Source organism: Elephas maximus, chromosome 3 (genome assembly GCF_024166365.1).
Source record: "Elephas maximus indicus isolate mEleMax1 chromosome 3, mEleMax1 primary haplotype, whole genome shotgun sequence".
NCBI classification, from domain to species: Eukaryota; Metazoa; Chordata; class Mammalia; order Proboscidea; family Elephantidae; genus Elephas; species Elephas maximus.
The window spans coordinates 67,481,217-67,616,720 of NC_064821.1; the positions used below are offsets into that span (position 1 = coordinate 67,481,217).

The 135,504-nt window shown below is 46.7% G+C and overlaps 1 protein-coding gene across 1 annotated transcript; it reads right to left on the reverse strand.

Annotated features, from left to right (window-relative positions):
- Positions 1 to 34,746: 34,746 nt before the first annotated feature.
- SLC9A1 (solute carrier family 9 member A1) lies at positions 34,747 to 96,158 on the reverse strand. Its single transcript, XM_049878411.1, has 12 exons — positions 94,966 to 96,158; positions 47,979 to 48,439; positions 44,632 to 44,882; positions 43,174 to 43,391; positions 41,932 to 42,134; positions 40,220 to 40,309; positions 39,638 to 39,708; positions 39,345 to 39,518; positions 38,980 to 39,094; positions 38,685 to 38,786; positions 37,256 to 37,328; positions 34,747 to 36,651 (listed from the first exon to the last, which is right to left on the reverse strand). The coding sequence occupies exons 1-12, from the start codon at positions 95,318 to 95,320 to the stop codon at positions 36,314 to 36,316; spliced, it is 2,451 nt and encodes an 816-aa protein (XP_049734368.1). The 5' UTR covers positions 95,321 to 96,158; the 3' UTR covers positions 34,747 to 36,313.
- Between the last annotated feature and the right edge of the window lie 39,346 nt (positions 96,159 to 135,504).

Consider the following 135,504-nt stretch of genomic DNA (forward strand, 5'->3'; position numbering starts at 1 on the left):
TCACCGACCCCCCAGGACCCAATCTGATGGCCCCTCAAATTCTGCCGTCCTTCCTCCCTTCATAGCCCCTCTGGCCTCAGTGCTCCTGGGACCTTCCAATTCTCACTCCCGACTCCAAGCAATTTGGCTGTCTCCAGCCTCTCCTCCCAAATTTACTTTCAGGCCACCTTAACCATGCCAAACCTAACAAGGGGCCTCAGAACAAAAGGGCCTTTCTTTTAATGAAGCAGGATCTACTCCCTTAGAAGGAAGCTGTGGTTAAAAGAACAACTGGACGTGCAAATCTCAGAATATGCTGACTGGCCAAGAGGGCCCTCTGTCGGTGGGGATCTGCTAAGTCTCCTCAGAGTCCTTGGGAACTTCACAGAGAAGGACAGGGTCACTTTCTCAGAACCCAAGAAGGTGAAATCAAACTGCATTAGAAAAATACTGTCCTCCTTGTGTTTTCTAAAGCCCTGTCCTAGAACTGGTGTCTCTGGGCGCTGCTAGGGGCCACCCTGACCAGTTGCCAGGCTCTCTGCCTCTAAGGTTCTGAGCCTTCTTTCAGGACCCTGTTGTGAGCGACTTTGAGAGCTAAAAGAGAAGTGGGGGCGATCCCCTACCCTACTTTTGCAGAAGTCCCAGCAGCCCCCTCCAATATTTCTAGAATCAGGACCAGGATAGCTCAGAACAACATCCCATCTCACCCCAGCCCATGAGGAGGCCCCATCCTGCCCTGACTCCAGGCACACCCGTACAACCTCCCAGCCCAAACCCTGGACGCTCCTAGGGACCTTGACTGTCTCCTATCCACCCTCAGGGTTTGCTCAAATAAGCGGTCCCATCCTCGGGCTGGGGTCTCAGTCTCAGCGTCCTCACTCACAGGGACCCCATGTGGATTTCCATGACCGTCCTGCACTGGCCCCTGTGGCCAAAAGCCAAACCAAACCTGTTTGTGTTGAGTCAGTTCTGATTCATGGCCACCCTAACGTGTTACAGAGTAGAACTACCCCCTAGAGTTTTCTTGGCTAAAATCTTTACAAAAGCAGATCACCAGGCCTTTCTTCCACAGCACCACTGGGTGAGTTTGAACTGCCAACCTTTAGGTTGGTAGCGGAGAGCAAACCATTTGTGTCAGCCAGGGACCTTTCTCTGGTTGCCAAAAGCAGGACTAGAGCTGAGTTTCAGGAGAAGGAGTGCATGGAAGAAGCTGAATTGTCTGATTGCCTTGGGGTAGCAAGGAGGGAGGGGTGTGTAAGAGAGAGGAAAGGAGGCAGAGAGAGGAGCCACTGGGCCCTAGCTGGGGTGAACCCCCGCAGCCACCTGGCGTCAGGGTGGCCTCAGGGCTTTTAAGAACAGGAATGTCTCCTGTACTACTTTTGGGTGTGCTGTATCTTTACTAAAAGTTCTGCTCACACACGACCCTGTACTCAGTTGCTCTGGGAGTGGGGAGAAATGTTTCCAACCCTCCTCCTTCATTGGGATCGATTCCAGGGCAGAAATAAAGAGAACAGCTGCAAGAAATCAGCAGAAACAGGAAAGCGGCCATGAGAACATAAACTCTGAGACCCGGCAGAAACCTTGAGAGGTCTTTGTGTAACCACAGTCCCAGATGGGGTCTGCACACACCTCACCTCATGTCTAGGGGCAGAGATGGCGGTTGAAGACTGGGCTATCTTTGGGGCAGATTCCAACCCATGGCGACCCCATGTGACAGCATAGAGCTGCCTCACAGGGTTTTCTTGGCTGTAATCTTCACGGAAGGAAATTGCCTGGCTTTCTCTTGTGGAGCCGCTGGGTGGGTTTGAACCGCCAACTTTTCACCACCAGGGCTCCTGGTGATCTGCTTCTGAAAAATCAGCCACTGAAAGCCCTAGAGATCGCAGTTCTACTCTGACACACATGAGGTGGCTGTGAGTTGAAATCAGCTTGACAGCAACTGGTTGGTAGCCCACAGTCAGGCTGCTGGGGTTTGTGTCCTAACATAGACAGCAAGGGTGCCGTAAAAAATAATAATAGTAATAACACTAAAAACCAAACCCACTGCCGTTGAGTTGATTCCGACTACTAGGGACCCTATAGGACTGAGTAGAATTGCCCCATAGGGTTCCCAAGGCTGTAATCTTTATGGAAGCAGGTTGCTACATCTTTCTCCCACAGAGTGGCTGGTGGGTTGGAACCTCCGCCCTTTCAGGTAGCAGCCAAGCACTTAACCACTGCACCACCAGGGCACCTTCATGATAGCAATAGCGTCTAACATTTATGAAAGACTTCCCATATGCCAGGCGCTGTTCCAAGCAACTCACCATATTTCATTCTCATAACAGCCCTATGAGGTAGGTTCTGTCATTCCCATTTTATAGATGAGGAAACTAAGGCACAGAGAGGTTTAAATAACTTGTCCACAGTTCCACAACTAATCTATGGAGGTGAAGATTCACACCCAGGCCATCTGGTATGAGCATCAAAGGCCTCTTTGCAGATCTTGGCGTTTTACTAAGTGCTGTTAACAGGTTTAAAGCAGGGAGTGGAAGCTCTGACTTACCTTTTAAAAAGTCACTGAAATACATTGCTCAAAAAATTCTGCGAGTGGTTGGGGACAAACCAGAGGCACTTGCAGGGCCTGTTCTTCACCCTCTTTCCCTTGTCTCTGAGACATCACCCGGTTAACAAACCCAGAGTCTTGGTGACTGGGACCAGGGTGACTCAATGACAGACGCTGATGGGGGTAGGAGAACCAGGTACTCTCTAGGAAAAAAAACAAATAGCACCAAATCACTGTAATATTAGCTAAATTGAAGAGGAGAAAAGATGATCTTTGGAGAGTGGGATTGTGGGTGACTTTATTATTTGTTTTTAATCTGTATTTTTGTCTTTTCTACAGTTAGCTAGCCATCTATCCCTTGTTATTTAAAAAACAGTTAATGAAAAGAAAGAAGAGGGGCCAGAACTCAGTTCCCTTGCTGGTGTTAGCTTTAGCTGGGATAGTCATAACGATGGCTAACCTTCAGAGAGGGTTGGTGGTGTGCATGGCCGTTCCAAGTGCTTTATGTGACATGTATTAAGTCACTGAATCCCCACTAGCCTGGCCAGTGTCACACAGCTGAGGAGCAGCAGGCTAGAGCCCAGCCTCTCAACTACATACTAGGCTGCCTTTCTGGAAATTGTTTCCAATTCCCCTGTGAATGAAAGGCTTGTCCTCCTTCCCTGCCTCCCTCCACAGTGTGAATGGTGACCTCCACTCTATGTTGTGCAAGATTGCTGGGGTGGGGGTCAGAAAGGATGGGGGATACAGAGGAGGCTGGAACAGGAGTATCTGGCAGTTGTTGGAACCCTTAGAAGCCCAAACAAAAACTCATTCTTCTTGCAGGTGGCTGTCTACAGAACCATCAGCCCAGACAGGCTCTGTGCTCCTCAGAACCCCAGGCTCCTAGGTCTTTCATGGTGAGGTGGGTAGAGTTGTTGTTGTGGTTAGGTGCCATTGAGTTGGTTCCGACTCATAGCGGTCATAGGTACAACAGAACAAAACACTGCCTGGTCCTATGCCATCCTCACAACCACTGCTACGTTTGAGCCCATTGTTGCGGCCACTGTGTCCATCCATCTCATCAAGGGTCTTCCTCTTTTTTGCTACCTTACGAAGCATGATGTCCTTCTCCAGGGACTGGTCCCTCCTGATAACATGTCCAAAGTACGTGAGACAAAGTCTCCCCACCCTCACTTCCAAGGAGCATTCTGGCTGTATTTATTCCAAGACAGACTTGTTCGTTCTTCTGGCAGTCCAAGGTAAACTCAATATTCTCTGCCAACACCATAATTCAAAGGCATCAATTCTTTTTCGGTCTTCCCTCTTCATTGTCCAGCTTTAGAATGCACATGAAGCAATTGAAAATACTATGACTTGGTTCAGGAGTACTTTAGTTCTCAAAGTGACATCTTTGCTTTTCAACACTTTAAAGCAGTCTTTTGTAGCAGATTTGCCCAATGCAGTGTTGTTGTAGTTAGGTGCTGTCCAGTCAGTTTCAACTCATAGCAACCCTATATACAACAGAACAAATTACTGCCCAGTCCTGCACCACCCACACAATCGTTGTTATGCTTGAGCCCATTGTTGCAGCCACTGTGTGTGTCAATCCATCTTGTTGAGAGTCTTCTTCTTTTTCACTGGCCCTCTGCTTTGCCAACCATGATGTCCTTCTCCAGACACTGATCCCACCTGATAACATGTCCAAAGTATGTGACACATAGTCTCACCATCCTTGCTTCTAAGGAGCATTCTGGTTGTACTGATTCGTTCAGTGGTATATTCAATATTCTTCACCAACACCACAGTTCAAAGGTGTCAATTCTTTTGTCTTCCTTATTCATCGTCCAGCTTTCACATGCATATGAGGAGATTGGAAACACCATGGCTTGGGTCGGGCTCACCTTAGTCTTAAAGGTGGCATCTTTGCTTTTCAACACTTTTAAAAGAGGTCTTTTGCAGCAGATTTGCCCAATGCAATGCCTCTCTTGATTTCTTGACTGCTGCTTCCATGGGCATTAATTGTGGATCCAAGTAAAATGAAATCCTTGAGAACTTTTGCAACAATCTTTTCACCATTTGTCATGATGTTGCTTATTGGTCCAGTTGTGAAGATTTTTGTTTTCTTGATGTTGAGATGCAATCCATACAGAAGGCTGTGGTCTTTGATCTTTATCAGTAAGTGCTTCAAGTCCTCTTTGCTTTCGGCAAGCAAAGTTGTGTCATCTGCATGTCAAAGGTTGTTAATGAGTCTTCCACCAATCTTGATGTCATGTTCTTCTTCATATAGTCCAGCTTCTTGGATTATTTGCTCAGATGCAGATTGAATAAGTATGGTAAAAGGATACAACCCTGACATACACCTTTCCTGATTTTAAACCATGCAGTATCCCCTTGTTCTGTTCCAACGACTGCCTCTTTGTCTATGCACAGGTTCTGCTTGAGCACCATTAAGTGTTCTCGAATTCCCATTCTTTGCAATGTTATCCACAATGCGTTGTGATCTACACTGTTGAATGCCTTTGCATAGTCAATAAAACACAGGTAAATTGCTTTCGGCCAAGATTCATCTGATATCAGCAATGATATCCTTCGTTTTTTCACGTCCTCTTCTGAATCTGGCTTGAATTTCTGGCAGTTCCCTGTCGAGGTACTGCTGCAATCACTTTTGAATGATTTTAAGCATAATTTTACTTGCATGTGGTATTAATGATATTGTTCGATAATTGCCTTATTCTGTTGGATCATCTTTCTTTGGAATGGGCACAAATGTGAATCTCTTCTAGTCAGTTCGTCAGGTAACTATCTTCCAAATTTCTTGTCACAGATGAGTGAGCATCTCCAGCGCTACATCCGTTTGTTGACATGTCTCAATAGGTATTCTGTCAATTGCCGGAGGCTTATTTTTCGCCAATGCCTTTAGTGCAGCTTGAACTTCTTCCTTCAATATCATTGGTTCTCGATCATATGCTACCTCCTGAAATGGTTAAACATTGACCAGTTCTTTTTGGTATATCTTCTTTGGATGCTTTCTTCATCGTTCAACATTTTGCCCATAGAATCCTTCAAAATTGCAACTTGAAAAAAAAAAAATTATTTTATTTTATTTTTTTCAGTTCTTTCAGCTTAAGAAATGCCCAGCGTGTCCTTCCCTTTTGGTTTTCTAACTCCAGGTCTTTGTACATTTTCTTATAATACTTTACTTTGTCTTCTTAAGCTGCCCTTTGAAATCTTCTGTTCAACTCTTTTAATTCATCATTTCTTCCTTTTGCTTTAGCTCATCTATGTTGAAGAGCAAGTTTCAGAGTCTCTTCTGACATCCATTTTGGTCTTTTCTTTCTTTCCTGTCTTTTTAATGACCTTTTGATTTCCGCATGTATGATGTCCTTGATGTCATTCCACAACTTGTCTGGTCTTCAGTCATTAGTGTTCAAAGCATCAAAACTACTGTTGAGATGGTCTCCAAATTCAGGTGTGATATACTCAAGGCTGTATTTTGACTCTGGTGGACTTGTTTTAATTTTCTTCAGCTTCGACTTGAACTTGCATATGGCAGTTGCTGATCTGTTCTGCAGGTGGCCCCTGGCCTTGTTCTGACTGATGATGTTGAGCTTTTCTGTTGTCTCTTTCTGCAGATGTAGTTGATTTGATTCCTATGTTTTCCATCTGGTGAGGTCCACTTGTATAGTCACCAATTATGTTGTTGGAAAAAGGTATTTGCAATGAAGAAGTCGTTGGTCTAGGCTTCGAAGGCCAGAGTAGCAGGGGCAGGGGTTTGGGGACCATGGTTTCAGGGGACATCTAGGGTCAATTGGCATAATAAAATCTATTAAGAAAACATTCTGAATCCCACTTTGGAGAGTGGCGTCTGGGGTCTTAAATGCTAGCAAGTGGCCATCTAAGATGTACCAATTGGTTTCAACCCACCTGGGACAAAGGAGGATGAAGAACACCAAAGACACAAGGTAATTATGAGCCCAAGAGACAGAAAGGACCACATAAGCCAGAGACTACATCAGCCTGAGACCAGAAGAACTAGATGGTGCCCGGCTACAACCGATGACTGCCCTGACAGGGAACACAACAGAGAGCTCCTGAGGGAGCAGGAGAGCAGTGGAATGCAAACCTCAAATTCTTGTGGAATACCCTCCTGAAAAAAGACTGGGTTATAGAAGACATCAAGGAGGGAATAAGGAAATTCTTAGAAAGCAACGAGAATGAAAATACTTCCTATCAAAACCTCTGGGACACAGCAAAAGCAGTGCTCAGAGGCCAATTTATATCGATAAATGCACACATACAAAAAGAAGAAAGAGCCAAAAGCAGAGAACTGTCCCGACAACTTGAACAAATAGAAAGTGAGCAACAAAAGAACCCATCAGGCACCAGAAGAATACAAATAATAAAAATTAGAGCTGAACTAAATGAATTAGAGAACAGAAAAACAATTGAAAGAATTAACAAAGCCAAAAGCTGGTTCTTTGAAAAAATTAACAAAATTGATAAACCCTTGGCTAGACTGACTAAAGAAAAACAGGAAAGGAAACAAATAACCCGAATAAGAAACGAGAAGGACCACATCACAACAGAGCCAAATGAAATTAAAAGAATCATTTCAGATTACTACGAAAAATTGTACTCTAACAAATTTGAAAACCTAGAAGAAATGGATAAATTCTTGGAAAAATACTACCTACCTAAACTAACGCATTCAGAAGTAGAACAACTAAATAGACCCATAACAAAAAAAGAGATTGAAACGGTAAGCAAAAAACTTCCAACAAAAAAAAGTCCTGGCCCAGACGGCTTCACTGCAGAGTTCTACCAAACCTTCAGAGAAGACTTAACACCACTACTACTGAAGGTATTTCGAAGCATAGAAAAAGACGGAATACTACCCAACTCATTCTATGAAGCTACCATCTCCCTGATACCAAAACCAGGTAAAGACATTACAAAAAAAGAAAATTATAGACCTATATCCTTCATGAACATAGATGCAAAAATCCTCAACAAAATTCTAGCCAATAGAATCCAACAACACATCAAAAAAATAATTCACCCTGATCAGGTGGGATTAAAACCAGGTATGCAAGGCTGGTTTAATATCAGAAAAACCATTAATGTAATCCATCACATAAATAAAACAAAAGATAAAAACCACATGATCTTATCAATAGATGCAGAAAAGGCATTTGACAAAGTTCAACACCCATTTATGATAAAAACTCCTACCAAAATAGGAATTGAAGGAAAATTCCTCAACATAATAAAGGGCATCTATGCAAAGCCAACAGCCAATATCACTCTAAATGGAGAGAACCTGAAAGCATTTCCCTTGAGAACGGGAACCAGACAAGGATGCCCTTTATCACCGCTCTTATTCAACATCGTACTTGAAGTCCTAGCCAGGGGAATTAGGCTAGACAAAGAAATAAAGCGTATCCAGATTGGCAAGGAGGAAGTAAAGCTATCACTATTTGCAGATGACATGATCGTATGCATGGAAAACCCTAAGGAATCCTCCAGAAAACTACTGAAACTAATAGAAGAGTTTGGAAGAGTCTCTGGTTATAAAAGAAACATACAAAAATCACTTGGATTCCTCTACATCAACAAAAAGAACACCGAAGAGGAAATAACCAAATCAATACCATTCACAGTAACCCCCAAGAAGATAAAATACTTAGGAATAAATCTTACCAAGGATGTAAAAGACCTATACAAAGAAAACTATAAAACTCTGCTACAAGAAATTCAAAAGGACATACTTAAGTGGAAAAACATACCCTGCTCATGGATAGGAAGACTTAACATAGTAAAAATGTCTATTCTACCAAAAGCCATCTATACATATAACGCACTTCCAATCCAAATACCAATGTCATATTTTAAGGGGATAGAGAAACAAATCACTAATTTCATATGGAAGGGAAAGAACCCCTGGATAAGTAAAGCATTACTGAAAAAGAAGAACAAAGTGGGAGGCCTCACTCTACCTGATTTCAGAACCCATTATACAGCTACAGAAGTCAAAACAGCCTGGTACTGGTACAACAACAGGCACATAGACCAATGGAACAGAATTGAGAACCCAGATATAAATCCATCCATGTATGAGCAGCTGATATTTGACAAAGGACCAGTGTCAGTCAACTGGGGAAATGATAGCCTTTTTAACAAATGGTGCTGGCATAACTGGATATCCATTTGCAAAAGAATGAAACAGGACCCATACCTCACACCATGCACAAAAACTAACTCGAAGTGGATCAAAGACCTAAACATAAAGACTAAAACGATAAAGATCATGGAAGGAAAAATAGGGACAACCCTAGGAGCCCTAATACAGGGCATAAACAGAATACAAAGCATTACCAAAAATGATGAAGAGAAACCCGATAACTGGGAGCTCCTAAAAATCAAACACCTATGCTCATCTAAAGACTTCACCAAAATAGTAAAAAGACCACCTACAGACTGGGAAAGAATATTCAGCTATGACATCTCAGACCAGCGCCTGATCTCTAAAATCTACATGATTCCGTCAAAACTCAACCACAAAAAGACAAACAACCCAATCAAGAAGTGGGCAAAGGATATGAACACACATTTCACTAAAGAAGATATTCAGGCAGCCAACAGACACATGAGAAAATGCTCCCGATCATTAGCCATTAGAGAAATGCAAATTAAAACTACGATGAGATTCCATCTCACACCAACTAGACTGGCATTAATCCAAAAAACACAAGATAATAAATGTTGGAGAGGCTGCGGAGAGATTGGAACTCTCATACACTGCTGGTGGGATTGTAAAATGGTACAACCACTTTAGAAATCCATCTGGCGTTATCTTAAACAGTTAGAAATAGAACTACCATACAACCCAGAAATCCCACTCCTCGGAATATACCCTAGAGATACAAGAGCCTTCACACAAACAGATATATGCACACCCATGTTTATTGCAGCTCTGTTTACAATAGCAAAAAGCTGGAAGCAACCAAGGTGTCCGTCAACGGATGAATGGGTAAATAAATTGTGGTATATTCACACAATGGAATACTACGCATCGATAAAGAACAGTGACGAATCTCTGAAACATTTCATAACATGGAGGAATCTGGAAGGCATTATGCTGAGTGAAATGAGTCAGAGGCAAAAGGACAAATATTGTATAAGACCTCTATTATAAGATCTTGAGAAATAGAAAAAACGGAGAAGAACACATACTTTTGTGGTTACAAAGGGGGGAGGGAGGGAGGGAGGGAGAGGGTTTTTTATTGATCAATCAGTAGATAAGAACTGCTTTGGGTGAAGGGAAAGACAACACTCAATACAAGGAAGGTCAGTCTAATTGGACTGGACTAAAAGCAAAGAGGTTTCCGGGATAAAATGAAAGCTTCAGAGGTCAGCGGAGCAGGAGCTGGGGTCTGGGGAACATGGTTTGAGGGGACTTCTAAGTCAATGGGCAAAACAATTCTATTATGAAAACATTCTGCATCCCACTTTGAAATGTGGCGTCTGGGGTCCTAAATGCCAACAAGCGGCCATCTAAGATACATCAGTTGGTCTCAACCCACCTGGAGCAAAGGCAAAGGAAGAACACCAAGGTCACACGACAACTAAGAGCCCAAGAGACAGAAAGGGCCACATGAACTAGAGACCTACATTATCCTGAGACCAGAAGAACTAGTTGGTGCCCGGCCACAATCGATGTCTGCCCTGTCAGGGAGCACAACAGACAACTCCTGAGGGAGCAGGAGACCAATGGGATACAGACCCCAAATTCTCATAAAAAGACCATACTTAATGGTATGACTGCGACTAGAGGAATCCCGGAGACAATGCTCCCCAGACCTTCTGATGGCACAGGACAGGAACCATCCCCGAAGACAACTCATCAGGCATGAAAAGGACTGGTCAGCGGGGGGGAGAGAGATGCTGATGAAGAGTGAGATAATTAAATCAGGTGGACACTGGAGAGTGTGTTGGCAACTCTTGACTGGAGGGGGGATGGGAAGATAGAGAAAGAGGGAAGACGGCAAAATTGGCACGAAACGAGAGACTGAAAGGGTTGACTCAATAGGGGGAGAGCAAGTGGGAGAAGGGAGTAAGATGTATGTAAACTTACATGTGACAGACTGATTGGAATGGTAAATGTTCACTTGAAGCTTAATAAAAATTAATTAAAAAAAAATTCTTGTGGAAAGACCAGACTTAATGGTCTGACTGAGACTAGAAGGACCCCGGAGGTCACAGCCCCCAGACCTTCTGTTATCCCAGAACAGGAACCATTCCCAAAGCCAACTCTTCAGACAGGGATTGGACTTGACTATGGGGTAGAAAATGATACTGGTGAGGAGTGAACTTCTTGGCTCAAGTGGACACATGAGACTATGTGGGCAGCTCCTATCTGGAGGGGAGATGAGAAGGCAGAGGGGGTCAGAAGCTGGCTGAATGGACACAGAAAATAGAGGGTGGAGAGGAGTGTGCTGTCTTGTTAGGGGGAGTGCAACTAGGAGTATATAGCAAAGCGTATGTAAATTTTTGTATGAGAGACTGACTTGATTTGTAAACGTTCACTTAAAGCACAATAAAAATTTTTTTAAAAAGTTGGTTTTGCAAAATACTATCATGCGATCTCTGGCCATATTTTTCAACTACTTCTTCTTTTGCATTCCAATCACCAGTAATTATCATTGCATCTTGATTGCATGTTTAGTCAATTTCAGACTGCAGAAGTTGGTAAAAATCTGCAATTTCCTCATCTTTGGTCTTAGCGGTTGGTGTGTAAATTTGAATAATAGTCGTATTAACTGGTCTTCCTTGTAGCCTATGGGTATCATCCTATCGTTGACAGCGTTGTACTTCAGGATAGGTCTTGAAATGTTCTTTTTGATGATGAATGTGAAGCCATTCCTCTTCAATTTGTCATTCCTGATATAGAAACCATATGATTGTCTGATTCAAAATGGCCAATACCAGTCTGTTTCAGCTCACTAATGCCTACAATATTGATCTTGATGTATTCTAATTCATTTTTGATGACTTCCAATTTTCCTAGATTCATGTTTGATACATTCCAGGTTCCGATTATTAATGGATATTTGCAGCTTTTTCTTCTCATTTTGAGTCCTGGCACATCAGCAAATGAAAAGTCCCAAAAGCTTTACTCTGTCCATGTCATTAAGGTTGACTCTACTTTGAGGAGATAGCTCTTATAAAAAAAGAAACAAACCCATTGGCACCTAGTCGTTTCCAACTCATAGTGACCCTATAGAACAGAGTAGAACTGCCCCATAGAGCTTCCAAGGAGAGCCTGGAGGATTCGAACTGCCAACCTTTTAGTTAGCAGCTGTAGCACTTAACCACTACGCCACCAGTAGCTCTTACCCAGTTGTATTTTGAGTGCCTTCAACTTGAGGGGCTTATCTTCCAGCACTATATCAGACAATGTTCTGCTGTTATTCATAAGGTTTTCACTGGTCAGTTTTTTCAGAAGTAAACCACCAGGTCCTTCTTCCTAGTCTGCCTTAGTCTGGAAGCTCTATGGAAACCTGTCCACCATAGGTGACCCTGCTGGTATTTGAAATACCTGTGGCATAGCTTCCAGTATTACAGCAACGCGCAAGCCACCACAGTATGACAAACTGACAGATGCGCACTGGTCAAGCCTTGAGAGCTAATGTAAATTTCTCTGCTGGATTTTGGACTTATTGGGTGCCTCTTATCCCTTCTTTTCCTCCGATTTCTCCCATTTGTAATGGAAATGTCTGCCTTGTGCCTGTTCCACCAATGTACTTCAGAAACAGATAACTTGTAGTTTAGATTTCACAGGTTCACAGGGGAAGAGGAATTTTATCCTGAATGCAATAGGCCTAAAGTCTTACCCATATTTGATTTAGATGGTTCCGAAGTGAGATTTTGGACTTGGAGTTGATTTAAGACTTTTGGGATGATGTGATGAGGTGAATGTTTTTGATGTATGGTAAGGACATGAATTTTTGGGGGCCAAAGTGTGGAACCTTATGGGTTGAATTGTGTCCCCCAAAAATAAGTGTTGTAAATCCTAACCTCTATGCCTGTGGTTATAATTCCATTTGGGAATGCGTTGTCTTTGTTATGATAATAAGCCAGGATTAGCGCAGAGTGTATTTTGAGTCAATCTCTTTTGAGATATGAAAGTGAGTAAACAAGCAAGCTAGGAAGCAGAGATTGGGAGAGATGCCAAGTCACATGACAATCAGTCAGGAGCAGAAGCTCCTAAGAGACAAGGGCTTTCTTCCAGAGCCAACAGAGAGAAAAAGCCTTCCCCTAGAGTTGGCGCCCTGAATTCAAACTTCTAGCTTCCTAAACTGTGAGAAAATAAATTCCTGTTTGTTAAAACCATCGCTTTGTGGTATTTCTGTTATAGCAGCCCTAAATAACTAAGACGGGGGCAATGTCCCAGACCCAGGGCGCAGATCGATGGAGGTGAAGAGTCACATCTGAAGACTTGCTCAGAGTCACTCAGATAGTGAGCACACAAGGCTAATCTTCCACTCTCTGTGGTTTAGGGGTAGGTGTATGTTATGAATTGAATTGTGTCTCCCCAAAATGTGTGTCACAATCCTAACCTCTATACCTGTGGCTATAATCCCATTTGGGAACAGCCTTTTCTTTGTTATGTTAATAAGGCAGTATTACTGTAGGGTGTATTTTAAATCCATCTCTTCTGAGATATAAAACAAGCAGATTAGCTAGGAAGGAGGAAGCAGAGATGGGAGAAATAGATGCCATGCCACGTGAAGATCACCAAGGAGCCAAGGAACAAAAGCTGAGAAGAGACAAGGACCTTCCCCCAGAGCCAACAGAGACAGAAAACCTTCCCCTAGAGCCAGCACCCTGAATTCAGACTTCTAGCCCCCTCAAGTGTGAGAAAACAAATTTCTGTTCGTTAAAGGTACCCACTTGCGGTATTTCTGTTATAGCAGCACTAGATAACTAAGACAGTGTGTGACCTTGTTCTGGCAAACAAGAAATATCAGGACCTACCTCACAGGGTTACTAGAAGAATTAAAGTCATGATTACACATAAAGTGCTTGTAACAGCAACTGGCATTCAGTAAGCATAAATCAATGTTAGGTGCACTGCCCCCTCCCTCTTTGTATTTCAGCTACTTTGGGCACCCTTTCTGTGCCTCAAATCACCATTTACGAACAATTAAATAAATATATATGTTTTCCGCATCCCTTGCAGCAGATCTAGCCATATGACTAAGTTCTAAAAAAAAAAAAAAAATTTGTTCTAGCCAATGGAATATAAGTAGAAGTGGTTTGTGCAATTTCCAGGAATTGTTCTTCAAAGGGAGAGGTTTTGTCTTTCCTCTTCCCTTTCCTTTTTCCTGTTTGATGAAATGTAGGCATGATGGCTGGAGCTAGAGCAGCCATTTTGAACCATGAGGCAAAAACTGAACGTGGAAGATTTTGGAGCAACAAGATAGAAAGAGCCTAAATTCCTAATAATTGTGGTTCCACTATACCAGCCCTGGACTGCCTTCCCGGACTTAAACATGAGGGAGAAATTTCTATCATATTTGCTTTGTTGTTGGTAGCTGCTATTGAGTTGGCCCCCACTCATGGAGATCCCATGCCCAATGGAACGAAGTGCTGCCTGGTCCTGTGCCATCCCCATGGTTGGTTGTAGATTGGACTGTTGTGATCCATAGAGTTTTCATTGGCTGATTTTCAGAAGTGGATCACTATGCTTTTCTTCCTAGACCATCTTAGTCTGGAAGCTCTGCTGAAACCTGCTCAGCATCAAAGCAACACACAGGCCTCCACTGACAGACGGGTGGTAGCTATGCATGAGATGCGTTGAATGGGAATCAAACCGTGGGTCTCCTGGGTGGAAGGTGACAATTCTACCACTGAACCACCAATTCCTTTCTGTCTTATTTAGGCCCATTTTGTTTTGGGCATCCGTCAGAGCTAGAAGGAATTTAGACTAATACAGGAGAAGAACTTGCTTGACCTGGGGGCATCCCACCAGTGTTTCTCAAAGTGTAGATGGCCGACTATCTGAACAAGAATGAGTATCCCAGGGTTCCACCTCAGCCCAGCTGAATTATATTCTGGAGTTGGGGTTCTGGGGGGTTCTGGCACAAACTCAAATTTGAGAACACTGTATTTCATTCTATTTCCTCTTGCAAGTCTTAAAAAAATCACTCTGATCCCTGGGGTAAAATAAATGCAGGTGGAACCCAGGGGCCTAACATAGCAGGGAACTTTGGGAGGCAGGGCTCAAGACTCTGGGACCTCAGGTAACTTGCACCATCCCCTGAGGAGGCAGCTCTGCCCCCGGTGGTTCTGAATGGTGGGAGAATCTGCAGTCTCCATAGCCCAGCCCTCAGACCTGGCAGGTGCTCCAAATCTTGCTGGAATCATGTGAGGTCCCAAGAGTCTATGGCATGTGAGATGCCCTTATGGAGTCTGGGACAAGCCTCAGCAAGAAAATCTCAGCTCGGGAGCCAGGATTTTGGTTCAAAGCTGTACCCCCTTCTGCAAGCCACTATTCTCCATTTGAGAAACAGTTCTTGCCTTTGGTAGATGGATGAGCTCCAGGATATCCTGGAAGCTTGACATGGAGAACCCGGGGGCCATGTGGTGAGAGCTGAGTGCTGTCTGACCTTGCCACAAAGTCAGCTGTACCCAATAGCATCTGTCATCCTGGGGAGAAGGCACACACTGAGAAGGACTGAGCTCAGGCATGTTCTGAAGCCCCGGTGAGCTGCCTGAGCAGGTGGCACATTACCCAGAGTCCCTTCTCAGGCTGCCCAGCTGCCCTCCCTCCACCCACACCTAAAAGGCAGGTCTCTAGGGCCAGCTGACCAAGGATTAAAAACTCGAGTGTGTGTCATGCAAAGAACTCTGTTGGACACTAGCAGCAATGCTTGGTAAAGACTGGAACTCACGGCAGAAGCTCCAGCAGGCACCCAGGGCCCTTGGCCTCTCAGTATCCCTTGGGGAGACAAGATGGGGCAAGGCCAGGCTAGAGGACCATGGGCCTTTTCATAGGCAAGAATGAAAATGACCTTGAGGGCAATGGAATGGGGAGAAGGAATATTTTATGCTCAGATTCTAAGCAGTCTGAACTTAAGTATCAGCTGTTTAGGAGTGTGCTGGCCTAGAGGCCTTTGACCAGCTGCCTTACCCACCCTACCATTATCCCCTGGGAAGCTGAGTTCAGGCACAGCTTCTCCTTCAGGGAGAAAAGCCACTGGTCCCAGCTTGCTAGTTGCCAGGCAACCCAGGATGAGTCTCCGAGGTCATTTCTGAGACAATTCCGAGCTCTCTCCACAGCCTGTTAACAGATGGTTCTGCAAGCAGCCAGCCCCAGCCAGAAATCAATTGCTGTGGCATTGCTGCCTGTCTCCAGGAGTGACAGTGAAGGGAAATCTTTCCAGGCCTGCAACAGTACACTTTGTTATCCACTTTGCATGGAAGGAGAGGCAGCCCAAGGTCAGGCTCTACGTCAGCTCACGGGCAGTGGCTGATGGTCTTGCAGTTGGGCAGGGCCTTGGAAGGAAGGAGAATAGAAGATTGGTGACGAGGAGGTAGGTCAATGCTTATGTGGTTGGAAATCTCCTAATGGGCCCAGATTGCAAGAGAATGTCTGTCCCAAGTGATGGTTCACCAAAAGGCACTCCCTGAAAGGAAACCAAAACCAAAACCAAACCCAGTGCAGACAAGTCGATTCCGACTCATAGCGACCCTATAGGACAGAGTAGAACTGCCCCATAGAGTTTCCAAGGAGCACCTGATGGATTCGAACTGCTGACCCTTTGATTAGCAGCTGTAGCACTTAACCACTACGCCACCAGGGTTTCGCCCTGAAAAGAAGCCCTTAATAATCAGGCGATGCCATCGTCCGTTCCTCTGTGTTTTAGGACCTGGGCAAAATTTGAGAAGATGCACCAACTTCAGTGAAGCCTTACCTTTGATACTTCTGATTGCACTGAGACTTAAATTTTAAGAAGCCTTGGTGGTGTAATGGTTAAGCACTTGACTGTTAACAAAAAAGTTGGTGGTTCAAACGTGCCCAGCTGCTCTGCAGGAGAAAGACCTGATGATCTGCTCCTGTAAAGATTACAGCCTAGAAAACTCTGTGGGGCAGTTCTACTCGGTCACGTGGGGTGTCTATGAGTTGAAATTGACTCGATGGCACCTAACAACAACAATTGCAATGAGACTTAAATTTTAGGCCAAGAAATTAGACCATTCACAGGAATTTTCCTGTCCCACTATTCTGATCTCAGGTAACGTTAACCAACATTTGGCTATTATTCCCTGGGGACAGAAAAAATTAGGTCGTGACTCTTAACTCATTTGAAGCAGTTTCAGGGGTGACATCCAGCATGACTTCCTTACCTATTTGAGGCACGAAGTGTCTCAATTTTCTAAGAGAAATGTTAAACAGCAAGTTAGCGTTTATTTTTCCCTCTCCAAGGACAAATTCCCTTAAGAATTTTGCAAACATCACAGGTTCTCTTTCCCCTTGTTGCAATATGTATGATTTATCTTCTGGCTTAACTTAATAGTCACAGTTTGTTCATTCCATGTGCTTCCCTCGAGGAGGACAAATCTGTTACACGGTGATATCCATGGGTTCTGAGAGTCTCCCATAAGCCACAACTGGTCAAGAACTTAATTAATGGGCCCATGAAAACAGTGGCCATGGAGACAGGGATGGAGGGTCTGCCTGGGCTCTACAGCATGGGCTTCCTTTCACCATCACCTCTGAGTGGCCAAACCTTAGCACCTGGTGACATCTTGATTACATCAAACCCATTCCTTCATGGAGGGGCAGCAATGTGTCCATCTTGCAATAGGTCCTTATTGTAGATTTGGATTTGTTCTTCCATCTTCCTTTGGCCAGCACCTTACTGAATACTGCTGTTATGGTGTCCCACTCAGCATCGCCTCCCACCAAGGAGCTCATGTTTCTGTGAAGATATATGACAGTGGGCCAGTGCCCATGGGATTTGCGGGTCTTTCCTTGTACCTACCACCTAGCATTGTTGTTGCTGATGTTAGCTGCCATGGAGTCGGCTCCTGATTCATGGTAACCCCATACACAATGAGATTGGAGCGTTGTGATCTATAGAGTTTTTAGCGGCTGATTTTCAGAAGCAGATCATCAGTTCCTTCTTCCTAATCTGTCTTAGTCTGGAAGCTTTGCTGAAACTGTTCAGCATCATAGCAACATGCAAGCTTCCACTGACAGACGAATGGTAGCTGTGCTTGAGGTATATTGGCCAGAAATCACACCTAGGTTTCCACATGGAAGGCAAGAATTCTACCACTGAAACACTACTGCCCTTTCACCCAGGCTAGGTGGGCTTCATGCATGGTGGAATGCCCAGTTGAAGGCTTAGTTATGGTCTCCTGGTTGTGGTATATGTCCTGGACCCGTGACCAAATTATGATGCTGTTTTTCCTGGAGTCAGAATGGGTGGGTCTGGGAAATGGAGGATGGAGGTAGGAGTGGTACATATTTAGTCTTAGTACCCGGGAGAGGACTGGTTGCATCAAGAGATAAAAAAAATGATTCCTCTGAAGTTGGAGCCAAGGCTGTCACCAGCCATTGAGAAAGCAGGTAACAATGTGGATTATCGTGTTGGCTGTGGCGTTGACCATGACTATCAGAAGGACACGGAGACTGCTATAAAGCAGAGGCTGGGAGGGGTTCAGGAGAGAGTCCAGAGGATTATTTGGGACACCTTGTTACTCCATGTCCAGTGTTGAAAGTAAATGGAGGACTCCCACCCTACACGGCAGAGCCAGCCAAAAGCTCAGAGTCTTCAAGAATGAAGGGTTGAGTTATGAATGAATCTTGGGTTGGGTTATGAATGAATCTTGCCACATGCAGTGCTGGCTAAAGGCAAAAATAACATTTGGAGGTAATACCAGAGAGGAATACTGCCCCCTTAGTGGCCTGTGGAGGGTGCCAGGGATAGACTTGGACAGACCCTAAGGACAGTCAGAGGGAACCTGGCCAGATCAGTCCAGCCTCTTCTAGAGTAACCCGTGACCCCAAGTCCTTCCAGCTTCTCCTCCTCCTTCTCCTGCCTTAGTGCCCTGTTGTTCTCTTCCTGTAGGAAGGACAGCAGCCACTGGCCCTATAGAACAGTTTAATCTGGTTCCCTCCCACCAGAGAACCCTGCTCCCTTCTGGAGGAGACCCCATAGCAACTTTTGGAAATGGTATATAATAGTGTATTGGAGCTTAGATCAGGAGTTTGATCTCCTAGATTCTATTACAGCTCAGTCACTTACTAGGGGTGTGGGGAGTATGTGTGTGCATGCGTGTGCCCATGTGCAAGTTACTTAGTCTTTCTGTGACCTCAGTTTCCTCACCTATAAAGTGTGTGTGTGTGGGGGGAAACAGTATCTAACTCTTATGAGTTGTTGTCAAATGTAAGCAGAAGTAAAACCACTCGTCAATAAAATGAGACTACTGATACTTGCAGCAACACGGATGAATCTCAAAAAATTATGCTGAGTGAACGCTGCCTCGGGTTTGGGAGCAAGGATGACTGGGAATTGAGTAGGAAGAGGCACAAGGGAACATTCTAGGTGTTGAAATGTTCTGTATCCTGATGAGGTGCTGGGTGACATGAATGTGCGTATTTGCCAAAAGTCTTCTAATGGTACACTTAAGATTTGTGTCTTTCACTGTGTCTAAATTTTACCTAAAAAAAAAAAAGAACCATGAACAAATAAGTGTACTAATATCTGCAACTTTCATCAAAAATAAGATGCATTGATGGGTATATAGAGGAATAAAACAAACAAAAAAACCAAACTCATTGCCATTGAGTCAATTCTGACTCATAGTGACCCTATAGACAGAGTAGAACTGCCCTATAGGGTTTCCAATGAGTGGCTGGTAGATTTGAACTGCCAACCTTTTGGTTAGGAGCGGTAGTTCTTACCACTGTGCCACCAGGGCTTCTATAGAGAGATGTTGTTGTTAGGTGCTGTCAAATTGGTTCCAACTCATAGCCACCCTATAGGACAGAGCAGAGCTGCCCCATAGGTTTCTACCAGAGCAGATCTCGGGGTCTTCTCTCCAGATGAGCCACTGATGGGTCCAAACCGCCAAACTTTAGGTTAACTGCTGCACCACTGGTATGCTAGTCTACATAAGGAACAGAATGAATTTCTCAGGGGTGTGATTTATTTCCTCCTGCTCTCTGTGGCACCACAGCAGATTTCCTTGCAATCCCCGGCGGGTGGAGAATTGGTTTTTTTTTTGGCTTACCCTTATACTGACCTTGGGGTCTCTTACCAGGTTCTCCTTCTTGGTTAGGTCCTGGGCTTTTGAGATCATCAAAACTGAAGACTGTGTGTAGCTCTAGACCATGGCTTACTTCTCTTATTTCAGTTTTCCCTTGGATTTTGCCTGATTATTTATTATTAGCCTGTCAGCTTTTTCCGGAAAGATGTTGTTAGGAAAGTGCTTATCAGAAATTGCATGCTCAAAGACTCATGTTAATTGGCAAAGTAGTTAATCAGTAAAAACAACTTACATGTTGAACAAAAGGGAATTATTGAGTAAATTATGATATTACATATGACAATTCGCCTGTGTATTTGCTAAAATAAGCTTTATGGCAGAGACTGCTAGACATCCACCAAAATCTCTTCTCTCCTTTTTCATTAGTAGCAGAGTCATTTAGCTGCTCATCTAGAGACTGCATTTCCCAGCCGCCCTTGCAGCTGGGTAAGGCTATGGGACAAGTTATTGTCGATGGATATGAACGGTAGTAACACGTGTCACCTCCAGGTATGGGCCTTAAAACTTTGGGTGCACTCTCCTTCATGCCTGTTTCGCTCCCCTTAGGCTAGAACATGGCCTATGCTTTGATCGTGTAGAGGAGGACAACACGTTAGGGGATAGCAGAGAAAAAAGATGAAAGGGACTGGTCACTGAGTGACCAACACAGCGGCCCCAACACCTGGACCACCTATCACAGGATTAATACGTGAGAAAAAAATAAACTCCTATTAAGTCACTGTATTTGGGGTATCTTTGTTAGAGCATAAGGTCTCTGGAAGGCACAAATGGCTTGCGCTTGACTGGTAATCTAAAGGTTGGCAGTTCAAACCCACCCAGTGGTGCCACGGAAGAATGGCCTGGCAATCTGCTTCCGTAAAGATTATAGCCAAGAACACGGTGGAGCTCAGTTCTACTCTGTAACACATGGGGTCACCATGAGTTGGAATCAACTTGACAGCCATGGGTTTGGTTTAGTTTTGGGTTTTGTTAAAGCACCTGTCATGGATTGAATTGTGTTCCCCCAAAATATGTGCCAACTTGGCTAGGCCATGATTCCCAATATTGTGTGGTTGTCCTCCATTTTGTGTAATTGTCTTATGTGTTATAAATCCTAATCTCTGCCTGTGGTTAATGAGGCAAGATTAACGAGGCAAGATTAGGTTATGTTAAAGAGGATTAGGGTGGAATGCAATACCCTTACTTGGGTCACAGCTGTGATCTGATGTAAGAGGAGTTTCCCTGGGGTGTGGCCTGCATTACCTTTTTATTTTACGAGAGATAAAAGGACAGAGAAGTGAGCAGAGAGAGCAGGACCTCCTACAACCAAAGAAGAGCCATGAGGGGAGCATGTCCTTTGGACCTGGAGTCCCTGTGCTGAAAACATCCTAGACCCAGGGGAAGATTGATGACAAGGACTTTCCCCAGGGCCAACACAGCAAGAAAGCCTTCCCCTGGAGCTGATGCCCTGAGTTCAGACTTCTTGCCTCCTAGACCGTGAGAGAATAAATTTCTGTTTGTTAAAGCCATCCACTAGATAACTAAGTCAGCCTCAGCGTTTTCCCTAATACATACAGACTTAATGATGCTCCCATCTCACGGAAATGTCCCATCCATTGACCCTTGTTCTTATCAACTTCTAATCTTCACATCTTTTTGGGTCTCTTCTAGATTCCATGGTTTGTCATTATAATCACAGCCTTGTGACTACCCTTAACTCCTCATCCCCTCTCTGAATTCATCTTGGCAAAACCCATCCTTCTTAGTGCCTGTACTCAAGTATCTGAAGATCACAGGCATCTCAAACTTAAATGTCCAAATGGAACTCTGGATTTTCTGCCCCTCTTTCCTGTTCTCCCTCTTCCTCAAATGAGTAAAAGACACCACCTCCCACCCAGTCACAGTTTTCCTCGATTCCTCCCTTTCTCTCACTCCTAATCTTCAGCCTTTCAGAGAGTCTGTCATTGTACCTCTAGAATACACAAGTCCACATCAGCCCCAGCCCCACCGTAGTCCAGGCTGCCATCACCTCCTACCTGCACCATACACTCATCTCCTTACTTCCCACTTCCACTCCAGAACTACCTTTAGTCAGTTCTCCATACAGCCCAAGTAATCCTGTAAGAGCACAAACAGTTAATAAAACTACCCTGCTTAAATCTGTGGATACTTTCCCAAAGCACTCCAAATGAAGTCCAACTTCCCCCTCTGGCCTATGCAGCCTGTGCCTCTGACCCTCCCCTACCTTGCCTGGGCCCCTTGCTTGCCAAACTCCAACCACAAAAGGACTCTCAGGTCCTCAAAAATGGCACAATCCTGCCCATCCCATTGACTGGAGTGTTCTCCCTACTGTTCTACATGGTTGGCTCCCTCTAATGCTCCAGCCACAGGTTAAATATTACTTCTCAGACAACACTTCACGTTCCACTCATTCTAGAGGTTTCCCTCCTATCATTGCCTATCTTCTCCTTCAGTGCACTTGTTAGCTGCTGCAGAGTTGGCCCCTGACTCATGGCGACCCCACATACAACAGGATCAGACCATTGTGATCCACAGGGTTTTCGGGGGCTGATTTTAGGGAGCAAATCACCAGGCCTTTCCTCCTAGTCGGTTTAGTTTAGAAGTTCCACTGAAACTTGTTCAGCATCACAGCAATGTACAAGCCTCCACTGACAGACAAGGGGTGGCTGTGCTTGAGGTACATTGGCCAGGAACTGGACCTGGGCCTGCCTCATGGTAAGTGAGAATTCTACCACTGACCCACCGCTGCCTCCTTTAGCACAAATGTGCCAACGTGTGCACTTGTTTATTGTTCATCTCCCCCACCAGACTGTGGCCAGTTTTGCCTGTGCATGAATGGTGAAGTTGTGGCGAATGGAAGCCTATTTTAGCTGTAGGATTTTTTTTTTATTGGGCTGTCATCTAACCAGCCAGGCCCCCAAGGGCGCTCACAAGCAGCTGCAGGACACTGGATGCTGCAGGGATCAATTATTTAGGATGTGAACTTCAGAGCAGTGGCTGAATTTTTTAAATGTGTTTTTTAATGGAAATAAAATTTACATATAGTAAAACGCACAAATCCTAAGTACAAAATTCAATGCATTTCAGTAACACGCCATCAAGATATAGAACACTTCCATCACCCCAGAAATCCCCTCCTGCCCCCTTCCAGTCAATCCCCTGCCCCGTCTGGCAACTACTGTTGACTGGTAGCTGAATTTTTTATACCCTGTTCAGGCAAGGACAGAGACTGTGGCTATGATGTTCCAGCCAATCCACATATCTTGACACCACTATTTTCACCAATTAGGCCCATTTTTAGTATTCAGTGCGCTAGCTGGCACAGCCTCTGGGGTCGATGGGAAATAAAATGGCCTGAAGCTCAGTGGTGGCCAGGACTGGAGCTGGGCCCTTCTGGCTAATGAGGGCTGATGGCTGCCACTCCCTCCCCTCTCAGTGTACATTCTCGATCCGGAGAACAGTCTTCACTGGAGCAGAGCTTAAACTAATACACAATGAAGACCACACTGTTTATGTTGGAATTCAGATGGCACAGCAAAGTGATGCAGGCTAGGCAAAAGGGACCTTGGGGGGCTTGCTGGCAGACCTGGAAAACCAGCTAGTGGATCCAGAGCAGGTGGTCTGCTGAAATGGTGAATCTGGCGACTGCAGCTTCTGGGCAGGCTGGGGCAGACCTGCAGGCCGTCAGATGGAACCCACATCAGCTCCCTTTCACTGCCCTGCATTAGCACACAGTCTTCTCCGAACACCTGCTCCCCTGGTTCCAGGGCCATCTCTGAGCTCCTCTCCCTCCTTCTACAACACAGAGTGGTACCACTGGGATGCAGTATGAGAAACAGCTGCAGAGATGCCTGGCCAAGGCTGCCCTCTGCTCTCTTTCCTCAGCCCTCAGACTTTTCATCTGGACTCAGGCACTCCTGCTCTTGGTTCAGTTCTCCTGGTCCTCTTTCCTGAACTCCTTCTCTGGGGCACCCCGAAGACTAAGAAGATGGGTTTCAACTGTCCACAAGTGCTCCCTTCTACACCCTACCCTTTCCCTGAGCACACAGAGCAGCACACAGTGGGACTACAAAAAAAGATTCTTTGACTGAAAATTGCTTTCCTGGCTCCCACACAATTCCCCTTTATTGGATGTGTGATATTCGCAGAAATCAGAAATTCCCTGTTGCAGATGACATGACGTGGCTGAGTGTGAGTGTCTGCCTCACTAGCCCAGGTTCTTCTAGGACCAGGCTGTGTGTCCCTCCCCCAATGCCGAACACACACACACACACACACAGAGCAGGTGCTCCAGGCCTATTTGCTGAATTGCATGGAGGCAGCTAAGCCTTGGTTTCCTTGTCTGTAAATAATGGGGCATTGTCAGATATTCTCCATTTGCCAGTACAGGTCCACTCTTCACCTATTTCCATTCTACTCTGGGTCCCTGGAGGCTGACTTCCCAAGGCTACAGCTCTCACTAGGCTTCAAGACCTCCCCTTGCTCCTCAGGCAAGGCAATGAAAGCTTCTGCTGCCACTAGCCCCTCAGTGCTTCAACAGCCCTTCTTGGTTCCTCCAACTCTGCCTACAACATTGTAATAGTCCCCTTTTCAATTACCCATTTGAGTGTGCCATCTGTTTCCATCCAGAGCTCTGACTGTTGTGATAATTGGTACGAGAATAGCTCTGGGAAACAGATCCTTGGATGGAATTCCGGAATTGGGTTGCTCACACATCTTGAATGAATCTGTTGATTACTGTGCGAATAACCTCCTTGACAGGGGGTAACGGACAATGGTAATCTGCAGCATGTGGTAACATCACCGTTACTCAAATTATGACCAGTGGAGGCATGAGATGGCCTGTAAGATGTTGGAGATGAAGTGGCGATGGCACTTCGTCACTATGGTGACAGAAATGATTACAAAGATTGTGAGTGGGCTTCTGACTCTACATCTGACTGCCCTAGGAAACATACACAAAGAAAAGTGCAGGTTGAAAGCCTTGAATTCCCAACTCAATACAAAGGTGGAAAATCAGAGAACCCCTAGGGTAGCTCTAAAGAAATATTTCATCTCCAGTAGCCACAAGGCAGATATGGCTGAGGACCAAGTCTAGGGTCTGACTCTAAGGATTACAGAGCTGTAGAGTCAATTAAATGTGCCACGATGTCTCTCATGCTAATGGAATGGCGATGATTAGGAAGGAGTGGGACTTTAACACGGGATGGGGACATCTGGATAGAACTTCAAACCCCAAACACCCCATGAATCTTCCTTGGTGGAGTCAGCACTCCCCTGCCTGCGGTCTGACGAAACCAGCCTTTCCTAGCACAAAACACATTCAATGATTTCACCAGGGGCAGTTACCTCATAAGGGGATACTGATTTTCCTTAGGATGCATCCCTATCAGCCCTTGCCTCCAGGCCTATCATGAGAATTTATCCCAGTATAGCCCAGTCAGAAAAGTATAGGCCTACTCTGGAAGGAGACAGTTTACACACTGAAGAAATTGCAGTATCTTGCCAATTTGTATTGACAGAAGCCTGGGTAGCATCTAAGGCTGTTAGAACTAGGAAGATAACATATAAGATTAGATCAGGCCAAATTTATTGACATGGGTGAACATACTCAGGATTGAGGATTGTGTTGACTTGAGCACCTGGGAGTAGCATTAGCAGTCTGTTAGTTGGTTAATTAGAACCTGGACTCAACAGTGACCTACAATCAAAGAGACTGAGATACTGGAACTTATCTGGCAGACTGTGGAAAAAGGCTGAGGGAGATGGGAATGTTGGAATGTATCTACCCTGCTCAATCATCCCTTATCCATATTTCCCAGAAAGTTCTGTGGTAGCTGTCCTCTATAGGCTGAAGATAATGACAGGAGATGTCACAGTGGAATTTGGCTTTCTGCTTTCAGTGGTAATAAAAGACCCTGCAGTGGTAGGAGTCAAGTGGCCACAGAGACAAGGCTCTTATTTGTTTATTAATGATAAAGCTCGGGGAAGGAGTGGTAATCCACGTTTTGACCCACATGGATCAGTGCCAAGGCCAATTGATCCTGGTGTCCCTAGGAATGATGTAATTGGGAGGTCTATCATCTATATTAAGTTGCCCTAGTGAAGATTCATTGCTTCTTACCTTACTCCCAAAACCCCTTGACTAAGGGGAAGATTAGTCTCTTTGAGAAAGGACTCTACAAAGCCACCACAAATGTGTACTGTAAACTCCCCTAAGCCTTCTCCAGCAGGACCTATGATCCACTTAAGAAAAAGGGAAATCCTGGATTTGAACTGATGTTAATTCCTAGAGATTCAAATGTCGCCATGGTCCACCAGTTAGAACGGGGGGTCATGTAAGTCAGGTGATAAATGGAGTCTTGGCTTAAGTGGATCCAGTGGGACCACAGACCCATCCTATATCTGTATATTAACTGGCAGAATCCCCTTACTGGTTTTCTGACTCAATGGGTGAGGGCTCTTATGATTGAAAGGGCCAAATGGAAGACCCTGAACTGCTCCTTTACCACCATCAAAATAGTAAACCAAAGGCAGTACTGCATCCCTAAGGGAATTTCAGAGATTAGGTGTCACCATTAAAGATCTGAAAGATGTAGAGATGGTCATTCCTTTTATAACTGAGTTTAACTCACTTATTTGGCTGGTGCAAAAACCAGCTTGGTCTCGGGGAATGGCTATAGACTACTGTTAATTAGGTGTAATGCCAATCACAGCTGTGTTTTCAGATGTGGAATTTTTACTGGAACAAGTCAACACAACTCCTGACCTGGTGTGCATCTTTGACCCCCAAAATACTTTCTTTTCTATTCTGCTACATAAATATTGTCAGAAATCATTTGCTCATATAGCAGGGACAGCAGTACACCTTCACTCAATTACCTCAGAGCTTTATCTACACTCCTGATTTCTGTCACAATATAGTCCAAGTGATACTGATCATTTTGATATAGTTCAGAACAGTATACTGGTCCATTGCATTGATGACATTATGCCAATTGGGCATAGCAAGCAGGAATTTGCAAGCACTCTAGATGCTTACTAAAACATACGTATGCCAAAGCAAGGGTGACAAATCTCACAAAAATTCAGGGGCATATCTTGTTAGTGAAGATGGAAGGAATACACAGAGTCATCATATCAAAAAGAATTAGTTGATGTTCAACCATTTCAAGAGATAGCATATGATCAGGAACTGATGGTACTGAAGGAAGAAGTCCAAGCTGCACTGAAGGCACTGGCGAAAAACAAGGCTCCAGGAATTGATGGATTACCAGTTGAGATATTTGAACAAATAGATGCAGTGCTGGAAGTGCTCACTCGTCTATGCCAAGAAATTTAGAAGACAGCTTCCTGGCCAACTGACTGGAAGAGATGCATATTTATGCCTATTCCCAAGAAAGGTGATCCAACCAAATGTGGAAATCATTGAACAATAGCATTAATATCATACACAAGCAAAATTTTGCTGAAGAGCATCAAAAAGCAGCTGCAGCAGTATATCGACAGGGAACTGCCAGAAATTCAGGCTGGATTCAGAAGAGGACTTGGAACCAGGGATATCACTGCTGATGTCAGATAGATCCTGGCTGAAAGCAGAGAATACCAGAAGGATGTTTACCTGTGTTTTATTGACTATGCAAAGGCATTCAACTGTGTAGATCATAACAAATTATGGATAACATTGCAAAGAATGGGAATTCCAGAACACTTAATTGTGCTCATGAGGAAACTTACATAGATCAAGAGGCAGTTGTTCGGACAGAACATGGGGATACTGATTGGTTTAAAGTTAGGAAAGGTGTGTGTCAGGGCTGTATCCTTTCACCATACCTATTCAATCTATATGCTGAGCAAATAATCCGAGAAGCTGGACTACATGAAGAACAGGGTATTAGGACTGAAGACTCATTAACAACCTTAGTTATGCAGATGACACAACCTTGCTTGCTGAAAAGTGAAGAGCACTTGAAGTACTTACTGATGAAGATCAAAGACCACAGCCTTCAGTATGGATTGCACCTCAACATAAAGAAGATGAAAATCCTCACAACTGGATCAATAAGCCACATCATGATAAATGGAGAAAAGACTGAAGTTGTCAAAGATTTCATTTTACTTGGATCCACAATCAACATCCATGGAAGCAGCACTCAAGACATGAAAAGATACATTGCATTGGGCAAATCTGCTGCAAAGGGCCTCTTTAAAGTGTTGAAAAGCAAAGATGTCATCTTGAAGACTAGGGTGCGCCTGACCCAAGCCATGGTATTTTCAGTCGCATCATATGCATGTGAAAGCTGGACAATGAGTAAGGAAGACTGAAGAAGAGTTGACGCCTTTGAATTGTGGTGCTGGCGAAGAATATTGAATATACCATGGACTGCCAAAAGAACGAACAAATCTGTCTTGGAAGAAGTACAGCCAGAATGCTCCTTAGAGGCAAGGATGGCAAGACTTTGTCTCACATCATTTGAACATGTTGTCAGGAGGGATCAATCTCTGGAGAAGGTCATCATGCTTGGTAAAGTACAGGGTCAGCAGGAGAGAGGAAGACCCTCAACAAGATGGATTTGACACAGTGGCTGCAACAATGAGCTCAAGGTTAGCAGCTATTGTGAGGGTGGCTCAGGACCGGGCAATGTTTTGTTCTGTGGTACACAGGGTCACTGTATGGTTGGAACCGACTCCACAGCATCTAACAACAACAACAACATCTTGTTAATGAAGTTTCTAGGGGATCCAGTGTCTGACACATGTCAGAATATCCACTCTAAAGTGAGAGACAAATTGCTGAACCTCATACTGCCCACCACAAACAGAGAGACAAAATGCCTGATGAGACTCTGGGATTTTGAGGCAACGTATACCACATTTGGCTGCGCTGCTCTACCCACTTACTGGAAAATCCATAAGGCTGCAAGTTTTGAATGAGGCCTGGTGCAAGGTAAGGCTCTGCAGCAGGTCTAGGCTGCAGAGCAAGCTGCCCTGTTACATGGGCCTTATGACTTGGAAGTGACTCTAGCAGAAAAAGATGCTGTATGGAGCCTCTGACAAGCTCAAAAAAAGGGGTCATGGTACAATACTGCCCCTTATGGCTTTGGATTAAGTTATACCCTTTTCTTCCCAAAACTACTATCTATTAAAAAAGAAACAACAGCTCGTAGCTCACAACTGGACCTGGTAGAGACTGAATGCCTGACCATGGGATACCAAATGACCCATGCAGCCAGAATAGGGTACTACCTGATCCACCTAATCATAAAATTGGACATGCATTCTATTATTAATAGTATATATGAGATCAGGTCTGAGCAGGTCCAGAAGGCACAAGGAAATTACATGAGCAGGTGGCCCAAATTCCCATGGTACCCACTCTTATTGCTGCACTGCTTCTTCAACCCACACTTGGAAAAGTTGCTATGACCAATTATCGCAGAAGGAAAAGCAAAGACATGATTTGTAAATGCATTTGCATGGTATGTTGGCACCGGTCACAAATAGACAACTGCTGCATTATAGCCCCACTCATGGTGTCCCTTGAAGGCTAAGTAAAGATGTCACCTTGAAGACTAAGGTGTGCCTGACCCAAGCCATGGTGTTTTCAATCTCCTCCTACGCATGTTAAAGCTGGACAATGAATAAAGATCGAAGAAGAACTGATGCCTTTGAACTGTGATGTTGGAGAAGAAATATTGAATAAACCATGGACTGTCAAAAGAACGAACAAATCTGTCTTGGACGAAGTACAGACAGAATGCTCCTTAGAAGCAACGATGGCGAGGCTACGTCTCACACACTTTGGACATGCTGTCAGGAGGAATCAGTCCCTGGGGAAGGACATCATGCTTGGTAGAGGGTCAGCAAAAAAGAGGAAGACCCTCAAGGAGATGGATTAACACAGTGGCTGCAACAATAGGCTTAACTATAACAACAACTGTGAGGATGCTGTAGGACCAGGCAGTGTTTTGTTCTGTTGTACACAGTGTTGCTATGGTGCCAACTCGATGGCACCTAACAACAACAACATGGTGTCCCTGAAAGACTATCTCTGAAGGGCTATCTTCTCAGTGGGCAAAACTTCTGGTTATATTGATTGTCCACTTTGCATGGAAAGGGATATGGTCTGAAGTACAGATCTACATTGATTCATGAGCAGTGGCTAACAAGTAGGCTAGCTGGTCAGAGACTTTAAAAGAACAAGATTGGAAGATGAGTGGCAAGGAGGCCTTAGGGAGAATATATGGATGGACTACTTGAAATGGGCTGTGAAACAATATTTAACCCACACAAATGCCCTGAGAGGGCATCCACTGTGAAGAAGGCTCTCAAAATCAGATAAATAAGATGACCCATCCTATAGATGTTAACTTCTTTCCCTAGCAACCCTGGTTCTTGTTCAGTGGGCCCATATACAAAATGGCCATGGAGGCAGGGGTAGGGGCTTTGCATGGCATGGTAGTCAGAATAACGCACCCTCCCCCTCCACCAAAGATGTCTTGGGACCTGTGAACGTATTACATGTTATATGGCAAAGGGTAAATTATGGCAGCAGATGGGATTAAGGTTGCCAATCAACTGACCCTAAAATAGGGAGATTATTTTGGATTATCTGGTGGGTTCAATGTAATCACAGGGTCTTTAAATGTGGGAAAGGGAGGCAGGAGAGTCAGTACCAGAGTGATGTGATGTGAGAAAGACTGCACTGGCCATTGCTGGCTTTGGATGGAAGGGTGGGGGGACCACGAGCCAAGGGATGCAGGAAGCATCTAGAAGCTGGAAAAGGCAAAAAAATGAATTCTCTCCTAGAGCCTCCAGAATTGAATGCAGCCTTGCTGACACCTTGATTTTAGCCCCACAAGACCTATTTTGTACTTCTGATCTCCAGAACTATAATAAATTTGTGTTATTTTAAGGCACTAAGTTTGTAGCAATTTGTTACAGTAGTCACAGAAAACTAATATATAGGGGCTCAACAAATTTTCCTCACCAAATCTGATCTGTCAACTGCCATTGCGGAACGTCCAAGCTGCCAACAGCAAAGGCCAAGCTGAGTTCCCTATATGGCACCATTTCCTGGGGCAGTGGTTCTTAAAGGTGGTTCAGAGACCCATGGGAGTCCCCAAGACCCCTTCAGGGGGTTGGTGAGATCAAAGAAGCCCCTGGTGGCAAAAATGGTTAAGCGCTTGGCTGTTAACCGAGAAGTTTGTGATTCAAGTCCAACCAGAGGCACCTGGCCATGTTCTTCAAAAAAATCAGCCATTGAAAATCTTATGGAGCACAGTCCTACTCTGATATGCATGGTGTCCCTGTGAATCGGGGTTGACTCAATGGCAACTGGTTTTATTTATTTATTTTTTTTTTGTGAGGTCAAAACTATTTTCATATTAATACTAAGACATTCTTTGCCTCTTTCACTGTCACTCTCTCACCAGTGTACAGTGGAATTTTCCAGAGGCTACGTGATATGTGTATAACAGACTAAATGCCAAAGCAGATTTGAGAATCCATCTACTATTCAGCCACACTTTAAAGAGATTTGTAAAAATGTTAAGTAATGCCACTCTTCTCACAATTTTTGTTTTCGAAATGTTATTTTTCATCAAAATATTATGTTTATATTAACGTGTAATGGGTAGGAGTCCTGGTGGCTCAGTGGTTAAATGCTCGGCCACTAACCAAAAGGTTGGTGGTTCGAACCCACCAGCCATTGCATGGGAGAAAGGTGTGTCAGTCTGCTTCCGTAAAGATTACAGCCTTGGAAACACTATGGGGCAGTTCTACTCTGCCCTTTGGGTCACTAAGAGTCGGAAATGACTCGACGGCATGGGTATGGAATGGTTTATTAACTTTAAATATTTTAAAACTTTAAATTCTAATCCAGTAAAATATCAACAGGTATAACCTACAAAAACAAAAACACTTGGCGTTTTCAACGATTTTTAAGAATGTAAAGGGCTCCTGAGACCACAAGTTTGAGAACCACTGACCAGCTAGCCACTTATTGGCAGGTTGATCACACGGACCCGTTTTTCATGAAGGGAGCAGTTATTTGTCCTCGTGGTAATATGTATATCTGAGAGGGATTTGCCTTCCCTGCCAGCAATGCTGCCACCAGTACGATTTCTGGACTTTACAGAATGCCTCATTTATCACTACGCCATGCCACACACTGCCTACCTACAACCAATAATTCATTTGACGGTGAAGGACATACAGCAGTCGTTCTCACCCATGGAATGCCCTGGTGTTACAATGTGCCTAGAAGCAGTTGAATGAATAGTCTGTTGAAGGCATTAACGCTCCAGCTATGAGACGACACCCTGCAAGGTTGGGCTGTTGGCGGGCAGGATGCAGTATGTGCTTGAAATCAGTGGCCAATATACATGCTACCTCATAGCTGAAATGCATGGGTCGAGGGACCAAGGGGGAGATGGGAATGACTCCTCTATTATTCCAAAAAATCGAATAGAAGAGTTTTTTCTTTCCATCTCCTCAACTTTGCATTCAGTGGGTGTAGAAGCCCTACTCCCCAAAGGAGGAATGCTACCTCCAAAGTATGACTGAATTGATACCACTCCACGTAAGACTTTGTTTCCCCTGTTGGGGACATGAGTTTTTTACCCACAGGACGAGAACGAATGCTGAGGGGCAAAAGGAAAGGCTCTGCTAGATGCTGTTTCCCCTCTAAATCCCCCTCCACCGGCAAGCTGGCCTGCATGGACTTCACCGCTGAGGCTCCTTTCCCCTCTGGCTTCTGGCAGGGGCAGGGGCTGTGTTCTGCTACCTATGGGCAGTCCCTCTCCCATAGTTACAGCTCTCACCTGTAACAGCTCCCTCCTCTTGCCCTTTCAGGTCTGGGGGTTTGTAATATAGTGGGAGCCCCACTAGGTTCCATCCTGGTAGGTTCTTTTAACCTTGCCCCCCCGCCAAACAAACTCACTGCCCTCAAGTCAGTTCTGACTCATAGTGACCCTGTAGGACAGAGTAGAACCGCCCCATAGGATTTCCAAGGCTTTAATCTTTACGGAAGCAGACTACCACATCTTTCTCCTGTGGAATGGCTGGTGGGTTCGAACCACTGACCTTTGGTTAGAAGCCATGCACTTAACCACTGTGCCACCAGGGCTCCTCTAACCCTGCCCATACCTCTGCAAATAATCCCTTAGTTGAAGGTTCCTTGCAGGGCTTTGACTGTGTTCATTCCAGCTAGATCTTGTTAGAAATGCAAATTTTTAAACAGGGGTTGGAACCAGAATGAACTGGTTTGAAGCCCTGGTTCTTTGGCTTCCCTTTGCTTCCTGCTGGGACATCAGTTGAGATGGGAACGGACAATATAAAAAAAAAAGGTCCGTCCCTAATCCTTTTGGCACTGCCTACTTCAGATTTTGTCAATCAATCAAATCAGTTCTGTACACAGGCCCCAGACTGAGCAAAGGAGATGCTTTCCAGGATAGCCCAAGTTCAAAGGGAGCCTGGAGTGTGTACCCAGGCCCCACTGCCCTCTGGTGGTCAGCTCCTGGAAATGCACCACGGGGGGGGGGGTCCAACCTCTACTTAACCCTTTCATGGATCATGGGCTATATATGCCTGTGTTACATTCTCCACCCCTGGAGATTTACTGGCAGGCATTTGAGCCATTTTAGTACGTTCTGGTGTCATGGCAGATATTGGTGCAACTGCTTAAAGAAGAAGTTGGTCTGCACCACATTGAGTGTTGAGAGCCATTCTTACGAGGGGATGCTTTTCGCAGGAGTGATTGTGTGAAACTTGTGTCTTTTGGCTTCTGTACAGAGAGATAAGGCTTGCAAGTATGTTTACTATTTCCTTTGTGTTATTGGGAAGGTGCGGTTAGCAGCATTTGGAAATATTCAAGTAAATGAGTTAATTTTTGGGTGCAGTTTGTGATGCAGGTCCTAGGTCATGGGACTGCTATGTCCTGCATGTGTGGTGTGCCTCACAGAACATGGTACCAACATGGCCCACTCTAAATCAAACCAATAATTACGCACAGCAAGTGCAATGTTCATTTAGTATTTTGTGTGTATTTTTGGAAAGTTGAGTAAGATATTTGACAGCTCAAGTGTAACCAGGAAGTGCGACATGTCACGGGGCCAATATGTCCTGCATGTCTGATGTGCTTCATGGAACACGGGATACATCCCACTTGCGACTGGCATCCCATCTTTTCAAATAATAAAAAACTACCAACAAACAATGATTCAGCATCCATTAGTGAAAAAACAGCATCACCAAAAAATTTCCCCAAAAAATCATCCATGAAAGGGTTAACTAAGCCCATTGGGTGCCCCATTGTGCTGAGCCCATTACACACCCAAGCATATTTCATTCAGGGGTTTTGTCCTCATTTTACAGGTGAGAACACAAGCCCAGAGACTTGAACGACTTTCCACCATCCTTGGTATCAAGACTATAATCTTAACCGTGGACTACAAGGCCCCAGCCACACCTGCCTTTTCTCAGAGCCTAGGGCCTTCGCAGGTGCAGCTCTAGTCTGGATTATTTTGGAACTTTCTGGAACTTTCTTCACCTGGTTAACCTTGGCTTATCTTTCAGGCCTCTTCTACGATATTACTTACTCAGGAAAGTTCTCCTCCTCCTCCCCTACCCCTATTATTCCCTCTCACCATACCCTGCACTCTTCCTTCAAATACTACATGCGTTTGATGATACTGTTTGATGACTTGCTCTTCTCCACTAGAATGAAAGCTCCTAAGGGCAGGGAGCATCTTGCTTTGCTCACTGCTGCATCTTTGGAGCCTGGCACATGGTGATAACCACCCCAGAAGCTGATATTTATTGTGTTTCTCTGTGTCAGCCACTGAGCTAAGCACTTCGGGCCCCCAGGCCACCTTCCTCCCCAAAGCCCCTGGCCCCCAAGAAGCAGTCCTCAAGTCTATTAAAAACTCACACTGATTTATTAGAATATGAAAAAGATTCCGTTTCTTCTGTACAGGCAGGCGGCAGAGCAACAGCAGCTGTGGTGGCTTTGTACACGGTTGTCAACGTCATCCTTGCATGGTGACTCCTGCCAGAAACAGCACTTGCAGGGAGACGGGGTGGACCCACTGCCCAGTCTACTGGGAAGAGGGACACTCTGACTATTGCACGATCCTGGGAAGGGGATGCCCTGGGGAGGAACAGCAGACACCAATAGGCCTGGGCCTGGCCCAGGTGGGACGGGGAGTATGTGCCAGTGAGCAAAGGCCTCTGGGGGCCTAGGACTCTGCCCAACCCACCATCCCTGGCTGAGGCAGATCCTCGGGGGAGAAGGTCTCCTCTGAGGACCGGGCTCCACAGCAAGCTGGGTGTGGGTGTACATAAAAGGAAGAATTCCAGGGACCAACCTGGGGGTGGGGACGTGAGAAAGAACAGGCTCAAGAACAAAGGTGCCAGAAGGCCCAGCATCTGTGAAATGATTTGGGAGGCAGGGAGGTCACTTCTGAAACCAGAATCATTTGGGTCTTAGTTGAAAGCCCAGGAGGAAGAGGACAGATTTGTGGGGAGGGTGCTGGACACACAGGCACAGATGAGTAGGGGTAATTCTCTGGTGCAAGAGGAGTGAGTTACAGGGGAAAGCTCTGGTAAGACAGGGGTATAAAAATGTTTAAAAAACAGGAGTGCCCTCTGTGCAAACAAAATCATACATGGAGGAGTGAACAAATAAAACAGAAAGGTAGGACGTTCTAGAGCCCCCTGACAGCCCCTCCCCTGGCAGTAGGCCCTGAAGAGCCTGTGGCACCGGCAGGAACACAGGGTGGAAAGCTCTGAGTTCGTCACCTCACTGTCCAAAGTGCCCCAGCTCCAGCCAGAGCAGCTCAGGGCTGCCCTCATTCCACAGCTCTGAGTGAGGACAGGTAGGGTGGCTGGGTGGGTGGCAGAGCTGGCAGCAGTAGAGTGGCCCTGCCATGGATAAACAATCCCTCACTCGGCCACATTCCTGGTGCCCTAGTGTTTCCCCTGTGAAGGAGGACCTGGCCTAGGCCAAGGGAGGCCTCAGCTCCTTCCCTTCCTAGGTGGGAAAAGGCTGAGCCAGAGGCTCTTTGGTTAGAATCTAAGATTGGCTTGAATGAGGAGGCTGGTGGAGTGGTGTGGGGGCAAGGAACAGACTCCGAGGCCTGGAAAACTCTGAGGAGAGGCCTCTAGTCTGGGTATGGGAGAGCGCCTGGATCCAGGTGGGCGCAGGGGTGGGTCTGCCTCACCAGCCCCAGCAGTTCTGCCAGATGGATTGGGAAGGCAGTTATGGGGGTGGAAGGCCGCTTCCCGGGAGGCTGGGGGAAGCCGTGCTGCGACGGGGGCTGTGGGCCCAGCTGCCATGCGGTGGGGGTGGGGCAGGGCCAGCCTAGGTCAGGTAGGGCGAGGGGAGCCCCCCGGCTCCCCCAGCAGCAGCTGCTCTGGTGGGAGAGTCTGTGGTGGGGCGGGCACTGCCCACTGGCCCTGGTGTTACTGCCCCTTGGGGATGAAGGGCTCTCCCTCCCCAGGCTCAGGATGAGGGCCTGGGTCACTGAGGCAGCGTTGTATTCTCTGGGAACTGGGACTGTCACTGGGCCCAGGGGTGAAGACTTCATCGGTGCCTGGAGATGGGGGCTCCTTGGTCCGCATCACAATGCCCCCGTCGTCATCCTCATCTTCCTCAGCCAGCCTCTCAGGATCCCGGCTCAGCCCCATGACCTTGCCCTTCAGCTCCTCGTTCACCAGGTCCACAGACTCCGGTGACTGTGGGGAGGCTGGGTCGATGGTGATGACAGGCAGATCTGCCTTTGGCTCATAGGCCAGGGGGTCTGGGGACCAAGAAGAGCAGGGCACAGGCTGGGTTCTGCCCCTGAGCTCTGCCAGCCTCCGCCCCCCACCTGCAAGATGTCTCCCCTCAGCCCAGCCAGCCAGCCACAGAACCTCCCTGTGATCACAGTGGTCTGATATGCTTCAGGATGACTTCTCCATGAGCCTTTTCCCCTCGGATGGGATCTCAAAGGTAGGACTGCGTTCCCCTCCTCAGACCAGGCACCCCCATGGAGTGTCCCTCCTCAGATGAAGAATTAGGTCTCCTTCCTGGATCACTGTCTGCCCCAGGGCCCAGGCCTGGAGAAGGTCTGCCCGCGTTTCCCCCACATGTGCTGGGGATCCAAGTGGTATAAAGCCATCCTGTCTCCCCGTTTGCATCCGCAGCCTTAATGTGAAAAGGACCTCTGTCTCTGGGAATGGCAGCAGGGCCATTCTTCTGCCCCCTGCTTCTGCCAACCCCACCTGATGTGGAAGCTCCTGGCTTGGAGAGAGGCCCATCCTTCCTGCTGGCTCTCTGAGGCCTGTGCCTGTTGCAGCCTCAGGAGGCCATGACAATGACAACCCAGCCCAAGGCCCTTCTCTGGCACCCCCGCCCCGCCTTACCTGAGCCGATGCGGGCCCGAGACATGGTGGGTGAGTCCAGCTTGTGGGGAGGCACTGTCAGGTAGTTATTGATCTGATAGATAAAGATCAGACCAGGTAAGTGGGGGTGGCGGGGTGGGAGAGGCCCTTCTGGACCGTACCAGAGCTGCATCCTCACCCACCTTTGGGGTACTCTTTCCCCTACGCATAGAGCACCTTCTCTGAGGTGCCTGTTACCTCGATGGCAGTTGCTCATCAGACTGCCTCTACGTGCACCTGTGCCTTAAAAGTTAGGCCTTCCCGAGGGCTTGTCCCAGGCTCTCCCTGGGCGCCTGGCCTGCCTCTTCTACAGAGGCATTGCCCAGTCTCTAGCTCCTTCCCGCAGCTGCCCCCAGGTTCCAGATCCAGAAAGGCAACTTGGTGGTGAAAACATGTGCTTGGAAGGCCACAGACATCTAAAATCCAGCATGTCAGCACTCAGCCCCACTACGTATCTTCCCTCAAAACCTTGTTCCACCTCCCACAGCCCCTATCGCAGCCAAGGACCCCATTACTGCCAGCTGCCCCAATCAGAGCCTAGACATGACCCCTGACTCCTCTTCCCTCAGCCCCACCTCAAGCGAGTGACCAAGTCTTGCTAGTCCCACCTCCTAAATGTCCCCTGAATCTCTGCTCCATCTCCCCTGCCACGCCCTAATCCAGCCCCGCCCCATGTCACTCCCTTGCTTTGGCCCTCATGGCTCTCTGTGCCCTTAGGATAAAGCCCAAACCTTAGCACTACTCACAAGCCTCCTGGAACCCGGACCCCTTGGTTTCTAGAACAGGTCATGTTCTACAACTGGGGACTTGTGTGCACGCTCTTCCTGCTGCCTGTACCTCCCTCTGCTCACATTCCCTTCCCCTGGGCTCTCGCTCCTAAGCTTACCCTGACTGCTTCCCCGGTCTGCGTGCTCCCGGCCCCCTACACTTTCCCTTTCCTGCTTGGGCCACTGCATGAGAAGTTCCATAAGGGGAGTGACTGGGATGATTCACTGCTGAACCCCATCCTAGTGCTTGGCACCCAGGAAACACTCAACAAATGATTCCTGAATAAATAAATAAATGCACACATGCACCCTGATCTGTGACTTTGGGGAGGTCCCTTCCCCCGGGCCTTAACCTTTTCATTGGTGAATGAGGAGGTTGGACAGGGCACATGGACAGGCTCTTCTAGCTCAGATTCTAAGAGACGACAAAGGGACCCTGGCCTCTCTGTTGCTCTGAGTGGGAATGAGGTGGGCCCAGGCTCCCTGGAGCCACCCTGGGGCTCAGCCTCCACAGTAAAGGAGGCCAGAAAAAGATTAGCATGGCCCTTTCCTCAAAGGGGCTTGGTGCTGGTAGTGGTGGGTGCAGGAAGAGAAAAGCCCAGATCTCAGAGAATGGCAGGAGCCAGCTCTAGTCCTGGACACACCTTCTGCTCCAGTTGCCGGGCCTTCTGTCTCCGGAGCAGCATCTGGTTCCAGGCCTCCTCGTAGGGGTCTGCCACCAGCGTGTGTCTGTTATAGGACCGCAGCTGTAGGAGGAACAGCTGTCAGGGCAGGGACCAGTAGCTGGGCCTGGAGGGGCCAGGGCCTGGGGCTCTGGAGTGGTGGCTAGGTGCATGTGCAGGAGAGGGCTGGAGGGAAGTGAGGTGGAGGGCTCCTCCCTTCTGGCGCAAAGAAGCTGGCACAATGCGTGGGGAGCTGAGCCAGCGAGCAGGCCCTCACCCGCTGCCTGGTCTTCTGCAAGTTGTTCCTCAGGATTTTGCGAATCTCCTCCTCCTTGTCCTTGGACAATGCTGGCAGGATACGTTCGGCAGGCAGGGCCTTGGGGTGGATGTTCCTAGGACAACAGGGCCCAGGTTAGATCCCCAAGAAAATTGTGACCCTGGTGCCTGCTGGGCTGGGCCAGAAGGTCAGCCCTGGGGGTGGCTGGAGTGGGTGAGCAGGCCTCAGGCCCTCAGTGTGGCATCTGACAAATGACAGCAGTGCCTTGCTCACTGCCCTCCACCCCCAGGGGCTGCGTTCCAGGCTGGGGTCAAGGGACTGACATGTGGGTGCCAAAGTTGCCCAGGCTGGCCACTGACACTCACTGCATGGAGACAGTAGAGACAGCGGAGGGAATCTTGCCCATGCCTCCACTTTCCACCAGCTCAATAGCCTGCTTCATCTCCATCTTGTGGTAGAAGGCGATGAGCTGGGGCTCCTTGGAGCGCTCACCAGCTATCAGACACTTCTTCACATACTTCTTATTAAACCGGTTGAGCCTGGAGGGAGAAGGAAGGAGATGGATGGAGCCAGATTCTAAAGGTGGGGGGACACCCAGGCCCCAGGAGACCCTTACCTGCCCCTCCCCACCCACCTGCCCACCAGGGCTGCCACCTACTTGTCTTTCCAGTGGTGGTGGCCATAGTGGCCACAGATGTCCTCGATGCCTGTCAGAAGGTGGTCCAGGAACTGAAACGGGCCCAGGGCCAGGTCAAGCCTCACAATTGGTTTCCCTCCCCTTCTAAGACCTCTGAATAGGTACTCCTCAACCTCCCACTCTAACTACAGCTTTGCTCAGTCCAGCAGTTCCAGAAGTAGCCAGGAGGTGGCGCATACACCTCACTTATCCTGAATCCAAGTGGGAAGGATGCCCTGAGTGTCTCAAACCCTCTGCCACTGGCCACCTGCTGACCCCTGCCTCCTTTTCTGAACTCATCTGTGCCCAACTGCCTGGAATAGGTTCCATCAAGAGTCAGATCCTTCCTCAGGGTCCCAGTTGCTCATACCATGCTTTCCCTATGGCTAGACCTTGGTGAAACTGAGCCAGGTGGCCTCAAGGGGCCCAGGGATCCTCCCAGCATTAGATAAGGGAGAAGGGGGCTGACTGAGGGCATAGACATGAGGCCTAGCTGCTACCAGCCCCTAAGCCTCCTTCTACAGCCGAGGAGAAGCTCCTGAACCTAGCCCCAGCTTCCAGTACCTGTGTGTGGATCTCCTCATTGATGGAGCGCTTTGTTTCTTGCTTTTTCTTCACAGCCAACAGGTCTACCAGGGGCCGAATGGTCATGCCCTGGGGGGCAGGTGGGTGTCAGCTACTCCAGTTCTGCTACCCTGGAAAGAGGCTGCACAGCCTCCCACCTCCCCAAGGCCTCTGAAGCTGGGAAGCCCTCTCTGCTCTGAGGCCCCCAATCTCCCAGGGCCCAAGGGTGTTAGAGCTCCCCAACCCCCATCGCAGGGCTATGTAAAGGCAGGTCCTTAAGGCCTGCTTCTTCCTAGAGATGCAGCCAGAGGCTTGACAGTCCATTCAGCAGAATGACGCTCACACCAGTCATCTAGTCCAGGCTAGAGGTCAGAGGGCCTGGGTTCAAGTGAGGGCCTGGGTTCAAGTGCAGACTCCATCACAAACTCATTCTGCAACCCCAAGGAAGTCAGACCTGGGAGACAGGGAGAACCACCTCTGCTCTGCCTCCCTCACAGGGCTGCTGGGAGGACCTAGTGATAACCTACCATGTGCCAGGCCCAGGTGTCAGTATTTGACTAGTCTTTGTTCTTCAATACCTACAATAACCCTGAGAAGTAAGTCTTTTCATTGTCCCATCTTGCAGATGAGAAAACTGAGGCTCAGCGAGGTTAAGTAACCTCCTAAGGTCCCACAGAAGGGGTAGAGCCAGAATTGAAACCCAGGCAGGCTGGCTCTGAGGGAGGCCCCACCTCAATGCTGTCTTCTATGAAAGCAGGCTTGGAAAACCATTGGCATATACAATTTCAAAGTCAAGGCGATATTTGTAAAGAAAGCAGGACAAAAGAGGCAGCCCTCTCTCCTTTAAAAAGAGAGAACATAAGCTCAGCCCCACAAGGTTTCCGCTACATTTTTTCCTCGTGAGAAGGCGAAGGCATGTCCCATCTAGGGCTTTGCAAGATTGGTGTCCAGGAAAAATGGAAGGGATGGCAGAGATACGGAGGCCTGGAGAGAGCATTTCTTACTTTCCCAAGGTCGCAGTCAGGTGAGGTGGAACAATTTATACCATCCCAGGCTGGGCTACCTTGGAGACTTTGGTAGGCAGGGGTGGGGAGGAACCTGGGCTAAGCCTGGGTCATTTAAATGCACAGAGATCCCAGACCAGCAGGCTGGAGGGATTCTTAGGGATCATCTAGTCCAGTCCCCTCACTTCACAGATGTGAAACTGAGACCTAGAGATGGGAGGGTCTTTCAGACAAAGCAGCAGAGCTGGGGTTCAATCCAGGACTCTTGCTGTTTGGCTCAGTGGGCTTTCCAGTTCCCCATGCTGTGCTATTATTCCCAGCTTACAGATGTAGACTGAGATTCTAAGATAGCAAGTCACTTGCCTAAGGCCCACAGTGAGTTAGTTGGTGGCAAAGTCAGATCTTGGGCCTGCTGGCTCTCATCTACTTCTCTCAATGCTTCCTGGGTTCCTAGTCTGAGTTGGGCTGCATTCTAGTTACTTCATTTTCTGCCGTACACTTCACAATGACTCATTATCACAATTCCCACTTTACAGCTAAGGAAACTGAGGCCCAGAAAGGGGGAGAGGCTTGCCCAAGGTCACACAGCCAGTTAGGGGTTGAGCTGGGACTAGAACCCATGGCCCCCTTTTGGGTCATGTACATTGTTCTCAAGGACTCAGAGTCAGGATCCCCAAGGCAGGGGCCTACTGCACCCTGGCCCAGCACCTGCACAAAGACGGTGAAGAAGATGACGGTGATGATGGCAGTGAGGAACAGGTCACACATGGGGAAGTGCTTCTTGTCCAGGAGGTAGCCCAGGGAGAAGGCGATGGCCCCTCGCAGGCCCCCATAGGCGATGATGAACTGGTCCTTAGGGCTCAGCTTCACTATGCGGAACTTGTTGATGAACCAGGTCAGGCCCAGCACTCCTGCCAGGGAGCGGGGAGATGAGGGGTCAGCCTGTCCTCAGCCCTTCCTGACTTCTACATCAGCGACTTCTTCTTTGCTTGGCCAGGAGGCCTCCACTATCAAGCCCACCCAGCTTATTCACTCAGTTCCTGGGTCCCTCAGCTCAGGGTGCTCCGAACACCTCAATCCAAGAGCCAAGTGGATCCTTAAGGGGGAGTCACATAGCCCAGCACTTTCCCCACTTTAGAGGAATCAGAGAGGCTCCAGTGGCCACAGGTAGGGGGAGGGCAGAGAGAGAAAACAAGATTGGCCATGAGTGGATACTTGTTAAATATAACGGGTCATGGGAGATGATTACCCTATTCTCTTCACTTTTCTATGTGTTTGAAATTTTCCATAATAAAAAGCCTTTAAAAATGCAGAGCCCTGGGTCCAATCTCAACCCACAGAACAAGAATCTTGGAGGATGAGGCCTGGGAATCCAGAGGTATGTCAAGGAACGGTGATACCCAGTCAGGCCTGGGGGCACAGACCTAACCTGTGCTGCAGACAGGAGGTAACTGAATCCTGACAGAGGAAAGGACGGAGTCACCAAGGGGTCTGGGTAGTATAAAGGGAACCCAAGGAGCCAGGGCCCGGTCCAGCCTTGGCCCATGGCCCTATGTGCGGCCTTGGGCTGGCAGCGCATGTTTGCAAGAGGTGAAGCCGGCTGTGCCACAAGATGGCGTACAGAACACTCAGCTCAGAGTCACAACCCTGGGCTCTGGGAGCCTCAGGACCCTCTTCAAAATCCAACAGGCACAGAATCAGAGTCTCGGAGGCCCCTTCCCCCTGACACACATGACTCCATCTCTCCAGAGACCAAAGACTCTCCAGGAGCACTGGCTTCTCTCCCCTCACAGGCCCATTATGAGCCTTGGCACCACATAAGAGGAACGAGGGGAGCCCCTTCTGTCCAGCTGAGCTGGGAGCAGCCAGGAGCCAACCCCAGCTCCTCTACACACACACACACACACACACACACACACACACCTCCCCCTGCCCGGCCCGGGGCCTCACCTAGCACTCTGGCGATGAGGCAGAAGAGTAGGGTACTGATGACAAAGGTCCAGTTCCAATGGTGGGAGCCAGCCACGGTGGAGACACCAAGGAAGATGAAGATGAGGGTCTCGCTAACACTGCTCCACATCTTCAGAAAGTACTTGATGGTCGTGTGGGACTTGTGAGAGATGTTGGCTTCCACGTAGGGGCGCATCACCACTCCTGAGGCAATGAGTCTGGGGTCGGGAGGAAAGCAAGGTTCAGAGTCAAGCTGTGTCCTCCCACAGGAGGCTGACATTGCCATGACAATCAGGGATTTGCTTACCCAGCTCCTCTCCCCTATGGCTCAGATGCCCACCTCATGCTCTACACACCTGCCCTTGCTCGATCCTCCTATCAACCCCACCAAAAAAACCACAAACCAAACCCAGTGCCTTCGAGTCAATTCCGACTCGTAACAACCCTACAGGGCAGCGTAGAACTGCCCCACAGGGTTTTGGGTTTTGGTTTTTGGTCAACCCTACAGGCACAGGCATATTCTTGCATTTTTCAGATAAGTGATATGAGACTTGAAGAAATAAACCACCTTAAGACACAACAAAAGTCTGCCCAATTCCAAAGTCTGTGCCTTCTCCCCTAAGTCCCACCGCCTCTCTGCCCAACGAGAGTGAATTACATACGCCCATGGTCTCTTGGGTTTACTCCCCGAGCGAGGTGTCACCCCAAGAGTGGTCCCCACAAGAGCTGTGCTCAGGGTACAGCGAGCTTTGTTTCAAGTAGCAGCCCAGGTCCTCCACCTGGTGCCCACACCTGGGCTCTGCTCCTGCTGGCCAGGCTTCTCCGCTGTTGCCCCTAGTCTCCCAGCTCAGCCACAACTCTGTAATTCTGGTGTTCTTCCTTGGTGGGAACACCTTGACACCTCACTGCCTTTCCCAATCCTATTCTCTCCACTTCAAGACCCAGGTGAGGCCTCAGGGCCTCCAGGCCTCAGCCCATGAGACTCTGGCCTCAAAGGAAGTCTCCAGCCTCCTGCCCAGGAGTGTAGAGGGGGGATGAACATGAGTGTCTGTGTCCAGCTACAACCAAAGGACACCCTTTGAGACAGACAAAAGGAAGGAGTAGCAGCACTTAGAGTTTCCAAAAGTTTAAACTCAGTGACTTCCAGGGGCAGCCCCAGCATCTGCCCTCCCAGTCCCCTGTACTTGCCCCAACACAGGCCACTCCTGCCTCATCTGCTCCTAGCCAGAAATGTCCTCTCCAGAGCCTCCAAAGCCCACACTAAGTCCAGCAGAAGGGCTCTTCTCCTGGGAGCCTTTCCTGATGACCCTGGTCATTGAAATGGCTTCCAAGCAGGATCTAGAGATGGAGCTGGAAGCTGGGCCCTGGGGGGCTCCCTCATGACCCTACAAGCCTGGGGAATCCAAGCTGGCAGCCTGGCTGACCTAGCCCCTGCGGCCTGCAGTGCCCAGGACTCACGCCATGATGCCCGACAGGTGGAAGAGCTCGGCTGACAGGTAGGCCATGTAGCTGTAGAGGAAGACGAAGAGCGGCTCGATGACACGGATGTGGGAGGTGAATCGGGAGGTGAAGGCTGCGATGACCCCATAGACCACGCCCACAAACACCCCGCCTAGGGCCACCACGAAGAAGCTGAGGAAACCGAGGATGATGTCCACGATGCCCACGCGGTCGTAGTTGGCAAACTCCTCAAAGAGGTGGTACAGGACCTGGACGGAGAGGGCGTGCAGACAGGTTGGTGGGGAGGCTGGGACCCTGGCCCCACAACTTCCTGGCGCCCACCCAGGGTGGACCCTTCCATTGGCCATGGACCCTAGAAAAGGCCACGTGGTAGCAGAGACACCCTACTGCTGAGCAGGTCTCAAAACCACTCCTGGTGGCCAGAGGGCAAAGACTGAAGCCAAACTGCTTGGGCTGGAATTCTGGCTCTACTTGGTATCTGTATACATGTGCCGAATTACTTAACCTCCCTGTATCTCAGTTTCCCAATCTATAAAACGGGTGCATAATAGTACCAACTTCCTAGGGCTGTTATGAGGATTAAATTAGCTAATAAGATAAAGTGCTTACAGCAGCGCCTGAAGCAGTGTTGGCTAATACTGGTAGTACTGTTTGCCTCTCTCACTGCATCAGTTGGGGCAAATCATCTTCCTGTCTGGATTCCAATTTCAGCACAAACCAGGGAAAGCTGACCAAGAACTAGAAGAGGACTTCTGAACCTCTGAAGCTTTCTGGAAATACACATACTCAACTTGGACTCTCTGGAGGTAGGGTCCAGAAGTCTCTATTTAACATGCTTCCAGGTGAACGGCCAAGTTCAGATTCTATAGAACTGGAGGCTCTCTGAGGCCCTGCCATCTCCTGGGCTGGGAAGTAAATGGTAATTGCGACACTGCTGTCAGACACGTAAGTGGTACTTTGTGCACCATAGAGCCCCTAGATGATGGCTATCCCAGTCAACACTCATGACCTCCTTGTGAGGTAGGTGGCCAAGGGTGCCTGTGCCCTTGTAAACTGAGGCTCAGAGTGGTGAAGCCCGTGGCCAGAGGCCCCTAGCCAGGGAGCAGGAGAGCTGGGCCGAGAACTTGTCCCCTGACGGCTGTGGCCTGGGGCCAGCAGGCTCAGCTTTCAAGTTCTGCCCCCTGCTAGGTACTGGCTTCCTGTCTGCTTCTCCAAGTCCATTCCTAGACAGCTCTGCCAGGAAACCAGGTGGGGAGTTTCCAGGCCTGGGGAGGAGGAAGGGGACAAGGCACTGAGAGTCCCTGAGAAGAAAAACCCTCAAAACCCCTAGTTCCTGGGAAGCACCTGGAGGCAAGGCGAGTGTGGTATTAGGGTAGAGGGGTTACCTATTCCAGGACAAAGGCCTGAGACCAGGAAGATTTACTATCTGGGAAACGGAGTGCTTACACTCGCGGCCAGTGCTGAAAAGAGGGCCTGACTCAGGCCAGGCAGGTAAGGGAGCTACTGAGCACTGCTCCATGCCCGGGCTGCCTGGGCCACAGTAGTCTGGGATGCAGGGCTGGGCTCTGGTGGCAGATGGCCTCCTTAGCAGGTACGCTGTCAACCCTGGGCCACCCAACTCACTCCTGGTCTGAGGGAATTCATGGGTCCTCATGCTCCACCACATGGGCCAATGGTGTGAGCATAGAGAGTGAGACCCTCTTTTCTGGCCTGGCACTATTGTTGCTGGAACTATAGAGAGGTAAGGCAGCATAGTGGTAAGCCTTTGGGCTCTGGGCCCAGGCTGTGTGGATCTGAATCCCAGCTATGTCACTTATCAGCTAATATAACCTTGGGAAAGTAACTTAAGCTCTCAATGCCTCAGTTTCTTCATCTGGAGAAACTGCAGATAACAATACTGCCAACCTCAAGAAGTTACTGTGCAGATGAGAAAAGGCGATACGTGTTCAGACACTGGAAGCACCCAGTAAATGCCAGCGGTTACTACCATCACTGCCACTACCTTCAGGAGGCACAGCCTTGAGGCCAGAGTTGCTGGACCTAAGGTATCCACAACCTGAATCCCAGCACCCAGCTGGGAAGGGCTTCATCTTGGGCACCTTTCACGGTGGTGTCACAGAGGTTAGTGAGTGAAACTCCTAGAAGAACCCTGGAAAAATGAGAGGCTGGGTACTGAAATCCCTTTATTATGCATGGGGAAACTGAGGCTCGTGTGGTAACCTGGGGTGAGAGCCGGTGCTAGAAGAGACCAGGACCGAGGCCTGCCTGCTCAGGCCAGGCTGATGGTCTACCCACAGCCCCATGGGGAAGCTGGCACAGGGTGGGCAGAGGGACAGGGGAGGAAGAGGAAGCCAAGGTGTCACAGCCGAGCACCACTCTGTCTCTACTTTGAGGTATTGTTTCCTGAGGGTATGGGGGTGGGAGGAAGGAGCGCATGGGTGCATATGTGAGCGTGCAGTGGGTAGGCACACATGTTCTTGTGTGTTCCTGTGTGTGCAGCTGTTCTCCGAGGGGTCCAGCTAGGAGTGGGGTGGGGAGTGTTTTCACAATAGGACGTGAGCCTGTGCACACAAATCTTTGTTTCCTGAGGAAACTGGCTGGGGGGAAGGGTGTGCACAGACGTATACGGTATCTACCACATGCAGACCCTGCACTGGGGCTGTCTGTCCTACTAGAGACAGACAGGCACCAACTATTCTACCACTTTGCAGCCAGCGACAGTGAGGTCCAGAGAGACACGGTCATTTGCCTAAGGTCACAAAGCAAGCACATGGCCAACCCAGGCCAGCTTACTTCACTTATCTCCTCTGGAGGCTTTGGGAGCAAAGCCTTTTTCTACAACCTCTGCTCAAAGACACTGCTCAAACCAAACTCTAACTTCAGACACAGCCAACATGAGAGCTTAAAGGCTCCTCAAAGATCAATGATATATAAAGGTAAAACTGAGGCACAGAGAGGCTAAGTTCTTTGCCCAAGATCACATCACCTCACAAGTCAGGGAAGGAGCAAGTGACCAGGTAAAGTCAAGAGCTCAAGGCCCTGGAGCCAACAGACCTGGGTTCACATCTTGGTTCCATTACATTCTAGCAAGTGCTTTAGCTTCTCTGGGCCTGTTTCCTCCTCTGTAAAATGGGAATAATAAGTGCCTCTTAGGGTTGTCACAGGGATTAAATGAACTAATCCACATCAAAGTGCTCGGTGTGGTGACTGGCACAACAGCAAGCAGGGACGAGCATGAGCTGCTTAAGCCGCTGTTCTCAGCAGGAGGATGTGGGACATACCCCCTGGACCAAGATTCAGGTCTATGCCCCGAGTACACATGGCATGGCCCCCTGGCCCCTCACCACAGTGACGGCGTCATTGAGCAGGGACTCCCCAAAGACGAGGATATGTAGCAGCTCGTTGATGTGGATCTCCTCGAAGACGGCAAGCACGGCCACGGGGTCCACAGCCGAGATGATGCTGCCGAAGAGCAGGTTGTCCAGCAGGCCGATGTTGTTGATCTGCTCGCCGCCCACCAGACACACGGCGTACATGAGGCCGCCCAGGAAGAAGGCATTCCACAGCGTGCCCACCACGGCGAAGATTAGGATGGTGCCCAGGTTCTCCGTGAACTGCCGCAGCGGTAGGAAGTAGCCCGCATCCAGGATGATGGGCGGCAGCAGGAAGAGGAAGAAGATGTCAGACTGCAGGAGGGGGGGCTTCTCGCCCACGCCCTTGATCAGGCCCCCCACCAGCAGCCCCACTACGATCAGCAGGCAGCTCTCGGGGACGATGCTGGAGATAGTGGGGATCACATGGAAACCTGCGGAGGGCGAGAGAACGGGAGGCCATGGGCTTGTTGGGGATCCAGGAGCACAGAAGGCGGGGGCCAGGGGTGAGGATGGCGTCTGGCGAGAACGGCACAGGCTTGCTCTCAGAGGGCCCCAGTCGCTCTGCTAACTGAGCCTCCGCTTCCTCGCCTGTAAAATGGAGGTGATAATACCAGCTTCACAGGGTTGCTGTATAAGCCAAGCGACAATGTTTTTAAAGTGCTCTTTTCAAAGGATATATATATATATACACGCTAAATCTATGTCACTGTCACAGCGGATCTGTATGACTCTGGAAGGGAGAAACGATAAATTGATTACTTCGGCTCCAAGTGCCTAAGGCTGAACCCAAGTCATCTTTCCAGGCACAAGTTCAGGGAGGCAGATTGGGGCTCAACACCAGGAACAACAGTCTAACAATCCTATCTGAGGAAAGACAGCATGTTCCCCATTGGGGAGGTGTTTAAGCAGAAGGCAGATAATGGGCTGGGGGAGAAGTGACAGAGGAGATGAAAGGAAGAAAAGAAGAATCAACGAATATCAGAGCAGGAAGGGACTTGGGATAATACCACAGAACACATGCAGTGATCTCCAATCCCAGACTTGACAAACCTGTTGCCGTCAAGTCCATTCTGACTCATAGAGACCCTATAGGGTTTCCAAAGAGTGGCTGGTGGATTTGAACTGCTGACCTTTTGGTTAGCACCCATAGCTTGCTGTAGCTCTTAACCCCTGTGCCACCAGGGCTCCAGACTCGCCAGACCTCTCTAAATAATCCCAGCGTGTTCTCTTGCTGAGCCCAGGCAGCTGCTTGAGACAGGACTTGAAGTCAACAACAATCAATCAGTTTGGCATTGAAGATAAACCTATTGCCATCCTGTTTCTAGCCCAATCCCACCCACTTTAAAGATGGGGTAACCAAGGCTCAGAAAGAGGAAGGGACTTGCCCAAGGTCACATGGTAAATTAGTAGTAGCAGAACCAGAATAGAACCCATACCTGACCCTCCAGCTCCCACCAAACTCTGCAGTTCTATAATTCAGGCTCTCCTGTCCTTCCTCCCCACCCAGGCATGAGCAGGGGCTGTATCTCTCTGCCTGAGACACACCAATCAACTCCCCAAGTCTTGTCCTGGCTGGCAGCACCAGGCCGCTCCCTGGTGCGGTCCATTTGGGGTTGCAAACCCAGAGCTCAGAGGCAGCAAAAACTCCCTTTAGAGAAGCCTCAGTCAATGCCAGGTATGGCCACAGAGTCCCAAGTTCCCTATGTTTTTTGGAGGTAGGGTGCCTTAGTTTCTTGGTGTGACTATAATAGAAATACCACAAGTGGGTGGCTTTAACAAGCAAATTAATTTTCTCACAGTTTAGAAGGCCAGAAGTCTGAACTCAGGGCGCAGGCCCTAGGGGAAGGCTTTCTTTGTCAGCTCTGGGGGATGGTCCTTGTCTCTCTTTAAATTCTGTTCCGCAGTTCCTTGGTGGATTTTCATGTGATATGTATCTTCCCCTCCTTTTATGTTTCCTTCTCTGTGCCTAATCAGCTCTTTTTATATCTCAAAGGTGATTGGCTTAAGACACTCCCTACACTGATATGGCCTCATTAACACAACAAACAAAACCTTATTATTCCCAAATGGGGTTACATCCACAAGTACAGAGGTCAGGATTTACAACACATATTTTGGGGGACACAATTCAATCTCTAACATTCCGCCTTTTGAACCCAAACCAAAGCCGTTGCAGTCAAGTCGATTCTGCTCATAGTGACCCTACAGGACAGAGTAGAACTGCTCCATAGGGTTTCCAAGGAGTGGCTGGTGGATTCAAACTGCTGACCTTTTGGTTAGCAGCCGAGCTCTTAACCACTGCATCACCAGGACTCCATTTCGCACTCTGGCCCCCCAAAATTCGTGTCCTTCCCATTTGCAAAACACATTCATGTGATTCACCCTATCATATCATCCCCCAAATCTTAAGTCAACTCCAAGGCCAAAATCTCATCTTCTGTATCATCTAAATCAAACACGGGTAAAACTTTGGGCATATTCCATCCTAAGGCAAAATTCTATTTCATCTGTGAACCTGTGAGATCCAGACTATAAGTTATCCGTTTCCAAAGTACAATGGTAGAACAGGTACAAAGTAGACATTTCTATTACAAATGGGAGACATTGGAGGAAAGGAAGGGCTAATGGACATCAAGCAAGTCCAAAGCCCAACAACATATTACCTTAGCTCTCAAAGCTTAAAAATAATTCTCTGTTCTCTGAAACCATCTGAGCAACAGCCCTGCCCTTGACTCTGGATGTTGGCCATGCTCTCTGGATTCTAGGTGAAGACCCCTCGGCCCTGGGGCTTCAGCTCCATCTTCTAGGCCCACTGGGATGGAAACTGTGCTCCCTCAGCTTTGGGATACCCAATTCTCCCAGTCCATCTGAGTGGCAACCCCACCCCCTTGGCCCAACCAAGCCCCATTCTTTGGCCCTTGGGGTGTGGCAGCCCCACCCCCTCAGCTTTGGGCAGTGGCCCCATCCACCTGGCATACTTTAATGGTAGCCCCATGCTCCGAAACTGAGTTGGCAAAGATACAACTCTTTGAAACCTAGGAGGCTGTGGCCCCACCCTTTGAAACCAAGAAGGCCCTGCTTCTCATGCTCCTTCAACAGTTCTGCTGATCTCCAAGCTGCTCCAGAGATAGTCCTTTTCTTTTCTTGGAGGACAACAGATGTAGCTCCTTTGGCCTGTTTCCCACCTATAGAATTCCAAGAGGCAGGCAGCATTCTTTCCTTTGTTCTTTCTCTGTCTCCTTCAGTCTAAGCTGATGGGTTTTCTGCTGTGGTAGTTGGTTAATCTCCTTAACAAAAGATTGTATAGCCACATCCTTGTGAAAATTCTAGGACACGTGTCCTTAGTTTGTGTTAACAGAATTTTCCAAATCTTTAAGTTCTGTTTTCATTTTGCACAGTTCATTTTTAAGTCCATCTCTTTCCTCTCACATTTTACTATAAGTGACAAGGAGAAACCATGCCACCCCTTTAAGATATTGCTTAGAAATCTCCTCAGCCAGATATCCAAGTTCATCACAAGTTCTACCTCCCGCCAAACATCTGAACATAATTCAGACAAGTTTTGTGCCACTACATAAAAAGCATCACCTTAAAATCTCCAGTGTCCAGTCAGATGTTCATCATTTTCTTTTAAAGCCTTACCAGAAGCACATTTAACATTCACATTTCTAGCAACATTCTGGTGTTGGCATCTCATGTATTCTCTAAGACAACAGAGACTTTCTCTATAGCTGTCGTCACTTCCTTCTAAGCCCTCACCAGAACTGCCTTTGACATCCATAATTCCACCAAGAGTCTCTTCAAGGCAATCTAGGCTTTTACTACTTGGCACCTTAAAACTCTTCCAGCCTCTATCCATTTCCCAATTCCAAAACTGCTTCCACATTTTAGGTATCTGTTAGAGCAGTGCCCCACTTTTCTGGTACCAAATTCTGTCTCAGTTATCTGGTGCTGCTATAACACAAATACCATAAATGGGTGGTTTTAACAAACAAAAGTTTATTTTTGTTTGTTTAGGAGGCTAGAAGTCCAAATTCAGGGTGCTGGCTCTAGGGGAAGGCTTTCTCTCTCTGTCAGCTCTGAAGGAAGGTCCTTGTTGCTTTGAGCTTCTGTTCTTGGGTAATCTTCATGTGGCTTGGCATCTCTCTTTCCTCATTTCTGCTTCTCTAGCTTTCTTGTTTAATTTCTTTTATATCTCAAAAGAGACTGATTCAGAACACCCTACAATAATCCTGTCTCATTAACATAACAAAGAAAACCCATTCCCAAATGGGATTATAACCACAGGCATAGAAGTTAGGATTTATAACACATATTTTTGGGGGACATGATTCAATCCATAACATTCCACCCACTGGCCCCCCAAAATTCATGTCCTTCCCATATGTTAAACACATTCACCCCATCACATCATCCCAAAAGTCTTAAATCAACTCCAAGTCCAAAATCTCATCTACCGAATCATCTAAATCAAATATGAGTGAAACTTTGAGTGTATTCCATCCTGGGACAATATTTCTATCAGTTAACCTGTGAAACCTAGAACATGAGTTATCTGCTTCCAAAGTACAATGGTGGAACAAACACAAGGTAAACATTCCTATTACAAATGGGAAAAATTGAGGTAAAGAAGGGTTCATGGACACCAAGCAAGACCAAAACCTAGCAGAGCAAATTTCATTAACTCTCAAGGCTTGAAAATAATCCTCTATTCTCTGGGACTATCTATCTGGGCAATGGCCCTGCCCTCCAGACTCTGGGTATTAGCCAAGCTCTCAGGATTCTGGGTGGATGCCCCTCAGCCCTGGGCATCAGCCTTGCCTTTCAGGGCCACTGGGATGGCAACTCTGCTCCCTTGGCTTTATGCCTTGGGTCCTAGCCCATCTGAGTAGTGACCCCACACTCTCAGCCCTGGGTGGCTTCATTCTCTGGTTCTTAGGCATGGCAGCATCACCCCCTCAACTTTGGGTAGAGGCCCCATTCTTCTAACCCTTGTGCAAGGCAGCCTTGTTTCCTTAGCTTTGGGTGAAGACCCTACCTCTTGGCTCACAGGAAGGACAACCCCACACTCCAGAACTGAGGTGGTAGAGATCTGACACTTCAAAGCCTAGGAGGTAGTTTTTTTCCCCCTTTGAAGTAGAGGTAGTGGTTCTACCCTTTGACATAGAGGCAGCCCTGCCCATCATGGTCCCTCCAACAGTTCTGATCTCTGAACTGCTTCTGGGATGATGTCTTCCTTTTCTTGGAGGACAACAAATGTTTGCACCCAAGTCACTCCACTGGTCTGTTTCCTGCCTGTGGAATTCCAGGAGGCAGGAAGTGTTCCTTCACTTTGTACTGTCTCTGTCCTTTTCTGTTGCAGTGGTTGAATAGCTTCATCAGTCACAGCCTTAATCTCTTATACGAAAGATTGAGTCGCCACATCCTTGGTGAGAGTTCTGGGACACGTGTCCTTAGTTTACACAACAGAATTTTCCAAATCGTTGAGTTCTGGTTTCATTTTGCACAGTTCATTTTTAAGCCCACTTCTTTCCTTCCACATTCTACTGTAATCGGCAAGGAGAAACCATGCTGCCCCCTTAAGATCTTGCTTAGAAATCTCCTCAGCCAAATATCCAAGCTCATCACTTACAAGTTCTACCTTCCACCAAACATTTGAACCTAATTCAGACAAGCTCTTTGCCACCACATAAAAAGCATCACCTTCCCTCCAATGTCCAATCACACGTTCATTGTTTGCTTTTAAAGTCTCACCAGAAGCACATTTAACATTCACATTTCTAGCAACATTCTGTTCATGATGACAGAAGCTCTAATTACAGCCCTTGATTCTTTCAGAGCCCTCATCAGAATTGCCCTTAATGTTCAAAATTCTACCAAGTCTCTTCAAGGCAAACTAGGGCCTTACATCAAAATTCCTCCAGCCCCTACCCATTACCCAATTCCAAACCCACTTCTACATTTCAGGTATTTGTTGGAGCAGTAACCCCACTTCTCAGTACCAAATTCTGTTTTAGCTTCTTAGTGCTGCTATAACAGAAATATCACAAGTGGGTGGTTTTAACAAAAAAGAAATTTAATCTCTCAGTTTAGGAGGCTAGAAGTCCGAATTCAGGACGACAGCTCTAGGGAAAGGCTCTTTCTATTGGCTCTAGGGAAATGTCCTTGTCTCTTTTCAGCTTGTCTCTTTGCAGCTTCTGTTCCTTGGCAATCTTTGTGTGGTATGTATCTTGCCCTCCACTCCTGTTTCCTTCTCTGTGCCTAATCTGTTCTTTTTATATCTCAAAGGTGATTGGCTTAAGACACACTTTACACTGATAGGGTCTCATTAACATAACTAAGAAAACCTTATTCCCAAGTGGATTACATCCACAAATACATAGGTTAGGATTTACAACACATATTCCGGGGGGACATAATTCTATCCATAACAGGGGTGAGGCAAAGGTGTGAAGAAGACTGGGACATATAGTTACACACAGCTTGGTCAAGAGGGTATATGGCCCTTTGCTCAAGGTGAAAGCTCTCTTTCTCTCCTCCCCTCCTCCCTTGACTGTAAGCTCTGTGCTAGTAGATTCCATCTCTGTTTAACATTATATATATATCTCCAGGGCCAGGGACACAGTAGGTGCTCAACAAATACCTGCTGATCTGAAAATGCACAGGGCTGAGCCCTTGCCCACCTGATTCCCAATAACCTGTCTGGCCAGGCCTCTTTTCTCAATACCCCTGAGGTTCTTGTGAGGAAAAATGCACACCCTTCCTGACGCCGAAGCTCCTCCCCTACTCTCAGGTATTAACCTCGGTAGTACTAATATATACAAGTCAAGACACATGCTCAAAATACTACCTAAGCCCAGAGTCAAGCACCCAGGGGACCCTCAAAACATATTGAACAAAAGAATGAATCGATTAATTCCGTACCAAGAGAAGACCTCAGAACCGCCACGTCCACTCTCCTGACCTCAAAACAGCCTGACCAGAAATTGTCTTTTGTTCGAAAGTCCACCGGTAATACCAGTGTTCAGCTGGCTGGTATACTGGGAAGTGCCGAGTCATGTTGCCACAAACTGTCAGTTTGTCATACTGTGGTGGCTTGTGTGTTGCTATGAAACTAGAAGCTATGCCACCAGTATTCAAATACCAGCAGAGTCACCTATGGTAGACAGGTTTCAGTGGGGCTTTCAGACTGAAACAGGTGTGGTAATCTACTTCTGATAATTAGCCAATAAAAACCCTATTGATTACAACAGAATATTGTCCAATACAGTGCTGGAAGATGAGCCCCTAGGTTGGAAGGCACTCAAAATACACAGTGGCTGCAACAATAGACTCAAGTATACCAAGGATTGTGAAGATGGTGTAAGACCAGGCAGCATTTCTTTCTGTTACACATGTGGGTTGCCATGAGTTGGAGCTGACTTGATGGCAACTAACAACAACAAGGGTCATATTGAATTCAAGTCTCTCCTGTTGTATAGGATAAAGTCCAAACTCTCAGCATCTTCTTGTTTGAGTCTTGCCTCATGTCCCATTCTCTCCACTGTCAACTCTTATATTTCAGCCTTGCCAAATTCCTTGCAATTCCCCCAAATGAGCCATGTTCTCTTTTTATTTGTGGAACTTTGCCCAGTCTAGTTCCTCTCTCTAGAGCATCACCCCCACACCTCTACCCCCACTGTGTATGGCTCACACCACAGCCTTCCACCTACCTCCTCCTCTTCCGGGAAGTGTTCCCTCACACACCCGCTTCTTCAGGTTAGGGCAGGAGTCCTTGTCTGGTGCCTCTTTCTCATAATTTTCAACCCACAGTCACCGACTAACTCCCTCTCTATGCCTGACACCCATTGAGGTCAAAGAACCCAGGCAGATGCAGCAGAGACAAGAAGGCCTGGGGGCCCAGGGGAAGCAGAGCCTGGGAGACATGGGTCAGAAAACAGCTTCCCAAGGCCAACAGTTCAGCTCCAGCCCCAGTCAGCAGACCTCCTTGAAACACCCCACCTGGCCTGAAGTTCAAACACATTATAGGCTTTAAAAGTGCTTTCCTGGCCCAACATTTCATAACATGGAGGAATCTGGAAGGCATTATGCTGAGTGAAATTAGTTGCAAAAGCACAAATATTGTATAAGACCACTATTATAATAACTGGAGTAATAGTTTAAACAGAAAAGAAAGTATTCTTTGATGGTTACGAGGAGGGAGGGAGGGAGGGAGGGAGAGGGGTTTTCACTAATTAGATAGTACATAAGAACTATTTTAGGTGAAGGGAAAGACAACACAATCAATACAGGCGAGGCCAGCACAGCTGGACTAAACCAAAAGCAAAGAAGTTTCCTGAATAAACTGAATGCTTCAAAGACCAGCATAGCAGGGGTGGGGGTTTGGGGACCATGGTTTCAGGGGACATCTAAGTTAATTGGCATAATAAAATCTATTAAAACATTCTGCATCCTACTTTGGACAGTGGCTTCTGGGGTCTTAAACACTAGCAAGCAGCCAACTAAGATGCATCAATGGGTCTCAACGCACCTGGAGCAAAGGAGAATTAAGAACACCAAAGACACAAGGTAATTATGAGCCAAAAAAACAGAAAAGACCACGTAAACCAGAGACTACATCAGCCTGAGACCAGAAGAACTAGACGGTGCCTGACTACAACTGACGACTGCCCTGACAGGGAACACAACAGAGAACCCCTGAGGGAGCAAGAGAGCACACACCCCAAATTCTCGTAAAAAGACCAGACTTAATGGTCTAACTGAGACTAGAAGGACCCCAGAAGTCATGGTCCCCAGGCCTTCTGTTAGCTCAAGGCAGGAACCATTCCCACAGTCAACTCTTCAGACAGGGATTGGACTGGACTATGGCATAGAAAATGATACTGGTGAGGAGTGGGCTTCTTGGATCAAGTAGACACATAAGACTATGTGGGCAGCTCCTGTCTGTGGGGAGATGAGAGGGCAGAGGGGGTCAGAAGCTGGCCGAATGGACACGAAAATAGAGAGTGGAGGGAAGGAGTGTGATGTCTCATTAGGGGGAGAGCAATTAGGAGTATATAGCAAGGTATATATAAATTTTTGTATGAGAGACTGACTCGATTTATAAACTTTCGCTTAAAGCACAATAAAAATTAAAAAAAAAGTGCTTTCCTGGCCCCATGAAGTGCCAGATGCTGCACTGGAGACCCAGTAAGTCACAGTTCCAGCCACAGGGAAGAAGGGGTGTGTGAAGCAAACCAACAGTAGTAACATGAGGAATATTCATTATTCCTGAGCCAGGCACTGGGCTGGCACACATCATCTCATTTAGGCCTCGCGATAGCTCTGTGGGATAGATGGTATCCTCATTTTGCAGAGAAAGCTGGGGCTCAATGAGCTGAGGCAACTTCCTCCGAGTCTAAGGGAGGAGTCCTACTCTAGCTTAGGATGTCTCAAACCTGTAGCAGAGAGAGCTAATTACTCCTGTACTCCAACATGGGTGTCTTCTCTGAGCTAGGCCAGTACAGGGCACTGAGGACATAGAGGTGGCTCAGGCCCAGAACCTCTGTGAGGAGTTCGTGGGGATGACTACGCTTTCTCAGACCTGGTGACCTCTGGGCCATGAGGCCTCCATCACTAGGTGAGCTGGCAGCTGGATTCCTATTTGACCAAAGATGAAAAACTGGAGCTCAGAGAGGAAGCAGGGCATGCCGGGCCACCAGGGACCAAAGAACAGGGCCAGGGCTAGGTCCCAGGCATCCTGACTCCTGGCACAGTGCATTTTCCTCTAAGTAAGTCAGCTCCCAGATTGCCTGGGGCTGAAGCCACGTTCCTGGAGTAGGTCTCCCTGGGCCCTCCTGTCTGGGGCCCCGCCTCTGGCGAGAAGGAACTCCAGGCTCTTTGGGAGAAGGGAAGGAACGGGAAGGGGAGAGGCTTGGCTCAGGCTGGGAAGGGAGGTCTGAGATCCACTCTTGGCTCCTTGCCCACTGGTAGGCGGCACGTTACTGGAAAGCAGCTTCCAGGACTGGTGGGGGTGGACTCTGTCATTGGGAAGAGGCTCCTTCAGGTGCAACAGTACAGAGAAGGGGAGTGGCCAGTAGGCCTGTTCTCTCTTGCCCCTCTCCCAAGGCCCTGACTCCACTGATCTTCTCCGTACCACCTCCCTGGAGAGGCCCCATGAAGCACACGGGGTTTTCTGACACTGGATGTGGTGAAAGGGACACAGAAGAATGGTCTGGGCCTCAGGTACCCTCACGAAGGCCCAGCACTGAGATGCGATCCCAAAATGGCAAGAATGAGACAAAACTTGCAGGGCCCTAACTTGATGACAGTGGTGATGTCGCTGGGATGGAATCAGGGGTGGGGCAGAGGCAGTTAGAGCCAGAGATCCAGAGAAGTGAGAACTGGAACAGACCTTGGAGATCACCTAAATTTTCCATTACATGGATAGGGAAACTGAGGCTCAGAGAGGTAGTAACCAAAGGTCACATGACCAATTCCATCATGAGAACCCAGGGATCCTGGCCCCAAGCCACATGGTCTCCTTCAAGGGTGTCCTGTTCTCCCAGGACAAGGATGTGAGAAGGCATGCAATTCAACATCTCCAAGCCACAAGGCAAACCCTCTGCTCCAAGCCACAGGCAAACCCTCTGACACAATTTAGAGCTGGCTCCCCTTTTAGGTGGAGGCTGGGGAAGGGTGAGGTGTTTTTCATTCTATCCATTGTGGGTAGTAGCTGGGGAGCTGGGGGTGCTGAGAGAAAACATGCACACACTCATCCACACTCTCCTACTCACACACACACACACACACACACACACACACACACGCCGTATGCTGAGCAAACACTTCACCAATTTTTGAATTGTTGGGGGGCTCCCAGCTTCTGTGCAGCTGCTCGCCTCTGTTCACCATGGGAATGTTTTATTTACATCTCCTCTGACTGTCCCCATCTGCTCAGACTGGCCCAGTGAGGCAGGGAGACTGCCCTACGTCACTCTCGGTTGCCACAGTGACCAGACCACCCTGATCCTACTGCCTGCACCTCTCCCCTGGCCTGGACAGTCAGAGGGGAGTGCTGTTAAGAGGGACCTCCTTGGCCCACCAGTGCTAGGTCACCAAGGACTCAGGGGCATGCTGGGGGCTCTGCTGCCCTAGTTCCAGGACTAAGGACTGCTCTGGGGCTGCAACTCGGCCAGACCCCAAGGGATTCTGAGTTGCACAATGATTCCATTTCTTTAACTCCCTCTTCAACTGCCCCAGCAACCAGTCTCAACTATAGTAATGAAAGGTAACACCTCCCAACAAATGCTCGGCACTCGACAGTTTACAGCAGGGTACTCTGACGCTTACTAATTCATTTGCTCTTCACCACAGCTCCGTAAGTTCACAATTACCATTCCCCAATTTTACAGACAAGGAAACTGAGGCACAAAATGGTTTAGCAACTTGCTCAAAGTCAATTAGCCGGTAACTGACAGAGCTGAGATTCAAACCCAGGCACTACATTATCCCTGGTTTTGTCCTTATTTTGTTTCTCAGGAGGGCTGTGTCCTGAGGAAATGCAGGATTGAAGCGGCCTGAAGCAGCTTCCAGAGGGCCTGGGCTAGGTACTTCTTTCCACAAGCTCTTCTCCAGGGAGGTCTGCCCACTGTTTCCTTCTACTCTAGTGGCCTAGTAAAGATCTCTTGAAATCCTTCGGATCTTTTAAGCCTGCCCCCTCTAGAAAGCCCTCCTGGGTTAACTCAGCTAGGAGTCAGCCTTCATTGAGCATTTAGGGCAGGAGATAGGGATTATTCAATCATTCACAGGCCACCACCCAGCCCCTGCCTGCCTGATCTGCACTCACCCCTAGTCTCTACTGGAGCTGGAGCACAAGGCCAAGTTGGATTCTTCTCAGTGTTGATTTTTCCCATCACCCATGTCAGATATGAGGACCAGGGGGGAAGATAAACCAGACCAGAACAGACTCAGCCTGGCCGAAGTAGGTTCCCAGATGGCCCAGCAGAGGAGACAAAGACACGTGGCACTAGCCACCCCACCCTGTGTCCCCACAGCCAGAAAACTGGGTTCCATGACGCTGCAGCCACTGACTAGGTGGGTGGCCTTGAGAAAGTTACTTTATACCTCCTACCCTCACTTTCCCCATCTGTGTAAAAGCCGCCTATTTCAGGGGGTTCCTGGAGCACAAGAGGAGATAATAAGGGCAGAGAATGCCAAACAATGCTGACACTCAATGTCAGCAAAAAGTGGTGGCTACTATTGCTATTTTAATTTTCTTGGAAACCTGAGTAAAACATGAATCACTCTACATTATCATGACCGTTGGTGTGGACTTGTCCATTACTGGGCTGTAAGTTCCCTGAGAGTGGGAACCTTATAGTCGTCTGGGTCTCCAGCTTCCAGCTCAGAGTAGATATCAACTATGAATTAAGGTAAAAGAAAGCAGCTATTTGTTAGATGTAAACTATGGGAAAGAAGAAGAAAGGGGGGATAGCTCTGAGCTTTCAAGACTAGGTGATGCTCCAGAGCAGGAACCATTTGAATTGGGCTTTGAAGGATCAATAGAAGTTTACCTGATAGAGAAGCAAGAGAAAAGCCATTCTAGGCTCTGTATCCTTATACATAGCGAACGGATGTATGGGTAATGAATGAATGAAAAAAAAAAAAAGCAAAGAAAAAGACAAACAGGAAGGCAGACTGACCCCACTAACCCTTTACCAAAATCCAAACACGACAGCTGTTGTGAAGATTAAATGAGATGGTGTATGTAAGTACACGTGTCTTTGAGTCTCGGTTTCCTCCTCTGTAACCGGGGTGATGATGCCACCCCCAGGGTGACCATAAGCACACTGAGATAATTTATTTAGAGCTCTTGATCCATAGCAGACACTCAATAAATAACAAGTTTTCAAAATGTAAAGCAAGAGTGCCTGCTCAGTAGGACTGTACTTTGCCTGCTCAGTAGAGACTGTACTTAATCACGAGCCACTTTAAGATACAATCTCCAGCATAGGAAGGAGAGAAATACTTATTGGTAAAACTGAAAAACACGTAACCATTGCAAGGCACTGTGCTAGGGGCTTTTATATACCTCCTCTCGACTCATCTCCTATCCAGATTCCCATTTATTTGATGGATGAGGAAACTGAGGCTCAGAGAGGCGAAGTGACTTGCCCAAGGCTACCTACCTGGGAAGTAGCAGAGTCAGAATTAGAATCCAGGTCTCCTAATTGCCAGTTCTTTATATGCCATAATGCTTCAATTAAAACTAAGCCTGTAAGGGTCAATACAGGAAGAGACTATGCCTCCCCCACAAAACAGCCATAAACAAAGCTGTTCTAAGTACCTGGGCAGGAATCATTCTCCATGCCCAAGGGAGTCGGTCTCTCTCTGTGCCTTCCCCCAGCATTCTTCCAAACAGCACCTCTATTTCTCGCTTGTTTCAATTCACATGTCAGGGGCTCCAATGTTGGGGAGACAGGGTCTCATTCTCTGGAAACATCAAGTCTCGGTAGAAAAGCAGCTAAAAAAAAGCTAGCTGAGAATACAAGCAGCATATGCTGGGGGCACTTGGGGCATGGGAAAAAGAACCCTGGGCCAGAACCCAGGTCCAAGGCCCAGCTCTGCCCTTTAGTAACCAGGAGGCTTTGGGCAAATCATTATACCAAAAATGGGCATGTTTCCTCAAAGGTAAGTAAGTGAGAATCCAGGGACTGGACACAGAAGCACCTTGTACATAGTGAAGAGGCAGACAAAGTTCAGAGAAAGGCCACAGCAGGCCAGAAGGGGACTGGGTGGCCAGGAAAGCTCTGGAGTAATAAGCAGAGTGATCAACCAGCAATGTCTGACCGGAGTCCTCTCAGAGACCTAGCAGGAGAGGCTGTGGCAGGTTTGCAGTTATCAAGGATTCCAGGGTCAGGGGATCCGGCTGTGTGCAGGATTAACCCTGAGCTCCCTCACAATTTAATGCCCCTCTTTCTCCAATCCCATTTCCTTTTACCTCTCCCATCCCCATCAACGCCTCAACTCCAGTTATCAGAAGCCCCCATGTCCTGCCTTTGCCCAAGCAGAGGGAAATTTTTCTTCACCTTGAACTTCGACCCACCTTTCAAAAGCCACTGCAAGTGTCACCTCTTCTGGGAAGCCTTCCCTGAACCCTCCCTCACCCTGCACCCGGCCGCATCAGGTGCTCCTCCCAACTGCTGACTGGCCTAGCTCCCCCAGGATCCAGTTCAGTAGTTGGTGTTCTGATTTGCCTGGCATCCCAGCACACAGCCCTGGGCAGGTTAATGGGATGATGCGAAGCTTCTTAAAGGACATGGGCTGGAAGCTGGATCTCAAAGGGCAGAGAATCCATGTAGGTGGAGACCAGTAGAGGGAGAGTGTGAGCAGATGAACAGAGAAGGAATCTTAAAAGCATTCCAAGGACCCCAAAGCCTCTAATTGGCCTAGAAAGGGAGGCTGTATGGTGAAGGAGACACTGGACGACAGGCCTGGAGCAAGAAGTACTGAGCCAAGGAGCCCAAGCTAGCGCTGCAAGCCTCAGAGGGTCCTCAGACCTTCCCAGAAGGGTCCTGACCTTCAGGCCTGGCCCTGAATACCCCTGCCCTGGCCTTGAGCCTGCTTCTACTCTTGCCCTGCCTTTTACCCACCAGCCTTCTTCCCGGGGCCCCAAAGATCCATTTCAGGAGCCCCAGCCTCGCCCAGAGCTGGGGGGGTGGGGGGAGGCGCGCAGGCAACACCTCTTAATAGTCAGCGGGGCCTCCTCACTATGAATTTCATTCCGGCAGATTCTCACCTCCCCCTCCCCCCCCGCCAAGAAAGGCATGGGATCAAGCGTCCCCATGCAGTGAGGTGGAGTATGACTCACATGGGACAGGGACGGGCAGTAAACAGCCTGTGCATGTTGACAAGAGACAGAGCTCCAGCAGTAGCAACAGGGCCCCACAAGGGAGATGTCTCCAGGCAGCCAGCCAGTGGGGTGTTACCTGGGAAAGTGGGGCCAGCTCAGGGGCTGGATTTGACTTGGGGGTGTGGAGTAGGACCTCCGGCTCCAAAGACACTGGGCTCTCATGGCTGGACTGGGTTCCCGGCAGGTGCCCATGTGATACACACTGGTTTCTTTTAATCTTTTTTTCAACATGGAAATATACTGCTTTGGCTGCGATTAAATGGAACCCATGGTCACTAAAAAAAAATTCAAACACAGGAGAAGGTGCAGAATCTCTGAGGGATTCTCCCCTTTCCTTATGCACACTAGACAACTCCTCCCACCTAAATATACACTGTTAAGTTTGCTAAACATACAGTACTTCTAAAATTTTCTGCCTCTATAATTTTTAAATTATGAATAAATAGCATATCACACAGACCGTGTTATAACTGCATCTTTGGGCAGAGTCTGCACTAGGCACTTCACTGCAGCATCTCATTGCATTCTCTCAACAACCCTAAGGCAGGATAAGATAAGAGCTGCTCAGCAGGACAACCACTTGCCCCAAGGTCACAGCCAGGACTACAGAGCAGTCTTTAAGACCTAGGCTGTTCCTGCCCGGTATAGTAGGGCCTGGGGGCGACTTCACTCCATGTGTGGTCTTGCCTGTGCCACATGTATTGATCAGATGCCCCCCTATGATGAGCACTAGGGTGAAGGTTTCTCATACTCTGAGATGTTCCACTAAGAGCCCCAGGCCAACCTTGCCTCTATGGGTGGCACCTTCCAGTTTCTCCCCACCTTTACCTAACTCCATGTTACCATTGGCATTGTTGTTGTTGTTAGGTACCATCACACAGAAACCCTATATGACAGAGTAGAACTATCCCATAGGGTTTCTGTGATGGTTAAGGTTGTGTGTCAACTTGGCTAGGCTATGTTCTCAGTGGTTTGACAGCTATGATGTAGTATGGCAGCTATGTAATGATACAATCACCTCCATAATGAGATCTGATATAATGTAATCACCTCCATGATGCGCTCTATTATAAGCAGCCAATCAGTTCAAAGGGACTTTACTTGGGGGTGTGGCCTGCATTCAATATAGGTGGACTTTCTGGCAAAGTTCACTGGCTTTTGTTTGTTCTGGATCCTGCAGCTGGCTCCTGTTCATATGACCTCTGGTTCTTAGGACTTCAGCTAGCAGCTTAGCTGCTGATCTTGGGATTCGTCAGCATCCACAGCCTGTGAGCCAGAGGCCTGCTGTCTGACCTGCCCATCTTGAGTTCACCAGCTCCTGCAGCACCTGAGTCAAGAGAAGGCTCCAGCATGACCCACGAACTTGGGACTTCCCAGCCTCTACAACTGTGACCCATTTCCTTGATATAAACCTCTCTATATATACATTCACTGGTTTTGATTCTCTAGAGAACTCAGCCTAAGCCAGAATTTGGTACCAGGAGTGGGGTAGGTGCCTCCGGGCACTTATCAGTGGAGCTAGGCTTGCAGACCCACATAGCGAGATAGCTGAGTGCCTTTTGGTCGAGGTTTACTGGTGGAGTGGGGTACCTCTAGCACTTATTGGTGGAGCTAAAGAGCTCTGGACCACCTGCCTGAGCAGGGCAGAGGCTGGGTTGGCCAAAGAGGCCTGAAGGGCTGAGAGGCCAAGAAACCAGGAAGCAGAAGCTGAAGAGAGAAGGGAGCAGAGAGGATTGAACCCCATGCCACTAAAAAAGAAGTGCCGGGAGTGGAGTGTGTCCTTTGGACCTAGAGTACCTGCACTGAGAAGCTCCTAGACCAGGGGAAGACTGACGACAAGGACCTTCCCCCAGAGCCAAAAGAGAAAGAAAGCCTTCCCTGGAAGCTGGTGCTCTGAATTCAAACTTTTAGCCTCCTAGGCTGTAAGAGAATAAGTTTGTTTGTTAAAGCCTCCACTTGTGGTATTTCTGTTTCTATTATAGCAGCACTAAATGACTAGACAGTTTCCTAGACTGTAATCTTTACGGAAGCAGACCATCAAGTCTTTTCTCCTGGCTGGTGGGTTCAACAACTGACCTTTTGGTTAGCAACCAAGCATTTAACCATTGCGCCGCCAAGGCTTTAACCAAAAAAAAAACCAAACCCAGTGCCGTCGAGTCTATTCCGACTCATAGCGACCCTATAGGACAGAGCAGAATTGCCCCATAGAGTTTCCAAAGAGTGCCTGGCGGATTCAAACTGCCAGCCCTTTGGTTAGCAGCTGTAGCACTTAACCACTACGCCACCAGGGCTTTAACACAACCTAAATCACCTCCCTTGCAGAGGGGTCACTTCTCAGCTCCCTGAATCTCAATAAAAGGGTTTTAATTAAGCCACCTTCCCCTTCCTTCTCTGATCACCCAGATGTGTGGCTCCCCTCCCCCATGCCCAGTCCTGTCAGACTGCTCTCAGGACTTACAGAGGGGCATCAGGAGCTCCAAGCACCAGTTTGCTCCACACGTAGGTTAAGGTGTGGTGGAGTGGAGGCAGGGGAGAATCAAGAGGCTCAATAACAGAGATTTTATTTCCTGAAATTTTAGAGCCATGCGTGGGAAAGCTGGGTTTTTCTGTTTTTTTTCTTTCGCTTTTGATGGGGTAGGGTATAGCTTGCAAAATGCAAATCTGGGAGAAAACTGAAATTAAGTGTATCACATATCTGTTGTTCCTACTGTCCCTTCCAATTGAAAGTCATTTAGCTTAGAAGCAATAAAATGTATTAAATCCATTATATGTACCATTGAACTTGCTTGTAATATCATTATCCTTGGATATACAGAGGTGGAGCATGGAAAGGTGGTGGTAGGAAGGCAAGACAAAGGGAAATTCTCCAATTCCCAGGACAACCAGGCTGCAGAAAGTGAGTCACCGTTTCCCATTTTCTGCTGCTGCAGAAAAGGGGGCGCTGCAGAGGGAAAGCAGGGCTTAGGCAGCACTGGCTGGGTGGGGGTGAGAACTGCACCCTCCATCCCTCCCAGTTCAATCTGCTTACAGAGTCTATTATATGCTTCGCAGCATCTGGCGGTGGTGATGAAGAAGGGGTGGGTGTCAGCCACCCCACAACTTGTGTGTTTTTGTGACCTCCCAGAAGGGCCCATAAGACAGTAAGAGAAAGAACTGACTCTTTAAAGGACAGAGCTTGAAGTGGGCCAGAGAAGATGGGGAGGCTCCCGGAGGGGTAGGGAGACCCTTAGGCTGGTGTGTCTGGGTGTGCACGGGGTGGATCTGCAGACTAGCAGGGCGCAGGAGCTGAAGGCTCCCGACAGGAGCAGAAAGCTCATTTACCCACCCCCAAGCCACTTCCTCTACAATGTCCCCATCCCCCAGCATCACCAGTTACTCAAGGCCCGAAACCCTGGAATCATCCTCAACTTCTTTCTTTTTCTCATGCCCCACATCTAATCAGCAAACTCTGCTGGTTCTACCTTCTAAACATCTGCAGGCTCTGATGGTTTTCCCACCTCCACCACTGCCACCCAGTCCAAGTCTCCACGACTGCCTGCCTGGGCCACCACGACAGCGCCCGAATCAGTCTCCCACTGTTACTCTTGTCCACCCGCCCCTCCCCAGTCTCTTCATACACCAGCCAAGAGGGAATCTCTTCAAAAGATAAAACATACTTTTAAACCAACAATCAGTTGCCATTGAGTCAACTTCAACTCATGGTGACCCATGTGTGTCAGAGTAGGACCATGCTCCATAGGGTTTTCAGTGGCTGATTTTTTAAAAGCAGATCTCCAGGTCTTTCTTCCAAGGTGTCTCTGGGTGGACTCGAATTTTTAACCTTTCGGTTAGCAGCCAAGTCCATTAACCCTTTGTACCACTCAGGGACTCCTGAAGGAAGGTCAAAACCCTCCAGTAACTTCTCATTGCACTTAGATCTCTACTCACTCCCCTCCGGTTATACTAGCCTCCTTGCTTTTCCTTGAGCACCAAATATGATTCCACTTCAAGGCCTCTGCATTTGCTGTTTCCTCTGCCTGAAACACTCTTTACCATATAGGTGGGTGGCATATGCCCTCCCTTCTTTTAGATCCCTGCTCAAATGTGACCTCCTAAGACACCTATCCTGACCCTCTCTATAGGCTTAACCTGCCTTATCTTTCTTCATAGTACTTACCACTTCTGACATTCTGTATGTGCTTACTGACCCTTTCCCCAACCAGAATGTAAGCACCATGAGGACAGACTCTGCTTTGATCACTGTTATTTCCTTACCATCTACAGTTGTGCATGACACACAGTAGGCTCATGACCAACATTTGATGAATGGATGATCTCTTGCCTCAATGACCTACCAAGGTTATTTTGAAGATCACAGGACCACAGATATGGGAACGCTGGACAATCTGCAAGACCCTGTCTGGGTGGGTGTTATGGGTTGACTTGTGTCCCCAAAAAATGTGTGTTGTAAATCCTAACCTCTATGCCTGTGGTTATAATCCCATTTGGGAATGGGTTGTCTTTGTTATGTTAATAAGACAGGATTTCTGTAGGGTGTGTCTTAAATCAATCTCTTTTGAGATACAAAAGAGATGAGACAATCCAGTGAGAGAAGCAGAGAGGGGGAAAGAGAGATGTCAAGACACATGGAGATCCCCAAGGAATGAGGAACCAGAAGCTAAAGAAACAAGGACCTTCCTCCAAAGCTGACAGAGAGAGAAAGGCTTCCCCTGGAACCGGTGCTCTGAATTCAGACTTAAAGGCTCCTAAACTGAGAAAATAAATTTGTTTGTTAAAGCCATCCACTTCTGGTATTTCTGTTATAGCAGCTGTAGTGCAATGAATTACTTAATATGGCCCTTCTAGCCATAGTCTTTGTGACTCACACACAACGATTGAGTGGGACTATGCAAATAAGGTATACGGAAACTGTGATGGTTAGGGTTATGTGTTGGCTTGGCTAGGCCATGATTCCCAGTATTGTGTAGCTGTCCTCCATTTTGTGATCTGATGTAATTACCTTCATTCTATGTAATGTAAATCCTAAAGGCTATATGTTAATGTGGCAGGACTGGTGTGGGGTGTATCTTGAGTCACAGCCTTGCAGGAAGGTATGACTCAAGTCACGCTCTTCCCTGCGTTGTGGCCTATATCCAATGTATACATGTAGGTGCTCTGGTGGAGGGCTCTCTCTCTCTGCATCTGCCTCATCACTGTCTGATCTCTGGTTCTTGGGACTTGAGCCAGCGGCCTGCTGTCTGATCTGCTGATTCTGGGATTTGTCAGCTTCCACAGTCCTGTGGGTCGGTAGCCTATCATCTGACCTGATTCACCAGCTTCTGCAGCCTTGTGAGCCAGCAGCTTGTCACCTGGCCTGCCGATTTGGGTTCATTGGCCTCTGTGGCCACATGAGTCAGGAGAAGCCTACGCCTGACCTGCAGATTTGGGACTTGCCAGCCTCCACAACAACATGAGCCATTTCCTTGATACGGTTTGTGAATTCTGTGAGACGTTGTGAATTACGGAACACAAAGACGGGAAGGAGAGTACTGAGGGGAGGAGTAGTTGATGTTAGAGATGATGGAGTGGTACAGCAATTTGGAAAAGTGGGACATTTGAGACATCTTTTAATGACGCCTTATAGGAACCAGCTTTGTGGTAATCCTTATAAAAGAAATTATTCACTGAGCAGCACTAGAAAACTAAGACAGTGGGTCAGGGCCACCTTGTTCCCCAGGAGATCCAGTCATTCTCCAGTGATCTCCTCATACATCACCTCCTCTCAACAGCTTTCCCTAAGTACCCCACAGAGCAGAAATTAGTCACTCTTGGTTCTGTGGTCCTGCAGAGCCTGAGACACACAGTCTCTATTGAGTGTCTGATTACCTGGTATGGTTTATTTGTTTGTTTGTCTTCCGCTCAGACTACAAGCAAGCTCCTCAAGGGCAGGGACCCTGTCCTGTTCATCTCTGACTCTTCGGCACTTAGCACAGCGCCTGGCATATGCTAAGAATCAGAACTTGTGTGTTGAGCTCAAGTGACTATCTGAGGGCAGAATTCCTGTTTAACTTCATCTCCAGTGTTTAGCACTAAGCTTGGGTGCGCTGAACCGTAGCTGAATTGCCCTTAGCCTTGACAGAAAGGTTATGGTCAGAGGGTTCCAGGCAAAGTAGCAGCATCTAGAAAGGCAGGAAAGAGAAAATGAGCGCAGTGCAGGTAGAGGATTTCTATTGGGAACAAGTGACAGTGAAGGCTGGAAAGGAAAGAATTACTTAAACGGTCATAAAGCAGCCTTTCCTCTGATCTTCACTGGACAGTAGACAACAGATGAGGAAACAGAAGTTCAGAGAGGTCCAGAGACTTGCCCCAAGATCACCTGGATGGCAGCAGAGCCAGGTCACAAACCCAGGGCTGCTGACTTGTAGTCCAGCGCTCACCCTGGGCCAGATTTTGGGAAGGCCTGAAACACCACGAAGGGTGAACTGCAAATCATCCAGGTGAGCCCTGTGGAGCCACTGGAGGGCTCTGACCTGGAGGATGACATTCAGGGCTTTCAAGCCCTGTCTGCAGATGCATCAGGGAGGAAGTCAAGATACACAGCACTGGTCAACCGGGCTCAGTACCACATGGAAGGGCAAAGCTGTTCAACCGCACAGCCATTAGGTCCAGGATCCTTGGGCAACTGGCCCTGCCTCCTGCAGGACTCCAATAGGAGGGGTGAGCCCTCCCCATCCCTCCTCCGAATGCCTCAAGAGATCAGAAAGCTTCATTCTGGCTGAGGACCAGAAGATCTGGGTTCCAGTCTAGACAATGCGATCAATTCATGGGGTGCCTTGAACAAGCCCTTGCCTTTCTCTGGCCTCAGTTTCTCCATCCTCAGAGGCTTGTTGAGAGCTTTTCCAGCTCTGACATCTGACCAATGAGCTCTGCTGTTGGACAAAGCTGGGCTCCATAATACTCTCCATCTCTGTCCACGCTAACAAGTGCGGCACCTGCGCCCAGAACAATCATTCTGGAGCAAAACCACACGAAGCAGCTCACGGCAGTGTAAAGAGCTCTGGTCTGCCAACAAGGGAGCTGGTTTCTGTCCCAGTCCAAAATCTTAACTTCTCTGGGACCTTTGGCAAATCACAGTACTACCCTGAGCCTCAGTTTCTTCTTCTCTAACATGGGATAAGCAATGCCTGTGGCATGGGATTGCTGTGAAAAGGGAAGCGAATGAAGGTAAAAATACCTACAGGAGGAAAACAGAAAGGGCACACCCAGAGAGCTGCAGAGCAAGGGCACAGCAGGGGTCATTATGACGACTCTGCTTCCAAGCCAAGACACAGGGGGAGACTAAAACAGCATCTTGGATGGAGGGCGGGATGCAAGGGGTCTCTTTGTTCTTGGGGAGCAGAGCACATCTGCCCTCCAGAGCTCAGCCTGCCCTCCGGCTTAGTGTGGCTGTGCCCTGATTTGGGATCGACAAGCGCACAGCAGGAATGCCGTGAAACCAGAGATGCTAGACCTTCCGCCCCCGCAGCCAGGCCCCAAGAAAGGAGGGCCCACTGGTCAGGGCGGCAGCCTGCACTAGAGGCAGCTTCTCCTTGGGGCTGGTGAGCCAGTGCTCTGGGGGACTGAGGCCGAGGGACAGGGCTGGGCTACATGGTCCCATATGCAGGCTGGGAGACCCTGAAGAAGATGGCCGGGAAGGGAGGCATCTGGAAGAGGTAAGAGAACCACCTCAGAGATCAGTCCAAAGTTTCAACCCAGACTCAGCAGTGGAGCCTCATGGCTAAGAAAGAGCACAAGCCTGAGGACAAGGCAGCCTGGCTTTCTGGCTCTGCCGCCTATTAGCCACGTCTCCTTGGCATGCACTTAACCTGTTTCTTCATCTGAAAAGTGGGGCTCATACTCATTTCTATCTCAAAGGGCTGTTCTGAGGATCCAGTGAGATTACATATCTCAAGCTGTAGTAAAGGCTGCCAAAAGACCTCAGCAAAGAGCATTATTCCATCTCTGCACTCCTGGTCCCCAGACCCACAGAGGACCTACTGGCACCACAGTACAGCTGGCAAAGCAGCAGCAACATCAGGGGACCCAGGCCACTCTGAACGGACCCTCAGAAGGAGAGTCTGATATCCTGTTCCTGTCATCATTGGTGCCAGGACAGGCCTGGCTGGCAGGAGTCTCCAGAGGCAGAGGGAGACTGAGGGAGGCGGAGGGAGGCCAAAGCCCTCTGGAACCCCGCTGAACCTGCTTCTTGTTACTTGTAGAGTAAGGATAACAGTCACCTCCTTCTTCACAAGGCATATGAGTACAGGTCACAAGAGCTGTAGATGTGGCTGGGCTTTATAAAAGCTGAGATGTGCCACACAGCTGTGGGTTCCCTGAAACCCTCAGCAGCAGTGTCCCTGAGGCAGGATGGCAGGCTGGGAAAGCCAGAGATTCTCCCTGAGCAGGTGTCTGAGGCACCCATCTCTAGGGGATGCCCTGAAAATCTCCCACACACTTCTTCGGGAAACCAGCCCAGTGGCTGAGCACGGCAAAGGTGGGTGATGTGGAGGGCATGTTTGGAGGCCCTCTCCCTGACTCCTCCCCAACACACACTGGGGACCGTTTGCCACCTCAGGCCTCTGAAGCCAGGAGATAGAGTGAGTAGATAGGGCTGCTGAGCATGCTCAGAGGAGGCTGCCCTTTAGAGGACACTGCAGAGAAAAGATGAGGACACAGCCAGCTGTAGGCCCTGGTGCCGGGAGGGGCCAGCAAACGGAGGCCAGGCCTCCCCTGGGAAAGAAAAGGGATAGCAAAAAGCCACAGGAGGTTAGAGGGGCAGGGCAGGGCCTCCGGGATCATCCAATCCAACCCCACCATTTCACAGATGCAAAGAATAAAGGCTAGAGATGGGCAGGGACTGGCCGAGGCCACACAACAAGTGGCGACAGAGCTGGACTCACACCCAGGATGATCTACTCCAAGGCCGGTCCACCACCTCCACCCCACTCCCACCTTTTTTTTTTTTTTTTTGCTACCTTTCATGGAGTACTTCGCTGGGATGCTTTGTATACTTTCACTGCATGATTCCCCTCACAGCCCTATGACACAGGTATCACCACCCTCACTCTACAGCTGAGGGAACTTGAGAGAGGAGAAAGGACTTCACCCAGGCCACATAGCCTGGTTTTTCTGACTCGAGAGCCACGGCTCCCAGCCCACTGCCTCTAGCTCTGAGCTCTGGCTTTCCGGGCTGCTGCCAGATGAATGGAGAGTGTTAGAAGCAGGAGCCTCAGACCCCAGGCAAGCCCCTCACCCACTCTAAACATCTGGTTCTAAGACCCCTAGCAGTACTGATATGCTCTGGTTCTGTGAGTGCTCTGCCAAGGGAGACCCAGGAGCTGTCTGGTACCCTGGTGACAAGGAATGGAACTCTTCTGGCAGCACCTCCCAGGCCTCACTGCAGCCTACAGAACTCTGCTTAGTGCCTATCTGCACGGCCTCGGAGGACACAGTGCAGCCCACCAGTTGGCTGCATGCTGTATGAAGGGAGAATTAACCCCAAGCCCTGTGTACTCACTTAGCCTCAGCAACACGATGAGGCAGAAACTATTATTTCCATTTTCCAGACAAGAAACTCTGGCTCAGAGTGTAAAAAGCTTGCCCAAAGAGACACAGCCAGTAAGCAACAAAGCTGGTATTTGATCCCAGGGCCCAAGTTCTGCTCTCATACCAGACTACTTGATAGGAACAGCCTGGTCACTGCTTCCTGCTGATGTGCTCGTCCCTAGGACACAGGTCACAGAGTCCCACTCAGATGTGCTGTGGAGTAAGAGCCTGGCTGGAGTGATGAGCCCAGCATGGAGATGGAAGGGTCCCAGGTGGGCTCATAGGCTGCCTGTCTACTTGTCTGCCAGCCAGCCCTCCCTATAGAAGTAACTCTCCGCCCCCACCCCCCCACTCCCACTGCCCAAGAAGGAGATAAGGAAGCCGTTGACAGCACCTGTTTCCGCTTGGCCCTGTGCTGGCTGCTGGGCCTGGGCAGGGCCCACTGTATGATCCTGCACATGGAACAGACAGCAGGGTATATGCGCCTCCCTGTGGAAGGGCAAGGAGACACCTGGGGAAGCAGTCACTGCAGGGCAGGACGTGGAGAGCCTAGGACTCATGCCAGAGCCCTAGGTATTAATCATCTCAGTCACCCAGCTTCCTCATGAGATTAGGCTGTTAATAATGATAGCTAGTACCTACTGGGGGCTTAATCCTCACATCGACCCAGTGAAGTAGGCACTACCATACCCATATCACAGATGAGGAAACTGAGGTACAGAGAGGCTAAATTACTTGCCCAAGGCCATCTAAGAACTGTTAAGTTGTAGACTCATACAGAATTCAAGCCAGGAGGCTGACTCCAGAGCCTAGAGGTGCTCATCCCTCAGGCTGTTTCTCAATCAGGTTCCTTATCTGAACCACAGAACAGAGAAAATGATCCAGGTGACAATTTTCTCAAGTCTCCCAAGGATGGACATCCTAGAACTGTATCAGAACGCTCGAAGGAAGAGGCTGGTAATAACTCACAGTATGGTAATCACTATTGCTGTTCTAAGTGGAATGGAAAGAACACTGCCCTAACTCTTTCATAGGCAACACTCTGGGTGTCAGGTCTGCTCACCTGCATAATGAAGGGAGTGGATCAGGTAACCTCAAATAGCTCTTCTACCTGGCTTCGCAGAATTCAAGGCCCCTGGGTTCCACCACTTTACTGCAAGTGTGACTCTGGATAAGTTAATTAACCTCTCTGGACCTCGGGGGGTCCTCACAGGGTCAGGTAAGGACAATAGAGGTATGAAGGCAGACGACTTGGCATGCTGCCTGCACAAGGCAGGCACTGGAACTTGAGGTGGCAGCGCCGCCTGCTCTGTGCAGGACTTCTTGCGACATCACCATTCACTGCCACTAGAACGTGGGTCACACCACAGCCTCTCCCTGAAAGCAGATTATCAGAGCTTGGAGCCCCTCCCCAAACCCTGCCCTGGGCCAACAGGGCGCTCCCAGGCAGTCCCTTCCCGGCTCCCTGATATCACGGCCACAGGTGCTTTCATCATGAGCTGTGGCTCCAACACAGGGCGGGAGCTGCTGTGTATTGCCATTTCCGCCACTATGTACCTGGCACTGCACACAGTGATTAAACACCAGGGAGAGTGGGGCCCACTGGGCTTGTACCACATAAATCTTATCGTACCAAATTCTTCCTGGAGAGAAGCAGGGTGAGTGAGGCAAAGGTCCCCATCCATCTCAGCCAGGGCTTTGTTTCCAGATTCTTGCTCTCAGCCGAGGCCCTAACCTCATGGTGCAGGAGGGGCCCCTTTCTATCCTCTGCAGAAGCTGTGAAGGTGAGGGCGCAGGAAATTCCAAGCCTGGGCTAGAACTCTAAGAGACTAAGAAAGCATTTAAGCTCAATCCTTTTACTACCAGTTGTCACTCTGTCAGCCCCAACCCATGGCGACCCCATGTATATGAGAGTAGAACTGTGCTCCATAGCATGGTTTTTAGTGGTTGCTTTTTTGGAAGTGGATCTCCAGGCCTTTCTTCTGAGGCACCTCTGGATGGACTCAAATCTCCAACTTTTAGGTTAGTAGCCAAGTACACCACCCAGGGACTCTCCTGAATAGGAGGGGAGAAGGCTTGAGGCCAGCCACATGGCAGGTTTGTAGCATGGGACAGTCTCAAATTCAGGCCTTCGTTTGCCTAAGAGGACAGGGAGCAGGGGTCCCAGCTGGACCTCAAGCAGGTTAAGTGGCGCTAGGGAACTGCTGAGGCCCAGGTTTAGAGGTATGGCTGGGATAGGGAGAACGCTGTGGCCTAGACTGGGGTAGCAGCTCCCTCTCCCATCCAGCCCCCACTCATCTATCCATCTTCCTGCTTCCCTCTCTTACACCAGTGGGTGCAGCTCACTGCCTGGAAGTTCTAACCACCTCAGTGGACTCAGCTAGTGACTAGTGGGGGAAACTGGGGCCTTGGAAATTTTCTCAAGTGCCCTTCCTCCCAGATAGGGGGTCCCTGCAGGTAAAAAAGTGGTTGGTCAGAGCTAACCCAGAGAGAACGGGGACCCTCACGGAAAATTAGGGGATCAGAGGCCGTGGCTAAGTTCTGGCTCCATCACTTGCTAGCTCTGGGGCCTTCCCTAGGATGCAGTTCCCTCATGTATAGGACAACAGGCTGGGTTAACTTCTCAGAGGTGCCCTCTAGCTCTGACAGCCCATGATTTTACCTAATAACTAGCACACATATACCACTTTGAATTTTGCTTTGTATTTCTGTGCACATTATCTCATTTAGACCTCACGACATCTGTCTAAGGTGGGAATGGGTTCTACCGTGATAAACATGAGCAATTACGTTAAACCAAAACTCAGTGCGTTTAAGCCCAAGATACACTCAGCCAGGGAGCAACAGAGCCAGGACTTACACTCAGGGCTTCAGAAGCCAAACTCTGGGTTCTATGTGCAGGAAAGCTGGAGAGCCGCTGTGCCAGGCCAGGGTGGAGGGCCCCAGGTAACTGGCTGAGCCAATAGAGACAGGCTAACTCCAGCCTGTCCCTCTTGATTGACGCTGCTCCCTCAATGCAGATAAGAAGAACTTTTAAAAAGATCAGATCTAACGAAAAAAGTTGCCAAAGAATATGGAAACCATAATGGCTTTTATAAAAGCATTTTTATTTTTTAAAAAGTCATACAACTGTAGCAAAGTCCCGGCAGATACACAGAACTGCTAAGAGTGCCCAGCTCTGAGAAGCAGGGGAGTGAACTGACATAACTTGTACATTTTTCTTTATATACTTCTGCAGCGTTGTAACTTTTTTCTTTCCTCCTCTTATTGGACTAAAAAATCTGGAGGGAAATATTCTGAGCACCTGTTCTGAGTCACGAGTTGGTAACAGGTACTTTACTGTAACAGGGTATTTCATTTAATTCTTACAAAAACCATATGGAGTACACGGATGTTCACAGCGGCTTTGTTCGTAATTGCCAAAAACAGGAACGTACCCCAATGTCCATCAACGGGAGAATGAGCCAACCGTGGCATATACATACAAGGCAATACCACACAGTAATGAAAAAGAACGACCCAGCAAAGATAAATCTCTTAGACACCTGTGCAAAAGCAGCCAGACACAAAGATTTCATTTATATGAAGTTCAAGAACAGGTAAAATCAGTCGATAATGACAGAGGCCAGAACAGTGGCTACCTTTGGAGGGCTGTCAGGGTACAGAATGGGAAGAGCATGAGGGCACTGTAGGGGGCACATAAATGTCCTGTATCTTGATCTGCGTGGCTATTAACTTGGATGGAAACATTTGTAAATAACCTCCGAGCTGTACACTTAAGACCAGTGCACTTTACTGCATGTATGAATGTATGTATGCATGTTCTTCCTCAATTAAATAAACCAAGAAGAAAAGGTTTAAAAAAAAAAAACCTTATAGGAAACTGACGCTCATAGGTCAGATAATCAGTCTGAGGTCAAACAGCTGGTGGAGCTGGGATTCAAAACGAGGTCTGTTGGACCCCGACGATTTTAAGCTACCAAGCTCTACTAACTCCTGACTTTACTGAAGGATGCCTTGAAATTCCATCTTCAGAGCCATCTGAGCCCTCCACAGGCAGCCTGGCTCCTGGGTTCGGATGTGGGGACCCACTTGCTCCTCACTGCTAATCCCTGGCCACTGTGGTTTAGCCAATTGCCCATGCTAAATGGAGCCTGGCTCACCAAAAGCCTCAGCTCACCAAAAGTGGCTATGTAACCAGCGAGGCAGAGGCCATGCCCAGTACTAAAGCTCTGTGCCAGGGAGGGACGCTGTCCCTAATCCAGGTGCACACCCACCACCCAGAATAGGCCCTGGCCCACAATGTACATGTACTTCAATAATGGAATTTCAGACGTGGAAGTGTCAAGTCCCCAGGAACCAGGCAATAGCTGAGTAGCAGAGGTGGGCTGGGGACTTGGCTGTGACGCTGGGCCCAGCACTCTGGCCACTGGGCAACACTGCCTCACACTTTACCATTAGGATCTCAGCTCCTGTTGACTCAGAAAAGTCAGACCCTACCAGTCAGCCTCACTTCCCCCACTGGGGAACCAGGGCCAGAGAAGCTTTGAGGGACTCAGCTCCCCCAGAGCCACCCACAGCCTGCTTTAAATTTCCAGGCTTCCCTCCCTCCCCTTCCAAAAGGAGTCGCCTCCTGCTGCTTGGCATGGATCTCCCTCTCCAGCTACATCCTCTCTCCCTTCCCCCAACTCCTACACAATCCCTGCCCCAAACCATTTCCTGCAGTTTCCCATCTGATCAGTTACTTATGAAGCATAATTACCCGATGGGGTGGGGGGTGGGGGTGGGGAGGCGGGGGGGTGCGAAATTCCCCGGCCAAGAACACTGGTAGAAACTTCATCCAGCCTTCTCCACCTGCCTGGGGTCACGCCTCTCCCCCAAGCTCTGCAGCTCATTCCTCCTTCAGGACAGTGCACACTCTTCTCCTTTGAGCTGAATCAGAGGCCTCCTTGATTTGTCCCAACTTAGGTTCGGGCCTTGCTGCCACTCCATTCTAAGTGGCAGCGCCTAAGAACTGAGACTCCTCTGCCACCAGGGCCCACGCTCCTTGCCGCCACATCACGCTGCCTCCCTGTGTGGCTTCGGCCTGCCTTGTAGTTTAGCTGTTTATACATCTATCTCCCACACCAACTGTCAGCACTCCAAGGATGGAAACTACTGCCTACACAGCTATGCCTGACACTTAGTAGGTGCTCAGGGCCACCCGGTCACAGTCACTTCCCCTCTGCAGAAGGAACAGGGAACTTCCAGATGGAACAGTGCAGGAAGCAAGAAGGGCCACTTATTACTACAGAAGAGCCCTGGACTAGGAGGTGGAGACTTGAGTTCAACCCCAGCTCTGCCGCCACCTATGGTGGCCCTTGGGCAAGTCATTTCCGCACTGGCCTCTGCTTCCTCTTCTGGAAGATGGGGGGTGGGGGGTTGGGCTAGGCTCTGTCATCATTTGCCAAACACTGAGGAGCCCGCACTGCTGGGTGCTCTCAAAGCATTCTCATTCAAACGTCTCAACAACTCTGTGCCTCAGGGACCACGCAGCTGCACACGGCAGAGCCTGGATTCAAATCCAGGTCTTTTGGTCCCCAAACCCCTTACCTTTTCCACTACACCTCTTGGGCTCTTAGCTCCACCTCTAGCATCCCTCCCAGCTCTAAAGTCTGAGTCTCTGATGTTCAGCCTACCCTTTCCTGGGCCTGACAACTCCCTCAGGCCATGACCATAAGGGTTCAGCCAGGAACAGGCAAGTCTGGGGAGGGGGCCCCAATGCCACACCTCCCACACGACAGGTCTGGTGATAGCTTGCCTGCCTGTCTGCCTGCGGGAGCTGAGGCTGGGAAGGGGAGGGGGTAGACAGGCAGCAGTTCAGGAGAGCCAGGAGCCCCACTCAGCCTCTCCCTTCTCAGTGTGTCCTCATCTCCCCCTGTTCTGCTCCTGCTCCCTGCTCACCCCTCTCTCATTGTGGCTCTCCCAGGCCAGAGGTGCTTGTTTGGAAACTGCTCTCATTGCTCTCACAGACTCAGGCTGAGCAGCTGATGGGCCAGGAACCAGTTCTGCTCTGCTCACTCTGCAACCAGAACAGAGCCACAGCAGACCTCCATCTGACTCGCAGGCTGCTCTGCACTTCTCTCCCCAGGTCAGACCAGCTCACCTAGACCCTCCTCAAAACCCAAAAACGTTCAATAGCACCACACAGCTCTGAGGATAAAACTCGAAAGCCCAGAGGCCCAACGTGACTGGTCCCTGCCTTTCTCTTCATTCTCACACCATGCTTCTCCTCTCTTACTCCACTGTAGGTTGCTCAAACACACCCTCCTAGGGCCTCTCGTCTGTCACATGCTGGTTCCTTCTTGTCATTCAGGTCTCAGCTCAAATACCATCACCTTAGGGAGGCCTTTGCTGACCACCCAAAGTGTCTGTCTCTCTCATATTTATTTTCTTCAGAGCATTTAACCCGCTGCCGTCAAGTCGATTCCGACTCATAGAGACCCTATAGGGCAGAGCAGAACTGCCCCACAGTTTCCAAGGAGCACTTGGCGGATTCGAACTGCTGACCTTTTGGTTAGCAGCCGTAGCACTTAACCACTATGCCACCAGGGTTTCCATCAGAGCATTTAGCTGCCTGATATTACTGTGTCCACTGTCTAACGCCCAACCCTGGCATGAGAGCCTCTGACATCAGGGACCTCCTCTGCCTTGTCCATGGCTGTGTCCTCGGCACCCAGAATAGAGTCTGACACAATGGAGCATGAGGGGAGCTGGTGGGCGTGTGCTGCACATTAGACTGAGTGGCCAGGGCGGCCTCTCTGAAGAGATGAGATTTGATCCAAGGCCTGCAATGGCTTTAGGCAGTGTTCCAGGCTGAGAAAAAGCAAGTGCCCGGGCCATAGGGAGGAAGGGGCTGGCAAGGTACCGTGTGTTAAGGAACATGGGAGGGCTGGTGCAGTGGAACAGGGGAAGAGCAGTAGGACATGAGGTCGAGAGAAGTGCAGGCCACACCTCCGCTGGATTTATCCCAGGTTCATCAGAAGTAATTGAAAGGTTTTAAGCAGAGGGACAGTATGTTCTGGTTTACATTTTTAAAAGCTCCCCCGGCTGCTCTGTGGAGAACCAATGACACAGAGACTGGAGTGGAGCTGGGAGACCATTTAGGAGGCCTTGGAGTCATCCAGATTAGAGATGCCTGTGGCTGGGACAAGGAGAGTGGAAGTGGAAATGGAGAGAAGAAGGCAAACACTAGTACCTGGTAGCCATGCTTTCCAACACATGAGAAGCCCTGACTAAGTCCAGACCCCTCTGGCTGGAATACCAGATGGTCAGAATCTAGCCCTAGCCCACCTACTCAATCTTATCCTCATGGACCTACATCCCAGACTTCCCATCCCAGCTGGCTAAGCCTCCTCCCAGGTGCCCGCTCAAGCCTGCTGCTCAGAGCCTCAGCTCCTGTGGGGGTCCTCTTCTCCTCTGCCTCTGCTCATTGCAATCACATTTTCCCCTGCTCCAAAGTCCTTCTGTGCTTTGAGGCAGTAGCATAGCAATCCTCAAGCACTTGGTTATTCCCTGTTTCACTTTCCCAAGCTAAACTGTAAGCTGAATAAAGGCAGATGCCATGACTCGCACCCTTCAGGACTGTCTCGAGGATCAGACAAGGCATTATGTGAAGCCCTCAGCACAAGGCCAGGGCCCAGTAGGGTCTCAGTAAAAAGGAGCTCCCTCCTCACTGTCTGCAAATGGCGGCATCCATCACCGCACTCACTGCCCCACAGGCACACCCTAGCTTACTTTTGCCTGCTCTCCACCCAGCCCAGCAGGTAGGTGAGGCATGTTTGGGGCCCAGGTGAAGGGGGTGGAGAATGTCTCAGTGCGTTTCAAAAGCAAAAGTCAATGGGTCTGCATTGCCTATGTCTCTGCATTCTCCAGTTCTCCCCTCCAATGTGAGCCGAGCGAACTCCCGCTTAACTGTCAGGACCCAGCTCAAACATCACCTTCTCTGGGAAGTCTTCCCTAATACGCCCCTCACTCCCTCCCCTGTCCCCACAGTCCTGTGGGCCCCCGCTGTGGCATTTCATAGAACATCACAAGTATCTGTTTACATACTCCCCCGTCCCCCCGCCAAACACAGACTATAAGGCTGGGATTATATTTACTCGTTTTTCCATCTCCAGCACAGCATTTATCAGGCACGAATCAATGTTTGCTGAATGTGAGTCTCCCCCTCTGCCAACTAAAGACCAAACTCAGACACTTCAGCTCACAGTCTCATTCCACCCCCACCTCCAGTACTGGTGACAGTCTGTCCTACCCCCTTGGCCTCCCTTCCAATGCCCTAAAATCATCCTCCAGTGTCTGGCTCCTCAAAGCCTCCCCTGATGACACCACACCATAAGGCTCTTCCCTTAATGCCACAGGATTAGTGGTGACTCCCACTGCTGAGCGTTCACAATGTGTTTGGGACTTTAGAAGCACGTTATGGATTGAATTGTGTCTCCCCAAAATGTGTGTCAACTTGGCTAGGCCATGATTCCCTCTATGGTGTGGCTGTCCACCTTTTGTCATCTGATGTGATTTTCTTATGTGTTGTAAACCCTAACCTCTATGATGTTAATGAAACAGGATTAGAAGCAGTTATGTTAATGAGGAAGGACTCAATCTACGGGATTAGGTTGTATTTTGAGTCAACCTCTTTTGAGATATAAAAGAGAGAAGAGCAGAGAGGATAGGGACCTCACGCCACCAAGAAAGACAGGCTGGGAGCTGAGTGTGTCATTTGGATCAGGGGAAGATTGATGACAAGGACTTTCTATAAGAACTGACAGAGAAAGCATTCCCCAGGAGCTGGTGCCCTGAATTCAGACTTCTAGCCTCATAGACTGTCGGAGAATAAATTCCTGTTCATAAAAGCCATCCACTTGCACTTTTCTGTTATAGCAGCACTAGATAACTAAGTCAAGGCAGTACCCCATTTGGTTAGGGAAACTGAAGCTCAGGCAGGGTGATGCAGTTAAGTGGCAGAACCTTACTGCCCTTAACTTTGGCACAGCACACCTGGTGCCTTATCATAGTTAGGCCTATATGAAAACCCATCATCTGTTTTGTAAAACTTAGTGCTTTTATAGCTACATATCAAGTTGCCATATAAAACTGCTTTGCTCATTAAATGTTTCAGGCAATATGTCTTGCTACTCCAGCTAGGTGGTGCAATGACTATTATGTAAGAGAAATAGCACGGGGATGGAATGGGAAGAGCTGGGTTCTGGCTACAGCTGTGCCACAGCCAGGCTATATGATCCTAGGGAAGTCACTTAACCTCTCTGGGCCTCAGTTTCCTTATTTGTAAAAAAAAAAAAAAAAAAGGGGGTTAACAGCATCTTCTCCAAAAGGTTTCCTGTGCATGTCAGAAAGTACTGTAACCACCTTAGGTGTGTACTGATTAAAAGGATAAATACTATTTACACATATCCACCCTACCTACCCCTGTGCTTAGCACAGCACTGAGCATTGGGCAGTGTCAATAAGTCTTGCCGAGTGATTATTCGGTTGCTGGGAGATTCAGAAGTTAGAGAAAACAAACCAGTATTTTTCTTCCTCCTGATCCGAGGGGGACTCGAAGCACCAGCATTTACTGTGTGTTCCGTATGTGCCAAACATCTTATATATATACTCTCCCTGAATCCTCCTGACATCCCTGCCAGGTAAGTGTTATCTCTTTGTGGATGATCACATTGAGACTCAAGAGGGTAGGTGACTTGGTCACGGTCACAGTACTACAAAGAGCTGAGACTCGTTGGGCTGCAAAGCCTATGTTCCTAACCACCATGCCTGTGAGCATGTTTCCAAAGGGTATTCCCGTGGGTAGCCCTGTCAGCAGGTGACCACCAAGCAGGATGCCTCTCCTGCAAGCCAGAAGCCCTGCCCCAAGTACAAAGCTTCCGGCTGTGCCCAGCGAGGCCTGCTTCATCTAAATCCAACCTGTCTTTCAAGGCCTAGCTCAACGGCCACCCCCATGAAACCTCATCTAAACTCCCATGAAATTCCATCTGCACCTCGAACAGCACTCACCTACTGCCTGGATTGTTCTGCACCTGTACCTCATTTCCCAGACCAGTCCCTGAGCTCCTTAAGAGAAGCAGTTCTCATGCATCTTTGTATCTTCCACCACCAACCAGGCAGGCTAGGCGGGGCTCAGTCAGGGAAGGGTGGGGTGCTGGTTCCCCCTCCGCCATCTAGTTGTAACCTGAGTCTTGGGCTGTGTTCATGTAGGTGAGCTGGTACCACCTCAGGCAGCTGGCACCCTGCCCACCTGATACAGCATCCAGATCCTGTGGGCCCTGGTCCAGAACCCAGGAGATAGATCTCATTGCCTGGTTTAATGGCAAAGATGTTATAAAAAGCACAGCACCCAGGTTCAACAGTGGCTTGTGATGGACTACAAAGGTCTGAGGAAGTCAATGGGTGTGGGCAGGAGCCTCCGGGCAGGCTGAAACGTCATCTGCACTTGATTCCCCCGAGAGGGCGAGTGTAGCCAAGGTCCAAGGGCTTCCCTGCCATGCACTAATAGATAACCCCAGGAAGAAGCTGTCTTTCCTTCCTCCTGGAAGGGCCCTCTGGAAAAGCAGAAACTTAAAAATGCTTAGATAGCAGCATCCAGGTCAAAGATCACAGCCCCTTTGCTTGGTCCAGGCTCTCATTGCTTAGAGGCCCCTGAATTAGTTAACAGAGAAGGGAAGAACCCTACCTTCACCATTAATTCATAGGTAGCCTTGGGCAAGTCCCCTCCCCTCTGTGAGCCTCAACTGTGAAATGAGAGGACTGAATCAAAACACCTACGTTCCACCTTTGGAGCCAGGGCTACAGGCTATAATAAGGTTCTTTTTACCTCAAACATTGTAGAGTTAGAATAATATTCTATACTTTCACTCCCAGAAGCAGGTTAGAATATTCTATACTTTTACTCCCAGAAGTAAGGTCAGGGCAGGAGAAGGGATTCTCCGTTCAGGAAACAGCAGAGACCAATCGGACTTCCTAGCACTGTGCCCTCAAAGCCTGTCCACCTTCAGGGGTTTCCCTTGTATTCGCTGCCTCAAAAGTAGCTGCTTCCCTTAACAGAGCCTCAGAGGTGTGTTGGGCCCTTGCCACTTCGGGAAAAAGAGCAGGAGGCCTGAGTCACCTCCTAGGGTGTGAGTTGGGCTCACCATGGAAACCCAGCTAAGCCAGGCTGCAGAAGGAACCCAGTGTCTTCCCGTCCTCACAGCACAGGAGCTGCCGTATCTGCTTTTGATCCTCATCCTAAAAAAGCTTTTCTCCACTTTACAGAGTCATTTTCCCTTCCTTTCCCCCAGGACACAACTCACTCATTAGGCCTGGGCTCATTCCCCTTGCCTAGATGGTCCCCCAGCAGCCCCCACTCATCCCAGGGCTAAGTACCACTCGATCCAAGGATCCACCCCATACCAGGTAGTCCTTTAGGGAGACTTCCTTCAAATCCCCACAGCACAGAGAGCAGGAGCTCTTAGCCTTTTGGGGCCACGGACTCCTTTTGAGAATCTGTGGCTACTATGGGCCTTCACCCTGTCATGGATTGAACTGTGTTCCCCAAAAATATGTGTCAACTTGGTTAGGCCATGATTCCCAGTACCGTGTGGTTGTCCTCCATTTTGTGATCTGATTATCCTCCATTTTGTGATGTGTTATAAATCCTTACCTCTATGCCTGTGGTTATGGGCCCATTTGGGAGTGAGCTGTCCGTTATGTTAATGAGGCAGGATTAGGTCATGTTAATGAGATTAGGGTGGAATGCAACACCCTTACTCAGGTCACTGCCCTCATCTGATGTAAGGAGGGTTTCCCTGGGTTATGGCCTGCATCACCTTTTAGCTTACAAGAGATAAATGGAGAGGTGAGTAGAGACAGAGGAACTTGACTACCACCAAGAAAGAAGAGCCAGGAGCACAGCATATCCTTTGGACCCAGGGTCCTTGTGCCGAGAACCTCCTAGACTCGGGGGAAGATTGATGCCCAGACACATCATGGGGCCCACAGATGTTGAAAGGAGACAAGGCCCTTCCCCCAGAACTGACAGAGAGAAAGCCTTACCGTAAAGGTGGTGCCCTGAATTCTGACTCCTAGCCTTCTAAACTGTGAGAGAATAATTTCTGTTTGTTAAAGCCATCCGCTTGTGGTATTTCTATTATAGCAGCACTGGATAACTAAGACAGCCCCCTGATAAGATCACACATACGCACATATCTGCAGACTATTCCTGCATGGACTTGGAAAACATTTCCACCTTAAGATCATAGAAACCTAGAGTCCTGAGGAACAGCAGGTCACTCACCTAAGCCAGATGCCCTCTTAGAGCAATCCCCTCCCCCCCACAATGGTGGTCTTCTTCTACACCTGGGCTCCTTCTCAAGACCACCTTCTTCAGGAAGCCTTCCCTCATTTCTGATCCCTCACAGCATCCCAGCCTGAGCCACACAATTTTCCACCTGTGCTTTCTCCCTTGAGTGTTATCTCACTTCCCGTACAAGAGGGCTGGTTCTCTGTGGGCCCATTTCATCAACCCCATAACCTAAGCTGGAGTTGGCCATGATCATCTACTTGAGAATTCTGCACTTGGAGGCCAGGCTCGATGACAGCACTGGCCCACCCCTAAAGGTTGGGCTGTGGAGTTCCCCTCCAAGGGCCTCACAGTCTGCCCACACCTCACCAGAACAGGGGCTCCCATGAGATGGCTGCCTGTGCTGCTGGAAAGCCCCCAGAGAGCTTTCAAAACAAAATCTACAGGTGGGAAAACTAAGGCTGAGGGAGACAAATTGACTTGCCTATTTTCATAAGTCAACGTGCAAGAAAGGGGCAGAGCCAAGACTTGGGTCCCCAGTTCCCAGCCTAGAACTCTTTTCCTTGGCACAGGTGGCTTTGTTAAAACAAACTTGCCTTCACACACACACACACATGCTCATATGTGCGTAGAAAATTTCTGAAAAGATGCACAAGACACTTAACAGGGTGTCATGGATTGAATTATGTTCTCCCAAAATATCCGTCAACTTGGCTAGGTCATGATTCCCTTGTACGATTGTCTACCATTTTATCTTCTGATGTGATTTCCCTATATGTTATAAATCCTATCACTATGATGTAATAAAAAGGATTAGCAGCAGGTATATTGATGAGATCTACAAGATTAAGTAGTGTCTTAAACCAATCTTTTTTCAGATATAAAAGAGAGAAGCGAGCAGAGAGACATGGAGACTTCATACACTAAGAAGAACCGGAAGCACAGCGCATCCTTTGGACCTCAGGTTGCTGCGCTGAGATGCTCCCAGACCAAGGGAAGATTGATGACAAGGACCTTCCTCCAGGGCCAACAGAGAGAGAAAGCCTTCCCCTGGAGCCAGTGCCCTGAGTGCGGACTTCAAGCCTACTGGACTGTGAGAGAATAAACTTCTCTTTGTTAAAGCCATCTACTTGTGGTATTTCTGTTATAGCAGCACTAGATGACTAAGACACAGGGGTAACCTCTAGGCAGCATGACTGTGGGGGTGGCCAGAGAAGTGACAGGGGGACTTTTACTTTTCACCTTAGTAAATACTCTTCTGTACTGTTAGGTTTTATTTTTGTTTGATTTTGTTCTCTTCCTTTTTTTTTTTTTTTTACCATGAACGTATTTTATTTATTCGCATTATAAAAATAAATCTGCCACAGAAAGAAGATTCTAGCCCCTGCCCATCCCCAACACACACATAAAAGCAAAGAGAAGCCATAAGTAAAACCCATCCAGGTACAACTATAAATTAACGAGATTGCCTTCTTGCACGGTTTATGGCCACCGGTTCCATTAATTCACAGTCACGGTGCAGTTATGGCTTGACGAATCTTCCCTGGAAAAGCTTAATTCAATTAGGGCTCTTAGCAACTCCCTGAGGAAATTCTGCTATCTTGCTTTTACTTACCCAAATTGAGGGCAGACCAAACAAACCCAGACTTTCCCAGAGAGACCCCACTCAGCCCAGAGAGGATGCACTTGCAGACCCTCTGTTAGAGCCAGCTAAGGAAGGGATGAGCTAGGCAGCCATGGCAGCACCACTTAAACAAGGGTGGACTCCTGAGAGTTGCTAGAGCGTCCCTTTCCAGGTGTTAGGCTATAGCATCCCTTTCCAGGGCTCAGTAAAACTCCCTGACCTGGCATTCAGTCTGAGGCCAACTATCCTCTCCAGCCCTTTTTCCCCCTCCTCTCTGAGCAGTCAAACTGGTTTCTTGCCTGTCCCTGTCTCCACCCGGAAGTCCGTCATACGTTGTTCATTCCTTCCTTCATTCATTCCTCAAATATTTACAGAGCTCCTTCTCTGTGTGCAAGCCCCTGGGTGGTGCAAATGGTTGATGCGCTCGGCTGCTAACTGAAAGGCTGGAGGTTTTAGTCCATCCAGAGATACCTCAGAAGAAAGGTCTGAGATCTTCCGGAAAATCAGCCACTGGGAACCCTGTGGAACACAGTTCTACTCTGATACACATGGGGTCACCATGAGTCAGAGTGGATTCCAGCTAACTCTGTGCCAGGCACAGAGGATGGCAAAGGGAACAAACAAAGTCCCTGACCTCCCGGGGATTACATTCCTGTGGGAATTGTGTACTAAGAACAGCTCCCTTCTTCCTGCTTGCCTATCTGATTCCTCTTTCTTCAAGACTCAGCTCAAGTTCCACCTTCTCTGAGATGCCTTCCAGAACCACTCCAGTCCCTTGGGGACTCCTCACTCCCTCTGAACTTTGCCTCTCTGCCAGGCATCCGCCCAGCCCTCACCTGGACTGGAAGCTCCTAATGAGCAGGGCTGGGGCTTCACTCTTAGTTGCCCGACGGACCACACACTAAATGCCTGCTGGCTGATTTCAGCTGACCTGGCTCTTCGACCCTGGCTGAGCAGACGAATTAATTAGCTGCTCTCTATCCTGGCTGGCCACTGCAAAGACACAGCCTTTGTGAGCTTTCCCTGGCATACAGCAAGTACTATGTAAGTGTTTGCTATTTATTATTTTGGTGAGCTTGTGGGCTCTGCCTTACACACAGCTGTGATGTCACCCATCTGCCCTCAGCGGCCTGGTCTCAAACAGACTCAGCACAGTGGAAGGGCCAGTCTGCACTTAGGAGTAAGTCTCTCCCAGGACTAGGAAGGGGCCTGGGAAGGAGCAGGATGTCTCATCCTGAACCTCAGTCATAGCTGCTTAAGGACATACCTTTTCAGGAAACAGCCTGCTGGGGTAATTTGGGGAGCTCTACATTCTCAGCAAGTCAGCATCAGAACTCAGCGTTCAGAAGTGGCTCAACAGGACCCCCAAACTGGCCCTGCATATTAGATGAGTTTTAGGGAGAGGAAAGGAAATGAGCATGATCCCAGGCCCAACCCAAAACTTAGTTCAGTTAAAATTAGATTAGCCCATAAGATTAAAAATACCTACATATAATCACAGGCTGCCTTAAAGTATCAGTTGATGTTTATCGGCATCTAAAGAGATGGTTTGCCCCAGTGCGGTGTGTGCAGACAACCTTGAGGAGACACGTCTGACTCAGACATTTGCAGGGGGAGTGAGAACTGCAAAATGAGGCCCACACAGGCGAAGGATGACTCAGGAATAACCCAGGCCCCGGTTTGCTGAGTGAGCCGCCTCTCCTCGCCTGGGATGGAGAGGGGGCAAGTGGGGGTAGGGGGAGGCGGAGGGAAGGCGGTAGGCTGGCCAGCTGTGTATAGGCTGGCATTCCCAGAGGGCGGCGAGGTCCCTTAGCTCCAGTTCCCTGTTCCTCTTGTGTGTTTCCAAAGGCAGTCACCTCTGGGAAGGGCTATTTGCTTCACAGAGGAACTTGGAGTTGGGGTGGGTCACAGTTTTTCCCTCAAACCCAGAAATGATCCACAGAGAGCAGCCAAGACTTGAAGTACTAAAACTTGTAAAAACTTCCCAGGTCAAAATGATTGTGGGGAAAATAAAATTTTGGAACCGAAAAGGTCCTTGGAGTCAGGACAGGCTGATGAAAAGAGCACAGGCTCTGAAGTCAGGCAAATTGAGGCTTAAATCCCAGTGTCTTCTAGCTGTGCATGAAGTACCTGACACAGCCTCTGGAGAAGGTGCTTAACCCAATCTTAGCTTACAAATTAGGAAACAGAGGCTAAAAGCGGTCATGCCTTGCCTGAAGTCACACAGCCTGAGGCCAGATCCCAATCCAGCATGCTTTCTTTTATAATTCACTTCCCTGCCTCTCCTTTCTTCTCCCTGATGAGGTACAACACCTTGAGGGAAAGGGAAAGCCTTCCATTCTGAAGGTTTGTTGCTTCACAGACTATGAGAATGACAGTCCCGTGTCTGAGTTCAGTCCTCACACTCTTCCTTCATGCAAATACAGGTGTGTTCAAGGGGTTAAGTGCTTGGAGCTGAGCCCAGCTAAAGCTGAGCCACGTGAGCACCACGCCCCAGACACCCTGCTTGGTCAGCCCTTCCCACAGGAGGGACTGGTTTCCCTCCTGACAACCATCCAGAGGACCCTGGTGGCTGTGTCTGGTCACTTACTCTCCTCAAAGCCCCTCTGGGTCTCTCATTCCCTTTGATCCTCACCATAATCCAATACATCTGCCAGGCAGGAAAGAGGACGAGCCTTGGTCAGAAGTCCAGGGGATTGCGTCCTTTGCCACTTACTTGCTACAGCACCTCAATCAGGTCACAACCTGAGACTCAGTTTCCTTAGCTATAAAACAGGGACATCAATACCATCTGCTATCCTAACTCACAGGACCATCAAGAAGATCAAAATTGAATATCGTACATGCAAAAGCTTTGGAAACAACAAATTAAGGTACTAATAAGAATTACGACTAAACCCTGCCCACCTGGGAGGGCAAAAGAAAATTGGACCATTTGTTCCAACACAGAGACTGCCTATCAGGATGCTGCTGGGCCCTGAGGGTGACCAAAAGCAACCCAGCACCCTTCCTGCTTAGAAGCAAGAGATCATAGTCACAAAGTTGGCCCTTAAACTGAAACTCCCCTGCCTAAGCAGGGAAAGCTCTGATCAAAGCACCCAGGAGACCGGGAAGGGTTACTCAATAAGCAAGGTATGCACGGGCTTACTTGTGCCTACTTATTAATCTGGAGTGTACAGCTTCACCTGTTTTCACATCTTTGCCACAGTGAAACTCATGTAAAATTGTTCACTAAAAAAACAGATTAGTAAGTAAATACAATTAAGCCCATGTATACCTTGCTTGGAAACCCTGGTGGCGTAGTGGTTAAGTTTTTTTTTTTTTTTTTTGTATACCTTGCTTACTGTTTAATCCGTGCCTGCAAAGAGGTCATCAGCAGAAAGATGGCAGGACAGACTCACTGCCATGAACCAGGGATAGGTGCAGGGTAACTGTGGGATGTGGGTACACCTACACAGACACACAGGGACAGAGGACAGGTCCAAAGCCAGGCACAGCTTTTTCTGGGCTGAGAGAGGGTTCCCACCATCAACATAGAGAGAGACTTAAAATTCCAGAAAGCAGGCGCAGTGAGAGGGGCAGCCAAACACTATCAAGTCAGTTCTTATTCAGTGACTCTACAGGACAGAGCAGAACTGCTGTATAGGGTTTCCTAGGCTGCAATCTTTATGGGAGCAGGCTGCCAGGTCTTTTCTCTCTCAGAGCAGTTGGTTTCGGTTAGCAGCCAAGTGCTTTGCCACCACGCCACCAGGGCTCCTCACTATGAGCTGGGCACCTTCTAAGTGCAGGGCCAGGGCATCTGCTGAGGGGGCAGCCAGAGGGAGGAGATACAGCTGCACCCTCTAAAACGCTATGCCAAGACTCAAGCAGAAAATAAATAGCAATTCAACTTCACATGAGATAACCTCTGTTTCCTCATCTGCAAAACAGAGATAGCCTTTATCTCACAGGATTTTAGTAGGGATTAAATGAGATTACTTTTATAAAGTGCCTGACACTACTCTCTAGATACTCAGTAACTGGTAATTATTAGTAAATTATTAGTAAAACAGACACACACCCAACAGAAGAGACGTCACAGCCTAATGCTAAAGTTGTAGATAAACAATAAGAGAAAAGGGTTACAGAGGAAAGGCAAGGGCAGGGTGAAAGCAATTGCTGTAGGCTACAGTGGGCTAGAAAGAGCTCCTAATAGGGGAGGAACCTCCATGGGCCCTGGAAGTTGCCAGAGTGAGCCAGGCACTGTGTGGGGCATTCCCACATTCAAACCTTACATCAGTTTTAGAAGGTAAAAATAGCAGCTTCACCTTACTAATGAGAGACAAGTTAGTTTTAGAGAAATGAGGTACCTGATCTATGGTCACATGGGAACCAAGAGGCAGTGTCAGGGCCTTTTGACCAAGTCTTTTCTGGATACCAGAGCTAGATGGGATGGGGCTGGTGAAAACAAAATTAAGATCATGCTGCATATACTGTAGCATCTTGCACATAGTGGGTGCTTAGCTGAATGAAGTCCAGACAATAAGGTCAACCTGGGCCCAATAAGGAAACCCTCGTGGCATAGTGGTTAAGTGCTACGGGTGCTAACCAAAAGGCTGGCAGTTCGAATCACCAGGTGCTTCTTGGAAACCCTATGGAGCAGTTCTACTCCGTCTTACAGGGTCACTGTGAGTCAAAATCAACTTGACAGCAACGGGTTTGGTTTTCAGTTCTTTGTTTGGGCCCAATAAGTGTCTGGGCTTCTGCAAACATCACGTTCTAAGGCTTCCTCCCAGTCCCCAGCTGGCCTCTCCTCTCACTGTCCTACAGTCAGTCAGCTGTTTCCCAAAGCAAAAAGGCCACCTCTTTCTTTTTAGAGAATCCCATCTGGGCTTTCAAGGTGACCTTTAGGCTGTTCCTCTCTCTTGTTGAGAAGCGGGAGAGGGAAGTTCTAGTTTTATTTTTACAGGAAACCACTTGCTGGGTCTGATAGCCACACATGAAGCAGACGATCATGAACCCATCTCTCCTACCCACAGACTTGTTCTAAGGAGGAAATGGCAGGATAGACTTTGCAATGACAAAACCAAAAACAGCTACAAGATGTAAAGGGACAAAGGGAGCTTTTTTGTCCCCTGGTTAGGAGACAAGATGAATACCTGCTTTGTGGGCTCCTGAGGAGTTCTGGGTCAGGAATATGGGAAAACAAACACAGGGGATGCCAGTGGTGAGCTGGGTACAACGAGGTTCTCCCTTGGAACCTGGGAGTCAGGCGAACTGGGAACAAAGCTGAATTCACGCTGGGCCCAAATCACAAAGTGGGGTGGGGGTGGGGAATGGCTTAGGGTCAACTTCACAGTTCTCCCAATAGTCTAGACACCGTCCCCCGACTCCAGTAGGCCCCACCCTCAATGGACAAGGCAAGAGTCCCTGTCAGAGAGAAAAAAGGCCCAAGAAGGGAAGTGACTTGTCTGAGGTCACCCACTGAATCAGAATTAGAATAGAACCCGGAAGCATCCGCTCTAGAACTTCAGCTCCGATCCCACCCCTCCAGTCTCCGACAACGTGTCTACCTCAGGCTCTGCTCAGTGATTACGAGCTTTGGGATAAAAATGAGAACTGCACACAGTACTTTCTATTCTTAAAGGAGAGGTACCTTGCCAGGGAAGCAGCTGCCACAGATGACAGAATGAGGGCTCAGCACAGCTCCGATCCACGCTGGCGTGTTAAAAGAACAGGCAACATGCCAAAACAAACTCCTAGGCACCTGAGTTTCTATGCAGAGGTAGCATGGCCTCAGCACCTCCAAACCTACCCCAGAGGCAAGTGGTGCCGGCTGTGAAGGCAACCTAACTGAAAGCAAGAACTCTGGTGGCAGCTTAGGTTTGATCTGTAACCCTCCAGCCTCAGAGACAGACTAGGGGCTGCAGTAGGGATGCGTTTGCCTTAGGTGTTTAAAATACGAACAGGAGCAGCTGCCACTCGATGAGTGCTTCCTGTATGCAGAGCACTGTACAAAGTCAGCTTTATTTGCACTAATATATATCTGTGTCACATCAGCAGCCCTATAGCTAGAAACTCTTATCTCTCTCATTCTACCCATGAGGAAACCGAGGCTCAGAGAGGTTAACCGGTAGAGTGGAGGAAATCACACTTAACTTTGATTCTACAGAGCAACCAACAAACATGTTGCTACTGAGTCGATTCTGACTCACAGCAACCCTGTAGGACAGAGTAGAACTGCCCAATAGGATTTCCAAGGAGCAGCTGGTAGATTCAAACCGCTGACCTTTTCAGTTAGTACCTGTGCTCTTAACCACTTTGGGCGCCACCAGGCCTCCCTACAGAGCAAAGGTGAAGGAAAAGTGAGCTTTCACTTCGCCACCTTAACAGGGACTCCTGAGATCTTGGACACTCTTTTCTCTACTCTCTTCTCCAGGATAGCCAGATGTTAAAGCTCCTCTGTTTTCAGAGGCAGAACAATGCCTTTCTAAGTCAGGACACAGGCTTTTGGAGCTGCAAAGGCCCTTGAGAGCATATCCAACCTCCTCATTTTACTGATGGGAAAACTGAGGCCCAAAGCTGAGTGACTTGCCAGGGTTACCCAAGTCAGTGGAATGGCAGCAATGTCAAACCTGGAAGGGGCCACAGAGATCAGCTGCCAGGTGAAAAGGCATGGCTGCCCCAAGGTCACAGAGGGAGATGGATGAGGAGCCAGGTTTCCTGACTTCTAGACTGACGCCCTTGCCATGGCACCATCTCTGCTGTCCAGCAGACCAGGGTCCCAAGCACGGTGCTCCAGCTGTGCCAGGCCAACCCGGACCCCTTCAGAACTAGAAGCATCAGGGCTGCGGGGTCCTTGTGGTCATGCCATCGTTCCACCAGCAGACACTGACACCCAGAGTGTGTGTGTCAGCCCCCAATTAATGCCCTTAATACAATGCCAAATGTGGGAGGCAGGGGGTTGGAGAGAGGAGGGTAATTTATAGACAGCACTTGTGAGGTCTCTTATTGGTCTTACACAGGCAAATAACCAATCATAGTCACTTCAGTTTCATATAACAAATTAAGATATAAGGTCTCATGAAGTGTAGAGATTCTTGCCCATTTCACAGGTGGGGGAGACCAGCAGAAAAACGCCCTAGTTTGTTCAAGGTCATCTAATTATGTCAGAATCAGTACACATGGCTCCCCTTGTCCAGTCCTTGATTTTGCCAGGAAGCTGGCTGCCACTGGGGTATAGATGCTGGTGGCCCAGCTCCATGCACAGACCCCGCCACTGTGACCTGCTCAGTGCCAAAGCCCTGCAGCAGGAAGTTGTTCCAGTATCTGTCCAGAGTCAATGAGAGCCCCAGGCACCCAGAGCCCTCCTGCAGCACATCCCAGAGCCTGTCTCACACCAGCATGGCATCACACTCTGCACCTTTATGTCCTTTCGAAAGTGGCCAAGCTTCCTGCCAAGAGTCACATACAGCCCAAACCTAAAAGTCCGGCAAAAGAGGAGCAGAGTCCCAGGCCCCTGTACCTTCCACAGCTAGCTGGGGACTGAAAAAGCAAAGGCAGTGTTCAAAGGCCCCTGGATACCACTTCCTGGGACAACTGGGCTCTGCAGGCTCCGGTGGGTTCCATTAATCACCCAGCAGAAAAGGATGCTCAGACGTGGCAGGGAGATAACCCTCTGGGAGGGACAACTTTTCTGTTCCTTTCCCCTAAAAAGAACATTTCCAAGTCTCTTCAGACCAAAACATCCCTAGCCCCTCTACCTGTATCTCTCCTACTTAGCCAAACAGCAGGCCAATGTGACTAGCCGTCTCAGACAGTATCTTGAGACGCAGCCAGGAGCCAAACTGCAGGTGACATGAGGCCAGACCAAGCTCCAACCTCCACTCTGCCTCCACCCTGAAACAGGCTTTAGAAATTTCCAGGACCCCTAATCCATAAACTATACAAGAGATAGCATTCCTGGGCTAGAAACTGACTCAGGGGCTCCTAACCAGCCTGGGCAAGCAAAGCTGACGTAACGTTCTGGGGATAAAGGAAGGTAAGGCTATCAGACTCCCTCACTTCCAGCCATAGTCATAAGTCTCCAGTTATCCTCAAACTCCTTAGACGGGCCAACTAGAAATATACTCCATCCTGGGCCACCCTACCATGAAGTGTGTAACTGCACTGCCTGCTGATGACAAAACAGAATGTGCCACTTGCTGGAAGAAACTCCTCACTGTCTCACACAGCTGGATGCCTGGCTCCCCATGGGGTCTGGCCCAGCCAGGGGAGACTTACCAAGCCTGGAAGACTTGCTGAAGATACCTAGTATCAGAAGCATCCCATCCTCTCATTCTGCCTGCTCTCCCCCATGATGCTGGCTCCAATCTCGGCAGGCCTTTGAACCAAAGAGGCCACAGAGCTCATGTTCAAGAAGGAACATGATGGCAGGATGGAGGCTGCCTACATTACAAGAATAGTTCAGACCCTTATTCCTGGGCAGCCCCAAAGGGTAAGAGATGGACCAGGTCACAAGTCTGGTGGTGGCAGAAGTAGCAGTGGGGTAACACGGACTTACCTATTTTCATGAGGCAGGCCAGCAGAATCCAGAGCGCAATCTCGAAGGGTGTACGCACATGTAGGTAGTCGATGCCAAGGACTGGAAAGGGCTTTCGTGGCTTTATGTTGTGTTCAGTGACAGAATGGTTAACAGGGCGGCTTTCTGGGATGACTTCTGGTGGGGCAGTGGTGACATCCCCAATGGACCGTTCCCGTGGCGGCTCTGAGCCCCGGATGGTGCTGGCAGTTGGGCTAGGCTGGAGGCCATGGCTCCTGAGAACAGGCAGCAGCCCCACCAAGGCTACCACCATGAGCAACGAAGGGAATATCCGTGGCGGAGAAAGGCCACAGATGCCAGACCACGGAGGTATCATCCTGCTCCCTCAGTCCAGTAGGCCTCAACCTTTAGCAAAGGGAAAGTAAGACCTGGGACATAGGTAGCAAGGGGTCAGCAGGTGGGAAGAGAGGCTGGGGTAGTCTAAGGAAAGTTCATGTTTTAAGGAGGTATTTTTGTGGAAGCAGTCCTCTGGGAGAAAGGAGAGGCAAAGGGGTTTTCGAAACCCCAAGTTTTGAAACTAGGAGTTGGGACTCCAAACTGGGGAAGAGGGGCAAGGACCCAGGAAGGACTACCGGAGGAGACCAAAAGGTCTGGAACCCCAGGCTTGGAAAAGGCGGGGGGAGGGGCCTGAGCCCTGGGGCAGAAGAAGGGACAGGGAAGGTTAGACCCTAGGCAAGGGAAAGTAGGAAGGAAGCCTGGGAGTCTTGGCTGAGAAAAGTGATTGAGGAGCCGGGACGGTGGGACTCTGGGCTAAGGGAAAGGGTAGGGAGCAGGGGCTAAAGGAAGGGGACCGAGGGGTGGGACCCAGTCCAGGAATATGGGGAAAAAGGGCTGGTAGCCCAGGCTGCGATGAAGGAGTGAAGCCGGAAAGAGGCCGGGAGCTTCCCCACCCAGAAAAGGGCCGAGATCCTGGCGCGCCGGGCTGAGATTCCGGGGAAATGGAGGGAAGCGGAAGGCGGAGGCAGGAGACCCGGAGGGAAGGCGCCTGAGCGCCGGCTGGGGGAGGCTCGCTGTGGGCCGACGACAACACGCCCCTCCTTGCGGCCCTGGCTAGGCGCTGCGCTCCGCCCCGGTCCAGCTGCAGCTGCTCCGCGTACAGCTCCAGGTGTAACCCAGACCCCAGCCCCGGCGGCAGTGAACTGATGCCGCGCTGAGCCCGGCTCTGGTTCTTATAGGCACCAGCGAGCGGCCGGTGCCACGGGCTAGAGGGACCTGTCAATGCCCGCGCAGCGCAGCGCCCCCTGTCACCAAGGGAGAGGTATGGCATAGGTAGAGAAACCCAAAAACCAAACCCACTGCTGGCGAGCCCATTCCGACAAACGGCTACCCTATAGGACAGAGTAGAATTGCCCCATAGGGTTTCCAAGACTGTGGAGCACTGGTGACTCTGGTTGACTCACCTGCTATCTTAAAGGCTGGCAGTTCGAATCCACCAGCCGCTCCTTGTAACCTATGGAGCAGTTCTACTCTGTCCTGCAGAGCTGTTACGAGTCGGAATTGACTGAATGGCCACAGGTTTGATTTTTTAAAAGTCTTTACAGAAACCAACTGCCACATCTTTCTCCCGCGGAGCGACCACGGAGTTCCAACTGCCTACCTTTCGACTGGCGCCTTGGTGGTGCAGTGATTAAAGAGCTTGGCTGCTAACCAAAAGATCGGCAGTTTGAATAGGAGTGGCTGTGGATTTGAACTGCCGACCTTTTGGTTAGCAGCCAGCACTTTAACTCCTGCGCCACCAGGGCTCCTAGGAAGACAAAGAAGAGTCAAAAATGGCCAAAAAAAGGCACTGCATCTACAAAGATTCTAACTCACTTAGGTAAAGTGCTTTACTATTTTATAAAGCACTTTCACATACACACTTTGAGTCTCATGAAAGCTTCTCAACAATCCTGTGATGGATGTATTATTATCTTACACAATGTGTTACCATGTAACCTTGAGCAAGTTACATAACCTCTCTGTTCCACAGCTTTCTCATCTGTAAAGTGGAAATAATAGTAGTAATACCTATATCAGAGAGATACTGTGATAACTCAATGAGATACTGAATTTAAAAGTGTTTAGAATGGAGCTTGACACATAGTACAATTACATGGTTCCAATTTTACAGATGAGGAAACTGAGGCAAAAAGAAATTCTAGCTAGCATGTGAATAGTGGGTCACTATGAGTCAGAATCGACTCCACAGCACTGGGTTACTGGGTATGTGAATAGTAGAGCTGAAATTTGAACCTATGGTGTTGGTTAGAATTGGTAAAGTTTTAAGAGATCATGGCTGTACATTAGAAACACTGGAAAGTTTTTAAACAATATCCTTGCCTGGGACCCACCATTAGCAATTTGGATTCAGTTGTCTCCATGAGTAAGAATTGACTCAACAGCAAAAAAAAAAAAAAAAACCAAGGGTAGTGCCAGACATGGGAATTTTCTCAAAAGCTCCCCCAGGCGATTCTAATGTGCAGCTAGGGCTGAGAACTACTGAAATGACTGAAATGCTGTCCCCATTCTGCAGAAGAGTAAACTGAGGGCCAAGAAAGTCAAAGTGACTAGCTCAAGGTCACAAGTGACTTCACAGGGGTTCAGTTTAATAAATATTTACTGGGCCTCTTGTGACAAGACCTTGTGCTGGACTCTGGCAACACAGAAATGAATAAGACATGGTTTTTACCCTCAAATAAAAAGTTTCCAGTTTCCTAGCTCCCCATATTCTTTCCACTACTCTAAAATGTCAGAAAACAGAAGGCAAATTCTTACTCTTCTGTGGCTCTGGATTTCAATCCTGGGCTTCTCCAACCTTGTAAGACAATAGGATACAGTGGAAAGAGTGTTGTCAGTGGAATCAGATTAAGCTGGGTTCAAATCTTATCTCTACCTGTTGCCATCTGGTGAGCCCCATCACCTCTTTGAGCCTCTTTCCTCTTCCTAAAATGGGGGTGGTGATACTAAGGGTATCTCATAGGATTCTAGTTAGAACTAAGATAATGTATATGTGAAATCAAAAACCAAACCAAACCCACTGCCATCGAATAGAGACCCTACAGGACAGAGTAGAACTGCCCCATAGGGTTTCCAAGTAGCAGCCAGTAGATTCAAACTGCCAGCCTTTTGGTTAGCAGCTGAGCTAGTAACCACTGCTCCACCAGGCCTCCATATATGTGGAAAAAAAAAAAACCCATTGCCATCAAGTCGATTCCAACTCATAGCAACCCTATAGGACAGTGTAGAACTGCACCATAAAATTTCCAAAGAGCACCTGGCAAATTCCAACTGCCAAAGCTTCTGTTAACAGTGGTAGCACTTAGCCACTATGCCACCAGGGTTTCCATATATGTGAAAGCACTTCATAAATCCAATCCTATATGCTAGGCCCGTGTAAGTTTTTGTTATCTTCAAATATTCATTCTGCTGAACACCTTCTTTGTGCCAAGTCTTAAGCACTGGGCACACAGCTACGTACAAGACAGACAAGGTCCCTGCTTCCATGCAACTGACATTCCAATGTGGAGAGAGGGGGTGGTGAGACAATAAGTTAAATAATTAAATGGATAAAAGAAATTAAAAGAATGATAAGTATTAAAAGCAAATGAGTAGGGTAAACAAAAGTGCATACTTATATGCACCAAGAGACACCTATAAGAATGTTCACAGCAACACTGCTTATAGTAATCAAAAACTGAAACAACCCGAATATCCAACAACTATAATTAATAAATTTAATAAAAAAAAAAAAAAAGATTGCCATTGAGTTGATTCTGACTCATTGCAACCCATGAGTGTTACAGTAGAACTGTGCTCCACAGGGTTTTCAGTGGCTCATTTTGGGGAAGTAGATATCCAGGCCTTTCTTCCAAAATGCCTCGAACCTCCAATCTTTATGGTTAGCAACTGAGCATGTTAATTGTTTGTACCACCCAGGGTTTCCTGTTCATAAATTTAGGTGTACTATATTTATATTTATATAGGAGCCCTGGTAGCACAGTGGTTCAGAACTTGGCTGCTAACCAAAAGGTTGGCAGTTTGAATCTTCCAGCTGCTCTTTGGAAACCCTATGGGGCAGTTCTACTCTGTCCTATGGGGTCACTATGAGTCGGAATTGACTTGATGGCAACAGGTTTGTTTTTTTTGGTATTTACATAACGGTGTCTCAGTTACCTAGTGCTGCTATAACAGAAATACCACAACTGGATGGCTTTAAGGAACAGAAATTGATTTTCTCACAGTTTTGGAGGCTAAAAGTCAAAATCAAGGTCTCAGCCACATTGACCCCTTCTTCGTAGGTGGTCCCAGGCGTGCCTTGGTTCCTTGGATTGCAGACAGTCCTCACATGGTGTCTGTCTTCCCCCAATGTGTGCATGTCTCTGTGTCTAATCTGCCGTTTTTACAACTCAGAAGTGATTAGATTCAGAATCCACCCTACTTTCTTGAGAGTTAATTAACATAATGAAGAAAACCCTGTTTCCAACCAGGGGTTCAGATTTCAACACATATTTTGGGAGGGTATGATTTAACTTATAACAAATGGAATACTAGAAAGCAATGAATATAGATGTACTCTTGCTACACAACACCATGGACGACTCTCACAAACATCAAGGTGTGAAAGGTGCTAAACGTAAAAGTCTAAATACTATATGATTGTAGTTATACAGAGTACAAAAATAGGGAAAACGAATCTATGGTCTCAGATGTAAAGATAGTTATTCCCTTTGGGGAAGAAGACGTGGTAGTAATTGAGAGGGGGCAAAAAAGGGGCACAACAAGGGCCTCTGGGGTGCCAGTGAGGTTCTGTTTCTTTCCTGGGTGGTGGCTACAAAGGCCACACAGATGTAGTTCTTTTCTGATAACTTATTGAGCACTCATGTACGCTTTTCTCTAGAAACATTTCACCAAAAAAAAAATTTTACCAAAAGGTATATTAAAATAACCGTAAATAATGTGGTAGTGACTGGGAGTGGCAACATTAAGCTGAATTCTCTATGCCCCATGTTCTCCTGGCACAGGCCCAGCCACCTGTGAGATGATGGAAGATCCTGGAAGAGCTTTCAGAGAAGGCCAGGGGTCCCGTGTCTCCCGGGAGCAGATGAAAGGTGAAAATCAGCTGTAACGGAAGTAACCAAAGAAGAAAGGTATTTAGAGCAAGGATCAGAACAATGACCATAATGCTTTGCAGTTGTTCAGCTCTTTATAATTCACAGGCAAGTCCCCCAGGTTTATCAATGATACAAGCTCTGGTGCATGGTGAGGGCTCAATACATTGTAACTATTACTCTTATTTGCATTTTACAGATGAAAAAGCCAAGGCTCAGGGACATGAAGCAATTTGCCCAAGGTCACATATCTATTAGGTAGGAGATTCAGGACTTAAGCAAGGTTTCTGACTTCTGAATCTAGTGCTATTTCAAAACACCACAGATTCAGCAAACCAAAAGGAAAAGAGGGAAAGGGTGTGGTCAGTGGAGGGACTTTCCACAGGTAATTTTTTTTTTTTTATGGGGCCAGAGGAAACCCTGGTCATGTAATGATTAAGTGCTATGGCTGCTAACCAAAAGGTGGGCCCTTCAAATCCACTAGACGCTCTTGGGAAACTCTATGGGGCAGTTCTACTCTGTCCTATAGGGTCACTGTGAGTCAGAATTGACTTGACAGTAACGGGTTTGGTTTTTTGGTTTTTTTTTTTTTATGGGGCTGGAGCTCTGAGCTACATAGTCCTTTTCAGTCTTGAGAGCAATTTTCACTGGAGTGCTCTGATCCTCCCTATTGTCTGACTCTTCCCCACTCCAGTCCTCAGTGAGTCCTTTGGTGCCAGCAGGAAAAAGCAGCAGATCCCATGAGGGCCAGGAAATGCCAGCCCTGAGATCCTCGACAGCCCAGAGAAGGTTATGACAACATGATACTATCAGGAAAGAGCCCTTGGGAGAAACCACGTGGGCCAGGCCAGGGGAGACAGTGTAGCGTAATAGTTAAGTGCCAAAAACAACCAAGCCAGTTGCTGTCAAGTCGACTCTGACCTATGGCAACGCCATATGTTTCAGAGTAGAACTGTGCTCCATAACATTTTCAACGGCTGTGATCTTTTGCAAGTAAATTGCCAGGCCTTTCTTCTAAGGTGCCTCCAGGTGGATTCCAACCTCCAACCTTTCAGTTAGTAGCTGTTATGCATTGAATTGTGTCCCCCAAATATATGAGTCAACTTGGCTGGGCTATGATTCCCAGTATTGTGTGGTTGTCCTCCAATTTGTGATCTGATGTGTTGTGAATCCTAACCTCTATGATGTTAATGAGGCAGGATTAGAGGCTGTTATGTTAATGAGACAGAAAGCAATCTACGGGATTAAGTTATATTTTGAGTCAATCTCTTTAGAGATATGAAAGACAGAATCCAGCAGAGAGGAGAGGGACCTCTTTACCACCAAGTAAGAAGAACCAGGAGTGGCTAGTGTCCTCTGGACTCAGAGTCCCTGAGCTCCTAGACCCGGGGGGGATTGATGACAAGGACCTTCCCACTGAGCCAATAGAGAGAGAAAGCTATTCCCTGGAGCTGGTGCCCTGAATTCCAACTTCTATCCTCCTAAACTGTGAGAGAATAAACTTCTATTTGCTAAACACTTGTGGTATTTCAGTTATAGGAGCACTAGGTAACTAAGGACAGTAGCTAAGCAGTTAACTGTTGTGCCAGGGGCTGCCTAACATGGGTAGCCAGACTGTCTAGGTTCAAATCCCAACACTGCCACTTACTGGTTATACGACCTTGGATAAATCAGTCAACCTCCCTGTTCCTCAGTTTCTACTTCCATAATGCGGGGGCAGCAATAGTGCCTACCTCATGGGGTTGTTATGAGGATATTAATCAGCTAATGTACACAACGTACTTTGGTCAGCACCCAGTGAGTACCACACATCATTATCTTTGTCCACATGTACCAAGGGGCTCAAATGTAAGCTTTTGATATTAGGAACACATGAAGTTACACATTCAGTCACAGAGACATGTTGACAGGCCTGAAAGAAGGCCTTCGCATCTGTGAGACTGGTCCTGTCGTCAAACCACACCACAGGTAGTGTACTAAGAATTAAAAAATTTAAATAAATTATATTGCTGCATATTTGTATGTGCTAAAAAGCAGTATCTTGTTAAAAGTAATTAGTTAAAATATAGTGCAATATCAGTAACCATGTTTTTTAGCAAGTCATCATTTTTTAACCATTCCAGGCCCACACCACTCTTCCCTCAAGGAGGCCACGTCTCTGCGGACACTTCCCCCTGCAGATCTAGGACAGCCTCAGTGCCAGGGCCCTGGGTGGCATATCCAGGTACTTAGGCCATGTCTGCTTCCCTACCTCCCTCACTGAATCCTTTGACTAAATGAAGGTGCTGGGACTTTTATGGAATTGCTGTAGCTATGACGTTGCCTGATATGTGGCAGATCATGTGTGGTGCTGGGAAAGGATGCTTTGACCACTTATTAGCTGTGTATCATTGGTAAATTACATTTTGTTTCTGTCCCTCAGGTCCATCATGTATATAAAAGTTGGGTGGGTTCATAATACCAGCCTTGTGAAGTTACAGCAAGGATCAAATGGTCAGTATATGCCAAGCACGGTTCCTGGTACACAGTTGGCACTCAGTGACTTGTTCATTTCCTTTGCTGTCATAATATCACAGCCTGTAAGACCCTTTTCTTCCAGTCTCCCCTTCACTGACTCCACTTCAACCACCCTGCCTCCTTGCTTTTTCAAACCAGTGCCAGGCACACGTCCGCCTTAGGGCCTTAGCACTTGCTGCTCCCTCTGCCTGGAACACACTTTCCCAGATGTCCCCTTGACTTACTCCCTCACATCTTTCAAGCCTCTCCACAAATCTCCCTTTTCCATAAGACCTACTCGAGAAAGAATGGGTGGCAGCAAGATAAGGCATGTCTTAGTCACCTAATGCTGCTATATAGCAGAAATACCACAAGTGGGTGGCTTTAACAAACAGAAATTTTTTTCTCACAGTTTAGGAGACTAGAAGTCTGAATTTGGGGCACCAGCTCTAGGGGAATGCTTTCTCTCTCTGTCGGCACTAGAGGAAGGTCTTGTCTCTTCTGAGCTTCTGCTCCTGGGCGATCTTCATGTGGCTTGGCATCTTTCTTCCACCATTTCTGCTTGCTTGCTTGTCCTGATCTGCTCTTTTTATGTCTTGGAAGAGATTGACTCAAAACACACGCTACACTAATCTTACCTCATTAACATAACAAAGACAACCCATTCCCAAATGGGATTATAATCATAGGATAGAGGTTAAGATTTACAACACATATTTTGGAGGGGCACAATTCGGTCTATAACAGGCCCATATCAATAAATTCAGCCTGATCCAACTTTGTGCTCCTTCCCCCATTATCCCACACCTTTAATATCCACTCCCACACAAATCCCCCAGATTTCTGTCTGTATAAATTAGAAAAATCACTTACAGTAGTTCTTTTAGATTATAGCACATCTCCTCATGGTTAAGGAACAGGGGGCTGTGTGTATATGTACATATAGAGAGAGAGATTTTTAAGGAATTGGCTCACATGACTATGGATTGTTGTTGTTGTTGTTAGGTGCCGTCGAGTCGGTTCCGACTCATAGCGACTCTCTGCACAACAGAATGAAACACAGCCCGGTCCTGTGCCATCCTCACAATCATCCTTATGCTTGAGCTCGTTGTTGCAGCCACTGTGTCAATCCACCTCGTTGAGGGTCTTCCTCTTTTCCGCTGACCCTGTACTCTGCCAAGCATGATGTTCTTCTCCAGGGACTGATCCCTCCTGAAAACATGCCCAAAGTATGTAAGACACAGTCTCGCCATCCTTGCTTCTAAGGAGCATTCTGGTTGTACTTCTTCCAAGACAGTTTTATTCATTCTTTTGGCAGTCCATGGTATATTCAATATTCTTCGCCAACACCACAATTCAAAGGCGTCAACTCTTCTTCGGTCTTCCTTATTCATTGTCCAGCTTTCACATGCATATGATGCGACTGAAAATGCCATGGCTTGGGCCTGGCGCACCTTAGTTTTCAAGGTGACATCTTTGCTTTTCAACACTTTAAAGAGGTCCTTTGCAGCAGATTTACCCAATGCGACACATCTTTTGGTTTCTTGACTGCTGCTTTCATGGCTGTTGATTGTAGATCCAAGTAAAATGAAATCCTTGACAACTTCAATCTTTTCTCCGTTTATCATGATGTTGCTCATTGGTCCAGTTGTGAGGATTTTTGTTTTCTTTATGTTGAGGTGCAATCCATCCTGAAGGCTGTGGTCTTTGATCTTCATTGGTAAGTGCTTCAAGTCCTCTTCACCTTCAGCAAGTAAGGTTGTGTCGTCTGCATAATGCAGGTTGTTAATGAGTCTTCCTCCAATCCTGATGCCCTGTTCTTCTTCATATAGTCCAGCTTCTCAGAATATTTGCTCAGCATACAGACTGAACAGACATGGTGAAAGAATACAACCTTGACGCACACCTTTCCTGACCTTAAACCAATCAGTATCCCCTTGTTCTGTCCCAACAACTGCCTCTTGATCTATGTAAAGGTTCCTCATGAGCATAATTAAGTGTTCTGGAGTTCCCATTCTTCGCAGTGTTGTCCATAATTTGTTATGATCCACACAGTCGAATGCCTTTGCATAGTCAGTAAAACACAGGTAAATATCCTTCTGGTATTCTCTGCTTTCAGCCAGGATCCATCTGACATCAGCAACGATATCCCTGGTTCCACATCCTCTTCTGAAACTGGCCTGAATTTCTGGCAGTTCCCTGTCGATATACTGCTGCATCAGATTTTGAATGATCTTCAGCAAAATTTTACTTGCATATGATATTGGTCTATAATTTCCACATTCAGTTGGATCACCTTTCTTGGGAATAGGCATAAATATGGATCTCTTGCAGTCAGTTAGCCAGGAAGCCATCTTCCATATTTCTTGGCATAGACAAGTGAGCACCTCCAGCGCTGCATCTGTTTGTTGAAACATCTCAACTGATATTCCATCAATTCCTGGAGCCTTGTTTTTTTACCAATGCCTTCAGAGCAGCTTGGACTTCTTCCTTCAGTACCATCAGTTTCTGGTCATATGCCACCTCTCGAAATGATTGAACATCGACTAATCTTTTTGGTATAATGACTCTGTGTATTCCTCCCACCTTCTTTTGATGCTTCCTGTGTTGTTTAATATTTTCCCCATAGAATCCTTCACTATTGAACTCTAGGCTTGCATTTTTTCTTCAGTTCTTTCAGCTTGAGAAACGCCGAGCGTATTCTTCCCTTTTGGTTTTCCATCTCCAGCTCTTTGCACAAGTCATTATAATACTTTGCTTTGTCTTCTTGAGCCGCCTTTTGAAATCTTCTGTTCAGTTCTTTTACTTCATCAATTCTTCCTTTTGCTTTGGCTGCTCGATGTTCGAGAGCATGTGTCTGTCAGTTTGTCGTACTGCGGGGTTTTGCGTGTTGCTGTGATGCAGAAGCTATGCCACAGGTAGTCAGATACCAGCAGGGTCACCCATGGAGGACGGGTTTCAGTTGAGCTTCCAGACTAAGACAGACTAGGAAGAAGGACCCAGCAGTGTACTTCTGGAAAGCATTAGCCAGTGAAAACCTTATGAATAGCAGCGGAAGATTGTCTGATATATTGCTGGAAGATGAGCCCCCCAGGTAGGAAGGCAGGTTGGAAGGCACTCAAAAGATGACTGGGGAAGAGCTGCCTCCTCAGAGTAGAGTCGACCTTAATGACGTGGATGGAATAAAGCTTTCAGGACCTTCATTTGCTGCTGATGTGGCATGACTCAAAATGAGAAGAAACAGCTGCAAACATCCATTAATAATCGGAACCTGGAATGTACGAAGTCTGAATCTAGGAAAATTGAAGGAAATGGAACCCATAAACATCGATATCTTAGGCATTAGTGAGCTGAAATGGACTGGTATTGGCCATTTTGAATCAGACAATCATATAGTCTACTATGCTGGGAATGACAACTTGAAGAGGAATGGTGTTACATTCATCATCAAAAAGAACGTTTCAAGATCTATCCTGAAGTACAGTGCTGTCAGTGATAGGATAATATCCATACACCTACAAGGAAGACCAGTTAATACGACTATTATTCAAATTTATGCACCAACCACTAGGGCCAAAGATGAAGAAATAGATTTTTATCAGCTGCTGCAGTCTGAAATTGATTGAAGATGCAATCAAGACGCATTGATAATTATTGGCAACTGGAATGTGAAGGTTGGAAACAAAGAAAAAGGGTCGGTAGTTGGAAAATATGGCCTTGGTGATAGAAACAATGCTGGAGATCGAATGATAGAATTTTGCAAAACCAAAGACTTATTCCTTACAAATACCTTCTTTCACCAACATAAATGGGGACTACACATGGACCTCACCAGATGGAACACACAGAAATCAAATTGACTACATCTGTGGAAAGAGACGATGGAAAAGCTCAATATCAGCAGTCAGGACAAAGCCAGAGGCTGGCTGTGGAACAGACCATCAATTGCTCATATGCAAGTTCAAGCTGAAACTGAAGAAAATCAGAGCAAGTCCACGAGAGCCAAAATACGACCTTGAGTATATCCCACCTGAATTTAGAGACCATCTGAAGAACAGATTTGACACACTGAACACTAGTGACCGAAGACCAGACAAGTTGTGGAATGAAATCAGACATCATCCATGAAGAAAGCAAGAGGTCATTGAAAAGATAGGAAAGAAAGAAAAGACCAAGATGGATGTCAGAGGAGACTCTGAAACTTGCTCTCGAACGTCGAGCAGCTAAAGCAAAGAGATGATTATGGATGGAGACTGGTAAATCTAAAATCGGCAGACCAGGCAGGCTAGAAACTGTGGCAGGATGTTTATGTTATAGATATAAGGATTCCCCTCTCAAAATTATTTTTGCTCTTAAAATCTTCAATTGATTGGATGAGGCCTATCCACATCATCAAGGGTAATCTCCTTTACTTAAACAGATTATAAATGTTAATCACATCAACAAAATACCTTCACAGCTACATCTAGAAGAGCGTTTGACCAAACGACTGGGCACTGTAGCCTAGCCAAGTTGACACATGAAATTAATTATCACACCCTCTGTGTTTTCAGAATCATTGCATGGTGAGAGGGGTTGTTTGTTTTCAAATGCAGATTTCTTGGCCCTGCTGGAGAGATTAGGATGTAGAAGGTCCGAGGTATTTTTTTCCCCCTTAATTCATTTATAAGGGAATTTCAAAGTATAAAGATAATATAACAAACACCTAAATTTTGAACTCTCAATATTAGTAGCTGTTACAGTTTATTATCTTTGCTTTCAGCCAGTTTTTTTTTTTTTTTTTTTACAGTCATCTGTACTGTTTTGTCAAATAATCAAGTCCCTTCGAGCCATCAATGACATTTCCCTCCTCTCCTCTGACCTCCAGGTAACTTCTATCATGAGTGTAATGTATTATTTCGGTACTTTAACACACATCTCTTGATCCCACATCTCCCTCCAGCTACTACCGAAAACTCCAGAGTTGTCTATACTAGCTGTATCCAGTTTCTCTCCCCACGTTCTCTTAAACCAGTCCAGTTAGGCTTTTACCCCCATATGAAACAAAACCCAAACTCATGGCCATTGAGTTGATTCCAACTCATAGTGACCCTAGAGGATAGAGTAGAACTGTCCCTTAGGGTTTCTAAGCCTATAAATCTTTATGGAAGTAGACTGCCACATCTTTCTTCCAAGGGCTCTAACAGCCAACCTTTTGGTTTGCAGTCAAGTGCTTAACCACTGTACCTCCAGGGCTCCCTTTACCCCATATTAAAAAAAAAAAAAAAACCTGTTGCCATTGAGTTGACTACAACTCATAGCAACCCTACAGGACAGAGTAGAACGGCCCCTTAGAGCTTCCAAGGAGCACCTGGTAGATTTGAACTGCCAACCTTTTGGTTAGCAGCTATAGCACTTAACCACTATGCCACCAGGGTTTCCTTAGCCCCATATACTGGACCTGAACTACTTTTGTCAATGTCGCCAATGACCTCCATGATGCTCAATCAAACGGTCATTTCTTGAGCCTCATCTTTCTTTATCTGTCAGTAGCCCTTGACACATTTGATCATTTGATCTTTCTTGACACACCTTCTTCAATCAGTTTATGAGACTACCACACTCTCCTGGTTTTTCTCCCACTCCCCTTGCTGAATCCTTCTCCTCCTCCTTCCTCAACCTCTAGATGTTGGGGGACCCAGGACTTGATTCTCACCTTTTCACTTCTCTGTCTGCTTTAATTTCTCTGGTGACCTCATCCTGCCACATGGTTTCAAATCCCACCTATATGCATACAACTCATAGATTTATATCTGCTGCTCAGTCCTCTGCTCTAAACCCAATCTTGTACATCTATCTGAACACTTGATACCGCCACTTAGTTGTAAAACAGACATCTCAACTCAACATGTCCAAACCTGAACTACAGACCTCCCTCACCCTCTCCCAACCCTGCTTCTTCTACTCTCTTCACCAGCCAGGGAACAGCCGCTCTGTACTCCCAGTTACTCAAGACAAAAACCTGTGTCATCCTTGATGCCTCTCTTTCTTTCACACCAAACCCCAGCAAACACTGTCAATTTGAGCTTTAGAATATATCCAGAATTCAACCACTTCTTACCACCTCTACCTCTACCACTACCACTCTGGTCCAAGCCTCCCGCCTTTCTTGCCTAAATTATTACATTAGCCTCTGAGCGGTCTCATCTCAACAAAGCAGCCAGAGGAATCCCTTGAAAGCCTAAGTCAGTGCTGTTACCCCCTGTTCAGGCACCTCCAAAGTCTTTACTATGGCGTACAAGGCCCCACCAGAGATAACGCATCTCTCTGGCCTCATCTCCAACTCATTTCCCCCTTACTCCCTCTGCTTTAGCCACTCTAGCCTTCTTATTTATTCCTCAGACATTCCAGGTTTACTTCTCTCTCAGAGCCTTTGGCTTGGCTGTTCCCTCAGCTGGAATGCTGTTGCCCAAGATATCTGCATGGCTTCCTCCTTCACTTCCTTGGGGTCTTTGCTCAAATGTTATCTCTCAGTGAAGCCTCCCCTGACAGCTTATTTTAAAGTATAATGCCCCACCCCCACACACTTTCTTTTCTTCCCTTCTTTGTTTCTTTATTTTAATATTTTATTGTGTTTTCAGTGAAGGTTTACACAGCTGTTTAGGTTCCCATTCAATAATTTCTACACAAGTTGTTCAGTGACATTGGCTACATTCTTCACAGCGTGTGAACATCCTGATTATTTCTGTTCCAGTTGTTCCTTTTTTTTTTTTAATAGACTTTATTTTTTAGAGAAGTTTTAGGTTTACAGAGAAATTGTGCAGAATGTATGCAGAGTTCCATATACCCCATCTCCTCCCTTTGCCCTATTTTGCCTATTATTAACATCTTGCATGCATGTGGTGTCTTTGTCACAACTGATAAGCCAATACTGATACATTACTATTAACTAAAGTCCATAGATTACCTTTGGGAATCAGTCTTTGTATTGTACAGTCTTACGGGTTTTGAGAAATCTATACTGTCATATGTCTACCATTACAGTAATAATTTGACTGCCCTAAAAATACCCTGTTGTAAAAATGGCGTGACAAGGTATCTGACCTCCTCTACTTCATGGCGGGGAAGGAGGCTCAAGATCAACAGCCGTGGACTGATTCCTATGAGGTGGAGGTCAGATATGCCTCTACCCTCTAAACTTTTTACCAATTCTGACACCAACTGTCCCTCCCACAGCACTTTCTACTTCTCTGCTGGGTTCAATACTTTGTTGCAACGCCACACAGAACTCACAGACAATACTCATGATTATGGGGTTTATTAGAGAAGTAACAGGGTGTATTTAGGTTCAGGAACACTCAGGGTACAGTTCTTCAATCAGGACAACCTCTCCTCAGGCAGGCCTCTCTCTGGCCCCTCGTCCTCTGCCCTGCTCGGGGAAGTGTTACAAAGCTCTTTTTAGCTCTGCCAATAAGTACCCATAGACACCCCACTAAACCTCAGCCTGAAGACGCTCAGCTTTCTCATTCCATGGGTCGGTGGCCCTAGCTCTGCCACCTAGTGCCCTGAGGCACCCCACTCCACCAGCAAACCTCCTGCCCAAAGGTACTCAGCTTTCTCACTCCATGGGCTAGGAAGCCCACCATGCCATCTCCTGACGGTCTCCAAGTTCTGCTGCCTCTGCTGCCACCATTTCCTTGCCACTATTTCTCGCTGTCTCTCGCCATCTTCAATGTTACAGCTCTCTATCTGTCTCCTGGATCTAGGAAGTTCTCAGTGCAAGGATCCTGGGTCCAAAAGACATGCTCCACTCCTGGCTCTTCTTTCTTGATGGTTGTCAGATCCCCTCTCTGCACTGGAATTGGCTCTCTTTTAAGCCTAACGGGATGGCAAAACTGACCAATCCCCTCATTAGGGCTCCAAACAACTTATTTCCATGGTCCCATCCCCACAGGCATGCCATGCACCTTATTTACATTATTAGCAAGCTACGCAGTCGCCTTGTTGTTGTTATGTTCCATCGATTCAGTTCTGACTCAAAGCGACCCTATAGGACAGAGTAGAACTGCCCCTATAGGGTTTCCAAGGGGTAGCTGGTGGATTTGAACTGCAGACCTTTTGTTCAGCAGCCGAGTTCTTAACCACTGTGCCATCAGGGCTCCATCCAATCCCCTTAGTGGGCCACAAGTACCTCATTTGCATAGCCCCACCAGTCTTTTGGTGGGAGTTACAAGACCATGGCAAGGAAGGCCATATAAAAGGTATCCATCATGGTGGTGTGCAGCTACCAACATTAACCACTCTGACAAGGATCACAATAGAGTGTCCTGCACAGAGCTGGAGATAAATGTAGAACAAAATCTTAACTCACAAAAAAAGACCAGACTTACTGGTCTTAAAGAGACTGGAGAAACCCTTAGAGTATGACCCCCGGGGTTACCCTTTTAACTCAGTACTGAAGTGACTTCTGAGGCTCACCTTTGAGCCAAAAATTAGACAGGCCCATAAAACAAAAGGAGACCAAATGGGCACACCAGTCCAGGGGCAAGAATGAAAAGGCAGGAGGGGACAGGGAAGTTGGTAATGGGGAACCCAAGGTCGAGAAGGGGAGAGTGTTGACATGTCATGGGGTTGGCAACAAATGTCACAAAACAATATGTGTATTAATTGTTTAATAAGAAACTAATTTGCTCTGTAAACCTTCACCTACAGCACAACAAAAAACCAGAGAAAGAAATAAGTAAAAGCTACCCATCACATGGCACCTGTCCAACCCTCTCCTGCTCCTCCTGAACCCCTGGCAACCAGCAATCTTTTTATCCTCTCTATAGTTTTGCCTTTTCCAGAATGTCATATAGTTGGAATTGAATAGTATGTAGTTTTTTTTCAGCCTGGCTTCTTTCACTTAGCGATATGCATTTAAGGTCTATCTTTTTTTCTTTCATAACTTGATAGCTCATGTCTTTTTATCACTGACTAATCCTCCATTATATGGATGGCCCACAGCTTATTTATCCATCCACCTATTGAAGATGCTCAATAAAAATTTGTTCAATGAATGAATTAATGTACACATATGCATAAACAAAATATAGTATTTTCGTGTGTCTTTTAAATTTACATCAATGCCATCATAGCGTACGTATCCTAACTTTTTCACGCAATACTATATTTTTTAACATTAGCCATGTTGGTATACAGATTTGTTCTTTCCTTTTTATTGCTGTAGAGTAAATATGCCATCATATTAATATACCTCAATTTTTAATATCTATTCCCCTATTGATAGACATCCAAGATGTTGCAGTTTTATGTTTTTGTGAACAATGTTTTATCAAACATCTTAGTACATATCTCTTGGTGCACAAGAATTCTCCTCACTGTATACTTAAAAATGTAATTGCTGGGTTGTGGGGTTTGTACATTATCAGCTTTCCCAGACTAAGTTGTTTTCTAAAGTACCCTTTGCCTTGCCACCAGAAAGTATGAGAATACAATTTTCCCAATATTGTCCTTAATATTTGACTGAGTTGAACTTTTTAAACTTTTCCAACTTGATGGGTAGAAAATAATATCTCATCATTTTTTAAATGTTTAATTTTGAAAATATACATAACAAATATGCACCTTCTCAACAATTTCTACATGTACAATTCAGTGACATTGATTACATTCTTCAAGTAGTGCAACCATTCTCAAAATCCTTTTCCAAATCATTTCACCACCATTTACATCAACTCAATACCCCCTAAGCAAAATCCCCCTTTTCCCTCTCCCTCCTACCCCTGTAAGGAGCTGTGGTGGTGTAGTGGTTAGCTCAGCTGGTAATCAAAATGTCGGCAATTTGAACCCACTAGCTGCTCCAAGGGAGATAGATGTGGCCATCTGCTTCTGTAAAGATTACAGCCTTAGAAACCCTATGGGGCAACTTTACTCTGTCCTGTAAGGTCACTATGAGTCAGAATTGACTCATCAGCAATGGGTTTTCCAACCCATGCTAATCACTAGTAATGTTTGGTTTCTATACATTTGCTTATTTCATGTAAATGAGACTATACAATATTTGTCCTTTTGTGACTGACTTATTTTTCTCAAATAAGTCATGATGTTCTCAAGGTTCATCTATTCATTTTTTAATAAACACTTTATTTTGGAATAAATTTAAATTTCAGAAAAGTTATAAAGATAAAACAGAGCATTCCATATACTTCTCACCCAATTTCCCCTAATGTTAACATCTTATATTACCATGGTATATTTGTCAAAACTAAGAAATCAACATTAATTCATTACTATTAACTAAACTCCATGCTTTATTCAAATTTCACAGTGTCCTTTTTCTATTCCAGGATCTAATCCAGGAGTCTACACTGCACTTAGTCATCCTGTCTCCTCTGGTTTGTGACAGTTCCTCAGTCTTTTCTTATGACTTTGACAGTCTTGAGAAGTTGTTTTTAGGTGCTGTCAAATTGATTCCAACTCACAGCAACCCCATGTGACAGAGTAGAACTGCTGTAATCTTTATGGAAACAGATCACCAGATTTTGCTTCTGAGGAGCCAACTGGGTGGTTTTGAACTGCCAACATTTTTGTTTAGCAGCCGAGCACATAATGATTGGACAACCAGGGCTCCTTTTCTTGAGAAGTCCTGGTCACATGTTTTATTGAATGCCCTTCAGTTTGGGTTTATCTGATGTTTTCTTCATGACTAGACTGAAGATATGGGTTTTGGAAAGAGTACCACAGAGTGATGTATCCTTCTCATCAGATATCATATCGTCACCATAATATATACATGACATTACTGGTGATATAGCTCTTGATCCAGTGGCATCGCTAGGGAAGTGTGGGGATTGTGGATTATTCCTCCTGACACTTTCAGAGGGGATGACACCAAAATGACCCCAGGCTCTTCAGAGGCAGCGGGCAGGCCATTGCCACCAGGGGAGGGACACCCAAGGCAGTGGCGTCACTAGGGTTGGCGTCACCATCACTTAGTGCCGTACATAACTCATCACCCCACCCCCCATCACCCGCCAGTCATTAGGGATGGTGTCACCGAGTGTGGTAAGTTTATTTTAATGGTGGTGAAATGATTTGGAAAAGGATAGGGAGAATGGTTGTACAACTTGAAGAATGTAATCAAGGTCACTGAATTGTACATGGAGAAACAGTTGAGATGGTGTTTTTTTTTTTTACATATATTTTTACCACAATGTAAAAAAAAAAAAAAAGTACTGGGAGCTGGTGAGTAGTGTTACAGGTATTCAGAGAGTTTAATTCCGGCTGTGGGTCCACAAAGGCCGCGTGAATGAGGCAGTATGTGAGCTGCTTTTCAGGTTGGGTAGGATTTTGACAGAAAAGATAGCAGAGAGGGCATTCCAAATGGAGAATACTGCATGAACAAAGACTCAGAGACAAGAAACCAAAGATCATGTTTGGGGAATTAGAACAATTTGGTGGAAGTAGAAGGTACACATAAGCAAAGATGGAGAAAAGGCTGGGGACATAAAATCATGAGTTCTAGAGGCTAAAATCTTGCTTAAAGATCACTCAATCCAACCTCCAGAAACCCTGATGGTGTAGTGACTAAGCACTGCGGCTCCTAACCAAAAGGTCGGCAGTTCGAATCCACCAGGCACTCCTTGGAAACTCTATAGGGCGGTTCTACTCTGACCTACAGGGTCTCTATGAGTCAGAATTGACTTGACCGCAACGGGTTTAGGTTTTTTTTTTTTAATCTAAACTCCACTCCTACGACCACCCCCACCAAAATCTACTTGGTGCTGAAATATATCTGGTCACAGGAGCTCACTTTCTATAGAGCACCTCCGTGCAATAGAAATGTAATGTGAGCCACACATATAATTTAAATTTTCTAGTAACTACCCAAGGAGCCCTGGTAGCACGATAGTTAATTAAGCATTCAACTGCTAACCAAAATGTTGGCATTTCAAACCCACCAAGCTGCTTCCATAAAGATTACTGCTTTGGAAATCACTGTGAGTCAGAATTGACTCGATGGCAATGGGTTTGGTTTTAGTAGCTACCCAAAAGAGGCAAAAAGAAAAACAGGTAAAATTAACTTTAATAATATATTTTATTTAACCCAATATATATTTTTAATATATCCAAAATATTATACTTTCAACATGTGATCAATACAAAATATTAATGACATATTTCACTTTTTTTTTTTTTTGGTACAAAATTATTTCAACACAGACCAGCCATGTGCTCAATATTCCCATGTGGCTCATGAATGAAGCACGAATCTAGGGGAAATTCATTACATCCAAAGACCACTCTGGTAGTTGGAAAGTTTTCCCTTGGGTGGTAAGATAATGCTGACTTGGTTTCTTCTTGAAACTTTTCTGCATCTTCCAACTTGTTTACCATGAACAATGTATTTATGCATAATCGGGGTAGGAAAAAGTACTAGGTGCTATAGGTGTTCCTATGAGGGGCACCCAACCCTGGCCTTGTAGGTCCTGGGAGGGTTTCAGGAGGGAGATACAAAATAGTGAACATAATGCTGAGAACAGATTTGATTGCATTCAGTTTATAATTATTCTTTAAACAGCTTTTATAGGTTTTATGTACTCTTCTGTATGTATATTTCATAATTTAAAAACAGGTTTATTCCCTAGTAGCAATAAGCACACCGAGCACCCATATTTTGGTTTCTAAGTACCATTTCAATAAAAGGAACCAATGCTTTTTGGAGAAATGGCTGATTCTAGGGCTGGGGCAGAAAAAAGACAAGATGAGCTCAGAGCACCTTGTAGTTAGTGCCAGAAAGTAAGGACATGCTCAAAAATAAAAGGATGGGGCATGTCAAAAGAACATAGGAGCCAACATGAAAGAGCTCCCAACGGCCAAAGCTGGGACAATTTGAGCAACAAAATAAATAATGTAGCATTGGTTTATAACCCAAAGTATAAAATAGATATACCTGAGTCCATACTGATATAAATGACTGAATAAATAAATAAATAGGGGAGAAGAGGCAAGTCTTTATAAAAATTTCCAAATAATTTACATGAATGCTCACCTCTCTGAGAGATGGAGTTTAATCCCACCCCACCCCCATAGATGAGACTGGATTTAGTGACTTACTGTCAAAGAATACAGTATGAAAGGGGAGGTGAAAGTGGGTGGAAGTATCTTTCCAGTGGAGAGACTGGCAAACATCACCTTAACCGAAAGATCAAGCGTAACATCACCAGTGATAAATCACTTGGATATCATGTACCTCCTAATACGACGTGATGAGAAGGACATTGCACCTCTGAGTATTCTTTCCAAAAACTAGTCTAGTCATGAGGGAAACATCAGACAAACCCAATTTGCAGGACATTCTACAAAATACCTGACCAGTACTTCTTAAGACTGTCAAGGTCATAGGAAAAAGAAAAGAACTGAGAAACTGTCACAAGACTAAGGAGACATGATGACCGACTAATGCAATGTGGTATCCTAGAAGGAATCTTTGAACAGAAAAAGGACACTAGTGGAAAAATTGGTGAAATACAAGTAAGTCTGGAGTTTAATTAGTAATAATGTAGCAATGTTGATTCTTAGTTTTGACAAACGTACCATAGTGACAGAAGATGTTAACACTAGAGGAAACTAGGGGATGGGTAGGTGAGAACTCTCCTGACTATTTTTGCAACTTTTCTATAAATCTAAAACTAATCCAAAAAAAAAGTTTATTAAAACAAAAACGTAGATCTGGAAATATATATATACACATCGAGCAAATGGTAGTGCAAACAGCTAAGCGTGTGGCTGTTAACCAAAAGAGGCACCTCAGAAGAAAGGCTGGTAATCTATGTCTTGAAAAATCAGCCACTGAAAACCCTACAGAGCAGTTCTACTCTATACACATGGGGCCACCATGAGTCAAAATTAACTTGACAGCAACTAACAATGACAACATATACATACCCCAGCCAAAAAAATTTTTATATGGATATATTATCCTTATTCCAGGAAGAGACCTCTGATGAGGCTGTACTGCAAGGAGCTTGGGAGTGGAGTGGAGTGGCAGGCCCAACTGGAGCTGTAGGTTGGGTCAAGGCTAAGCCTTTGGGACTTTATCCTGTGATAGTTGGGAGCCATTGAAGGGTATGGAGCAAGGGTGTGGCCTGATTACACAGTCACTCAGCCAAAGTCACACAGTTCAGCTTCCTGAGGGCCCTTACAACCTCCTCTCCCTGTCCAGAGCTGCTTCTTTCTTTGCCTACAGGAATCTAGATGTGGCATGAATTTAAGTCACTAGTACAGGGATGGAAACCCTGCTCCAGGCACTCCTTGGAAACTATATGGGGTAGTTCTACTCTGTCCTATAGGGTCGCTATGAGTTGGAATCGACTCGACAGCACTGGGTTCTGGAGTACAGGGATGCCCATCTCACTCAGCTGCACCTACCACCTCATGCTCGACCTGGTTCAGTGGCCTTTAAGGTCTTATGGCATGTCAGAAATCTCAATATTCTACACCTAGTAATGGCCCTGAGCCACCTTTCAATCCACCCTTGGGAGAGACCCCTGGGCAGGGAGTTGCAGGGTGGAGCTTTATGTAAAAAGCCCAAGATCCAGAGTGAGCAGTTTCTTCCACGCCCCATCTGCTCACTCCCTTCCCCTACAGTGAAATCAATCCAATTCATGAGTGGGAGAAGGGGGCTTGTGGGCAGAAGAGGAGAGGGCTTCACGGCAGAAGCTAGGACGTTGTTTCACCAGGAAAATCGTCCATCATCGCTGTTTCTTCAGAGGACCCACTTGGAACCACAAATATGTCCAGGTTAGAGCTAAAGGGAAGGAAAGTGGGGAGAAAAAAAGAAGGGGAAGGAATTTACTGGTGTACACTTTTTCTGCCAGCAATAGTAGCAATGAGAATTTAATGCTAGAATTAATAAGATTCTTGTCATACTCCAATTAAACCAGTTTTCTCCATCCTGTATCTTTTCTCCCTCTGTGCCTAATGGAAACCCTGGCAGTGTAGTGGTTAAGTGCTATGGCTGCTAACTAAAAGGTTGGCAGTTTAAATCCACCAGGCACTCCTTGGAAACTCTATGGCGTGGTTCTATTCTGCCCTATAGGGAATCAACTTGGTGGCAATGTTTTTTAGTGTTTTTTTTTAATGCTTAACAAAACCAAAAGGCATCTTATTAAGCTATCTGCTCTGTGACAGACACTGTGTGCATAAGCTCATTTCATTTTCACAACTCTGTGAGGCTGTATTGGTATACTCACTTTATAGATGAGGGAACAGGCTCAGAGAGTGATGTGCCCAAGGTTACGTATGCATTTGGTAAGTGGCAGAGCTGGGAGAGTTCAAAATCAGTTCAAATCTTTAGAAGACTGCATGGGCTTGAAACTGATCTTGGGGAATTTCACTTCCTGGAGGAGGAGGAAATGGCTTCCTGGCGAAATCCAAATTCCTTCTAGGGTCTTCAGCTTCCTTTCTGATTTCACCTCCCATGGCCAGAGTGGCTACAACATGTGGTGAACCTCTCCCCTCAAAGCTTTGCCCTTCTTTCTACCCAGAAGCATCTCACCACCCTCCCTTCTCTCCATACCAGCACTTCATTCCAGTCTCTGCTCAAAAATCAGAGAAGCTTTCCTGATCACTGCATCCCAATGGCAGCTTCTATCATTCCCACAGCCTTATTCTGTCTTATTTTTCTTCAGAGCACCTACCACATCTTGACATATTTATATACTTACTTCTTTGCTTGTATTATGTCTACATGTATTAGAATATAAACTCTATGGGTACAAGGGCAAGGTCTGTTTGTTCACTGCTATGTACCTTTTTTTTTTTTTTTAATGTACCTAGTACCTGGAACAGTACCTGACATAGTAATAAATATGTGTTGAATAAATCAAACGGGAAAATTCCACTTTCTTACACTAAGAAACTTGACACTACCCCTCCCAAATCAGCTGCTAAATCCCCCTCCCCCTTCAAAGCGTTGTTCCTTTGCCCTCCCTTCAGGGATGCCTTCCCTCCATCTTCACCAGCCCAGGTATTGACGCAGCCACCTACCCAGCTGCTCTAGTCAGAAAACTGGGAATCATCCTCAATTTCTCCCTCTCCCTCCTCCTATCCCCTGTGTCCAATCAATCACAAACTCCAGTCCATTCAGTCCCAAGAAATTTGGAAGACAGCTACCTGGCCAACTGACTAGAAAAGATTCATATTTGCACCCATTCCAAAGAAAGTTGATCCAACAGAATGTGGAAGTTATCAAACAATATCATTAACATTACATGCAAGTAAAATTTTGCTGAAGACAATTCAAAAACGATCACAGCAGTACATTGACAGGGAATTGCCAGAAATTCAAGCTGAGTTCAGAAGAGGACATGGAAGGAGCGATATCATTGCTAATGTCAGAAGGATCTTGGCTGAAAGCAAAGAATATCAGAAAGATGTTTACCTGTGTTTTATTGACTATGCAAAGGCATTGGACTGTATGGATCATAACAAATTATGGATAACATTTTGAAGAATGGGAATTCCAGGACACTTAATTGTACTCAAGCAGAACCTGTACATAGGCCAAGAGGCAGTCATTTGAACAGAACAAGGGGATACTAAACCGAACTAAAAACTAAGCTTGCTGCCGTCCAGTCGATTCTGACTCATAGCGACCCTATATGACAAAGTAGAACTGCCCCATAGGGTTTCCAATGAGCACCTGGTGGATTTGAACTGCTGACCTTTATGATTAGCAGCCAGAGCTCTTAACCATTACGCCTGCGTGGTTTAAAATCAGAAAAGGCATTCATCAGAGTTGTAACGTTTCACCATATTTATTCAATCTGTATGCTGAGCAAATAATCTGAGAAGCTAGCCTATATGAAGAAGAATGTGGCATCTGGATTGGAGGAAGACTCACTGATAACCTTCAATATGCAGATGACACAAATCGCTTCCTGAAAGTGAAGAGGACTTGAAGTACTTAATGATGATCAAAGATTACAGCCTTCAGTATGAATTATACCTCTACATAAAGAAAACAAAAATCCTCACAATTGGACTAATAAGCAACATCATGATAAATGGAGAAAAGATTGAAGTTATTAAGAATTTCATCTTGGATCCACGATCAATGTCCATGGAAGCAGCAGTCAAGAAATCAAATGACGGAGACAGATTGCATTGGGCAAATCTGCTGCAAAAGGCATCTATAAAGTGTTAGAAACCGAACACGTCACTTTGAGAACTAAGGTGTGCCTGACTCAAACCATGCATGGTATCTTCAATTGCCTCATATGCATGGGAAAGCTGAACAATGAGTAAGAAAGACCAAAGGAGAGTTGATGCCTTTGAATTACGGTGTTGGTGAAGAATATTGAATGTACCATGGACTTCCAGAAGAACAAACAAGTCTGTCTTGGAAGTGAGGATGGCAAGACTTCGTCTCACATACGTTGGACATGTTATCAGGAGGGACCAGTCCCTGGAGAAGGACATCATGCTTGGTAAAGCAGAGGGTCAGTGAAAAAGAGGAAGACCCTTGATGAGATGGATTGACACAGTGGCTTCGACAATGGGCTCAAGCACAGCAACGATTGTAAAGATGGTGCAGGACTGAGCAGTGGGGGTTTCCTTCTGTTGTACATAGGGTTGTTATGAGTCAGAACTGACTTGACAGCACTTAACAACAACAATCCATTCCACCTCTTAAAGGTCTCCCAAATCTGCCCATGTCTCCTAATTCCTGCTAAACTCCCTCACCAGGCAACCCTCCTCTCATGCCTGGGTTACTGCATCAGCTTCCTCACCTATCTCCTTGCCTCCAGTTTGGCCCTTGCCATTCAGCCTCCACATTGCAATCACAGTGATGGATCTAAAAGCTCAAATCCTCTGGGTAAACATCCCATTGAGTCCTCAGTGGCCTGAGATAAAATCCAAGGTCTTAATGTGGCTTACAAAGCCCTGCCCCATCTGTCCACAGCCTCATTTTTAATAACACTTTACTCCTTGAACCACTTATAGTTCTCCAAATGTGCTCGTGATCTTTCTTCTGCTTAGGAGCTCTGGCTAACTCCTGCTCATCATTGAAGTCATAGCCTAGATGCCTCTTTCTCCAGGAAGCCCTTCTTGACCTCCCCCAGTCCCACCAAGCTGGGTCAGGAACCTGTGCTATATAGAATCAGGGACCAGTGGTCACCTGGTCCCATTTCCTATCCTTGTCTTTTGCATCCGTGATGGGTATCACTGCTTAAATAGCCTTCTCTTCTCCAACACCTCCCACAATTCAAGACCCATCTGAAATTTGGACTCATACAGAAAGCCTTCTGGGGCGTAACAAGAAGGCAGCCTCTGACAGGATCCCCTTAGCTCAAGTCCCATTTCTGCCACTTACTAGTGGTCAGATCTTGGGCATGTCACTTTGTCTCTGGGAGCCTGAGTTCCTTCTGTAAAATGAGGATGATAGTATTAACATCTACCCCTAGGTTGTTATAAGTAAAATTACAGATGTTGAAGGACAGTGTAGACAGTGAAGTGTTAGGCAGACATGGAGATGACTATTATCTTTCCTGGCACTGTGTTCCTGCAGCACTCACAGGCCATGACCCATCATTTTGCACTTAATTATACCCTGCCTCCAACAATCTGCCCTGTGCGTTAGCCTACTCTTTACAACCGGTGTGGAAGCCAGCTGGCATCACATCTTCTGCATCCCCTAGAGTCCAGAGATCTCTGCTGAGTAAATAGGTGTATGTTTTTACTGTGATTGTTATCAACTACTCTTTATTGATCACCTGTTATGTACTACATACATTATTTCTAATTCTCAAAACTGCCCAAGATGATGGAAAAATTTGGGAATGGGTAAGGATGACAGTCGAACAACATGGTGAATGTAAGTTAATGTCGCTGAACTGAACATGTGAAGAATGTCGAAATCGCAAATGTTTTGTTACACATGTATTTTCCACAATAAAAAAAGGGAGAGAGAGAGAGATGGGTAGAGGAAGGGGAGCCTGTGGTTCAAACCCATCCAGAGGCACCTCGGAAGACAGGCCTGGCGATCTGTTTCCGAAAGCTTGCTATAGGATCGCTGAGTCAGAATCGACTCGACAGCAGTGGGCTTGGTTTTGGTTTTTGCAACCTTGAAAGCCCTGTGAAGCAGATCTACTCTGCATGTATGGAGTTGCCATGAGTCGGAATCGACTCGAAGTTAACTAACAACAACATGCAAACGGAAAGGTCCCAAGGGGCACAAACGGCTTATGCTTGACTGCTAACCTAAATGTTGGCATTTCAAATTCACTTAGCGATCTGCTAAGACCGGTCAATCTGCTTCCATTAAGATTATAGCCAATAAAATCCTATGGAGCAGTTCTACTCTGTAACACAGGGGGTAGCCATGAGTCAGGATTGACTCAACAGCAATTAACAACAACAACAACAATGCAAACTGAGGGTCAGAAAAATTAAATATCTTGTCCAAGCACACAGATCTGTTAAGATCTTGGAGTCAGGGAACTTGAATCTTTCTGGCCTTGTTTCCAGGTTGATGTTAAGGGGCTTGGTGTAGTGGTTAAGAGCTACAGCAGCTAACCAAAGGGTCAGTAGTTTGAATCCACCAGGTACTCCTTGGAAACTCTGTGGGGCAGTTCTAATCTGTCTTATAGGGTCACTATGAGTTGGAATTGACTTGACAGAAGTGGATTTTGGTTTGGTTAAGGGTGGCTTTCCACCTGCTCAGGGTTGGTCATTAGCAGAGCTGTGTCCAGAGAAAGAGAAGAGAAAATAAATCAAACTGAGGGCTTGACAGGAGTGGCCGCCGCGCCATGGACCAGACACAGGGATGGTGGACTTTTGAAATGTAAGTTAAGGTATGGCTCCACACTGTCACAAAGCCCTGGTTCTGTGGACACGGGGGCTGAGGGAGTGCTGTCACGAAAGATGGTCAGGAAAAGCCCTGGCACATCTTCTAGTAGCGTCAACACTGAACTGCTGCCCACATTTTATGTGAGGAAGGTAGATTGGTGTGGAATCTAACGGCCAAATCACTCGCAGTAAGGGGGTGTCAGCTGTTAACCGAGTTTCTAACATTGAGCAAGAATTTGATCCAGGACGAGGAGATGCAGGGTATATAGCGCACCAGCAGGTGGCGCTGTGATAGGAAAGCGCGTAAATCACCGGATTAAAACCAGTACCAGTTGTGGGCAAGATCCCTCGTGGTGCAAATAGTTAAGTGTTTGGCTGACAACTGAGAGATGGGCAGTTTGAAACCACCCAGCAGCTCCATTGGAGAAAGACCTGGCCATCTGCTTCTGTAAAGATTACAGCCAAAAATCCTATGGGGCAGTTTTTCTTAGTCATATGGGGTCAAACCTAACAAAAACACTACTTGCAGACAAGTCGATTCTGACTCATGGCAACCTCATGTGTGTCAGAATACAACTGTGCCCTATAGGGGTTTCGATGTACGATTTTTTGGAGGAAAATCACCAGGAATTTCTTCAATTTAGTAGCCAAGCACGTTAACTGTTTACACCACCCAAGGACCAAAGTAAGCCCTCTAAACCTAAAGAACTAGAAACGGATTTTAGAGCAAGAAAATGTAAAGCACATTCCTCGTCTTTTCAGAAGCGATATGAGGCCCAGAGAAGTTATCTAAGTTGCCCAGTTTTGTGGCTGAGCCAGTACCAGTCACCCAAGTCTCTTTCCAAGTCCAGTCCAGTGCACTTAACCTTTATGGTTGTTAGGTGCCGTGGAGTTGATTCTGACTCATAGCGATGCCATGTGACGGAGTAGAACCGCCCATAGGGTTTTCTTTGCTGTAAAATTTATGAGAGCAGGTCAACAGGTGTTTTCTCCTGTGGAGCCAAGGAGTGGGTTTAACCGCCAATCCTTTGTTAGCAGCCGGGGGCTTAACTGTTTGGGCCACCAGGCCTCCTTACTTAACCTTTGTTGTTGTTAGGTGCCGTTGAGCAAGTTCTGACTCAAAGCAACCCTATGTACAACAGAACGAAATGCTGCCTGGCCCTGCACCAACCTCACAATCATTGCTATGCTTGAACATTGCTAAAATTGCACATTCATTAAATCACATTTGCAGATTCTTATCCACTTACATGTGGCCTTACTCAAGTCATTAACGTATTTCTGGGCCTTGGTCTTCCCGTCTGTAGGTAAGAGGATTACTCTAGAGCTGGGCTGTCAATATGGAAGATTCTAACCACATGTGAGGAACCCTGGTGGTGCAGTGGTTAAGCTTTCGGCTGCAAACTGAAAGCTTGAAGAAAGATGTGGCAGTCTGCTTGGAAACCCTATAGGGCAGTTGTGCTCTGTCCTATAGTGTGACTATGAGTTGGAACGGACTCCATGGCGATGGATTTCTTTGGTTTTAGTCACACATGATTATTTATATTACTAAAACTAAATAATATAAAAAATTCAGTTATCAGTCACACTAGCCACATTTGAAGTGCTCAGTAGACAAATGTGGCTAGTAGCTATCATATTGGACAGCACAAATATAAAATATTTTCATCATCGAAAATAGATCTATTGGACAACACTGGGTGGTATTTAATATCCACCCAGCTTTAGTAGCCTATGGATCCCCTGTGTGAGCATTGGGGGATGTAGAGATTAAATGTATAAAGTTTTACAGCTCCCAGCTTAAGTTCATAACCATTTCCACTACTTAAAAGCTATATGATCTTAGGCAAATTGATTTACTTCTCAAAGCTTCAGTTTCTGCATCTGTAAAATGATAATAATAATAAGACATCAGTGGCTGCAACAATGGGCTCAAGCATGACAACGATTGTAAGGATGGCGCAGGACCGGGCAGTGTTTTGTTCTGTTGTACATAGGGTCACTACGAGTCGGAACCAACTCGACATCACCTAACAACAACAACAACTTAAGGCTGTTAAGAAGATAAATAACACAGGTAAAGTACTTAGCATGGCGTACTATATAGTACTTGCTGCGTAATTGTTAAGTTTTATTATCAGGATGGTATATATTACTGGAGTATTTACTCTCCATTCAACAAATATTTATTGATCACCTACTATGTGCCACGTACCATTCTAGGACTGATGGGTAAAAATACTCTTTGTCAAATGGAGTTGACATTCTAAGGGGTCTAAAGCACTGAGTGCAAAAACCACAGTTCCTACTATCATGGTAGCTTAGAGCAGTGTGTCCTAAACTTTAATATGCATATAAATCACATAGGGTTCCAGTTAAAATGCAGATTCTGATTCAGTAGCTCTGGGGCGGGGCCCATTTCTAAAAAGTTCCTTGTTGATCCCAATGCTGTTGGTCCCAGAGCAAGTAGCAAGTAAGGATTCAGAGAGTTTCATGGCAAGACAAGATGGGTGTGTGTGAAATAACTCACACTAAAATAATGCGTTTATATTGCAGATCTCCCTGGGAGGCCTGGGTTCAAATTTCCTGATTCTCAATGCTAGGTTAGGAAGGCCTTTCTGTTCCATTTCATTAATACCACACTGTCTTGATTACTGTAACTTTATACTAAGTCTTGAAACCAAGTAATGTGAGTCTTAATTATTTTTCAAAAATATTTGGCTACTCTGGTTCCTTTGCCTTTTCATATAAATTTTAGAATTGGTTTATCAATTTCTATTTTAAAAGTCCTGTTGGGATTTTGGTTGGAATAGCATTGAATCTATTGATCTCCTGGTTGCTTTCAAAATTTTCTCTTTATCTTTAGTTTTCAGCAGTTTGACTGTGATATGTTAAGGTGTGCTTTTCTTGTAATTTCTTTTATTGGGGGTTCTCTGAGTTTCTTGGATCTGTAGTTGAATAAAAAATTTTTAGTCATTATCTCTTCAAATATTTCTTTTTCTCTCCTTTTTCCTTCTGTGATTCTAATTATACGTTAGACAATTTTATACGGGCCTACAGCTTTTAGATGCCCTTTTTTAATTTTTACTCTTTTTTTCTTTGTGTTTAAGTTTAGATAATTTCTACTGAATGTCAAAAAATCCATTGATTTTTTTCTTATCTGTGTCCAGTTTACTGGTAAGCCTGTTGAAGGAATTTTTCATCTTGGATGTTGTGTTTTTTATACCTAGTATTTTGTTTCACTTTTTCTTATAGTTTCCATCTCTCTGCTGAAATTCTCCATCTGTTCATGCATAGATCTCTAAATGTATTGTTGTTGTTAGGTGCCGTTGAGTCGATTCTGACTCATAGTGACCCTATGTACAGCAGAATGAAACATTGTCCAGTCCTGTACCATTCTCACAATTGTGACTATGTTTAAGCCCCTTGTTGCAGCCATTGTGTCAATCCATCTCATTGAGGGTCTTCCTCTTTTTCTCTAACCCTCAGTGTATTTGTCATAGTTATTTTAAAGTTCCTGTCTGATAGTTCCAACATCTGGGTCATTTCTGAGTCTGGTTCTATTGATTGCTTTATCTGTTAACAATGGATTTTTTTTTTCTTGCCTTTAGTGTGTATGTATATGTGCATATGTCATGATTTTCTATTGAATTCCAGAGATCACACGTAGAAAAACAGTGGAGACCAAAGAAAACAGTGTTCACTCTTAAAAATGGACATATTTATTCAGTGTGTATTGTCGAATCATTCTAGTCAGGTGTTGAGCTGGGTTTGGTTTTGTTGTTACTGTCTTTGCTTTTGCCACAGTGGTTAAGAGTTTGGCTGCTAACCAAAAGGTCGGCAGTTTGAATCCACCAGCTTCTCCTTGGAAACCCTATGGGACAGTTCTACTCAGTCCTATGGGGTCTCTATGAGTCAGAATCAACTCGATGGCAACAGGTTTTCTTGTTTTGTTTTTGCCTTTACTTTTAGTGTGCCACAATTTTCAAATTCCTCTAGCAGTAGACTACTATGATTAGTGTTCCTGTTGCCCCCTCAGCTTTCAACCATCCCTGTACACCTATACCACAGAGGGGGTTCTTTTCCATGCTCTTGCCACTCCTCCTGTGGTAGGCTGACATCATTTGTTACTTGGTACTGTGCTTGTCATGGTGGCAAGGAATGTGTCTAGTCTCGGTCTTAGGCAGACCCTCAGAGTGGAGACTTCTCAGCATTCCTATCCTTCTTCCTGGAGGCAGTAAACTTCTGCCTTGTATTTCTGGTTGGTCTTGGGGAGGAGTTTCCTGTCCCTCCCCCAGTGTTAGCAGACCTGTGATTCCTCCAAGAGGAAACCTACCCCTTCTCCAAAGGTTTTTGCTTTTACCCTTCCCCCAGCTGCAGTGGATCTTTGCTTGTGTTGTAGGGACAAGAGTGTTTCCTACTCCTCCCCCAGCAAACCAAAAACCAAACTCAGTGCCGTTGAGTCGATTCCAACTCATAGCGACCCTATAGGACAGGGTAGAACTGCCCCACAGAGTTTCCAAGGAGCGCCTGGTGGATTCAAACTACCGACCCTTTGGTTAGCAGCCGTAGCACTTAACCACTACGCCACCAGGGTTTCTCCCCTGGAAGCAATGGATCTTTACTCTGACCTGGGTATGAGTTTACTTCCCCTGCCCCATTAGGTTCCTGCTTTACTGAAGAAAAGGAAGAGTCTAGTAAAGCATGCTGGACTTTATAGTCACCCCTGAGCAGCAGCCCCATTATCTCCACACCTGTGCCACTAAGGAGGCTCTCTCTGGTATCCTGTCCTGCCCCCTGAGACCCATGGAAAAGTCTTGAGAGTGACCAAAAACTCCCCTTATACTTGCGGTCCCAATGTATTCCAAACCATGTGCTATCCTACATTTAAAACTCTGATTTCTTCTTACCTGCTTATATGGCAGTCACCTTTTTCTCCTGCGCTCTGACAAAGGTGTGTCCCATCTCTCCTTTTAGAGGCATGTCCCTCTCTAGAATTCAGTTTATTTGGTTGCCTTGTGTCTTAGTTATCTAGTACTGCTCCAACAGAAATATCATAAGTGGATGCCTTTAACAAAGAGAAATTTATTTTCTCACAGCCTAGCGGGTTACAAGTCCAAATTCAGGGTGCCAACTCCAGGGGAAGGCTTTCTCTCTCTGTTGGTTCTGGGGGTAGGTCCATGTCGTCAGTCTTCCCGTGGTCGAGGAGCTTCTCAGGTGCAGGAACCCTGGGTCCAAACAACACGCTGTGCTCCTGGTACTGCTTTCTTGGTGGTATGAGGTCCCCAACTCTCTGCTTGATTTCCTTTCCTTTTCCTCTCTTGAGGGATTAAAGGTGGTACATGCCACACCCCAGGGAAACTCCCTTTACCTTGGATCAGGGGGGTGACCTGGGTAAGGGTGGTGTTACAGTCCCACCTTAATCCTTTTAACATAAAATTATAATCACAAAATGGAGGACAACCACTCAATACTGGGAAGTGTGGCCTAAGCAAGTAGATATACACATTTTTGGGGGACATAATTCAATCCATGACACCTTGTAATCTCAGCTCTCTGATGAGTTCAAGAAAAATTATGATTTTGTAGATTCTCTGCCTTTTTCTTGTTGTTAGGGTGGGATGCTTTCTTCATCCCAAGTAGAAGTGGAGGCCTATGAAGGAAGCCTGTAAACTTCCTTGAAACTTATTTTTTTCACTGAACAATATATCTTGAACTTACCTGTGTGGCAGTAGTAAAGGATTTGCATAGCAATTCGAGGTTACTCTGGCCAAAATTGAAGACCACTGGCTGGAGTGCCACATAGGATGGTTGCAAAAAGTAATTCCCAAATCCTCATGCCCAGTGTTTGTGTCAGGCACTGTGAGGGATAGTATCCATCCATTCACTCAACACATATTTATTGACAGCATCCTGTGTACAGGTATCCACCAGGCTAGTTGCTGGAGATTCTGCAGGCAGGTATGATCCCTACCTTCACCAGAGTCACAGTATGGCAGAAGTTGAGAGTGAATAAACCATGACCGGTGTGGTGTTACAAAAGAGGAAGTAAAGAGTGCTACGGGAGCTTAAATTCAAGGACTTAACATAGACTTGTTCACGGAATGCCTTCCTAAAGAAGAAGCATTTCAGCTGAAAGCTGAGGGGTAAGTAGGAGTTAGCCAGGCAAAGAGAGGTGTTCTAGTTACTTATGGCTGCATATGAAATTTCCCCAAAATTTATTGGTGTAAAACAACCATTTATTCTGATCATGAGTTCAGACAGGGCGCACCAGAGGATGGCTTGACTGTGTGCTACAATGTCTGGGACCTCAGCTGGAGGACTTAAATGCTTAGAGATGCAGCCAACTGAAGGCTCGTGCTCTTACATATATCGAGCATGGTTGATGCAGGCTGTCGGCCAGGGGCCTCAGCACCTCTTCACATCGCCCTCTCCATGTGGGCTCTCCACTTGAGCTAGTTTGGGCTTCCTCACAGCATGGTGGCTAGTTCCAAGACCAGACATCTCAAAAAAGAGAGTCAGGCAGAGGTTGTATCACCTTTTGTGACCCAACTTCAGAAGTCACTCAGCATCACTTCTACTGCATTCTATTTGCTGCAGTCCAAAAGTGCCACTCAATTTCCAAGGCAGGGAAAATAGCCTCCATCTCTTGATGGAGGTTCTGGAAGAGCATGTGGGACCAGAAATATTGCTATGGCCATTTTTGGAAAACACAATCTGCTATGGGGGTAGGGGAGAGGGAAGGAGAGTATTTCAACATGAGAGAATGCTTGAACAAAGGTCCTCCAGTGAGGAAAGGCTGAGCCCCTAACCGAGGACATAAAAGTAGGCTAGTAACGCTGTAGTGAAGGAGTCCCTGGGTGGAACAAATGGTTAAACACTTGGCTACTAACCAAAAGGTTGGTATTTTGAACCCACCCAGAGATGACCCAGAAGAAAGGCCTGGCGATCTGCTTCTAAAAGGTCACAACCATGAAAACTCTATGAAGCACAGCTCTCCCCTGCAGCACATGGGGACATCATGAGTCAGAACTCAACTCAATTTTTTCTAGTTGCAATAGCAACTGGAAAAAAAAAAAAAAAAGGCTATAGGAAAAAAAAAAAGCCACAAGAAAGAGACTGGTATAAGATAAGCCTTAAGACATGGAAAACCAAAAACCTCACCCTGGCCCTTGAAAAGCTTATCATCCTAAGAGCCATAAAACCAAATAACCAAACCCATTGCTGTCAAGTCAATTCCAACTCATACCGACCCTATAGAATAGAGTAGAGCTGCCTCATAGGGTTTCCAAGGAGCAGCTGGTAGATTCAAACTGCTGACCTTTTGGTGAGCAGCCTGAGCTCTTCACTACTGCACCGCCAGGGCTCCATAAGAGCCATAGTGCCTCCTTTCTGTTTAGTTCTTTACAAGCAACAAAGCAGTTTCAGTTATTTTGTCATTCATTTCAAACAACAATCCTACAAAGAACATATTATTAGCCCTTTTTTACAAATGAAGAAACTAAACATCAGTGACGTAAAGTGGGGGGACGATGTAGGAGGGACAGTGATACGGTGATAAACAGTTGCATCTTAATAGTTACATCTTTTTTCATAGAAAAATATGACTAGGACATTATACTCATGTTTTCATCGATATTACAGCTTGGAGCAAGTAAAAGAAGGGAATCAATTTAAAGTGGATCTAATGAAAAGTGTTGAATAAATAATCATACAGAGGGTTTGCAAATATGGCAAAATGGTAAAGATGGAAGGTAAATGACAAGAGTTTGGGAAATACTGGCAAAAGATTAAGTGTATGGGATCTGGAGCCAAATCAAATGCCAGCTCTACCACTTACTAGTTATGTGACCTTGCCAAGCTACTTAGTCTCCTTATGTCTCAGTTTTCTCATCTGTAAAATGAGGATAATTATATTACCTCCCTTCATAGGGTTGTCGTGAAGAGTAAATTAGTTAATATTTATAAAGTGCTTAGAATAGTTCCTGGCACATAATAAGTGCTATATAAGTGCTTGTTAAATAACTAAATTAAAGTAACTGGCTTAAGCATAAAAGGGATTGTATTGGCTCTTGTAATTGAAAAGTTCATGACTATTTGTCTTCAGGCACAGCTGGATCTAGGGGCTCAGCTTGTATCATTAGTTCCCTCTCTCACTTTTCTCCTTATCTGTCTTTGTCTCTCTTTCCACATCTCAGCTCTGCTTTGCTCTGTGTTGATTCATCCTCAGGCTACCTCTCACCCAGTGGTGGCAAGGTGGCCACTGCAGCTCCGGGGTTACAGCCTCACAGCTACCAGTCCAGAGGAAAGAGACACTTCCTTGCCATTGTTGTAGGAAAAGCATTTGTATTCGCTTTGATTGGTTTTATTTGAGTCACATACCTAGCCCTCAGCCAATCACCATGGCCAATTAAAAAAAAATAGGAAGGAATATAGTGTTTGACCAGCCTAGTTATGTGTGCTGGAAACCCTGGTGGTGTAGTGGTTAAGAGCTCTGCTGCTAACTAAAAGGTCAGCAGTTCAAATCTACCAGGCACTCTTTGGAAACCCTATGGGGCAGTTCTACTCTGTCCTATTGGGTTGCTATGAGTTGGAATCGACTACATCAAAGCAGGTTTGTTTTTTTAAGTTATGTGTGCAGTCCTGATCGAAGGGGAGGAACCAGGCTCTCCCAAATCACATGGATTAAATATGTGGGAGGGGTGGTTCCTTAAGGAAAACCAAGGTGCTCTTCAAAGAAGGGGGGCTAGATGCTGTTATAGACTGAACTGTGCCTCCCAAAAAATATGTGTTAGAATCCTAACCTGTGGAAGTAATCCCATTTAGGATACGATTTTCTTTTGTTATGTTAATGAACTGTATCAGTGTAGGGCGTGTCCTAAACCTAATCACTGAAGTTATAAAGAGCAGCAGAGACTCAGAGACAAGGAAGCACAAAGAGGTGGAGGAGAAAAATGCACATGAAGGTAGCCATGGAACTGAGGAATGCTGGAAGAGACAAGGATCTTCCCCCAGAGCCCGACAGAAGAGAGGCTTTCTCTAGAGCTGGTGCCCGGAATTTGGACTTCCGGCCTCCTAACTGTAAGAAAATAAATTTCTGTTCTTTAAAGCCACAAACTTGTGGTATTTTAGTTACAGGGCAACTAAGAGAGATGCTAGATAAGTAAGTGACAAAGGAAAATAAAAAGTCTGCTATACTAAATAATCTCGTAAATCATCTAAGCTCTCTGACCTTTAGTTACCACGCATATAGACAGGGAACGATGCATGACAGTGCCCACAGAGTTAAGCCATGGTAAGGATTAAATGACATAAACATTTAATAAAGCTTAGCACCAGACCATGGTGGCACAGTGGTTAAGCATTTGGCTGCCAACCAAAAGGTCAGCAGTTTGAATCCACCAGGCACTCCTTGGAAAACCTATGGGGCAGCTCTATCCTGTCCTATAGGGTTACTATGAGTCAGAATCAACTCAACAGCAACAGGTTTGGTTTTTTTTGTTTTTTTTTTAGCACCATACCTGGCATACAGTAAGTCCTCAATAAATATTAGTTATTATTAGTTATACCCAAGTCACAGAGTAAGTGGCCCAGCTGGGATTTGAGCGTAAATTTTCTAATTCTAAGGCCAGTGATCTTTTCCACTAACTTCTTTCAACAGCAAACCCTTCTATCTCTGTAGTACTTTACAGTTTACAAAGAGAGTTCACCTACATTTTTCTTAGTTGATTCTCACAACAACTTCTTTACCCAAATGTTATGCAGCTGAAGAACCAGAAGCTTGAAGAACAATGCATTCACTCCATTTACCCGCTCAGCAAATATTCAGGGCATACCACCTACTACTGAGATTGGTTCCTACCAACACTCTAGCTTCTTTCCATATATCCAATCATCTAGACTCCAGAGCAGTGTTTTTCAAGTTGCAGGTTATTATCCATTTGTGGGTCATGAAATTAGTGGGCTATTACCAGCATTTTAATTTTTTAACGAAATAGAAAGCACAGTGTATGCAGAAGAGTACTGATTGGTGAAGCTCTGATTCAATCCATATAGATATATATAGATATGGGTCATGACATAAAATGGATTTCAATTTGTGAGACCTTGTTAAAAATGTGAAAGCCATGGACCAGCAGAGGGCATCAAACTTTTTCATAACAGGACCCCTTTGCAGTATTAAAAATTATTGAGAACTCCCGAAAACTTTTGTTCATGTGGGTCACATCTATTGATATTTACCATATTACAAATTAAAACTGAGAAATTTTTAAATCATAGGAATACACAAGCACACATGTCATTTGATCTCATCGTCATGCATCTAGTAGCCTCTGGAAAATTGCGCTGTGAGCGAATGACAGTAGAGAAGGCAAATGACCTCTTAGTATTACTATGACAATTGTTTTGAATTTGCAGAACCCCTGAAAGTATCTTGGGCATTAGTCTACGGGATATTTCTGTTTAAATGTTTCTGCCAAATTTTTAACTCATTCTTTTCAAAAACAAGCTCATTATCTTCCTCCCCAAACCGATAGATCTTCATAGGGCTTTGGTTTTGGTCATTGACACGATCCTCCTTCATTGACCCAAAACTTAAACAAAGAATCCTGTTTCAGCTCTGTCTCCTTCATCCATCAGAGCCACTGCCACCACATCTCACCTACCTCTCTTCCTCTCCTTTCCAAGTGGACAAGGCCTGGAATCATCATCTGAGAGGTAGTCTAGTGTAATGATTAAGAGCATGGGATTGGAGTTACATGGACCTTGTTGTAGGACCTTGGGCAATCTACTAATATATGTGCACAATTCAAAAGTACTAAAAATAGGGATGGATTGCCCAATAAGCAAGGTATGCACGGGCTTACTTGTGTTTATTTACTAATCTGTAGTGCACAATTTCACCTGGTTTTCACCACATCGTACCTTGCTTACTGTAAGCCAGTGACCTTGCTTACTGGTTAATCCACCCCAACTAAGACATACACAGGGAAACGAAAATCTTCTTCCCTTACTCCCCTCCCTCACACCTCCTTGCTTGGGAGTGGCCATTTCTTGAATTTTAGCTCTCAGAGTCTAGGATTTCACATCATCCCTAAACTTTTCCACCTGTCAAACTCCAGCCTTGCTTCCAAAGCCCTCCCTGGCTTCCTCCCTGCCAAAACCCAGTTCGTTGCTTCTTTCTTTGGGCAAACTCTATATAACCATTGCCATCGATTCGATTTCGACTCATAGGGACCCTATAGGACAGAGTAGAACTGCCTCAGTGGGTTTCCAAGGCTGTAATCTTTAAGGAAACAGACTGTCATATCTTCTCCCTCGGAGTAGCTGGTGGGTTCAAACCCCCGACCTTTTGGTTAGCAGCCAAGCACTTAACCGCTTAGCCCCCATGCTCCTTAAACTCTACATAAACCTCTACAAAATTTACTGACTGTATTGCTTTGAACATGGATATATTTATCTTTCTCACTCTTCTGTATCTAGCATCTGTAAACAGGTCTTTATAAGCCTGATGGCTACCCAGTTCAGTGCTTAATGCATTGTGTTTAGTGAATCTCTGATGACCGAATCTCTATTTCCTTTGATCAAAAATTTCAAAGGCTCCCTAATGTCTGTGGGAATATAGTCTAAACTCCCGATATGGGTTTTCCAATTCTCCACCATTAGGCCTTATCTCACCTATCCAAACCAATCCCCTCTAGAACCTTGGCTGTAGTCAGGACAGTCTCCTCATTAGATCCTGTCTGCCAAACTCTGTCCTAGAATCAGACTTTTGCTTATGCTGTTCTTCCTCCCTGAATTGCCTATAAACAATACCATATGTTTATAGGTACTGATATATGTAGTAAAACTATAAAAACTTAAACAGGAAAGACACACAGCAATTTTGAGAGACTGATTGGTTACCTCTTAGAAAATAGAAGAAAGAAGGATGGGTGTGATGGTTAATTTTATGTGTCAACTTGGCTAGGCAATGGTGCTCAGTTGTCAAACACCAATCTAGTTGCTGTTAGGAAGTAGTTACATGTGATTAAATCATGGCCTTAAATAAAGCTGATTACCTTCCATAATGTGGGTGGGCCTCGACTGATCAGCTGAAGGCCTTGAGAGCAAAAAGGGGTTTTCCTACAGTGTGTTCTACCTCCAAATTATAAATAGACATTTTGCCAGGATTCACTCTTTACCCTTCCTGTCTCCTGACCTATGGATTTTGGACTTGCTAGCCTCCCACAATTGTGTGAGCCAATTCCTCAAAGTAAATCAATTCTCTCCATAGATAGATGGATAATTAGTAGTTAAGTTTCTCTAGAGAATCCTGACAAAGACAATAGGAGATGGAGTGTTAGCTGTATTTGTAACATTTTATTTCTTAAAAAAAAAAAAAAAGATTAGAAGCAAATGTAGTAAAATATTAAACATTGCTTTTATCTTGGTAGTTATAACCAAAAAACCTGCTGCTGTCGAGTTGATTCCGACTTATAGCAACCCTATAGGACAGAGTAGAACTGCCCCACAGAGTTTCCAAGGAGCGCCTGGTGGATCCAAACTGCTGACCTTTTGGTTAGCAGCTGTAGCATTTAACCACTACGCCACCAGGGTTTCCGAGTAGTTATATTATGACCTAATTTTTTGAATGTTTGAGATATTTTGTAATTAAACATTTAAAAAAATTTAAAGATACAAGTGGGGAAAAAAAATCCAACTTGACACAAGCACCAGGCCTCCCTAAAAGTTAAAGGTCTATTTCCACATTGTGGAAATTATTATCATATAGAAGTTTCACTGTTTTTAAAAAACAGGTACTATCTGCTTCTACTTCCTTCAGGACTTCTAGCTGAAAAGCCTCTTGGGAGTACAATCCAGGTCACCATGAGAAAAGGTTGAGACCCACTGATTTCAGTTAGTCCTTTTATTTTACCAAGGAGATGCATTCATTGCCACAAGCCTTACTTGAATAATCTTCGCCTATTTACAAAATGCAGATCAGAGAACATTAGAGTTGGTCACTTAATGATATTAATCAATACAATAACTGATTCTACAGTATCCTAAACACATGATGATACAGCCTGTACTTGAA

Coding starts and splice junctions, on each gene's coding strand:
- SLC9A1 (XM_049878411.1), bottom strand. CDS start 95,320: ATGATACCTCCGTGGTCTGGCATCTGTGGCCTTTCTCCGCCACGGATA. Junction 48,440..94,965: donor GGCCTGCCTCATGAAAATAG/GTAAGTCCGTGT, acceptor CGCCCTCCGCAG/GTTTCCATGTGATCCCCACT. Junction 44,883..47,978: donor TCAATGACGCCGTCACTGTG/GTGAGGGGCCAG, acceptor CTCTCCGTCCAG/GTCCTGTACCACCTCTTTGA.